General features: G+C 43.5%; 5 protein-coding genes across 6 annotated transcripts; 3 read left to right on the top strand and 2 right to left on the bottom strand.

Moving 5' to 3' along the window:
• The first annotated feature begins 2,485 nt into the window (after positions 1-2,485).
• LOC137096694 (ubiquitin-conjugating enzyme E2 K) lies at positions 2,486-4,059 on the top strand. Its single transcript, XM_067466442.1, has one exon. The coding sequence runs from the start codon at positions 2,488-2,490 to the stop codon at positions 3,241-3,243; it is 756 nt and encodes a 251-aa protein (XP_067322543.1). The 5' UTR covers positions 2,486-2,487; the 3' UTR covers positions 3,244-4,059.
• Positions 4,060-5,181: 1,122 nt separating this feature from the next.
• LOC132772317 (sialidase-3-like) lies at positions 5,182-16,194 on the bottom strand. 2 transcript variants are annotated; one of them, XR_010909617.1, is made up of 4 exons: positions 16,116-16,194; positions 12,461-12,679; positions 8,359-9,744; positions 5,182-5,603 (listed from the first exon to the last, which is right to left on the bottom strand). XR_010909617.1 is itself a non-coding variant. In XM_060771287.2 (3 exons), exons 2-3 carry the CDS (start codon positions 12,674-12,676, stop codon positions 8,683-8,685), a joined length of 1,278 nt encoding a protein of 425 aa, XP_060627270.2. In that variant the 5' UTR covers positions 12,677-12,679; positions 16,116-16,194; the 3' UTR covers positions 5,182-8,682. The 2 variants fall into 2 exon arrangements, 1 of the variants encoding a protein (XP_060627270.2); XM_060771287.2 differs by having other exon boundaries at positions 5,182-9,744.
• Positions 16,195-22,318: 6,124 nt separating this feature from the next.
• On the bottom strand, positions 22,319-44,372 carry SPCS2 (signal peptidase complex subunit 2). Its single transcript, XM_067466441.1, has 5 exons — positions 44,256-44,372; positions 32,093-32,176; positions 26,514-26,673; positions 24,556-24,691; positions 22,319-23,432 (listed from the first exon to the last, which is right to left on the bottom strand). Exons 1-5 carry the CDS (start codon positions 44,325-44,327, stop codon positions 23,246-23,248), a joined length of 639 nt encoding a protein of 212 aa, XP_067322542.1. The 5' UTR covers positions 44,328-44,372; the 3' UTR covers positions 22,319-23,245.
• Positions 44,373-44,476: 104 nt separating this feature from the next.
• XRRA1 (X-ray radiation resistance associated 1) lies at positions 44,477-95,878 on the top strand. Its single transcript, XM_060767160.2, has 18 exons — positions 44,477-44,564; positions 52,981-53,092; positions 55,626-55,783; positions 59,914-59,985; positions 60,546-60,618; positions 70,610-70,707; positions 71,507-71,640; positions 73,483-73,584; positions 75,912-76,141; positions 78,607-78,647; positions 79,980-80,096; positions 82,266-82,359; positions 84,133-84,251; positions 86,898-88,376; positions 89,327-89,468; positions 91,672-91,787; positions 92,295-92,400; positions 95,027-95,878. Exons 2-18 carry the CDS (start codon positions 52,996-52,998, stop codon positions 95,311-95,313), a joined length of 3,465 nt encoding a protein of 1,154 aa, XP_060623143.2. The 5' UTR covers positions 44,477-44,564; positions 52,981-52,995; the 3' UTR covers positions 95,314-95,878.
• A 2,633-nt stretch (positions 95,879-98,511) lies between these two features.
• LOC132772322 (zinc finger protein 420-like) lies at positions 98,512-103,587 on the top strand. The gene is made up of 2 exons (XM_067466440.1): positions 98,512-98,607; positions 101,463-103,587. The coding sequence occupies exon 2, from the start codon at positions 101,934-101,936 to the stop codon at positions 103,467-103,469; it is 1,536 nt and encodes a 511-aa protein (XP_067322541.1). The 5' UTR covers positions 98,512-98,607; positions 101,463-101,933; the 3' UTR covers positions 103,470-103,587.
• The last annotated feature ends 9,422 nt before the right edge of the window (positions 103,588-113,009 follow it).

Genomic DNA, 113,009 nt, shown 5'->3' with positions numbered 1-113,009 from the left:
CCTACGGGCTGAGAAACTGCCACAAATAAAGTAAATAAATAAAATAAATAAATAACTGCACAACAGATGGCAGTACTGGTTTGCGGCAGGTACTGGCTTGTTCAGTAGACTCTCCTCTACAGTTCCATTTTGGCAGGAAGCCTTAGCATTGAACGATTGTGTTGTTAAAGTGCAAAGTATGGAACCCTGTGCAGAAGGTCGGTCAATGCGACTTAAGCAACGTGCAGTCATTGAATTCTTGACAGCAGAAGACATCACCCCAAAGAAGATTCCTCAGAGAATGCAAGCTGTTTACGGGGATTGTGTAGATGTGAGTACTGTGCGTCGTTGGGTGAGTAAGTTTAAAGATGTTGAGGTGGGAACATCTGACTTGTGTGACAAAGAAAGAGTTGGACGTCCTGTGACAGCAACCACCGAGTTTCACAAGCAAAAGGTTGACAGATTGAATCAGGACCATCGTTGTATCACTCAGAGAGAAATTATAAGCATAATCAACATTTCACAAGAAAGTGTGGGTCACATTATTGCTTTGCTTGGCTATCAGAAGATCTGTGCACGCTGGGTACCCAGGATGCTGAAACCTGAAATGAAAGCGCACAGACTTGAAACTTCAGAGACTGGATCTCACTACCGTACGACATCCTCCATACAGTCCGGATTTAGCTCCGTCTGACTTCCATCTGTTCCCGATAATGAAAGGAGATCTGCAGGGACATCGTTATGCTTCTGATGAAGACGTTGAGAGAACTGTGAGACGCTGGTTGCGGAAACAGTGTCCTGTTCAGGATCTTGATTCATGACTTAGATGAAGGGTTGGAAGAAATTATCATCAATACTCCAGAACACAGGAAAAGAATTCAAAATGATCTGAACAGTTAGAGAGATGATGGGCCAAAACTAACACAGTGAAGTTCAAGAGGGACAAATGCAGGATACTCCACTTAGGCAGAAAAAAGGAAATGCAAAGAGACAGAATGGGGGATGATGCCTGGCTAAAGAGCAGTACATGTGAAATAGATCTTGGAGTCCTCGTGGACAACAAGTTAAACATGAGCCAGGAATGTGATGTGGCAGCAAAAAAAGCCAATGGGATTTTGGCCTGCATCAATAGGAGCCTAGTGTCTAGATCTAGGGAGTGCTGCTCCCCATGCTCTATTCTGCTTTGGGTAGACCACACCTGGAATATTGTGTCCAATTCTGGGCAACACAATTCAAGAGAGATATTGACAAGCTGGAATGTGCCCAGAGGAGGGCGAGTAAAATCATCAAGGGTCTCGAGAACAAGCCCTGTGAGGAGCAGCCTAAGGAGCTGGGCATGTTTAGCCTGAAGAAGAGAAGGCTGAGAGGAAACATGATGAGGGCCAGGTAAGTGAGAGGAAGCCACAGGGAGGAAGGGAGCAGGCTTGTTTTCTGCTGCCTTGGAGACTAGGACGCAATGGAACAATGGCTTCAAACTACAAGAGAGGAGATTCCACCTGAACATTGGGAAGAACTTCCTGACTGGGAGAGCTGTTCAGCAGTGGAACTCTCTGCCCCAGAGTGTGGTGGGGGCTCCTTCTTTGGAGGCTGGATGGGTGCTTTGAAGTCAGGGGTGCTTTGAATGCAATATTCCTGCTTCTTGGCAGAATGGGGTTGGACTGGATGGCCCATGAGGTCTCTTCCAACTCTATGAATCTATGATTCAATATAAATCCAATTTTCCTAGTTTTCAACACACCTCACAACCTCTGAGGATGCTTGCCATAGATGCAGGCAAAATGTCAGGAGGGAGTGCTTCTCAAACATGGCCAGACAGCCCAGAAAACACACAACAACCTACTTTCAAGAGTTGATTTTAGAAAACTAATATTTAGGGATGGCTGCTCTCTTGTGGCCAATTGCAAAACTACAACTAAGGGCAAATTAGAATCATAGAATCAAAGAGTTGGAAGAGACCTCATGGGCCATCCAGTCCAACCCCATTCTGCCAAGAAGCAGGAATATTGCATTCAAATCACCCCTGACAGATGGCCATCCAGCCTCTGTTTAAAAGCTTCCAAAGAAGGAGCCTCCACCACACTCCGGGGCAGAGAGTTCCACTGCTGAACGGCTCTCACAGTCAGGAAGTTCTTCCTCATGTTCAGATGGAATCTCCTCTCTTGTAGTTTGAAGCTGTTGTTCTGCATCCTAGTTTCCAGGGAAGCAGAAAACAAGCTTGCTCCCTCCTCCCTGTGGTTTCCTCTCACATATTTATACATGGCTATCATATCCCCTCTCAGCCTTCTCATCTTCAGGCTAAACATGCCCAGCTCCTTAAGCCGCTCCTCATAGGGCTTGTTCTCCAGACCCTTGATCATTAGTTGCCACATCACATTCCTGGCTCATGTTTAACTTGTTGTCCTCGAGGACTCCAAGATCTTTTTCACATGTACTGTTCTCGAGCCAGGCATCATCCCCCATTCTGTATCTTTGAAAGGAAGGGGCCGGCGCTGGGCTGCCGCAACGCGCATGCTCGCCGCGGGCGCCATTTTGGAAGGGCCGGAGACCGACTACCGACCGACCCGCCGCCGGAGCAGCAACGGCAGCGGCGGCGGAGGAGCTGGGCCCGGCTCGGAGGCGGCGGCGACGGGGGCCTGGGTTTGGGCGGGCCCCGCGGCGGAGATGGCCAACATCGCGGTGCAGAGGATCAAGCGGGAGTTCAAGGAGGTGTTGAAGAGCGAGGAGACAAGCAAAAATCAGATTAAAGTAGATCTTGTAGATGAAAATTTTACAGAACTAAGAGGAGAAATAGCAGGACCTCCGGACACACCATATGAAGGAGGAAGATACCAACTAGAAATAAAAATTCCAGAAACGTATCCATTTAATCCCCCCAAGGTGCGGTTTATCACCAAAATATGGCATCCTAATATTAGCTCAGTCACTGGGGCTATATGTTTGGATATCTTAAAAGATCAATGGGCTGCAGCAATGACTCTAAGAACAGTCTTGTTATCACTGCAAGCGCTCTTGGCAGCTGCAGAGCCTGATGATCCACAGGATGCAGTAGTGGCAAATCAGTACAAGCAAAATCCAGAAATGTTTAAACAGACAGCTCGGCTTTGGGCACACGTGTATGCTGGAGCACCAGTTTCTAGTCCAGAATACACCAAAAAGATAGAAAACCTTTGTGCTATGGGCTTTGATAGGAACAAAGTAATAGTGGCCTTGTCATCAAAATCGTGGGATGTAGAGACAGCAACAGAACTACTTCTGAGTAACTGAGCCATGTGTAGAGAACTGCTTCTGTAGCCCAGCTTGCCCCTTCTTGAGGAGCGTCACCATCTCTTATTTTTAGGTTTCTATATAGATTCTCTTTTAAAACTGGCATTCTTGCCTGATGCTATCTAGGCACTGTTGGAGACTGAAAAGAACGGCTCTGTAAATAAAGCTGATTAAACGTCTGTGTAAATTTAAAAAGGGGAGGGGGGAAATACTTTAATTTTTTCTTACTAAATATTGTAAATTCCTTGAGCTTGGCTAAAACAATGGGGACGACATGCCTACTTTAGTGTTAGCAGTGTGACCAAGACTAGCAGGAATTTGCATCCAGATTTTGACTTTTAAGAATTTATTCAGAACACATCTGATTGTGTCCATACTCATCAGTCGTTGATGTCACTCATCCCAGCTACCTTTACCATTTTTTTTAACATGGATCCTACGTGCCTGTGGACTGACCTTATATTTGCATGCTTGTACTTTACACTTTAAAAAGAAGTAGGGTAAATTGAACAGAGCACCATTTGAGGTATTTGAGTATTCATTCTTGTAACTTTTTTTCCTAAGGTTTTCCAAATGTGCTCATAGATTAAAATGGTAACCTACTCAGAACTGTCTTCACCATCTAAAGAGTAGCAATCCTGTATATTTTTTCTTTCCCCCAGCTCCTACTGAGCTGCACACACAACTACAGTATCACACTAGGATCTCTCCAGAATTTGTGGGTATGTGCCATTTAAAGTAGCCTAGTTTTCCACTTCAAGTGGTATATTTTGAATAACCAGTAAAAGTGTTTCAACCATTGTACTTTCTACACAATTGTATAAAGGTTTGGTATATTTGGACATAGCACAAACAAGTGGAGCTGCTCTTGTTTCTTATGCAGAATCTTTGCATTTCGTTTTTCCTGCCAAAGTGGAGTATCTTGCATTGGTCCCTGTTGAACTTCATTTTGCTAGTTTTGGCCCATCATCTCTCTAATCTGTCAAGATGGTTTTGAATCCTGCTCCTGTCCTCTGGAGTATTGGCTCTCCCTCCCAATTTGGTGTCGTCTGCAAACTTGATGATCACGCCTTCTAGCCCTTCATCTAAGTCATTGATAAAGATGTTGAACATATCTATCTATCTATCTATCTATCTATCTATCTATCTATCTATCTATATCTATGGCTGGATGGCCCTTTGCCAGGAGGGCTTTGGTTATGTTTTCTTGCCCTGACCGTTTGGAATTCAGAGTTTGAAGGAGTGTGAGAATAGCCAACAAGAAGGAGGCCAGAGGCCAAAGAAATGCTTTCATGTTTTGCAAAGGGTATTAGCAGTGTGTTTGAAAACAAACCTTTGTCAGAGCAACTTCTCGCTCAACCAAGCAGCTGGTGTTCGTTTGCCTCAATTATCTTGTAGTTTTTGTGTCCAGGTCTCGGGACTTTGTCATGTTCTCATGGGATATTGTTTTGTCGGTGCCTCTTGAAATCATGCTTCATAGTGCTATGTTATATTGATCTTTTGGAACATTGCTTGCTTTTAAGAACTTTTTATCTTTTATTTTTCAATAAACTACAAAGACTTCAGTCCATGTACAGTTTGGTGATTTCAGCAAGGTGAATCTATTCTGAGGTGCGACAGAAATTTAGGCACCGCTTTATGCGGGGAGACTAATTTAACTAATTTACGACACCATAAAACCTTCCAGCAGTGTGAGTAAGAATGAGGAAGTGCTCCATCAAAGGACCCGGTGTCACAAGTGGACGGTGAAGCAGCAGCTCCCCCTGTGGCCAGAATCGAGCATACCCTCATGAAGCCGGAAAAGCTGGAATGTTAAATTGCCTCTGTGTCTGTCTATAGGTGTTGTCTAATGGCATTGAATGTTTGCCATAAATATGCGCATTGTAATCCGCCTCGAGTCCCCTGCGGGGTGAGAAGGGTGGAATATAAATACTGTAAATAAATCAATAGTTTTTAATCAGTATTTTAAAGATTTCACGATAAAACGAATTTACATAATAATAAGTAAACAGGACAAGTTTAAAACACGCCACAGTTTCAACTCAACCCTCCTTCATGTCTTCCACTACTAGTGGAATTAAGAAATGGCTGGACCATATAGGAGAACATCAAGCCAACTTCACTTCAACTCATGCTTCGCCCAAGATCCATGTTTTGCAACGCAGGACTGCTGGACCTTTGGCTCTTGCCAAGACATTGAGTTAACGGAGAACTGAACAAATCTTGGAAGATACAAACCAAAACAGCTTTTAAGAATGCGTTTTCGAAGGCTTTCGTGGCCGGAATCATTGTGTCATCGAGGGCAGCAGAGGCCCCCGCCTCCAAGTTGGTCTGACGCACAGCGGAGAGTTCCGCAGTTCCTAGAAGCCACGATTGGGACAAACTGATGAAATGTGCCCCAACAAACAGCTCAAACTAGGACTGCACTCAGCCTCTGTGCCCTTCTATCACTTTCCCCCAAGCCCTAACATTGTAGCTATTCCCCTAATAAAAGTACTTGAAATCGCAACTTTTTAACTTTCCCACTTGATACTTTGTGTCTCTCCCTGCCTGAACTATCAACTTGCATGAAAATAACCTTTTCCAGGCTCCGGGGAACCGCGAGCCTGCCCGGAATGCTTCCCTGGCGTTCCGGGAACGCCGGATCAGCATTATTTGAAACCGCGGATACTGAGCTTCTCCTTTCGGATCTCGGTATCCACGAAATCATAAAATGGCGGATCGGCTCCATTTTAATGTCATATTTTTCTGTACTAAATTCTAAACCTATCTGCTATCTCGCTTTTCTTATTTTAGATCCCTACGCCCGGGAAATAACCTCTCGATTTTTGAGAATATATTTTATTAGAAACAGTTGATTGTCAAAAATTCCTGGTTTTATTGCTCCTCGCTGCCGCTCGCCTCTGCCAAGTTCCGGACCCGGGGACTTGATGTGGTTCCCCCATGGGACTTCGGAGAGGAGCCTGCTCGCTGGAATTCGTCTTCTCTGTCCTCACCAAGGTTGCGGGCCCTCTTTGGTGCGGTCCTAGGGGTCTCTCTTACTGGGGAGAACCTCCTAAAGTCCGTATTGACTTCAATTGGGATGCTGTGAGTTTTCTGAGCTGGCCATGTTCCAGAAGCATTCTCTCCTGATGTTTCACCCGCATCTATGGCAGGAATCCTCAGAGGTTGTGAGGTCTCTTGGAAACTAGGAAATGGGGTTTATATATCTGTGGAATAATGTCCAGGGTGGGAGAAAGAACTCTTGTCTGTTGGAGGTAGGTGTGAATGTTTCAATTGGCTACCTTGATTAGCATTTGATGGCCTGACAGTTTTTAGGTGTAGCTTGTTACTGCCTGGGGGAATCCTTTGTTGAGAGGTGATTAGCTGTCCCTGATGGTTTCTTGTATTTACTTCTCCTGTGTTTGAGTATTGTTCTTTATTTACAGTTATAATTTTAGAGTTTTTAAAATACTGGTAGCCAGATTTTGTTCATTTTCATGGTTTGATTGCCATTTAATGGCCTGACGGTTTTTAGTTGTGGCTTGTTACTGCATGGGGGAATCCTTTGTTGAGAGGTGATTAGCTGTCCCTGATTGTTTCTTGTATTTACTTCCCCTGTGTTTGAGTGTTGTTCTTTATTTACAGTTATAATTTTAGAGTTTTTTAATACTGGTAGCCAGATTTTGTTCATTTTCATGGTTTGATTACCATTTAATGCCGTATCAGTTTCAAAGTCTGGCTTCTTACTGCCTTGGTAAGAACCTCACAATTTCTGAGTATGCCTGCCATAGATGTGGGTGAAACGTGAGGAGATAATGTTTCTGGAACATGGCCAGACAGCCCGGAAAACTCACAACAATCCAGTGATTCCAGCCATGAAAGCCGTTGACAATAGATTGTTATATTATTTGTCTAAACTTATTAACTGTGATAAGAAATGGTTAGACACTCTTTTGTGGCCTTTGAAGCATCTTAACAATCACTAAAGGCCTTCCAATTCAAGAAGAAAGCACAGTATTTCAACCCCTATCAGGCAGGAATCAACCAGGGGGCATTGAGCATGTCAAAAATTGCTGTAAAGTACTGTATATACTCGAGTATAAGCCTAGTTTTTCAGCCCTTTTTTAGGCTGAAAAGTCCCCCTTGGCTTATACTCGAGTCAGTGTTATTTATTATTTTACTTTATGATACTGTGAACCACCTCCTCGTCCTGAGAAAAATGTATAGTATCACAAAGGACGACCCCCTCACCCGCCTCATAGGAAACCTGCTACAAAACAGGAGCTTTTTTGTTGAGTTCCAGGGCCAGAGAAGCAGATGGCGGAAACACAAGAACGGCCTGCCTCAGGGGAGCGTGCTTGCTCCATCCATGTTCAACATCTACATAAATGACCAGCCACTGACAGAAGGGACAGAGAGTTTCATTTATGCTGATGATCATGCCATCACCACTCAAGCAGGGAGCTTTGAGATGGTTGAACAGAAGCTCTCCGAAGCTCTTGGTGCCCTTACTGCCTATTACAGGGAAAACCAGCTGATCCCTAACCCATCTAAAACGCAGACATGTGCTTTTCACCTTAAGAACAGACAAGCATCCCGAGCTCTGAGGATGACCTGGGAAGGAAGGAATCCCACTGGAGCATTGCAGCGCACCCAAATACCTGGACTGTGCTCTGATCTACCAGAAGCACTGCCTGAATACCAAGCAAAAAGTGGGTGCCAGAAACAATATCATACAAAAGCTGACAGGCACAACCTGGGGATCACAACCAGACACAGTGAAGACATCTGCCCTTGCGCTGTGCTACTCTGCTGCTGAGTACGCATGCCCAGTGTGGAACACATCTCACCACACTAAAACAGTGGATGTGGCTCTTAATGAGACATGCCGCATTATCACGGGGTGCCTGGAGAAACTGCATGCCGCATTCTCACGGTGCTCACCACTGGAGAAACTGCACTGCCTAGCCGGTATCGCACCACCTGACATCCACCGGAAAGTAGCCGCCAATAGTGAAAGGACCAAGGCAGAGACATCTCCAGCTCATCTATAAATCCCAGAAAACCAAAAATAAACAAAATAATATGAAACCAAACTTTTGGAAAAAGACACAAAAGCCACAAGTGTCTTACCCAGACTGGCCTTAACAAAGCTGCTTCTAGCAAGTCAATCCAGGAAATACAGTCTATTGACACAATGGGAGGTGTCCAGAGAAAAGTGATCAACATGGGAAAGGGTTATAAACCAAACTATAGATCCCAGGGTTCCATAGGATGTAAACAAAGCAGGTAAACAAGGCTGCTATAGTTGTGCAATGCAGGTAGCCCCCACTGGGTCACCTTTCTTCACATATACTTGAATTATGAGACTTGAAAACAAGGACTTTTGGAATCAAATATGGAAGCAGACGTAAATAAAATGGGAAAAAGAAACAACTTGAGTGTTGCTTGGGGCCACTATTGTGGTTGTGTTGCAGAAGCATCGCAAGAGCAGCTCCGTGCCACGTTTCTCAGGAGCTCTTCGCTTGTAAATAACTGAAAGGCGATTTCTTCGCACTCGCGGGTCGCGCCGCATTCAAACAGACAGCCAAATATCTGCTCGTCTCCCTCCTCGCAGAGGGCCAGGTCCGAGTATCCGCAGGGGCCCTTGTGCAGCACCCAGGGGCCCTTCCAGGAGCCCGGATCCAACGGGGAGCTATTCAGGTAGAGGCCCAAGTCGAGGCGCTTGTGACCTTGCGTGGGATGGGAGAAAACCAGCCACGATTTGGTGCTCTTTTGTGGCAGAGAGGAAGAAAGAAGACCTAACGAGTTGACGGATTCACCAACGACTTCCATTCCGTTCCCGTCGGAGGGAATTCTCACCGGAGTGAAACTCACTATGCTGCCCTGGCAACCGTGTGGCGGCTCGCACAACTGTTTGCACAAGGAGGATTTCTCGAATTCGTCTCCGCCAACTGCCCCAAACGCCTCGGCCCGGCTCTTGTCGGGACTGCGGGCGCTGCAATACAACACCCGACTCTCGTCCCAATGGGTCAGTTCGGCAACCTGGCACTCGGTCGTCCGCAAGTCCCGAAGAAGCTGGCCGCGGGTCCAATTCCGGCCCCCGTCATCACTGTACAAAGTGAAGCAATGCGGCCGTGTAGTGCAGGTTGGCACATGTCCTGAGCGACGCTCGTGGATGTAGTAGGTGTAAGCCGGGATCACCAACCGCCCGGAGCTCAGCTGGATGCCGTGGCCGGGTCCAACGGCAAACGTGGCCCAATTTTCTAAATCATCCCTGATCACCCGCTCGGTCAAGTCGACGGTCGGGCTCCAAGTGCGGCCACCGTCGCGACTGGAGACGTAGCACAGCCTGGCGGCATTTTGTCCTGTTCTGATCTGGTGCCACTCCGTGACGGGGGTCTCCACACATATGAAGAAGAGGAAGAGGGTGCCGGAGGTCTTCTCAAACACGGGGCACGGGTTCATGGTGCGGTGGTTGGGCAGCGCGGCCGTCACGAGGGACTCTTGCGGGCCCCACTAGAAGAAGAGAAGAGAGGGAGATTCAACATGGCTTTGTTATTGGGATCAGAGTGGAGATAATAATATAATATAATATAATATAATATAATATAATATAATATAATATGGTATGATATAATTGTATACACATATAATATTGATAATATTATAATGTAATACAATATAATACTAATAATATGATATTATAATTATATATACTAATAATACTACAGTAGAATTGTATAGTACAATATAGCAATATAATATAATGCATATACATATAATATTGATAATATTATATTGTAATACAATATAATATTATCAATATTATATGTATAATACAATATAATATGAATAATAATATATTATAATTATATATATTAATAATATTAAAGTAGAATTGTATAGTACAATATAGCAATATAATATAATATATTGTATATACATATAATATTGATAATATTATATTGTAATACAATATACTACTACTACTAATATGATATTATCATTATATATACTAATAATATTACAGTAGAATTGTATAGTACAATATGGCAATATAATATAATATATTGTATATGTATGTAATATTGATAATATTATAATGTAATACAATATAATACTACTAATAATATGATATTATAATTATATATACTAATAATATTACAGTAGAATGGTATAGTACAATATAGCAATATAATATTATTGCATATACATATAATATTGATAATATTACAATGTAATACAATATAATACTACTAATAATATGATATTATAATTATATATACTAATAATATTACAGTAGAATTGTATAGTACAATATGGCAATATAATATATTGTATAAACATATAATATTGATAATATAATAATATAATACAGTATAATACTAATAATAATATATTATAATTATATAATACTACTAATAATATAATATAATATAACATAACATATTGTATATACATATAATATTGATAATATTATATTGTAATACAATATAATACTAATAATAATATATTATAATTATATATACTAATAATATTACAGTACAATTGTATAGTACAATATAGCAATATAATATATTGTATACACATATAATATAGATAATATTATAATGTAATACAATATTATACTAATAATAATATGATATTGTAATTATATAATACTACTAATAATATAATATAATATAATTTAACATAACATATTGTATATACATATAATATTGATAATATTATAATGTAATACAATATAATACTACTACTAATATGATATTATAATTATATATACTAATAATATTACAGTAGAATTGTATAGTATAATATAGCAATATAATATAATATATTGTATATACATTTAATATTGATAATATTATAATGTAATACAGTATAATACTAATAATAATATGATATTATAATTATATATACACTTTACTTGTATACCGCTCTTTTCAGCCATTAGGCGACTCATATAATATAATATAATATAATATAATATAATATAATATAATAATATGATGTGATATGATATAATTGTATACACATATAATATTGATAATATTATAATGTAATACAATATAATACTACTAATAATATGATATTATAATTATATATACTAATAATATTACAGTAGAATTCTATAGTACAATATAGCAATATAATATAATATATTGCATATACTTATAATATTGATAATATTATAATGTAATACAATATAATACTAATAATAATAGGATATTATAATTATATAATACTACTAATAATATAATATAATATAACATAACATATTGTATATACATATAATATTGATATTATAATGTAATACAATAAAATACAAATAATATGATATAATTATATATACTAATAATATTACAGTAGAATTGTATAGTACAATATAGCTATATATATAATGCATATACATATAATATTGATAATATTATATTGTAATACAATAAAATACTACTAATATGATATTATAATAATATATACTAATAATATTACAGTAGAATTGTATAATACAATATAGCAATATAATATTATTGCATATACATATAATATTGATAATATTACAATGTAATACAATATAATACTAATAATAATATGATATTATAATTATATATACTAATAATATTACAGTAGAATTGTATAGTACAATGTAGTAATATAATATAATATATTGTATATACATATAATATTGATAATATTATAATGTAATACAGTATAATACTAATAATAATATGATATTATAATTATATATACTAATAATATTACAGTACCGGCTGTTAGGAATTTTGGGAATTGAAGTCCCAAACACCTGGAGGGAGGGCCAAAGTTTACCCATGCCAGCCTAAACCACAGCGAATGTGGAGGGACGACTGTAGATAATCACCTCCCAACAAAGGATTCCCCCAGGCAATAAGAAGCCAGACCTTGAGACTGCTAGGCCATTCAGTACTAACCAAGGTGGCCAACTGCAACATTCACAGCTACCTCAAACAGATAAGGGTTCTTACTCCCACCCTGGACATTATTCCACAGATATATAAATCCTATTTTCCTAGTTTCCAACAGACCTCACAACCTCTGAGGATGCCTGCCATAGATACAGGCGAAACGTCAGGAGAGAATGCTTCTGGAACATCGACAGAAAGTCCGGAAAACCTACAACAATCCAGTGATTCCAGGCACGAAAGCCTTCAACAATATATTGACTGTAGATATATTCCACCCTTGGCATTACCTGGACCGACACCCCCTCTTTCTTCCCTCTTCTCATCACCAGGAACTCGGCGTGTTCATCCCGGAAAGAGGACCGCTTTTCGGCAAACGCCAGGAAAGCCGACTCCGAAGGCAGGTACTGCAATGCCGGGATGCGGTACGTCAAGCCGTTGGGCGCTTCTTGGTGGAAAAGAGTCACTTTCTCAGACCTGGACATGTCTTCTGGGACGTCCCACATATGCTGGAGAAGAAGGTAAAGAACGAGAAGAATTGCTTTATTTATTGTTTACTAGCCGTCCCTGGCCATGCGTTGCTGTGGCACGGTCTGTGAATATGTGCTTTGTGTGTGTGTGTGTGTGTGCATATATTTGGGCTTTGTGTGTGTATATATTTGGGTATATGTGTGTGTTTGCGTATATATATGTGGTGTTGCGCATGCTTGTAATGTATTTATTTATTTATTTATTGGCTTTTAAAGTCTCTTCTGCTGTGTTTTTCAGAGTTTTTATGAGTGATGGTCACTCGTTGGCCTGAGAGGTGTCTTGTGTCCAAATTTGGTGTCAATTCGTCCAGTGGTTTTTGAGTTATGTTAATCCCACAAACGAACATGACATTTTTATTTATATAGACTAGCTGTACCCGTCACACGTTGGTGTGGCCAACCTTCCCTCCCTCTTTCTCTCCTTTCCCTCCTTCTTTCGCTCCCACTTTCCTTCCTTCCTTCCTTCCTTCCTTCCTTCCGTTTTCTTCTTTCCTTCTCTCCTTCTTTCTTCTCTATCTCTTTCCTTCCTGCCTTTTCCTTCCCTTTCTCTCCTTTCTTCCTTCTCTACCTCTTTCCCTTCTTCCTTCGCTCCCTCTTTCCTTTCTTTTTTCCTTTCCTTTTCTCCTTCCTTCCTTCTCTACCCCTTTCTTTCCTTCCCCCCTTTTATTTTCCTCTTTCTCTCCTTTCCTCCTTCTCTACCTCTTTCCTTCCTTTGCTCTTTGCTTCCATGCTTCCTTTTCTTTCTTTCTTTCTTTTTTCTCCCCTTCCCTCCCTTTTCTTCTTTCCTTCTCTTTCCTTCTTCTCTACCTCTTTCCTTCCTGCCTTTTTCTTTTCCTTCCCTTTCTCTCCTTTCTTCCTTCTCTACCTCTTTCCCTTCTTCCTTCGCTCCCTCTTTCCTTTCCTTTTTTCCTTTCCTTTTCTCCTTCCTTCCTTCCTTCCTTCTCTACCCCTTTCTTTCCTTCCCCCCTTTTATTTTCCTCTTTCTCTCCTTTCCTCCTTCTCTACCTCTTTCCTTCCTTTGCTCTTTGTTTCCATGCTTCCTTTTCTTTCTTTCTTTCTTTCTTTCTTTCTCCCCTTCCCTCCCCCTTTCTTCCCCTTTCTTCTTTCCTTCTCTCCTTCCTTCTTCTCTACCTCTTTCCTTCCTGCCTTTTTCCTTTCCTTCCCTTTTTCTCCTTTCTTCCTTCTCTACCTCTTTCCCTTCTTCCTTCACTCCCTCTTTGCTTCCTTTCCTTTTTTCTTTCCTTCTCTCCTTCCTTCTCTACCCCTTTCTTTCCTTCCCCCTTTTTATTTTCCTCTTTCTCTCCTTTCCTCCTTCTCTACCTCTTTCCTTCCTTTGCTCTTTGCTTCCATGCTTCCTTTTCTTTCTTTCTTTTCTTTCTTTCTCCCCTTCCCTCCCTCTTCCTTCCCTTTTCTTCTCTCCTTCTCTACCTCTTTCCTTCCTGTCTTTTTCTTTTCCTCCCCTTTTCCTCCTTTCTTCCTTCTCTACCTCTTTCCCTTCTTCCTTCGCTCCCTCTTTCCTTCCTTTTTTTCCTTTCCTTCTCTCCTTCCTTCCTTCTCTACCCTTTTCTTTCCTTCCCTCCTTTTCTTTCCTCTTTCTCTCCTTTCTTCCTTCTCTACCTCTTTCCTTCCTTTGCTCTTTGTTTCCATGCTTCCTTTTCTTTCTTTCTTTCTCCCCTTCCCTCCCTTTTCCTTCCCTTTTCTTCTTTCCTTCTCTCCTTCTTTCTTCTCTACCTCTTTCCTTCCTGCTTTTTTCTTTTCCTTCCCTTTTTCTCCTTTCTTCCTTCTCTATCTCTTTCTCTTCTTCCTTCGCTCCCTCTTTGCTTCCTTTCCTTTTTTCTTTCCTTTTCTCCTTCCTTCCTTCTCTATCCCCTTTCTTTTCCTCTTTCTCTCCTTTCCTCCTCTCTCTTTCCTTCCTTTGCTCTTTGCTTCCATGCTTCCTTTCATTTATTTCCTTCTTTCTTTCCTTTCTTCCTTTCCTTTCTTTCCTTCCTTCTCTCTCCCCTTCCTTCCCTCCCTCTTCCTTCCCTTTTTTCTGTATCGTCATTTAGCTTTTTTTTTGGGGGGGGGGGGGGTTAAGTCCTTTCCACTGTTTTTTTTTTTTAGGGGTTTATGAGTGATGGTCACTCATTGGTCTGTTAGGGGTGTAGTGTCCAAATTTCGTGTCATTTCGCCCAGTGGTTTTTGAGTTATGCCTTCCAAGTCGCCCAGTCTTCTGTGTGCCCAGGGGGGAGTCTCTCATCTGGTATCACCCACGGATTGAGGTGCTGGGTTTGAACCTGCCACTTTTGGACTCTCGCTTGCTGGGGTGTTCCAGCGAGTGTCTCTGTAGATCTTAGAAAACTATGTCTCGATTTAAGTCGTTGACGTGCTGGCTGATACCCAAACAGGGGATGAGCTGGAGATGTCTCTGCCTTGGTCCTTTCACTATTGGCTGCTCCTTCCCGGCGGATGTCAGGTGGTGCAACACCGGCTAAGCAGTGTAATTTCTCCAGTGGTGTGGGGCGCAGACACCCCGTGATAATGCGGCATGTCTCATTAAGAGCCACATCCACTGTTTTAGTGTGGTGAAATGTGTTCCACACTGGACATGCACATTCATCAACAGAATAGCATAGCGCAAGGGCAGATGTCTTCACTGTGTCTGGTTGTGATCCCCAGGTTGTGCCAGTCAGCTTTCGTATGATATTGAGTCCATAAAAAACATTTTTGAAACCCACAGAAGTAAAGCAGTCATTTTTTTAAAAGGGGGGGGGCAATTTAAAAAATATTAAATATGGAATTAATTAATTAATTAATTAAACAAAACAAACAATTAAAATCCCCTTTAACATAGCATCAATACAAATGACTGGCAGGGGATTCTGGGTGTTGCAATCATTCTGGAAACTGCTCTTCTCCAAGCCCTGCCTTCTCCAATGAGGTGGAGCTTTGGGAGTTGTAGTTTCCCCAAGGCCTTTTGGCCTTCTCTACCAAATTATGCCAAACTACAACTCCCAGGATAGAATCCTAGAATCCTAGAATTGGAAGAGACCTGGTGGGCCATCCAGTCCAACCCCATTCTGTCAAGAAGCAGGAAAGTGGCGTTCAAAGCACCCCCGACAGGAGCTTTGGGACTTGTAGTTTCCCCAAGACCTTTTGGCCTTCTCTACCAAATTATGCCAAACTACAACTCTCAGGATAGAATCCTAGACTCCTAGAGTTGGAAGAGACCTGGGGGGCCATCCAGCTCAACCCCATTCTGCCAAGAAGCAGGAATATTGCATTCAAATCACCCCTGACAGATGGCCATCCAGCCTCTGTTAGCATAACATTGTACCCTAACATATCTTGAGCTAAGGCAGTTAAAGCAGTGTCAAACTGACTTAACTCTTCAGTACAGAGCTATTTGGGGCCTAATTTCCTTGCAAATACTCACCCTGCTATCTGCGGCCTAGCAATCCAAGCAAGCCACCTTCTCTCTTTGCTTCCCTGTCGCCAAATGACAGCCAAGGCAACGGAAAAGGGGAGGAGTTGGAAGGGGCGTGGCATATCCTCCTAAACACGCCCATTGGGCCGGGCGAGCCACGCCTCTTTTGATGTAGCTCCGCCCACAACAAGCCCCACTTCTGTTTTTCCTGCTGGTTGTATATAGAATCCTAGAATCAAAGAGTTGGAAGAGACCTCCTGGGCCATCCAGTCCAACCCCATTCTGCCAAGAAGCAGGAATATTGCATTCAAATCACCCCTGACAGATGGCCATCCAGCCTCTGCTTAAAAGCTTCCAAAGAAGGAGCCTCCACCACACTCCGGGGCAGAGAGTTCCACTGCTGAACGGCTCTCACAGTCAGGAAGTTCTTCCTCATGTTCAGGTGGAATCTCCTCTCTTGTAGTTTGAAGCCATTGTTCCATTGAGTCCTAGTCTCCAGGGAAGCAGAAAACAAGCTTGCTCCCTCCTCCCTGTGGCTTCCTCTCACATATTTATACACGGCTATCATCGTATCTCCTCTCAGCCTTCTCTTCTTCAGGCTAAACATGCCCAACTCCTTAAGCCGCTCCTCATAGGGCTTGTTCTCCAGACCCTTGATCTGCTCCCTCCTCCCTGTGGCTTCCTCTCACATATTTATACATGGCTATCATCGTATCTCCTCTCAGCCTTCTCTTCTTCAGGCTAAACATGCCCAACTCCTTAAGCCGCTCCTCATAGGGCTTGTTCTCCAGACCCTTGATCTGCTCCCTCCTCCCTGTGGCTTCCTCTCACATATTTATACACGGCTATCATCGTATCTCCTCTCATCCTTCTCTTCTGCAGGCTAAACATGCCCAGCTCCTTAAGCCGCTCCTCATAGGGCTTGTTCTCCAGACCCTTGATCATTTTAGTCATCCTCCTCTGGACACATTCCAGCTTGTCAATATCTCTCGTCAATTGTGGTGCCCAGAATTGGACACAGTATTCCAGGTGTGGTCTAACCAAAGCAGAATAGAGGGGTAGCATGACTTCCTTGGACCCAGACACTAGGCTCCTCTTGATGCAGGCCAAAATCCCATTGGCTTTTTTTGCCGCCACATCACATTCCTGGCTCATGTTTAACTTGTTGTCTACGAGGACTCCAAGATCTTTTTCACACTTACTGCTCTCGAGCCAGGCATCATCGTCCCCCATTCTGTCTCTTTGCATTTCGTTTTTCCTGCCAAAGTGGAGTATCTTGCATTTGTCACTGTTGAACTTCATTTTGTTAGTTTTGGCCCTTCATCTCTCTAATCTGTCAATATCCCTTTGAGTCCTGCTCCTGTCCTCTGGACTATTGGCTATCCCTCCCAATTTGGTGTCGTCTGCAAACTTGATGATCCCGCCTTCTAGCCCTTCATCTAAGTCATTAATAAAGATCCTGAACAGGACCGGGCCCAGGACGGAACCCTGCTTGTGGCACTCCACTCGTCACTTCTTTCCAAGATGAAGAGGAAGCATTAGTGAGCACTCTCTGGGTTCGTCCACTTAACCAATTCCAGATCCACCTCACCCTAGTTTTGCCTCGCCCACATTGGACTAGTTTCCTTGCCAGAAGGTCATGGGGGACCTTGTCAAAGAAGGCCTTCCTGACATCCATGTATGCTACATCCACGGCATTCCCTGACCATTAATAGTCTAGCTTGCTGTTGACCTATGCAGCCCGAAAGACAGTTGTATCTGTCAAGTAGGAAATGTAGATACCGCTTTATGTGGGGAGGCTAATTTAAGTAATTTACGACACCATAAAACCTTCCGGCAGTGTACAGAAGAATGAGGAAGTACTCCATCAAGGACACGATGTCACAACTGGATGGTGAAGGAGCAGCTCCCCTGTGGCTGTGGGAAGGGCTGCAGACCATGTGATCAGAACTAGGCATGTTCAGACTCTTGACTCCATACTCAATATGCCAAATGTGAATACTGGTGGAGTTTGGGGGAAATAGACCTTGACATTTGGGAGTTGTAGTTGCTGGGATTTATAGTTCACCTACAACCAAAGAGCATTCTGAACTTTACCAACAATGAAATTGAAACGAACTTGGCACACAGAACTCCCATGACCAATGGAAAATGCTAGAAGGGTTTGGTGGGCACTCACCTTGTGTTTTGGAGTTATAGTTCACCTACATCCAGAGAGCACAGTGGACTCAAACAATGATGGATGTGGACCAAACTTGGCACAAATACTCAATATGCCCAAATGTGAACACTGGAGTTTGAGGAAAATACACCTTGACACTTGGGTGTTGTAGTTGCTGGGATGTATAGTTCACCTACAATCAAAGAGCATTCTGAACCCCACCAATGATTGAATTGAGCCAAATTTCCCACACAGAACTCCCATGACCAACAGAAAATGCTGGAAGAGTTTGGTGGGCATTGACCTTGAGCTTTGGAGTTGTAGTCCACCTATATCCAGAGAGCACTGTGGACTCAGACAATGAAGGATCTGGACCAAACTTGGTATGAATATTCAAGATGCCCAGATGTGAACACTGGTGAAGTTTGGGGGAAATAGACCTTGACATTTTGGAGTTGTAGTTGCTGGGATGTATAGTTCACCTACAATCAAAGATCATTCTGGACCCCACCAATGATTGAATTGAACCAAACTTGGCACACAGAACTCCCATGGCCAACAGAAAATGCTGGAAGGGTTAGGTGGGCACTGTCCTTGAGTTTGAGAGTTGTAGTTCACCTACATCTAGAGAGCACAATGGACTCAAACAATGAAGGAGCTGGACCAAATTTGGTACGAATATTCAAGATGTTCAGATGTGAACACTGGTGGAGTTTGGGGAAAATAGACTTTGACAATTGGGAGTTGTAGTTGCTGGGATTTATAGTTCACCTACAATCAAAGATCATTCTGAACCCCACCAATGATCAAATTGAACCAAACTTGGCACACAGAACTCCTATGACCAACAGAAAATAATGGAAGGGTTTGGTGGGCATTCACCTTGAGTTTGGAAGTTGTAATTGCTGTTGTAATTTTAGAGTTTTTTTTAATACTGGTAGCCAGATTTTGTTCATTTTCATGATTTCCTCCTTTCTGTTGATCAACTACATCTTACATCCAGAGAGAAATGTGAACTCAGACAACAAAGGATCTGGACCAAACTTGGTACGAATATTCAAGATGCCCAGATATGAACACTGGTGGAGTTTGGGGAAAATAGACCTTGACAATTGGGAGTTTTAATTGCTGGGATGCATAGTTCACCTACAGTCAAAGAGCATTCTGAACCCCACCAATGATGGAATTGAACCAAACTTGGCACACAGAACACCCATGACCAACAGGAAATACTGGGAAGGTTTTGTAGGGCATTCACCTTGAGTTTGAGAGTTGTAGTTCATCTACATCCAGAGAGCACTGTGGACTCAGACAATGAAGGATCTGGACCAAACTTGGTACGAATATTCAAGATGCCCAGATGTGAACACTGGTGGAGTTTGGGGGAAATAGACCTTGAAATTTGGGAGTTTTAATTGCTGGGATGCATAGTTCACCTACAGTCAAAGAGCATTCTGAACCCCACCAATGATGGAATTGAACCAAACTTGGCACACAGAACTCCCATGACCAACAGGAAATACTGGGGGGTTTTGGGGGGCATTCACCTTGAGTTTGAGAGTTGTAGTTCATCTACATCCAGAGAGCACTGTGGACTGACAATGAAGGATCTGGACCAAACTTGGTACGAATATTCAAGATGCCCAGATATGAACACTGGTGGAGTTTGGGGAAAATAGACCTTGACAATTGTTGTAGTTGCTGGGATTTATAGTTCACCTACAATCAAACAGCATTTTGAACCCCACCAATGGTAGAATTGGACCAAACTTCCCATACAGAAGCCTCATGATCAACAGAAAATACTGGAAGGGTTTGGTGGGCATTCACCTTGAGTTTGGGAGTTGCAGTTCACCTACATTCTTTATTGTAATTGTTATTTCGGCTTGGCCTCATGTAAGCCGCTCTGAGTCCCCATCGGGGAGATGGTGGTGGGGTATAAATAAAGATTGTTGTTTGTTTGTTGTTGTTATTATTATTGCATCCAGAGAGCACTGTGGACTCAGACAATGAAGGATCTGGACCAAACTTGGTACGAATCTTCAAGATGCCCAGATGTGAACACTGGTGGAGTTTGGGGGAAATAGACTGTGACATTTGAGAGTTCCCAGGATTTAGTTCATCTACAATCAAAGAGCATTTTGAGCCCCACCAATGATAGAATTGGACCAAACTTCCCACACAGAACCCCCATGACCAACAGAATATACTGTGTTTTCTGGGTTGTTGTAGGTTTTTTTTCGGGCTACGTGGCCATGTTCTAGAGGCATTCTCTCCTGACGTTTCGCCTGCATTTATGGCAAGCATCCTCGGAGTTAGTGAGGTCTGTTGGAACTAGAAAAAAGGGTTTATATATCTGTGGAATGACCAGGGTGGGACAAAGGACTCTTGTCTGTTGGAGCTGTGTTTTCTGATGGTCTTTGGCGATTCCTCTGACACCCCCTTCGTGACCCCCAGGTTGAGAAACACTGCTCCAGATCTTGTTGAATTCCCATCAGCCCCCGACCGCATGGCCACTAACCAGGCCCAATAGACCGAACACTTCCTCAATAGGGTTGTTGTAGGGTTTTTCCAGGCTATATGGCCATGGTCTAGAGGCATTCTCTCCTGACGTTTCGCCTGCATCTATGGCAAGCATCCTCAGAGGTAGTGAGGTCTGTTGGAACTAGATAAAGGGGTTTATATACCTGTGGAATGACCAGGGTGGGACAAAGGACTCTTGTCTGCTGGAGCTAGGTGTGAATGTTTCAACTGATCACCTTGATTAGCATTTGATAGCCTGGCAGTGCCTCAAGCAATCTTTTATTGAGGGGTGATTAGATGTCCCTGATTGTTTTCCCTTTCTTGTTTTTTTTAATACTGGTAGCCAGATTTTGTTCATCTTCATGATTTTCTCCTTTCTGTTGACATTGTCCATATGCTTGTGTATTTCAGTGGCTTCTCTGTGTAGTCTGACATGATGGTTGTGAGGGTGGTCCAGTATTTCTGTGTTCTCAAATAATATGCTGTCTCCAGGCACTGTCAAGCCATTAAATGCTAATCAAGGTGGTCAGTTGAAACATTTGCACCTAGCTCCAGCAGACAAGAGTCCTTTGTCCCACCCTGGTCATTCCACAGATATATAAACCCATTTCCCTAGTTCCAACAGACCTCACTACCTCTGAGGATGCTTGCCATAGATGCAGGCAAAACGTCAGGAGAAAATGCCTTTAGAACATGGCCATATAGCCCGAATAAACCTACAACAATCCAGAAAAGACTGTGTTTTCGGATGGTCTTTGGTGACCCCTCTGGCACCCCCTCACGATCCCTTCCCAATGACTTGATTGAGAAACAATGCTAGGGGATTTGGATGGTCTTTGGTGATCCCTCTGACATCCCCTTTGTGACCCCCAGGTTGAGAAACACGGCTTCAGATCCTGTTGAATTCCCATCAGCCCCTGACCGCAGGGCCACTGACCAGGCCCAATAGATCTAACACTTCCTCAATAGGGTTGTTGTAGGTTTTTTCCAGGCTATATGGCCATGTTTTAGAGGCATTCTCTCCTGACATTTCGCCTGCATCTATGGCAAGCATCCTCAGAGGTTGCGAGGTCTGTTGGAACTAGGAAAAAGGGTTTATATATCTGTGGAATGACCAGGGTGGGACAAAGGACTCTTGTCTGTTGGAGCTCATCCTCAGAGGTAGTGAGGTCTGTTGGAACTTCCTCAATTTCTGCAGCAGCACGAATGCAACAAACCTGTTGCTAAGGTTTTTTGTGTATGTTATGTTTCTCAATCAGGTCATTGGGAAGGAATCGTGAGGGGGTGCCAGAGGGGTCACCAAAGACCATCTGAAAACAGTCTTTTCTGGATTGTTGTAGGTTTATTCGGGCTATATGGCCATGTTCTAAAGGCATTTTCTCCTGACGTTTTGCCTGCATCTATGGCAAGCATCCTCAGAGGTAGTGAGGTCTGTTGGAACTAGGGAAATGGGTTTATATATCTGTGCAAGAAACCGTCAAACGCAGAAGAGAGAGGCATTAAATGAACACACCCACACCGTTGTCACTTAAGTTTCCTCCTTTTATTGGAAAAAAAAGTCATTTTAGAAAATGGCAGTTTATATAAGAGTGAAGGAAGAGATTGTTCAGCATGAATTAAATGCACCACATGAGACAGAATGTCACCGGATGAAACAGCTTCGTAAAACGCTCCATTCCTGATTCAAAAACTCTCGCTATCAATTTGGACCTGAAATATATTGGGAAGCAGGTAGATCCACCGTTCTGTTTTGCTTGGTTTTCTCCCCCCAAAGTCTCTCTCTTTCTCCCTTTCTGTCTCTACTTCATGCAGCAAAAGGATCTGTACAAAAGAATAATAGTTCCCTTTTCCTGGTTTGATAAATTAACAGACAAAGAGAATGTGGATGGAAACAGACTTTTTAAAAAACTAGGTGTGTATTGCCTCCAGTTGCCACTATAAAAGTCAACCTAAATTCCTCCCGTGGCTGAAGCTGGGAATCAATCCCCCAAAGCAGCACTGCTTTTGGTGCTGCCTGAAAAAGCCCTGCTAATTTTTTTTTTAAAGGGAGAGTGGGTTACGCAGCAGCTTTTTCTAAAACGGAGGGCCTTCCAAATGTGCTGGACTACCCCTGCCGCCATCCCCAGGCCACGAAATGTAGTCCAACACGCTCTGGAAGGCACCAGTGGGGCAAGTGGGGTGATGCGGGAGTCTCTCCCTCTTTCCGAGTTTCAATTTAGGGGAACAAAGCAGGTTGAGATGCCGATCGAAAGCGAGGCGAAGCCAATCGGAATTAGACCCTTTCTGCTTCTGTTTTGCCGGTCCTAGGTTATAAAAATCCTCCTTCTCTTGCGAGAGGAAGGGAAGACAAGAGAGTGGGAAGAGAGAGGATTTCTCAGGACGACAACAGAGGCGCACATTCGTTGCTATTTTGCTTTATTGGCTTAAACTTGGCAAGGCGGGCGCTGGGCTTCGCCTACTTGGTCTTCCTTTCCGTGAGGAGGCTGTCGTGGAGCTTGGAGACCTCTGGCTCAAAGGCCTCCATCACCAAGGTGCCGTTCTCGTCAAAGAACTTGGCGATGGACTTGGTGAACTCGGCCTCCCGCTGCTGCTTGGTTCGCCCGCTGATGAACGTCATTTTGAGGGTGTATTTGTCATCAAACCTGGGAGGGAGACACAAACGAGAGGCAGGGCACTTGTAGATAGATCTAGACCAAACTTGGCAAAAATGCTCAATATGCCGAAGTGTGAACACAGATGGAGATTGGGGAAAATAGATCTTTACATTTGGGAGTTGTAGTTAGAATCATAGAATCAAAGAGTTGGAAGAGACCTCATGGGCCATCCAATCCAACCCCATTCTGCCAAGAAGCAGGAATATTGCATTCAAATCACCCCTGACAGATGGCCATCTAGCCTCTGTTTAAAAGCTTCCAAAGAAGGAGCCTCCACCACACCCTGGGGCAGAGAGTTCCACTGCTGAACGGCTCTCACAGTCAGGAAGTTCTTCCTAATGTTCAGATGGAATCTCCTCTCTTGTAGTTTGAAGCCATTGCTCCATTGCGTCCTAGTCTCCAAGGAAGCAGAAAACAAGCTTGCTCCCTCCTCCCTGTGGCTTCCTCTCACATATTTATACATGGCTATCATATCCCCTCTCAGCCTTCTCTTCTTCAGGCTAAACATGCCCAGCTCCTTAAGCCGCTCCTCATAGGGCTTGTTCTCCAGACCCTTGATCTGCTCCCTCCTCCCTGTGGCTTCCTCTCACATATTTATACATGGCTATCATCATATCCCCTCTCAGCCTTCTCTTCTTCAGGCTAAACATGCCCAGCTCCTTAAGCCGCTCCTCATAGGGCTTGTTCTCCAGACCCTTGATCTGCTCCCTCCTCCCTGTGGCTTCCTCTCACATATTTATACATGGTTATCATATCCCCTCTCAGCCTTCTCTTCTTCAGGCTAAACATGCCCAGCTCCTTAAGCCGCTCCTCATAGGGGATTTGGGATTTATACTTCATCTACAATCAAAAAGCTTTCGCAACCCCACCAATGATAGAATTGGGTCAAATTTCCCACTCAGAATCCCCATGACCAACAGAAAATACTGTATTTTCTGATGGTCTTTGGTGACCCCTCTCAACACCCCCTCACAACCTACCCCCCATGGGTCCCAATGACCAGGTTGAGAAACGCTGCTGTAGGGAGTTGAAGAATACATGAAGAATAGCCTGCAGAGAGCGCACAGTGACTTGAGAAACCACCAGAGAGACTCTGGACTGGGGCTGATACCTTTTCAGGCTTGAGGAAAGCTGCCAGATGTCATCGGGATCCATCCCTGCTGGATCTCTTCTGTGTGCTACCAGGAAGATGCTCTTCTCCTTATACGAGGTATAGATGGTCAGAATCCCCATCATAACAAAATACGTGGGACAAAGTTAAGGAAAGGCACCCGTCAAGTGGCAGCAACTGAAGGGCAGCAGGTTCTCAAGAGGACCCCAAGAGCCAGTGGCTTGAGAAGAGATGCTAAGCAGTTGCCCCATAGTGGCCGCTGCTTTATTATTATTATTATTATTATTATTATTATTATTCTACATTTATACCCCGCCCTTCTCATGGCATATAATGCCGCATTACACATATAATAATAAACATAACATATCAATTTAAACAATTAACATATCAATTTAAACATACAATAATAAACATGACATAATAATTCGAATATAAATACAATAAAAAGCTTAGAAGCAGGCCCGTAGCGAGGGGGGGTTTTAGGGGTTCAACCCCCCCCCCCCCGAAATGTTTCAGATTTTTTTAAAAAACCTGGTTTACTCATGAATTTTAACTGGTTAACCAAATCCCCATGCTGCTAAGTCTAAGAGATGCAAAAAATCAAGAGTCCCTCCAGAACTGCAAGCACTATCTCAAGCAAATATTAGCAATTTATTCACACTGTCCTTACTTGCAGCAATAGCCGATGTAGTTGTTCTGGTACAGCTGTACCAGGAGCTCCAACTTTATTTGCTTTGTATTAAATGTTTGCTTGCAGTCCTACGTTTCAGGGACTCTGCAGATAGGTGGCTTCTTTGGTTGCAGTCATAGGGCAAGTCACCTGTCCATCATCGTTAAGTTTTGGTCCCGCCCCTTGCTCAGGGCAATTGGGAAGGGAAGGGAGCCATTTTTGGTTAGTCTCAGCAAGGTAAGCTTATGTATAGGATGTGTGGAAGCTTCCCCTGTACAAAAGCTTCAACCCTTAAGACCTTCCGGGGGAGAAAGGTCTTAAGAGTCTCCAAAGAATTCCCAGGAAAACAGCCCTAAAGACCAAAGAACTCCAGCTGGAGAACATCTACTGCCTTGCTGGTAGGTCCACTCGGCGTTTGAGACGCAGTTCGACCCTGTAGCAGAGCCCACATCAGAAAGGGTTAGATTACAGTCTGCCTGGGAGAAGTTAAAATGGGGATTTTTCTTTAAAGAAGAAGTTATTGAAGACAGTTGCCTGTCCTTCGTGGGCAAGATTAGGAATTCACCAGTTGCCTAAAAGCTTGGAATCATTTGCTTAACTTGACTGAAGACAAGGGAAGTTTCTGTTTGATTGTTCATTAAGAAAATACTTTGTTGTACTTCTCAAGCCATCTAAAGACTGTTTGTGGTGGAAACCTCTGAAACCTTTGGCTTCCCGCTGGCCAAAGGTTGCACATCCTGTTCTAAAGACAATTATTTACATGCCCAGCGCGCAACAGAACGGTAGTGAAGCAACCAAGTTTTGGGGTGGGGGGGGGGTGGGGATGTTGAATGCTCTCATTAAGGAGGCCAGACTTGGTGGAGGTGGTTGACAAGGGCGGAGCTGCAGGCTATTGAAGGCTGCTCTGCCCCCTCCTGTACTCTTTGCTTCAGCGTGAGCTAGGAGGCAGGTTTCAACCCCCCCCCCCGCGAAAATTTCAACCACCCCCCCACCCCGAAAATCTCAACCCCTCCCGAAATTTTTTTCTGGCTACGGCCCTGCTTAGAAGTAATTCAAATAGAAATACAATTAAAAAGCTTAAAAGTAAACACACAATACTTCAAATATAAATACCAAAAAAAAAAAAAGCTTAAAAGTAAATATTCAATCCCAACCAAAGTGGGCTGATGGAATAAGGATTCAAAGGATTCACTCTGGTGCACCTGAGAGATCAATTGTGAAAACAAAGGTGCCGAGAGAAGCAACACTCCTTAAGAGGCAAGGAGCTCCCAGGAAAAAGGATATGATACAACACATACGGCAAGGACTGGCTTGGATTCGGGGAAGGGGTGAAGGTAATCCCATATTAAAGCCACAATGGCAAAGAGGCAGGAGATGGTGCAAATGATGAGGCGGCCATCGATCAGGCAGAAGTTCTCCACATACTTGTACTTTTCCAAGAGAACCTGCGGCAGAAGAAACACACAGACATGGATTGAAGAACAAAATAAAGGCAGACCTTCTCCACATGCATATCACAGATTATGACTTCTGATCCGCTCCAATGCGCCAAGTCCTGGTACCACATTTCAAGCCACTGACTATGGCCTCTGTATAAAATCCACATTATCTACTTTGAACTGGATTATATGGCAGCGTAGACTAAAATAATTCAGTTTAAAGCAGTGAATTTTCTGCTTTGATAACCTGGATTATCAGTGCCAGGAGCCCCCGGGTTAAACCCCTGTGCCGGCAGGACTAAAGACCGACACGTCGCAGGTTCGAATCTGGGGAGAGCATGGATGAGCTCCCTCTGTCAGCTCCAGCTCCTCATGCGGGGACATGAGAGAAAACTCCCACAAGGATGATTAAAAACATCAAACCATCCGGGTGTCCCCCGGGCAACGTCCTTGCAGATGACCAATTCTCTCATACCAGAAGCAACTTAGAATCATAGAATCAAAGAGTTGGAATAGACCTCATGGGCCATCCAGTCCAACCCCATTCTGCCAAGAAGCAGGAATATTGCATTCAAATCACCCCTGACAGATGGCCATCCAGCCTCTGTGTAAAAGCTTCCAAAGAAGGAGCCTCCACCACACTCCGGGGCAGAGAGTTCCACTGCTGAACGGCTCTCACAGTCAGGAAGTTCTTCCTCATGTTCAGATGGAATCTCCTCTCTTGTAGTTTGAAGCCATTGTTCCATTGCGTCCTAGTCTCCAAGGAAGCAGAAAACAAGCTTGCTCCCTCCTCCTCCCTGTGGCTTCCTCTCACATATTTATACATGGCTATCCTATCTCCTCTCAGCCTTCTCTTCTTCAGGCTAAACATGCCCAGTTCCCTAAGCCGCTCCTCATAGGGCTTGTTCTCCAGACCCTTGATCATTTTAGTCACTCTCCTCTGGACACATTCCAGCTTGTCAATATCTCTCTTGAATTGTGGTGCCCAGAATTGGACACAATATTCCAGATGTGGTCTAACCAAAGCAGAATAGAGGGGTAGCATTACTTCCTTAGATCTAGACTTGCAGTTTCTCAAGTAGCTCCTGACACGACAAAAAATAAATAAAAATCTGGCAGTGTAGATGGGGACTACAATTGCTTGCATCTTTCTTAGAAACTCACCCTTCTATGGGTCCATGAACCACCACTTTTGGGAGGCCTAGATCTTTAAAAATGTTTTGCACCTCGGTTTCCCAAATATAATAATAAATAATAAAACTTTATTTATATCCCACCCTATTTCCCCAGGGGGACTCAGGGCGGATTTCAACAAGCAAAAAGGCAAACATTCAATGCCTCAATAACAGCAAGTACAAATATAACAACCCAACATAGCCCCACATAAGAAAACAGGCTAAACATAACATCTATAAATTAAATAAAAAGTAACCTATCAAAAATGATAACTAACATAAAAAGTGAACATAAAACAGTCAAATTAATTTACAAAAGCCAATGAATGTTCACAAAGATGTGTGCGCTGATTGTGGGGCCAGTTATGTTAAATGGGCTAATATGATCTGACAAGGCCTGTATACATTACTGACTTGGCCACGGTAGTCCACGCTCTTGTCACATCCCGCCTAGACTACTGCAACGCTCTCTACGTGGGGCTGCCCCTGAAGACGGCCCGGAAGCTGCAATTAGTCCAACGCGCGGCAGCCATGATTCTAACAGGAGCGGAGCGCAGGGAGCACACAACCCCCCTGTTTCACCAGCTCCACTGGCTGCCGATTTGCTACCGGGCCCAATCCAAGGAGTTGGTATTGGCCTATAAAGCCCTAAACGGTTCCGGCCCAAGATACCTATCTGACCGCATCTCGGCCTATGAACCCACCCGGACTTTGAGATCTTCCGGGGAGGCCCTGCTCTCGATCCCGCCAGCCTCTCAAGCACGGTTGGCGGGAACGAGAGATAGGGCCTTCTTGGTGGTGGCTCCTCGGCTGTGGAGCGCCCTTCCTGTAGACGTTAGGCTGGCACCATCTCTCATGACATTCCGTAGAAAGCTGAAGACCTGGATGTTTGTGCAGGCGTTTGAGTAATTCAGTGCAATTTTGGTAATTTGAACATAGGAACGGAACAATGGACGACGAATTTGGATCACGCTTGGATGATGAGGCGATCGGGGATGGGATTTGTGATAACTGTGTATTGATGATTGTTTATTAGTTAGTAATGGAAATGTGTAATTTAACTGTTTTTGCATATTAAATATTGCTGTTTTTATTGTCTTGCTATTTGCTGTCTGTGAGTAGCCCTCGGGCTTGAGATATAGCGGTATACAAGAATAGTAAATAAATAAATAAATAAATACATAATTTCTAAACAAGTTAGCTGGCATCCCCCCCCCCCTTCCGATGTGTGATGGGAAGTTGCTGCTAACTGTGAGAGAAATAAGGTTGAACACTGTGAAAGCCACCCACTTTTTTTGTGTGTCAGGAACGACTTGAGAAACTGCAAGTTGCTTCTGGTGGTACTTCCTTGTACCCCTCCTCTATTTGTATATTTATTTCTCTTTTGCAATTCCTTGCGATAAGAAGTCTTGCTATTGTTAATAAGTTTGTTATCAGATCTTTATCCTCTTTTTTCAATTGTTTATTATTATAAACGCTCGGCAGCCAGGTTGCTAACGGGAGCGGCACTCAGGGAGCATACCACTCCTCTGTTGAGCCAGCTCCACTGGCTGCCAATTCGCTACCGAGCACAATTCAAGGTGCTGGCTTTAGCCTATAAAGCCCTAAACGGTTCTGGCCCCACTTACCTCTCCGAACGCATCTCCACCTATGAACCGACCAGAACATTAAGATCGTCTGGGGAGGCCCTGCTCTCGGTCCCGCCTGCGTCACAGGCGTGCTTGCCGGGGACGAGAGACAGGGCCTTCTCAGTGGTGGCCCCTCGGCTATGGAATGCCTTACTGGCAGACATCAGACAGGCACCTTCGTTGCTGGCGTTTCGGAGAAAGGTTAAGACCTGGCTTTATGAACAAGCGTTTGGTTGAGCAGTGCAACCAATCAAGGAAGACGGTAAATGGAACATAGGAATGGCACAAGGATTATGAGAACGGATCTGATTTCACTGAGGCGTTATGTTGTGTGTGTTGACTGTCTTGTTCTGTTTTGTTAACTGTTGTGGATTGATGTTGTTGATCCTGTTTGTCGCACTTGTTGCGTTTTAATTGCACTGACACTGTTGATAATTTGTACCATGTAAACCGCATTGAGTCGCCTGTCTGGGCTGAAATATGCGGTATAGAAATAAAGCAAATAATAATAAAATAATAAATAATAATAAAATGATAATAAAGCTATACTAGGGCTTCTTTCTATTTTAATATTCATTTTCTATTTCTCTAAATACTTTCCCCCAAAAATTATTTACATATTTACATTGGCACCACATATGTATATATGTTCCTGATTCTTGGTATCCTCTCCAGCAATTTTTTGAGTAGTTTTATTTATGTATTGTCGAAGGCTTTCATGGCCGGAACCACTGGGTTGTTGTAGGTTTTTTCGGGCTATATGGCCATGGTCTAGAGGCATTCTCTCCTGACATTTCGCCTGCATCTATGGCAAGTATCCTCATCTGATGCCATAGATGCAGGGAAAACGTCAGGAGAGAATGCCTCTAGAACAGGGGTTCACAAACTTTTAAAACAGATTGCCAAGTCACAGTCCCTCAAACTGTTGGAGGGCCGGATTATAATTTGAAAGGAAAAATTATGAATGAATCCCTATGCACACGGCACATATCTTATTTGTAGTGCAAAAAACACTTAAAAACAATACAATAATTGAAATGAAGAACAATTTTAATAAATATAAACTTAATAGTATTTCAATGGGAAGTGTGGGCCTCCTCTCGGCTGATGAGTTAGGATTGTTGTTGTTGCTGTTGTGTGTATTCAAGTCGTTTCAGACTTAGGTTGACCCTGAGCGAGGGCCGGGTAAATGACCTTGGAGGGCCGCATCCGGCCCTTGGGCCTTAGTTTGAGGACCCCTGCTCTAGAACATGGCCATATAGCCCCCAAAAACCTACAACAACCCAGTTCTATTTATATTTCCTATTCTTACTGGTGTTAGGTACCATTTCCATATTAACTTATAGTAACTTTCTTTAACCCGTATTGATAAATTCTTTAGATGTCTTTGTCTCCATAATTGTTGCCACTCTGTTTCATTTATTTTTGTCCCTAAATCTTCTTCCCAGACCTGCTTGACAATGTTGTTTTTTGTTTTTTCTTCCTTTATTTCAGTTATTATCTTATATACTTTATTAGTTATTCCTTTAAAATTTTCATGTTCCTCTATAGCCCTTCTGTTTTGTATTGTTTGTTCGAATTGGTTAAGCTTACTTAAGGTTTTATTATTATTTACCCAGTTTTTAAACCATTGTTCTAATTGTACACAATGGAACCATATCAATTTTATTTCTCTAAATTCTTCCATAATCATTTCATAGAATCATAGAATCATAGAATCAAAGAGTTGGAAGAGACCTCATGGGCCATCCAGTCCAACCCCATTCTGCCAAGAAGCAGGAATATTGCATTCAAATCACCCCTGACAAATGGCCATCCAGCCTCTGTTTCAAAGCTTCCAAAGAAGGAGCCTCCACCACACTCCGGGGCAGAGAGTTCCACTGCTGAACGGCTCTCACAGTCAGGAAGTTCTTCCTCATGTTCAGATGGAATCTCCTCTCTTGTAGTTTGAAGCCATTGTTCCATTGCGTCCTAATCTCCAAGGAAGCAGAAAACAAGCTTGCTCCCTCCTCCCTGTGGCTTCCTCTCACATATTTATACATTTCCTTCTTCATTCCAACCTTGTACGCATATGTTGTATGCATTTTACTGTGTTGTTATTGTGTTTTGGTTTTACTTTATTGTAATGCGCTGTTGGGCTTGGCCTCATGTAAGCCGCCCCGAGTCCCCGTTGGGGAGATGGTGGCAGGGTATTAAATTATTATTATTATTATTATTATTATTATTATTATCCAGTCCCCTATTTTGTCTAAGTTTTTTCCCCCTTAACTCTTTATCCATTACTTTTAAAAAATTGGATTTTTTTCCACCGTTACAATCGGGGAGCTTCTCTCCTCCTTTCCAGCTTCCAAACCTGGGTGGACAGAGAGGGCTTGGCATGTTAATTGTGATGGAAGCGCTCTGTGAATGGGAAGTTAACTCTACAATGGGGTGAGTACCTTCAACACAAGACCTAGCTGTGGCTTCCAAAGAAAAGAAAATGTGCAAGGGGGAAATGTGAAAGTGATGGGGAGAATCATCCATTTAGCAAAGACACCTTTGGCCAACTTGTGAGGAGACCTTAAGAGGAGAGGCCAGAAGACAAGAGCCCAACCTGGGCAAAACGACACTAGGAAAGGGTACCTTTTTGGCAGAATCATCCAATGAATTCTTCACAGCTGACCCGTCCCACTTGTCTACTTTGACAGGCTTGTCTTCGATCTTCCACTGCCAGGCAAAACACAAACAAACAAGAATACCATTAGTCAGTGTCCTTGCCTTGTGCGTCAGCTCTGGGCAGCACCTGGTTTCTCGGCTGGCTCCCATCCAGGCCGTGTTGGGCCAAACTGTTCTTGAAGTCTCTGCCAAGATGCAGACATCCTGGACAATATTTTTGGCATTTATAAAGCATCACTCCAAAGAGACAGAAACTGCCTGAGGGAGAAGAACAACAACTAAGGAGGCAGCTTCCTTTTTTAAAATTATATTGCAGATGCACAATCAGGAAGGAGGGAGGTGAGCTTGCCAAGGCCAAACCTGAGTTTAGAATATCAATTGACAGCTCAGGCCTTTCCTGCTTCTGCTCTTGCTCGCTGACCCTACATCACTCTGTCTTGTTCTCGAAAGGCAAATCATCTATATCTGATGGCTAAAACAATAAGGGAAGCTTAATATTCATTTTTCAAAATCTATGAGTACATACATAAGTGAAAATATGCATATTATTTTATCCTTTAATAATATTTATTTATTTTATTTATTATTTATGTACTATGCTTCTATTCCACCATTCTCAGCCCAAGGGCGACTCATGGCGGTTTACAAAACGGCACAGTTCGATGCCCTCAGCAGTACAAAGATAATTAAACATTAAAAACATTTAACATAGATAAAAATTCATTACAAATAACATCAATAAAACATAATAAAAAACCATAAGTCCTCCGCATTTCATTACCAATCATTATCCATAATAGCATTCATCTATATATATAAAAATGCTCTGTGCATAATGAGTACCTTAAAAACAAAAGAACCAATGAACAAAATCACACCAAATTTGGCAACAAAACATCTCACAACACAAGGAGTGACCATCACTCATACTCAATATGCCCAAATATAAACACAGATGGAGTTTAAGGGAAATAGAGCTTGACATTTGGGAGTTGTAGTTACTGGGATTTATAGTTCACCTACAATCAAACAGCGTTCTGTACTCCACTAATGACAGAATTGGGACAAACCTCCCACACAGAACCCCCACGACCAACAGAAAATACTTAAGGCCATCCAGTCCAACTCCCTTTACAAGGACAAGAAAACGTAATCAAAGCCCTCTTGACAAAGAGCCATCCAGCCATAGATATAGAGAGAGTTATGACTCTCTCACACACAGATAGTGTCATAGATTTGAAAAGGACCCTTAAACAAGGACAATTCTATGTTGCATGCTCCAGAGTAGACCAACCAGACAATCTCTACATCAACACAAGCATAAAGAAATTACATATATTAGAAACCAACATTTTCTCATTACTTTATTTTCCAGATCACCAGACTGGGCCACAGCAACGCGTGGCAGGGGACTGCTAGTGTCTTTTATTTATCGCTTCTCGGCCTTTTGGCTAAGCTCAAGTATAGTATATTTATGCTAATTTAAACAAGAAAAAAACACAATTTCCTTATAATTCCATCTCTTTCTTAAACAAATTCAACAGCCAATACTCAAGTGCTTAATTTTTTTTTGAATACTTTTTATTGAAAGTTTTTGTGAATGCAATAAAAAATAGGGAAAGGGAAGGGAAAAAAGTGAGAAAAGGTATATAAAAAGAAAGAGGAAAAAAGAGAAAAGAAAGGTATATAAAAACATAAAATGAAAGGAAATTTGGGGGGAAAAAGAAAAAAAGTGTTGAGTTTCTGTACTCCCGATCTTCTTCTTTGCTTGTTGTGTCTTTCTGTCCTACATTTTTTAAAAAAATGAAAAATTGCTTTCTACTTTCTCCTTTTGTGCTGCATCCTTGAGCGTGTGTGTTCAGTAGTTGTTTTCTAATTAGATAATTAATTTTTTCTTAAATCTATGAGGACATACATAAGTGAAAACTGCCCTGAGTCGCCTGAGGGCTGAGAAGGGCAATATACAAATATAGTAAATAAATAAACAATTTTTCTTCTCCTCTTTCATATTAGGTTTTAAACAATTGCCAATTCGTCTTTTTCCTTGGTGTTCAATGGCAAATGAAAATTACGTTCTGGGTTTGACTTGAAAAATAATGGTCTTTGACGAATGTAAACACAGATCATTTCCTTTAGCGTTAATCTAGTAACCTAGTCAGCAAATGTTGACAGATGTACACAGAGTAAACTTTTATCTTATCACTGTCACAGTTCTTATCACAGTTTACTTTTTCAGTTCTCATTAGCAATTTTAATTACAGTCCAGCAAGCAGGCAGTTATTGATTTAGTCCTTGCAGGCCTTAATCTTTTAGAATGGCGTCTCCAAAATTATTAACTCTCTATTCATTCATCTTTCATTCAAATCCACATATCAAATCCACATCTATCAAATCTGCACATTATATTTCTTGTGACACAGTTACCAGGAAGCTCTTTCCTAGCCTTGTTACTCAACCTCTTTTAGAAAGGGAAATTCTAAAGACCCAGCTGATAGCCCCTCCTTGCCACCGATTTAACAAGAGCCAATTACTTGGGCAAAAATCAGGGCTGCTCAGAACATTTAATCAATTAAAAGGATGGAGTGAGAAAGGGAGCTCTCCAGGCAGCCATCCATCACTTAAAGCGGCACCCCCAATTAATCAAACAACAGACTTCAGCTGATGATTTAGCCAAGTTGCAGTTGTGATGATTATGGATCTACACTTCCTAAAGAGCATTATCTGGCATCTCAGTTCTAAATCCTCTTTGTAGGGATAATCCATGCCCAGGTATTAATGAATTATTTCCATGTGCTCTCTGAAAGGTTGCCTGCCCTCAATCAGAAGGGCAAAACGCAGCATTTCAATTGCTGCATTCTGATTGAAATAGTTGCATTGGCTGCCTTTACATAATCTGGTGAGGTTTAAGGTACTGGCATAGAATAGCAATGGAGGGACTAGAAATTTTGATTTTGCTCGATGGTCAACATAGCTACACCTATTTATTTATTTTATTTATTTATTTGATGCATTTATTAACCGCCATTCTCAGCCCTTTAGGGCGACTCATGGCGGTGTACACACATATAAAAGACAATTTACAAAGAGGCAATTACAACAACATATAAACTACATAACAATTACAAAAACTACACTAAAAATCCGCTTCGTCTCATAGTGGAATCATAACCAATCTCATATTCCTTGTTCCATTCCAGTCATCTTTACCACATTGTTATCGCACTTAATTAAATGCCTTCTCGAACAGCCATGTCTTGAGGCTTTTTCGGAAGGACATGAGGGAGGGCGCCTGTCTGATGTCTGCAGGGAGAGTGTTCCACAGCCGGGGGAGAAGGCCCTCTCCCTCGTCCCCGCCAGACGTGCCTGTGAGGCAGGCGGGATCGAGAGAAGGGCCTCCCCAGACGATCTCAAGGTCCTCGTGGGCTCGTAGGCCAAGATGCGGTCCGAAAGGTATTTTGGGCCGGAACCATTTAGGGCTTTGTAGGCCAAAACCAGCACCTTAAATTGGGTCCGGTAGCAAATCGGCAGCCAATGGAGCTGGGACAACAAGGGCGTTGTATGCTCCCTGCCACCCGCTCCAGTTAGTAACATGGCTGCCGCGCGCTGAACCAGCTGAAGCTTCCGGGCCGTCTTCAAGGGCAGCCCCACGTAGAGAGCGTTGCAGTAGTCAAGGCGGGATGTGACCAGAGCGTGTACCACCGTGGCCAAGTCAGACTTCCCGAGATACGGGCGCATATTCCTCTTAGATATGTGTACGATGAAACAGACACTTCATTGTTTTTACTTCTGAATCCTATGTTTATTTGTGCAACACTGATCTGACAAATTTCTTATTAAGGGGTAACTAAAATCTTAAAAAGAAATGCCGCAGGCTCTTTAATTCTTATGCACACATTTATTATTATTATTGTGGGACCCTAGTGGCACAGTGGGTTAAACTGCTGAGTTGCTGAACTAGCTGACAGAAAGATTGGTGGTTCAAATCCGGGGAGCAGGGAGAGCTCCCGTTGTTAGGCCCAGCTTCTGCCAGCCTATTTATTTATTTATTTCGCATATTTGTAACCTGTCCTTCTCACCCCCGAAGGGGGACTCAGGGTGGTTTACAGCAGGCAACCATTTGATGCCATCAATCAAAGTCATAAATATAAATTACAGTTAAAACAATAAATAAAACATTAATTGTTATGCATTCATTTAAAATCATAAACCTAGCAGTTCGTAAACATGTGAATGTGAGTATTTTATTTATTTATTTAGAAGTTTAATATATCGGTCTTCTCACCTCTACGAAGGACTCATGCCGGTTTACAGCATATATGCAAATTACAATAATATACAAAAATAAAGTACATCAACATTAGAGATTAAAATCGTACAGTAAAAACATCATCATCATCTCATTACCCAAGCCAAATCGTCATACAGTCACAGTTCATCCTCCTCCTTCCATGTGGACGGAGGTTATGAGATCAGTCCTTAAAAGCCACATTCCACAGCCAGGTCTTTATTAGTTTCCTGAAAGTCAGGAGGGAGGGAGCAGATCTAATCTCTAGTGGGAGGGAGTTCCAAAGCCGGGGAGCCACCACCGAGAAGGCCCTGTCTCTCGTTCCCACCAGAGTAGATCAATAGGTACTGCTTCTGCGGGAATGTAAAGGCGCGCCATGCAGTCATGCTGGCCACATGACCTAGGAGGTGTCTATGGACAACACCGGCTCTTTGTCTTAGATATGGAGATGAGCACCACCCTCCAGAGTTGGACACGACTAGTCTTAATATCAAGGAGAAACCTTTACCTTTACTAATACTAATCCTAATAACAACAACAACTTTATTTATAGCCCACCACCATCTCCCTGAAAGGACTCGGGGTGGCTAACATGAGGCTAAGCCCAAGAATTACAATAAGACAAAATAAAGTACATACAACAAACAATAACATCAAATAAAATGTGAACAATAACCAAGTAATACAATAAAGTAATGACAATAACATAATAACACATATTATAAAGTGAAAAGAATTAAACAAGGCGAGCTGGGCCAAATGCAAAGGGTAAAATTATAAAACCCCTGGGTGAGATAGATTATTATTTATTATTTTTCTCCCCCATTGGGGATTCAAAGCAGCTAAAAACAAGGTACAAAACGTATAGGTACTTTAGGACCGAAAGGAAATAGATATAGTCAATAATAACAATTAAGACCATTAAATTACAATAAAACACTTTACAGATTAAAATACAACCAGCACTTTAGGGATAGTTAAAAACTAAATATACATGACTAAAAACTAAATAAACTAAATAAACTGAACTGATTTTCAAACATTTTGTTTGAAAATGAGTGCCCCAATAGTATTTCTGCTTGATATTTGTGTGAAGCAGGTCCTTCGTACCTGTCTGAACGGATTCTCCCCTATGAACCATCAAGGCTACTAAGATCTTCCGGGGGGGGGGGGGGGCTGCTCTCGGTCCCACCACCCTCACAATCACGGCTGGTGGGGACGAGAGACAGGGCCTTCTCGGTGGTGGCTCCCCAGCTTTGGAACTCCCTCCCACTAGAGGTTAGATCTGCCCCCTCCCTCCTGACGTTCAGGAAATCGCTAAAAACATGGCTCTGGAATGCGGCATTCGAGGACTGAACCTAGAACCGTCCCTGTGATGAATTATGATGAACTGTGACTATGAATATGATTATGACCATGACTAGATTGACGATTTGGCGTAGGAAACTGTAATGATGTAGTGATGATGTTTTATTGTACTGAGTTGTACTATTTTAATATGTAATGATTTGTATTTGCTGTTTTTATATGATTGTATTTGATATGCACTGTAAACCGACCTGAGTCCCTTGTCGAGGTTGAGAAGGCCGGTATAGAAAACCTCTAAATAATAAATAAATAAATAAATAAATAAAAGAACACAGATGGTCACCTTTGTGGTGCCTGTCTGGTTCCAGCTCAAGAACAGGTGTAACATGCTAAGCGTTAATAGAAATAGAAAAAGTACCATATGGTCTAGGAGAAAAATAAAAAAAGGCATTTGAAACCTTCCCTTTTGAAAAAATTAAGTGGGTTTTTAAATTTTTTTAAAAAACGATAGCTTAGAGGTATGAGCCAAGCGTGGTTTTTGGAGAGCTAAAGTGCCATCATGTTCAAGAATCTAAGGACGGCCTTCAACTTCCTTCCTCCTAGCCATGGAGGAGCTCACTTCCTGCCACCTGCTACAGGCTGAAAATAAAGACACATCATCGCTGTTGCAGTCGGAAGCAAGATTATCCGGAGGCATTCAGCGGCTCAGGTTTGAAGCAGAATCACAGAATACGAGAGTTGGAAGAACCACCAAGATCCAGACTGTTCTTGTCCAACACAAAAAACAGAGACTACTGTATAGCAGGCATGAGCAAACTTTGGCTCTCCAGGTGTTTTGGACGTTGACTCCCACAATTCCTAACAGCCCAACGTTAGGACCTAGAGCAGTGGTTCTCAACCTGGGGGTTGCGACCCCTAGGGGGGTTGCTTGGCCATTTTGGAGGGGTTGCGAGGCCACCTCCTTTGGCCCTGTACCCCTCCTCAAAATGGCTCCTCACAGGGCCCAGGTCCTGCCTCAGAGTGTGGGACACCCGGCTCACGCCCCCAGGTCTGTGGAAGTCAAGGCTGAATTGTTTGAAGGTACTGCAGATCCCATCATCCATTGTCCAACCTCCCCAAAACATTGTTTTTTTGAATAATCACTATGCTTTAACTATGTTCAATTTGTAACAATGAAAATATATTTACATTATGATTCACAACAGTAGCAAAATTACAGTTATAAAGTAGCAACGAAAATAATTTTATGGTTGGGGGTCACCACAAATGAGGAACTGTATTTAGGGGTCACGGCATTAGAAAGGCTGAGAACCACTGACCTAGAGAGACCATTTTAAATCAAATCCAGGAATAAAAAATCCACCAAAGTTGAAAATGCATATGTGGAAAGATGCCTGTACTCTGTTTCAAGCTAACCCAAAACAATCTATACAAATAAAAATGTAATGTTCGTTTGTGGGATTAACAGAACTCAAAAACTACTGGATGAATTGACACCAAATTTGGACACAAAACACCTAACAACCCAATGTATGTCCTTCACTCAAAAAAAATGGATTTTGTCATTTGAGAGTTGTAGTTGCTGGGATTTATAGTTCACCTACAATCAAAGAGCATTCGGAACCCTACCAATGATGGAATTGAACCAAACCTGGCACACAGTTCTCCCATGACCAACAGAAAATACTGGTTTGGTGAGCAGTGTCCTTTGGTTTTGGAGTTGTAGTTCACCTACATCCAGAGATCACTGTGGACTCAAACAACGTTGGATCTGGACCAAACTCTACATGATTACTCAATATGGCCAAATGTGAACACTGGTGGAGTTTGGGGAAAATAGAATCCTGACATTTGGGAGTTGTAGTTGCTGGGATTCATAGTTCACCTACAATCAAAGAGCATTCTGAACCCCACCAATGATAGAATTGAGCCAAACCTCTCACACAGAACCTCCATGAGGGCAACAGCAATGTGTGGCAGGGGACGGCTAGTCTATATAAATAAAAATGTAATGTCCATTTGTGGGATTAACATAACCCAAAAATTACTGGATAAATTGACACGAAATTTGGCCACAAGACACTTTTAAGGCCAACGAGTGACCATCACTCATAAAAACAAAAAGCACACAGTGGAAAGTACTTAAAATCCCCCCAAAAAACCCAAATACATTAGCGACTCTCTGACCCTGCCCCCTCCATTTCTACTTGAGCCAAGTGTGAATATTACAATTGCCCACCTGGATTATTATTATTATTATTATTATTATTAAGTTTATTTGTACCCCACTAGCATCTCCCGAAGGACTTGATGTGGTTTAACACAGGCCAAGGCCTCAATAAAAACATAGCATAACAAAATACACAACTTAAAGCAAATCAAAGCAATTAAAGCAATATCAAACAACAAAACAATAACTTTTGAATAGCCTTATACCTTAAAAGCCTGGCCTCTACCAGCCAGTGGGAAACCTTTGGTGGGCAGAGTTCCCTAGCCCAGATTGTTTCGCGTCTGGAAATCTACTGTTTTCTGAGGGCCACAGCAATGCATGGCCAGGTACAGCTAGCATTTCATATATTGCTGAAGGGTCACTTGAGAATTCAACAACACCCACAAGATCATCACACAACCTTCCGTCTCCTTAATTCTGTCTTCAAATTGTGATGGGTATCTCAATCCGTGATATATGCCGCACACACTCACTTCATTAGCAATTACCACACAGACAATCATTACATTAAATTCATAACTGACAATGGTAGCCCAACCTAAAATAGTGTCAATAGCCAAAATACTGACAATTGTACAAAATCAAATCAGACTTATTAGAATTAGGATTTCCTAGGCCAGTGGTTCTCAACCTGGGGTTCCCAGATGTTTTTGGCCTTCAACTCCCAGAAATCCTAACAGCTGGTAAATTGGCTGGGATTTCTGGGAGTTGTAGGCCAAAAACATCTGGGGACCCCAGGTTGAGAACCACTGTTCTGGGCTGTGGAAGTCAGCATGGATGGAGCTGTCCAGAGGGTTCAAGCCAAGTATACATCTAGTCATAGAATCTGAGTTAGAAGACACCCCAAAGGCCATCCAATCCAACCCCCTTCCTGCCAGACACGAACATCAAATCAAGCTTTCCCAACAGATGGCCATCCAGACTCTGCTTAAAGATCTCCTGACTTCCAGGCAACGTATTCCATTCATAGTCAGGATATTCTTCCTACTGGAAATATTTAGATTGAATTCCTTTTCCTCCAAATTGAATCCATTGCTCCCATTGTGTCCTAGTCCCTAGAGCTGAAGAGAAAAACACCTGCCTTCTCAACATGACACCCTTTGAAATATTTAAGCCTGGCTCTCACAGCTCCTCTTCACCATCTCTTCTTCCTTCTCAACTTACACAGCTCCCTAAGCTGCTCCCTACAGGGCTTGACTTCCAGATCTCAGGTACTTTAAATACTTTTTTGTGGCTGCAGACCACTCCAGATTTAATGCACTAGATTGCATCAAATGCCCATTTCAATTTTGTCATGAAGGTTGTTCAAATTTACATCATAATATAATATTATTATTCCATATGAATTTAAAATAATAGTATCAACATTAATTAATGTTTAGTTATTAGTGAAGGCAGAAAAAAATGAAAGCACAGGTATAAGATGAATGACACCTTGCTTGAAGCAATCCATGTCAAAAGGAACCTGAAATCTAAGTAGACAAGCTGATCATGAATCAACAGTATGATGCAGCAGCCAAAAAGGCCAATGCAAATCTATGGCTGTGTTAATAGGACAGAGCTTTCCAAACATCTCATTAATTTTAATTTTTTTGTAATTTTTTTATTGATTTTCAGAAAGAAAGGGGAAAACACACACGCAATGCCACAAGATACAAAGAAGAAAAGACACACAGAAACATAACACAATCCATTTTGAACCATAACTACAAAAACACTACTTCCTTCCCTCCTTTGAGGCAGAGGTCCTTCCTAAGTCTTCTTGCTTTCCGTTCAGTAAAGAGAGAAACTTACAGTAAATACTCCCACTCTTTCCGCACCGTGCTTAGAGAGCTCCCTTTCATTATTCTAGTTAACTTATCCAGTTCCATGGCTTCTAGTGACACATTTTTTTAGACATGCATCATGTTGTGATCAAGCAATTCAGTTTTGCTTGCAAACCAGGCATGGGCAAACTTCAGCCCTCCCTCCAGGTGTTTTGGACCTCAACTCCCAGAAGCCAGCTTGTTCAATAATTTTGAGAGCTGGAGGCCCAAACAACTGGAAGGCCACAGTCTGAGGTCCATGATAAATTAACATGTAATTTAAAGGTAAACCTCCTCCTTTGGCCATTAGCCCTACAAAGATGTTGAGACCATAACGATGGGTGGGGAACATGTGATTCAAAGGCTGTGTGTTGTCCAACAACATCCTTTCTGACATGTTCAACAAAATATGCACTGCATGCATATAGAAGCATTTATTTATGTATTTATTTATATATACTACATCCCTCATTTCTCCCAAAATCAGATTTATCATATTAGTTAGCAAAATGAAACAGCAACTGTGATCCTCTCCCCCCCAACACCCTTCACTCCAGGAATGTACCCACACTGCAGTTACAGCAGTTTGACACAACTTTTAACAGCCATGATCCAATTTATGGTATGTTTTTAGTGAAAGAAGAAAGCGCAAAAGCTGGGTTGCAGTTAAACATCAAAAAAACCAAGATGATGGCAACAAGAATGATTGACAACTGGGAAATACAGGGAGAAAACGTGGAGGCAGGGACATGGCCCCACAGCCTGAGAGGGTGGAAGAGGAGAGCTGTGTTTTCCCAGTTGCTCTTTTTCACTCTGATGGGGATTCTGGGAGTGAATGCTTCTCACCTTGGTGAATTGTAGTCCAAAGTTTCTCAAGCTCCAGAAATGGGTAACATTTGACCCAAGAAGAGAGAGGAACGGATCACAAAGAGAAGGGGTGGGAAAAGGGAAATGGGAAGCAACCCCTCTGCCTCCTTATTTATTATTATTGTTATTATTATTATTATTATGCTTATCTGAGTAGAAAAGAAAATGGGAAGCAACCCCTCTGCCTCCTTAATTATTATTATTATTATCATCATCATCATCATCATCATCATCATCATCATCATCATCATGCTTCTCTGAGTAGAAAAGAAGATGGGAAGCAACCCCTCTGCCTCATCATCATCATTATTATTATTATTATTATTATTATTATTATGCTTCTCTGAGTAGAAAAGGAGATGGGAAGCAACTCCTCTGCCTCCTTATTTATTATTATTATTGTTATTATTATTATTGTTATTATTATTATTATTATTATTATTATTATTATTATGCTTCTCTGAGTAGAAAAGGAGATGGGAAGCAACTCCTCTGCCTCCTTATTTATTATTATTATTGTTATTATTATTATAGTTATTATTATTATTATTATTATGTTGCTCTGAGTTCCTTGTTGGGAAATTGGGATGAGTACTAATAAAGTTTTATTACATTACTACTATATTACTATAATTATTATTATCACTAAGGAAAAATAAGGTTTTTGAAACCATATGGAGGGGAAAATATTGAAGAAACCTTGAGAAAAGAAGATGGGAAGCAACCCTTCTGCCTCCTTATTTTATTATTATTATTGTTATGCTGCTGCTCTGAGTTCCTTGTTGGGAGATGGGGCGGGGTACAAATAAAGTTTTATTATATTATTACTATATTACTATGATGATGATGATTATTATTATTATGGTTCTCTGAGTTCCTTGTTGGGAGATGGGGCAGGGTACAAATAAAGTTGTATTATATTATTACTATGATTGTTATTATGCTTCTCTGAGTTCCTTATTGGGAGATCGGGCAGGGTACACATAAGATTTTATTATATTATTACTATATTACTATTATTGTTATTATTATTATTATTATTATGCTTCTCTAAGTTCCTTATTGGGAGATGGGGCGGGGTACAAGTAAAGTTTTATTATATTATTAGTAGATTACTATGATGATTATTATTACTAAGGGAAAATAACGATTTTGAAACCATATGGAGGGAAAGATTATTGAAGAAACATTGAGAAGAGAAGATGGGAAGCAACCCTCCCCAGAAGAAGGAAAATAGAGGTTGTATTTTGTAATGAAATGAAATGTATACGGTTTTATTATATTATTACTATATTACTATGACTATTATTATTCTTACTAAGGGAAAATAACAATTTTGAAGCCATATGGAGGGAAAAAATATTGAAGAAACATTGAGAAAAGAGGATGGGAAGCAACCCTCCCCAGAAGAAGGAAAATAGAAGTTGCATTTTGTACTGAAATGAGATGTTAATGTGGTGAAATTCCTCCAGAAGCCTGAAAGCCAATCCTGTGGGGGTGTTTGGCTGGTGCCCTCCTGCCTGGCCCAAAGGGGGTTGGCCTGGGCGGCCTTTGGGGGTCCTAGGAGGCTCCCATCCCTCCCCAGGGAGGCTGACCCTTCCCTTATGAGCCTTCCTAGCTTCCCTGGAGGCCTACCTTGTCCAGAATCCCGTTCTTATTGGCCCCTCCGCCGCCGCCTCCCGCACAGCCGCTGCCTTTCGCCGCCATCTTGCCTCCTCCTCCTCCTCCTCCTCTTTCCCCGCTTTCGCGACCTGTTCGCCGCTGATTGGCTGGGAAGGGCGCGCGCAAAGGACGGCGGGAGTTGTAGTCCCCAGGAGGAGGAGGAAGGGGGAGAGGCGTTGCTATGGTTACGGGGCAGGCTGGAGTTGGACCTGGAGAGGCCGGGAAGGAAGCAGCAGGAGAAGGAGGAGGAGAGCTGGCTCTCCAGGAGGGAAAGAAGTACAGGTAAAGGAAAACAGGAAGGAAGAGAAGGGTCAAAACTCCCTCCAGGTGTTTTGGACCCCAACTCCCTACCTGCTGTGAGGAATTGTGGGAGTTGAAGTCCAAAACACATGAAAGGAGGACCCAGGTTGGCCCAGGCCTGCTCTGCATCCTTTGTTATTTATATCTATCCCACTTTTTGAACACACACACACACATATATATATACACACACTTTTAATATACATATACACAAACACATATATACACATACACAAACACACACACATTTTAAAGTATATACACACGCACACATATATACACACAAGGTATATACATACACACACATATATACACACAAACACACATACACACCCATATATATACACACAAACACACACACGTATATACACACTTTACATATGCACACATTTTAAAGTATATACACATATATACACACACACATACACAAACACACACACATTTTAAGTATATACACACGCACACATATATATACACACAAACACACACACGTATATACACACTTTACATATGCACACATTTTAAAGTATATACACATATATACACACACACACACACGCACACATATATATATACACACACAATGTATATACATACACACACCCATATATATATACACACAAACATACATACACATTTATATATATACACACTGGACTGACCTTGAAGGAGCTGGGGGTGGTGACAGCCGACAGGGAGCTCTGGCGTGGGCTGGTCCATGAGGTCACGAAGAGTCGGAGACGACTGAACAACAACAACACACATACATAAATATATATGCACACATTTTAAAGTATATACACATATATATACACACACACATATATATATACACACACACATAAATATATACACACTTTTAATATACACGCACACATATATATACACACACAATGTATATACATACACACACACATATATATACACATACACACCCATATATATATACACGTATATACACACTTTTAATATACATATGCACACATATATATACACACACACATATATATATACACACATTTTAAAGTATGTATACACACACACAAATATATATACATACATACACAAACACACACACATTTTAAAGTATATATACACACACACATATACACACAAACACACATACATGTATATACACACTTTTAATATACTGGTACATATGCACATATTTATATATATACACACACATAAATATATATACACACATTTTAAAGTATACACACACATAAATACACACATATATATACATACACATATAAATATATACACTTTTAATATACGTATACACACATTTATATAAACACACACATATATATACATACAAACACACATACACATATATACGCACACACATTTTAAAGTATATGCACACGCACACACATATAAACACACACAAATGTATACACACACACACACATATATATACAATATACACATAGCGCAGCGGGTTAAACTGCTGAGCTGCTGGACTTGCTGACTGAAAGGTTGGTGGTTTGAATCCAGGAAGCAGGGTGAACTCCCCCTGTTAGGCCCAGCTTCTGCCAATCTAGCAGTTTGAAAAAAATGCAAATGTTGGTAGATCAATAGATACCGCTTCTGTGGGAAGGTAACAATGCTCCATGCAGTTATGCTGGCCACATGACCTTGTAGGTGAACTATAAATCCCAGCAACTACAACTCCCGAATGTCAAGATTCTATTTTCTGTGTTCATATTTGGGCATTTTCAGTATCAGTGCCAAGTTTTGTCCAGATCAATCATTGTTTGAGTCTACAGTGATCTCTGGATGTAGGTGAACTACAACTCCAAAAGGAAAGGACACTGCTCACCAAACCCTTCCAGTATTTTCTGTTGGTCGTGGGAGAACTGTGTGCCAAGTTGGGTTCAATTCCATTGTTGGTGGAGTTCAGAATGCTCTTTGATTTTAGGTGAACTATAAATCCCAGCAACTACAACTCCCAAATGACAAAATCAATTTTTTGAGTGAAGGATGTATATTAGGTTGTTAGGTGTCTTGTGTCCAAATTTGGTGTCAATTCGTCCAGTGGTTTTTGAGTTCTGTTAATCCCACAAACGCACATTACATTTTTATTTATATAGATAGGAGATAGATGATGATGATGATAATGATGAAGATGATGATAGCAATCTGTATATCTCCTTGACCTGTTTTCCGTAGCAGTATTTGGCAACTAGAGTGTTTCAGCTGTCAGAACAGCTATCCTTGCAATGTGCTTCTTGAATTACTTAGTCCTCCTTGGTTGTCCAGAGGCACAATCCCTTTTTCCCAATTAAAAGGTGGCTCCTCCAATTAATTTTGCTTTAAGTAGTTTGGAATCCTTCCTCTTTTAAAAGAACAAAAATCGAGTAAGCAATTAATTGGACCCTAATGAGAAAAGAGTACACTGCCGCTCTAAAGAGGACAAATGCACTAACAAGGAAATACAGATAAAGGGAAACAAGCTTTCCACTTCTCAATGTGACATCCTTAGAAATGTTTAAACATAGGCATTGTTTTCGTTCTCCAGGCTGATCATATCAAGCTCCCTTAGCTGTTTCTCATAGTGATTCATAGTTTCTTGATCATTTGCCATTTTGGTCTCCCTCCTTTAGACACCCTTGAATTGTTCTGCCCAGAACTGGACACAGGACATGTTGTGGCTGAGGTAGTTTCTGACAATGAGGATGATGGGATTCAGATTCCTGTTGGGTTTCAGCTTCCTGGCTCTTTGTCTGTGCCTCAAATCTCTGAGCCTGCTTCCGAGGCTCTCACAGACAATGTCAACACAGCTGTTTTCACCAGAAAGGAATTTTAACGAAGGAAATAGCGAGCAGGTGCCTTCCCACAATGATACTGAAACTGTAGATAAGGATTTGACCTGAGAAGCTCGCCTTGATCTCTGGGTCAGGCGCAGTTCGCGTCTGGCAAGCAGACGGGACGCTAGCTCGATGCAAGGTCATCGCAATGCTTTTATGATGCTGAGAGCCTAATGTTTTGATGTTGGGAAGGTATTTAGGCCTCCTGGAAACTCTGTGAAAGCGTCAGTTCAACGTTGCTTATTAGCCTGAAAGCTTCATGGAATAACCTTAGCCTGGAAAGCAGTATGCTTTGGATTTCTTGCATTGTGATTCTTGGAGCAAATGTTTTCTTGCTTGTACCTGGGACTCTGGCTTGAACTTTGCCAATAGGATTATGTCTCCTGCTTTTACCTGAAGATCTTTGGAACTGTATCCTGCATTTAACCTTAATCTTTGGAACTTTGCAATGCTTATTCTTTCTTATGACTTGGATTTTTTCCTCAATAAACTATAAAACTACAGCTCTTGTGTGGTGGTGTTTGGAAGCAAGGTGAAGCCTACTCTGAGTTGCAACAGGACTATTATTCCAGGAGAGGTCTGACCAAAGCAGAAGAGAGTGGGTTTATGGCTTCCCATGACCTGAACACTAAACTGTTGATTCACCGGGACTGTGGCACAGCTGGCTGGGAGTCAGCTGCATTAAGATCACTACTGACCAAAAGGTCATGAGTTCAAAGCCAGCCTGGGTCGGAGTGAGCTTCTGAACAATTTGGGTAGCTTGCTGTCGACCTTTACAGCCCGAAAGACAGTTGCATCTGTCAAGTAGGAAATTTAGGTACTGCTTATGTGGGGAAGCTAATTTACGATGCCATAAAAATCTCCAGCAAGCATGCAAAGAATGAGGAAGTAGTTCATCAGTCACAAATGGACAGTGAAGTGATAGCTCCCCTAGTGGCCAGAATACCCTCATGAAAAAGCTGGAATGTTAAATAGCCTCTGTTTGTCTGTCTATATGTGTTGTGTGTCTATGGCATTAAATGTTTGCCATGTATATGTACATTGTGATCCATCCTGAGTCCCCTGCGGGGTGAGAAGGGCGGAATATAAATACTGTAAATAAATAATAAATAATAGGAACACATTTATTTATTTATTTTTTTGGCTGCCGCATCAGACTGTTTGGCTCATGTTCAGCTTGTGGTCTACTACAAAAACATCTCTGGAGATTTAAAAATGAAGCTGGATAGGAGGGCATGGATTGTGTCTTTCTTCCTGGCAGAATGGGGTCAGAATGGGTCAGAAGAGCAATCGGCCCAAATGACAGCAAAGGAGATTCCACCTGAACATTAGGAAAAACTTCCTGACGGTAACAATTGTTCAACAGCTCTCTGCTTTGGAGTGTGGTGGAGGCTTTTAAACAAAGGCTGGATGATCATCTGTCAGGGGTGCTTTGACTGTGCTTTTCCTATGTGAAGGTAGAATGGGGTTGGACTGGATGGCCTTTAGAGGTCCCTTCCAGCTCTAGGATCCTATAATTCTATTGCTGTTTTTCCATGAACTTGTTGATGTCTATGAAGCTGGATGGCCATCTGTGGGGAGGGCTTGGATTGCATTTTTTCTGCATGAAGGCAGAAGGGGTTGGACTGGAACGCCAAACAAGAATTGGGGGAATGCCGGACAAGAATCAGTCAGAGCCAGCTAACATCTCCCAACAAAGGATTCTGTTAATTTGTTGACCTTGGCTGGAATGCAAAGTATGGATGTGAATTATAGAGCTCCTGTATATAGTGTAAATTATCACAATAAAGATAAGTACCGCTTTAGACTTTGAAGCTGATTCATGTAGCTCATTTCGTTATTACCTTTGTGCCTTTGAGCAGACGCTCAAGAGGTCAATAAATTAACAAAATAAGCAGCAATCATCCAGGCTATGAAGCTACAAGGCCATTTGATGCTAATCAAGGTGGCCAGTTGCAACATTCACACCTGCCTCAAGCAGACAAGAGTTCTTTCTCCCACCATCATTCCACAGATATACAAGGGTTGAATGAAAAGTAATGCCTCCACCTATGTAACTCCTCAACAGATGGCAGTACTGGTATCCGGCAGGTACTGGCTTGTTCAGTAGACTCTCCTCTACAGTTCCATTTTGGCGAGAAGCCTTAGCATTGAACGGTTGTGTTGTTAAAGTGCAAAGTATGGAACCCTGCGCAGACAGTCGGTCAATGTGACTTAAGCAAAGTGCAGTCATTGAATTCTTGACAGCAGAAGGTGTCACCCCAAAGGAGATTCATCAGAGAATGCAAGCTGTTTATGGCGATTGTGTTGATGTGAGTACTGTGTGTCATTGAGCGAGAAAGATGTTGAGGTGGGAACATCTGACTTGTGTGACAAACAAAGAGTTGGACGTCCTGTGACAGCAACCACCGAGTTTCACAAGCAAAAGGTTGAGAGATTGATTCAGGACAATTGTCGTATCACTCAGAGAGAAATTGCAAGCATAATCAGCATTTCGCAAGAATATGTGGGTCACATTATTGCTTTGCTTGGCTATCGGAAGATCTGTGCACGCTGGGTACACAGCAGAACTTCAGAGACTGGATCTCACCACCGCACGGCATCCTCCATACAGTCCAGTTTTAGCACCGTCTGACTTCCATCTGTTCCCGATAATGAAAGAAGATCTGCGGGGACATTGTTATGATTCTGATGAAGACGTTGAGTGAACTGTGAGACGCTGGTTGCGGAAACAGAGTGTCGACTTCTTCTGTGACAGCTTCAGAAAACTTGTTCATCGTTGGCAGAAATGTATCCAATTGTCTGGTGATTATGTGGAAAAGTGACTAGTGGTAGTTAAAGAGCACATTCAAAGGATTATTTCTGCGTTTGATTTATTAAAATGTTGTTGTTGTTCATTCGTTCAGTCGCCTCTGACTCTTCGTGACCTCATGGACCAGCCCACGCCAGAGCTCCCTGTAGGCCGTCACCACCCCCAGCTCCTTCAAGGTCAGTCCAGTCACTTCAAGGATGCCATCCATCCATCTTGCCCTTGGTCGGCTCCTCTTCCTTTTGCCTTCCACTTTCCCCAGCATCATTGTCTTCTCCAAGCTTTCCTGTCTCCTCATGATGTGGCCAAAGTACGTCAACTTTGTCTCTAGTATCTTTCCCTCCAGTGAGCAGCCGGGCTTTATTTCCTGGAGGATGGACTGGTTGGATCTTCTCGCAGTCCAAGGCACTCTCAGAACTTTCCTCCAACACCACAGCTCAAAAGCATCGATCTTCCTTCGCTCAGCCTTCCCTAAGGTCCAGCTCTCACATCCTTAGGTTACTACAGGGAATACCATGCCATAGATGTGGGCGAAACGCCAGGAGAGACTGCTACTGGAACACGGCCATACATCCTGGAAAACTCACAGCATTAGCAAACTAGAACAAAACATAATGCAGGATGTCCCTCCCACAAGAACAAAGTTTTGGCAGTTTAATAGACTTTTCCCATGTTTTTATGATAGAACCAATTGGGAAATTACATGTATAAATCGGGAACAAAAATCGTGTTATGTAGTGCAATCGATAAATGACAAAATGTTTGAAATGCTTCCTAAGACCCATTTAGCGATGCCCATATACTGGCTCCCAATGGTGTGATGATCCCCCTTGCATTACACCCCCTGCCCCTTTCTTACTTTCTTCCCGGAGCTCATGCACCGTGAAGGTGGCGCCATGGTTGCTTCCTCTAGGCATCGCTGCGAGATTTTATGGCATGGCTGCAGCTTGATTGTGACCCTCACGTCGCCATACGTCACTCGCATTGCAGATGTCCCTTCACTGCCGAGGCCCCATGCTGCTGTGTGCTGTGCCCAGCCTAGCCCCAAGAGTGCAAGGCATGATGGGAAAGCATCCTTTGTGTGGTGTCATAGAGGCCATGCTGCCTGGCCAAGCATTGGGTTTCTCTTCATGAGTCAAACCAGATCTTGTTGGATAAATAAACCCAGACAAGGAGTGCAAATCAACCTCTGAAGATGCCTGCCATAGATGCAGGCGAAACGTCAGGAGAGAATGCTTCTAGAATATGACCATATAGTCCAAAAAACCTACAACAACCCAATGATTCCAGCCATGGAAGCCTTCAACAATACATTTGCCTTTAAGTTTGGAATCCACCCTGAACCCCTTTGGGGAGAAGAGTGGAATATAAATAAAGTTTTTCAATTATTATTGTTGTTGTTATCTATCTATATATAAATGCTCTGTGCATAATGAGTACCTTAAAAACAAAAGAACAAATGAATGAAATCACACCAAATTTGGCAACAAAACATCTCACAACACAAGGAGTGACCATCACTCAAAAAATTACAATTTTGTCATTTGGGAGTTGTAGTTGCTGGGATTTATAGTTCACCTACAATCAAAGAGCACTCTGAACTCCACCAATGATGGAATTGAACCAAACTTGGCACACAGGACTCCCCTGACCAACAGAAAACACTAGAAGGGTTTGGTGGACATTGACCTTTAGTTTTGGGAGTTGTAGTTCACCTACATCTAGAGAGCACTGTGAACTCAAACAATGATGGATCTGGACTAAACTCGGCACAAATATTCCATGTGGCCAAATATGAACATAGATGGAGTTTGGGGGAAATAGACATTGACATTTGGGAGTTGTAGTTACTGGGATTTATAGTTCACCTACAATCAAGGGGCATTCCGAACCCCACGAACGATGGAATTGGGCCAAACATCCCACATGGAACCCCCATGACCGTCAGAAAATACTGTGTTTTCTCGTGGTCTTTGGTGATGCTTCTGACACCCCCCTAGTGACCCTCCCCCCTGGTTCTTGACTTCCCAGGTTGAGAAATGCTGCCTTAAGGCCACCCAGTCCAACTCCCTTCACTAGGGCAAGAAAACATAATCAAAGCCCTCCTGACAAAGGGTCATTCAGCCATTCACACACACACATATATGTATATGACAGATGCAGTATCAAAGATTTGAAAGGGGACCCCAAAGAAGGACAATGATATGTTGCATGTTCTGGAGAAGGCAAACCAGACAATCTCCACATCTACACTGGCAAAGAAACAGCAAGAAATACTGTTTACTCACAAGCAGAAAGAAATTACATATATTAGAAACCAACACTTTCTCATTACTTTATTTTCCAGATCAACAGGCTGGGCCACAGCAACGCCTGGCAGGGGACAGCTAGTTATTATTATTATTAGTATTATTATTATTATTATTAATGCACTTCTAAAATTAGATTTTGGGAATCGCCAATCCCACTCACCCCATTTTCCCTCTCCCTCTAGAAACATCGCAGACTGTTCTGTTATTATCTTGAAATGTTAACATGGGTATATGTTTTTTGTACAGCTTGAATTTTAGAATTGTAATTGCATTTACATTGTGATTCTTGTCAAAGGTATGCAAAGTGTCCTTTTGTAGATCTAAATTGTATTTCTGAACTGGAGTATCTGTTGTTTGTTAGTGTTTGTATAGTGAGTTGCAGGAATTGACTTTGATTTATCCATCCTGCTTTTGCTGTTGGAGGAAATGATGCCTTATTTGATTTATTTGTTCTCTTGAAGGGACGGAATGACAAGATGGCTACCAAGGGAGTATATAAACTGGACGATGGGGACCCTTTCCCAACCAACTGCTTCCCGGCTAGAAATCTTTTGCGGCCAAGATATGAGGAAGGTGATGTATTCTACCTCTTTGCTGATAGGAGCTCTGTAATATGACATGAAGCACAATAGTCGTTGCAACTCATTGCCTCTCTTCCCCCAGTTCTTGCTGGCAGTGGATTGTGTGGTTTTTAATTAATTGGTTTTAATATTTTTATCATTTTTTATTATTTTACTGTATATGTTTATTTTATTGTCTGTTTGATAAGGCATTGAATCTTGCCTATTGTAAGTCTGCTCTGGGGTTAAAAAGGACAGAGTATACATGTGGTAAATAAATCAATAAATAAGCTTCAGCAGTGCTTCTTTCAAGGATCATATATCCTATATGAGTCGGTTAGTATTGGGGATTCTGGTAATCTGTTTGTCCTCAAACATAGCATTCTTTAGTCAGAACTGAAGAGCTCCACAGAATCATCCTTATGAAGTAGGCATGGGAAAACTTTGGCCCTCCAGGTAGGCTGTTAGAGTTGGGAGAGTTGAAGTCCAAAACCACCTGGAGGGAGGGCCGAAGTTTGCCCATGCTTGTTATATAGGCTTGTATGCCCAGCTGCTCCTGGGTTCACAAACTGGACCACCACCTCACCCGCCTCATAGGAAACCTGCTACAAAACAGGAGCTTCTTTGTTGAGTTTCAGGGCCAGAGAAGCAGATGGCGGAAACAGAAGAATGGCCTGCCTCAGGGGAGCGTGCTTGCTCCATCAATGTTCAACATCTACACAAATGACCAGCCACTGCCAGAAGGGACAGAGAGCTTCATCTATGCTGATGATCGTGCCATTACTGTTCAACACCAGAGGCACTCCAAGTGGCCAGATACTGGTCAAAGGACATTTAATCAACTACCAAGCTTGCAAACTTTGTGTTTTGTCTGTCTGTCTGTTTGTTTGTTTTGTTAAAAATGTAATACAACAGTCTGGTTGCTCCTGACATGATAAATAAATAAATAAACCCACAAACCATTTGAACTGCTGTGGAACGAGGTTTCATTTCTCAGTCATAGCAAACCCCTGGGTAATAGGATTCTGTTATTTCTTCTGATTTTTCCATTGATTATCCCAGCCAAACGGATCTTGCATTTACTGAATGCACTCCAAGGCTGGGAACCACCTCTGTACTTCACACACTCCAAGGTAAAATAGCAAAGCAGTTTATTGCAGAATATATATTAAAAAACAAGATTATGGCAACAAGAATTATTGACAACTGGAAAATAGAGGGAGAAACCGTGGAGGCCGTGACAGACTTTGTATTTCTAGTTGCAAAGATGACTGCAGATGCAGACTGTGGCCAGGAAATCAGAAGACGCTTCCTTCTTGGGAGGAGAGCAATGTCCAGTCTCGATAAAATAGTAAAGAGTAGAGACATCAGACTGGCAACAAAGATCCGCCTAGTCAAAGCTATGGTATTCCCTGTAGTCACCTACGAATGTGAGAGCTGGACCTTAGGGAAGGCTGAGCGAAGGAAGATCGATGCTTTTGTGCTGTGGTGTTAGAGGAAAGTGCTGAGAGTGCCTTGGACTGCGAGAAGATCCAACCAGTCCATCCTCCAGGAAATAAAGCCCGACTGCTCACTGGAGGGAAAGATACTAGAGACAAAGTTGAAGTACTTTGGCCACATCATGAGGAGACAGGAAAGCCTAGAGAAGACAATTATGCTGGGGAAAGTGGAAGGCAAAAGGAAGAGGGGCCGACTTAACCATGGATCTATACTCAACACCAACATTACCTGGGCTAACGGCCCATCTGCTGGTCTAGTTAATATAGAGATAAAATCATGCCTTCTCCTCTGGGAAACTGATAAGGACTTTTTCGCTAAAAATTATCTTGACCTTCGTACACTGTCCTGAGAAGCCCTATGTTGACTGAACGTAAATCTCCTATCTAACTGCTCATTAGTCTGTCCACTTAGACTTTCATTTTCATCCTCTGAGCTCAGATCTGTTTGTGACCTTCCTTCCTTCCCTAGCAAACTGCCTTTAAGGAACGTGGCCTTCAGACACAGACCTCTCATTTTCAGGGCTTTTTTGAGTTTTTATCACACCAAGAATAAAAGGGGCTGAGACTCTATGCAGGCTACTAGCGCTATTCTGACAAAGATGAAGTCCTTTGGCCACATCATGAGAAGACAGGAAAGCTTGAATAAGAAAATGATGCTGGGGAAAAAGGAAGGAAAAAGGAAGAGGGTCCGACCAAGGACAGGATGGATGAATGGTATCCTAGAAGGGACCAGGTTGACCTTGAAGGAGCTGGGAGTGGCCACGGCCAACAGGGAGCTCTGTCGTGGGCTGGTCCAGGAGGTCATGAAGAGTCAGAAGCGACTGAACAAAACAACAACAACAACAAAGAATGGGAAGCTCTCAACCTTTGAGGCATTCTGGCTGAGCTGTTAGTTTTCCTTCAAGTTGCACTGTGTGCCTTATCCAGTTCTTGGTCCTTTTCCCATCCTTGTCTCAGGGTTGGGCAAATGAGAGCCCAGTGGGACAAGCTGACAGTATTTTTATTCCCTAATGCCAACTGTGTTGGTTTTTGCATTCATTATTTTAGGAGTGGGTCACTGGCAGGTGGCGCGCCGGACAGCAGAGGAAACCAGGATCAAATTGCTCTTTGGCAGAAGATCCACCCAGATCAAATGGCAAGAGGGAGAAGTACTGAGAGGAGACCTCCAGCATCTCAATGAGAAAACCCTAGACCGCACCCAACTGGTGAGTGCATCGCCTTGAGAGCAAGGGATCCCTGAGCAATCTCCCTCATAAACACATTTCATCCTTGATGTCATCACAGCATTGCATTTGGTGATTCCGTGTACATCTGCGGCCAGCTCTCTATGTCTTTTAGAACAGGACCTTCAGTGTAGTGGCACCCACAATGTGGAATTATTATTGCGTCAGAAATTGCACTGGCTCCACAAATTTTTCAGTGGGGCTGGGGGTGCACTCACTCACACAAAGCAACTGGGTGATGGATTGTAGGGGAGAACTGAAGGAAACTAAATTTATTTATTTATTTACAACATTTGTATCCCGCCCATATCAGCCCGAAGGCAACTCAGGGCGGCGTACAAGTCGGCAACAATTAGATGCCATATATAAAAATACATACATCAATAAAAAGCAAAAACATAACGATACATTTAAACACCATAAAAGCAATGAATAATAAAAATGATAAAAAACTATGTCTTCTTGTTCAAATCCTCAACCGTTAAATCGTCTTAGCCGTTCCTAGTTCATTTTCCGATTTGAGTTTTTCTGGTCATGCTGTGGTTCCAAACGCTTGCACAAAGAGCCAGGTTTTCACTCTTTTTCGAAAGCTCAGGAGGGAGGGGGTCGATCTGATATCCCTAGGCAGTGAGTTCCACAGCTGAGGGACCACCACAGAGAAGGCCCTGTCTCTCATCCCCGCCAAAATGCTTGTGAAGCAGGTGGGATCGAGAGCTGGGCCTCCTCAGAGAATCTCAAGTGGTTCATAGGGAGAGATGTGTTTGGATAGATATTCTGGGCACAAATGTGCCCCATCTCATGTCCCAATAGAACCAGGTTATGGAGTTAAATACTTACCTGTGTTGGGAAAGCTTCACTCTTTCTAATCTGTCCATGTTGGTGCAGTAAATGAAGAAGCATCAACATTTATCGGGGATAATGGATCATGACCTATTTGGATAACTGACCATCGGGGTATAGATCATGAACGGATAGGATCACAACCTAATCGGGGTAGCAGGGTTTATTTGGTAATGGATGGTCGCTGGACATGTAGATATTTTGTTTCTGTTTGATGCTTTCAGCAGACAATGGGACAAGCAGACTTCTTTTGAAGATAATAAGCTTTGTTTACTAATAACTCCATGTATTTAAAGATACAGGCACATTTCTTCTCAAGGGTTTCTTCATAAACTTTGTTGCTTTCTACAGCTCTCTTTAATAAGAGTTTACTTTCAAATAAAACACAAGCCTCAATAGTTCCTAACTTCCTAATGTGAGTTTCTGCACTCTGATTTCTATACTCAAGCTCATTGAAAAAACTCAGCACATTTCTCTAACAGTCATTCATCAACAGACATTCCCTAGCTGTCATCCTGTTTAGACCTGAACATTAGGCATGTGCGACTCATGGTTCTAAACTACTTAAAAAGCTAGGGGGTGCTGGTGCTTTGCTTCTAAAGTGTTTCTAAAGTTCTGGTGGTGAAAATTTCAGAACTCTAACAAAACTTGCAAAATTTCATTATAAATGGCAGTTCCTAATTGGTTTTGTCATAAAAATCGCCATTAACGACATAATAATGAAATTTTGAAAGTTTTGTTAGAGCTCTGAAATTTTCACCACCAGAACTTTAGAAGCAAAGCCCCGGCTTTAGAAACACTTTAGAAGCATAGCCCCAGCTTTCAAAACGCTTTAGAATCAAAGCACCAGCTTTGGAAACACTTTAGAAGCAAAGCCCCAGCTTTAGAAACACTAATCCTTCAACAAAGCTTGTTTAGAAGCAAAGCCCCAGCTTTAGAAACACTTTAGAAGCAAAGCCCCAGCTTTAGAAACACTTTAGAAGCAAAGCCCCAGCTTTAGAAACACTTTAGAAGCAAAGCACCAGCTTTAGAAACACTTTAAAAGCAAAGCCCCAGCTTTAGAAACACTTTAGAAGCAAAGCCCCAGCTTTAGAAACACTTTAGAAGCAAAGCACCAGCTTTAGAAACACTTTAAAAGCAAAGCCCCAGCTTTAGAAACACTTTAGAAGCAAAACACCAGCTTTAGAAACACTTTAAAAGCAAAGCCCCAGCTTTAGAAACACTTTAGAAGCAAAGCACCAGCTTTAGAAACACTTTAGCACCAGCTTTAGAAACACTTTAGAAGCAAAGCACCAGCTTTAGAAACATTTTAGAAGCAAAGTACAAGTTTTGGAAACACTTTAGAAGCAAAGCATCAGCTTTAGAAACACTTTAGAAGCAAAGCACCAGCTTTAGCAACACTTTAGAAGCAAAGCCCCAGCTTTAGGAACACTTTAGAAGCAAAGCACCACCTTTAGAAACACTTTAGAAGCAAAGCCCCAGCTTTGGAAACACTTTAGAAGCAAAGCCCCAGTTTTGGAAACACTTTAGAAGCAAAGCTCCAGCTTTGGAAATACTTTAGAAGCAAAGCCCCAGCTTTAGAAACACTTTAGAAGCAAAGCCCCAGCTTTAGAAATACTTTAGAAGCAAAGCCCCAGCTTTAGAAATACTTTAGAAGCAAAGCCCCAGCTTTGGAAACACTTTAGAAGCAAAGCCCCAGCTTTAGAAACACTTTAGAAGCAAAGCTCCAGCTTTGGAAATACTTTAGAAGCAAAGCTGGAGCTTTAGAAACACTTTAGAAGCAAAGCCCCAGCTTTGGAAACACTTTAGAAGCAAAGCCCCAGCTTTCGAAACACTTTAGAAGCAAAGCCCCAGCTTTAGAAACATTTTAGAAGCAAAGCGCCAGCTTTAGAAACACTTTAGAAGCAAAGCCCCAGCTTTGGAAACACTTTAGAATCAAAGTACCAACTTTAGAAACACTTTAGAAGCAAAGCACCAGCTTTAGAAACACTTTAGAATCAAAGCCCCAGCTTTAGAAACACTTTAGAAGCAAAGCTTTAGAAACACTTCAGAAGCAAAGCACCAGCTTTAGAAACACTTTAGAATCAAAGCACCAGCTTTAGAAACACTTTAGAAGCAAAGCAGTTTAGAACCATGGATCACACATGCCTACTGAATATTCTAAACTGTCACTGAATTAGTCACGTGACAGGCAGCCCCTCCCACTGCTTTAGGTATGTAGAGATAAGGAAACTGCAAATCAAATAAGACATATATCTGAGGTTTAAAATGACACATTAATAAAACAGACAAATATCATATAGAGCAGTGGTTCTCAACCTTCCTGATGCCGTGACCCCTTAATACAGTTCCTCATGTTGTGGTGACCCCCAACCATAACATTATTTTTGTTGCTATTTCATAACTCATTTTGCTACCATAAATATCTGATATGCAGGATGTATTTTCATTCACTGTTCAAAATTTGGCACAAATCCCTGATATGCCCAAATTTGAATACGGGTGGGGTTGGAGGGGTTGATTTTGTCATTTGGGGGTTGTAGTTGCTGGTATTTATAGTTCACCTACAATCAAAGAACATTCTGAACTCCACCAATGATGGAACTGAACCGAACCCGTCGCACAGAACTCCCATGACCAACAGAAAATGCTGGAAGGGTTTGGTGGGCATTGCCTTGAGTTTGGGAGTTGTAGTTCAAATACATCCAAAGAGCTCTGTGGACTCAAACAGTGATGAATCTGAACCAAACTTGGCACAAATACTCCATATGCCCAAATGTGAAGTTTGGGAGACCTTGTCATTTGGGTGTTGTAGTTGCTGGGATTTATAGTTCATCTACAATCAGAGTATTCTAGACCCCACCAACGATAGAATTGGGCCAAAACTCCCCACACAGAACCCTTATGACCAACAGAAAATACTGTGTTTTCTGATGGTCTTTGGCGACCCCTCTGACACTCCCTCATGACCCCCCCAGGGGTCCCGACCCCCAGGTTGAGAAATGCTGATATAGCGGAAGCTTGAGAAGGTTGCTTCCCCCAACAACACTTGTATACAGAGCAATAGGGATTTGTTTTTCATCTGTTTAGATGTATGCAACGCAGAGGGTTTTGGTCCACTTTTGTGCCTGCAAACGTGGACAGCCTCTGGTATTGCCATGCTAGAAAGTTGAAGAAAACTTCATTACAGCAGGAGGGAGCAATGTCAAGAATGCCTTACCCACTTTGCCATATGTACACCCCAGTCCTTCTTCTGTCTTTTTTATTTCCAGATTCAACTCCATTATGTGAAAAGCCCTACAGATCTATGCTCAGTGGACATCAGCAACCGGAATTTTACTTCGGTGAGGGCTCACGTTTTATGGATGGATTGGCCTTTTTGGGTATCAGATGAGAGGAGATTCCATCTGAACATGAGGAAGAACTTCCTGACCGTGAGAGCCGTTCAGCAGTGGAACTCTCTGCCCCGGAGTGTGGTGGAGGCTCCTTCTTTGGAAGCTTTGAAACAGAGGCTGGATGGCCATCTGTCAGGGGTGATTTGAATGCAATAATCCTGCTTCTTGGCAGGGGGTTGGACTGGATGGCCCATGAGGTCTCTTCCAACTCTTTGATTCTATGATTCTATGATTCTAAGTTGTAGCAGCACCAAGAAGATTAGCTGGGATGGTGACCATCTAAATGGCCCAACAAGCACTAGCCTCCCCATTCAAAGTAACAGACATTGGGGGTGGCATTTGGGGTGCGGAGGGGGAGATTGGCCCTCCAAAGTCAATGTGGGACTCATTTATTTTCATAATTTTAAGACAATTTTAGGAGCATTGAGACAAAAAAATTATTGTACCCAGCGGTGGCTGCATTCAGCATTCAGGCTGCAGTTTTTGACTTCTCTTTATCGTTTCTACAGGCAAAAGAAGAGGACTTTGAGCAGTTTACCTCTGTTGCCTATATCAATGCCACAGAGAACCTTCTGACCCTAGGTAAGGAATGCCCAGTGCTTGGTTGGCTTAAGCTTTGATTGTATGTACTGTATATACTCGAGTAGAAGCCTAGTTTTTCAGCCCCTTTTTTAGGCTGAAAAAGCTCCCCTCGGCTTATACTCGAGTCAAGGTTATTTATTATTTTACTCTGTTAATAGTATTATTTTTATTTCATGTATTATTTTACTCTCTTTATTATTATTACACTGGATTGTCGAAGGCTTTCATGGCCAGAATCACTGGGTTGTTGTAGGTTTTTTCGGGCTATATGGCCATGTTCTAGAGGCATTCTCTCCTGACGTTTCGCCTGCATCTATGGCAAACATACTCACTACCTCTGAGGATGCTTGCCATAGATGAAGGCAAAACGTCAGGAGAGAATGCCTCTAGAACATGGCCATATAGCCCGAAAAAACCTACATCAACCTATTATTACATTTACAGTATTTTACCCTATTATTATTATTATTACATTTATTATTTTACACCATTTGTGATTATGATTACATTTATTATTTTACTTTATTATTGCACTTATTAGTTTACTCTATTATTACTGTTATTTATTGCATTTCCATTATTTTACTTTATATTATTATTATTATTATTTATTTATTTATTTACTGTACTTGTATACCGCTGTTTCTCAGCCTAACTGGCGACTCAACGCGGTTTACAACAAAATACAACAATCAACGGTATACAATTTAAAACCATAAAAACATAATACACAGTATAAGCACATCAATAACAATCCAATGCATCTCCTAACTAAAATCGCGATCCAGTTTCGTCGTCCATATTACCAATCCTTTAATCATCACATTCAATCGCACCGAATTAACCAAATGCCTGTTCGAACATCCAGGTTTTTAATCTTCTTCAGAAAACCATCAGCGAGGGGGCTGATCTTCCCTCCATGGGGAGGGCGTTCCATAGCCGAGGGGCCACCACAGAAAAGGCCCTGTCTCTCGTCCCCGCCAGCCGCACCTGTGAAGCAGGCGGGATAGAGAGCAGGGCCTCCCCAGAAGATCTTAGGGTCCTGGTGGGCTGATAGGCCGAGATACGTTCGGATAGGTAGGTTGGGCCAGAACCGTTTAGGGCTTTAAAGGCCAACGCCAGCACTTTGAACTGGCTACCGATTTGCCCGGTAGCAAATCGGTAGCCAGTGGAGCTGGTGCAGCAGAGGAGTTGTATGCTCCCTGCGCTCCGCTCCTGTTAGTATCATGGCTGCCGAGCGTTGGACTAATTGGAGCTTCCGAGCCGTCTTCAAAGGCAACCTCACGTAGAGAGCGTTGCAGTAGTCTAAACGGGATGTAACCAGAGCGTGGACTACCGTGGCCAAGTCAGACTTCCCAAGGTACGGGCGCAGTTGGCGCATGAGTTTTAACTGTTCGAATGCTCCCCTGGTCACTGCCGAAACCTGGGGTTCCAGGCTCAGCGCTGAGTCCAGGATCACACCCAAACTGTCCATTATTATTATTATTACATTTATTATTTTACTCTCTTTATTATTGCTGGAAGGATTCATAAGTACATTTACATTGAAGAAGGTTAGAATAATGATTTAATCAGAGCTGGACAGTCTTATCTCAAATTACAGTTTTTTGTAAATGTTCAAAAACATTTCACCTCCTGATGCCTCAATTAATGTAATTTTATTGGTATCTATTTTTATTTTGAAATTTACCAGTAGCGGTTGCATTTCCCACCCTCGGCTTAGACTCGAGTCAAAATGTTTTCTCAGTTTTTTGTGGTAAAATTAGGTGCCTCGGCTTATATTCGGGTCGGCTTATACTCGAGTATATACGGTATGTTGTTTTATAGTTGTAATGCTTTTAATCTATTTTTTTCACGACTTTTTAGGTAAATATTTTATTTACATACATTAACAACTTACAGTGTAAACAAAACACAAAACAGTGAACATTTTACAAACACTTAGCCCCACCACCAAAGCCTGAACAAGTATCCTTTCCTTTGCCATATATATATATAAATCAACCATTAACCAAATGTCATATCAAAAATTCTGACAAACAAGATTGTATTATTTTCCATTTTCACTCTCTAAAGCATATTTAATAAAGACAGACCAGTATGCCTCAAAATCTGATCTATTAGAATCATAGAATCAAAGAGTTGGAAGAGACCTCATGGGCCATCATCCAGTCCAACCCCATTCTGCCAAGAAGCAGGAATATTGCATTCAAATCACCCCTGACAGATGGCCATCCAGCCTCTGCTTAAAAGCTTCCAAAGAAGGAGCCTCCACCACACTCCGGGGCAGAGAGTTCCACTGCTGAACGGCTCTCACAGTCAGGAAGTTCTTCCTCATGTTCAGATGGAATCTCCTCTCTTGTAGTTTGTTTGTTTGATACACTTGTATACCGCTAATATCTCAGCCTGTGCGGCGACTCATTGCGGTTTACAACTTGTTAAAATACAATAGTCACTTAAAAATATAAAATAAGATATCAAAATACAAGACATAAAACATACATAGTATGAACATACTTAGTATCGGGCCACCAATACAAGTCGAAAACATCTCATAGTTAAAATCGTAATTCAGTTCGTTATCCTTGGTTGCAAGTCCATGGTCAAAGTAACCTTACATCGGAAATTAGTTAAAAACTTGCTCGAACATCCAAGTTTTTAGATTTTTCCGAAATGCCATTAGCGAGGTGGCTGATCTTAGTTCAATAGGGAGGGCATTCCAAAGCCGGGGGGCCACCACAGAAAAGGCCCTATCTCTCGTTCCCGCGAGCCGCACCTGTGAAGCAGGCGGGATGGAGAGAAGGGCTCCTCCTGAAGATCTTAGGGTCCTGGTGGGCTGATAGGCCGAGATACGTTCGGATAGGTATGTAGGGCCAGAACCGTTTAGGGCTTTAAAGGTCAAAACCAGCACTTTGAATTGGGCTCGGTAGCTGATCGGTAGCCAGTGGAGCTGGTACAGCAGAGGAGTTGTGTGCTCCCTGCGCCCTGCTCCTGTTAATACCATGGCTGCCGCCCGTTGGACTAGTTGAAGCTTCCGGGCCGTCTTCAAAGGCAACCCCACGTAGAGAGCGTTGCAGTAATCAAGGCGGGATGTAACCAGAGCGTGGATTACCGTGGCCAAGTCAGACTTCCCAAGGTACGGTCGCAGTTGGCGCACGAGTCTTAACTGTGCAAATTCTCCCCTGGTCACCGCCGAAACCTGGGGATCCAGGCTCAGCGATGAGTCCAGGATCACACCCAAACTGCGAACCTGTGTCTTCAGGGGGAGTGCGACCCCGTCTAACACAGGCTGTAACCCTATACCCTGTTCGGCCCTGCGACTGACCAGGAGCACCTCTGTCTTGTCTGGATTTAATTTCAATTTGTTCGCCCCCATCCAGACCGTCACAGCGGCCAAGCACCGGTTCAGGACCTCGACAGCCTCCTTAGTAGCGGGTGGAAAGGAGTGACTGAGCTGGACATCATCTGCGTACAGATGACACCGCACCCCGAAACTCCGGATGATCTCGCCCAGCGGCTTCATGTAGATGTTAAACAACATGGGGGACAATATTGAACCCTGAGGAACCCCACAAAACAACGGTTGTGGGGTAGAACAGGAGTCCCCCAGTAACACCTTCTGAGACCGACCCTCGAGGAATGACCGGAGCCACCGCAAAGCAGTACCTCCGAGGCCCATTCCTGCGAGGCGTCCCAGAAGAATACCGTGGTCGACGGTATCGAAGGCCGCTGAGAGGTCGAGAAGCACCAACAGGGACACACTCCCCCTGTCGAGCTCCCGACGGAGATCATCCACTAAGGCGACCAAGGCTGTCTCGGTACCATGTCCCGGCCTAAAGCCAGACTGTGCCGGATCTAGATAATCCGTGTCTACCAAGAATGCCTGGAGTTGTGAGGCCACCACACGTTCCATGACTTTGCCCAAAAAGGGAAGATTGGAAACAGGCCGATAGTTTACCAATTGAGTGGGGTCCAGTGATGGTTTCTTCAACAGCGGTTTTATCACAGCTTGCTTTAAGCTGGCTGGAAAAATGCCTTCCCGAAGGGAGGCATTAACCACCACCTTAACCCACTCGGCCAATCCCCCTCTGGCCTCCTTTAGAAGCCAGGATGGGCAGGGGTCTAGGATGCATGTAGTAGCTCTCATTCCTCCAAGCACCTTGTCCACATCCTCGGTTTGAACCAATTGAAATGAATCCATCAAAATCGGACAAGCAGATGCTCGTGTTACATCCTCAGAGACTGCCGTTAATGTGGCATCCAGTCCAGAGCGGATCAAAGCGACTTTGTCTGCGAAGAACCGAGCAAAAGCTTCACAGCGAGCTGCCGAGTCATCAGGGCACCCATCCTGGATGGTGGGTTTTAAAAGGCCTCTGACAACCCGGAACAGTTCAGCCGGACGGTTCTTTGCAGACGCAATAGAGGCCGCGAAGAAGGTCTTCTTAGCGGCTCTTATTGCCGCGGCATATGACCTTAAAAAGGACACAAACCGTGTTCGGTTTGGCTCGCTCGGATCCGAACGCCACACGCTCTCTAGTTCCCTCTTCTTTCGCTTCAACACCGCCAGCTCCTCAGTAAACCAAGGGGCTGGTTTAGCTCGGCTACTTGAGAGGGGACGTTCTGGAGCGATCGTGTCTATTGCTCTAGTCATCTCCCCATTCCAGAGAGCGACCAGGGCATCAACAGGATCACCAACCAAGGTGGCGGGGAATTCCCCAAGAGCCATCAGGAATCCCTCCGGATCCATAAGCCTCCTGGGGCGGACCAATTTAATAGGTCCTCCACCTCTGCGGAGGTTAGGGGGTGCAGTAAGTCTAAAGCTGACCAGGTGGTGGTCGGTCCATGGCAACGGAGAGATGGATAACTCCTCAACACCGCCACCTTCCTCCCATCCCTGACAGAAAACCAAGTCCAATGTATGTCCAGCACTGTGGGTGGGGCCAGATACTTGTTGGGACAGACCCATGGTCGCCATGGTAGACATGAAGTCCTGAGCCGCTCCCGTTAGGGCAGCCTCGGCGTGGACATTGAAGTCCCCCAGCACAAGCAGCCGTTGGGACTCCAATGCCAGGTCCGAGACTACCCCCGCTAGCTCAGGTAGGGAGACTGTAGTGCAGCGAGGTGGACGGTACACTAACAGAATCCCTAAACTGTCCCGGTCACCCACCCTCAGGTGGACGCATTCAAAATTTGTTGACTGCGGGATGGGGGTCCTGGTCAGAGAAATGGAATCTCTATAGACTACTGCAACCCCGCCTCCCCGCCCTCCGGATCTCGGTTGATGCTGCACAGAGAACCCGGGTGGACAAAGCTGGGTCAAGTTTACACCTCCAGCTTCGTCCAGCCAGGTCTCTGTGATGCACGCCAGATCTGCCCGTTCATCCAGGATTAAGTCCTGGATGAAAGTTGTTTTGCCATTGACAGATCTGGCGTTCAACAGCACCACTTTCAATCCCGAGGGACCGCCATCCTGGTTACACCTACTTACCGTATCAGGAGACCGGTTTGGAATTACTAAAGTTGTTCCCCGTTCCCTAGGCCGAATTAAAGGTCTCCTTTTCCCGTATCTCCCCTTCCCCACCACGACTTCTATGGGGGCTCCTCGGTTAACGGAAGCCTCTCCCTCCTCCATGACGCATTTGGTACTTATACTAATAAACCAGGGATTATCGTGGTGTACATGCCATGTTACAGTTTCAGTTTGCCATAGCTTTGCCTTCCACGTGTTCTTCAGTCCCGTTAGGTCATATTCGAGATCCCTCGTGCTATTCCATTCCTTCTTACCTACATATACAATTAGCAACCAAATTAACAGATGCCAAGAAGTAGGTAATAGCATAGGTCGTAGTTATTAAGCACAGTTGGAACAAGGAATTATGCTGTTGAAATACAGATGATGTTTTAGCACAACACAGTAGAGCAGCAATGAAATGCGAAGGCTTAAATGACCCAAGATATTAATTAAAGTGCGTCATGGAGGCCTGATTCAGCACTAGCTGTAACAATCGAATTTGAAGTGCTATAGTGGCTAAGTGCACAAGAAATAGTTTAAAGTGCTAATGGCATAAAGTGCAAGATCACAACAGTTAATAAAGTGCACGAAGTAACCAATTGATCATGGAATCAGGATTAATTAATTAGCAACCATCAGGAACGGTCAGCACATTCAAGATGGTCACACATAGGTTGCAATAATAATCAATCAAAACGGGGGTGAATTAGCACCGTCAGAATAATTAGCACACTCAGAGCTAGATGATACAATTAAAAAAACTAAGGTGCTAAAACTCATGAAATAGTAGTCCAATGATATAGTAAGTTAAAGTGCTGATCGTATAAGTGCTAGTATCATACAAGATTTTAAAACAATGAGGTGCTGAAAGATGATAATGGTTAACCAGCAAGGATGGTTATATATAACTATCAATCCAAAGGAGGCCAGCTCAAGAGGTCTGCACAATATTAAGGCCGGCACAAGAAGTCTACACAGTATTAAGCCAGCACAAGGTCTACTTAATATTAAGGCCGGCACAAGAGGTCTACACAATATAGAGATCTACACAATATTAAGGCCAGCACAAGGGTCTACACAATATTTGGCCGGCACAGGAGATCTGCACAATATTAGGCCAGCACAGGATGTTTGCACAGTATTAGGCCAGCTCAAGGGTCTACACACTAATTGAGGTCAGCACAAGAGGTCTATACTAAATCAATACAAAGTTCTACACAACATTAGTCGACACGGCAACACAGTCGCTGTTAGCTGGTAGCACAGGTGAACTCCAGCAGCTGTGACAGGGTGGCGAGCCAAATGGTGGTGGCCACGATGGAAGGCGGCAGCAATGGCGAGGCGGCCCGGCCGCTGCAGCGGTGGCGATGGGACGGCAGTAGCGATGGTGAGGCGAGGCGCCAAGAAGGCGGCTGCAATCGCCGCGGCGCTCTCCGTGCCCTGGCTCGGCCCAAGGGCTCTGTGGTGGTCCGGTTGTGGGAGGCGGCGGCGATGGAAAGGCGAGATGCCAAAAATGGCGGCCGCAACAGCTGCAACGCGCTCCGCGCTCCAACCTCAACCCAGCGGCTCAAGAGAGGCCCGGCCTCCTTTCCTGGCTTGCTTTCTCACCAGTGTGGGGGAGATGCAGCCAGGACGCTGAACCTCTCCTGTTCTTGCAGGCAGGCTGATAGCAAGGTGTAGCTGGGAGACAGAAGTTCTTAAAGCCTCCTTTCCTGGCTTGCTTTCTCACCAGTGTGGGGGAGATGCAGCCAGGACGCTGAACCTCTCCTGTTCTTGCAGGCAGGCTGATAGCAAGGTGCCATTGTTCCATTGCGTCCTAGTCTCCAAGGAAGCAGAAAACAAGCTTGCTCCCTCCTCCCTGTGGCTTCCTCTCACATATTTATACATGGCTATCATATTAGTTTTCCCCCTGAATACCCTCATTTCCATTGATACTTTATCATTTAAGGCTACGTTCCATACCTCCCTATACCATGTTTCCGGTGTTAGATTAGTTACTATTTTCCAATTCCTTGCGATTATAATTCTTGACACTGTGAGTAAAATAATCACCAGTTCTTTTTTTTTCCATTTATAAATTCAACTTCGTGATGTCCATTAGCAATGCTAACCTAGCATCCGGAGTAATATTTAGACTGTCGCAACTCAGGATAGGTTCACCTTGCTCAAAGCACCACACCACACCAAGACTGAAGGTTTTGTAGTTTATTGAAGAAAAAGCAAAGCCTTTAACATAGAAGTAAGGTTTCGAAAGTTCAATGGCAAAAGCAGAGTCTTAAATGCAAAGTTTCCAAAGTTCAATGGCAAACAACATGAAGCATAATCCAAAGGCATTGGTCAAACAAGATCCCATGGCAGCATGACAGAGTCCCAAGGAGCCAAGAACAAGACAAAGTCCCACGAAGGCAAAAGCATTGCCCAAAAGCCAAGGCAATCCAGAGAAGTTACCAGGGTGTTTGCAGAAGTTGCACTGACAAAGAGTTCATAGAATAGAATCAAAGAGTTGGAAGAGACCTCATGGGCCATCCAGTCCAACCCCCTGCCAAGAAGCAGGAATATTGCATTCAAATCACCCCTGACAAATGGTCATCCAGCCTCTGCTTAAAAGCTTCCAAAGAAGGAGCCTCCACCACACTCCGGGGCAGAGAGTTCCACTGCTGAACGGCTCTCACAGTCAGGAAGTTCTTCCTCATGTTCAGATGGAATCTCCTCTCTTGTAGTTTGAAGCCATTGTTCCATTGCGTCCTAGTCTCCAAGGAAGCAGAAAACAAGCTTGCTCCCTCCTCCCTGTGGCTTCCTCTCACATATTTATACATGGCTATCATATTAGTTTTCCCCCTGAATACCCTCATTTCCATTGATACTTTATCATTTAAGGCTACGTTCCATACCTCCCTATACCATGTTTCCGGTGTTAAATTAGTTACTATTTTCCAATTCCTTGCGATTATAATTCTTGACACTGTGAGTAAAATAATCACCAGTTCTTTTTTTTTCCATTTATAAATTCAACTTCGTGATGTCCATTAGCAATGCTAACCTAGCATCCGGAGTAATATTTAGACTGTCGCAACTCAGGATAGGTTCACCTTGCTCAAAGCACCACACCACACCAAGACTGAAGGTTTTGTAGTTTATTGAAGAAAAAGCAAAGCCTTTAACATAGAAGTAAGGTTTCGAAAGTTCAATGGCAAAAGCAGAGTCTTAAATGCAAAGTTTCCAAAGTTCAATGGCAAACAACATGAAGCATAATCCAAAGGCATTGGTCAAACAAGATCCCATGGCAGCATGACAGAGTCCCAAGGAGCCAAGAACAAGACAAAGTCCCACGAAGGCAAAAGCATTGCCCAAAAGCCAAGGCAATCCAGAGAAGTTACCAGGGTGTTTGCAGAAGTTGCACTGACAAAGAGTTCATAGAATAGAATCAAAGAGTTGGAAGAGACCTCATGGGCCATCCAGTCCAACCCCCTGCCAAGAAGCAGGAATATTGCATTCAAATCACCCCTGACAAATGGTCATCCAGCCTCTGCTTAAAAGCTTCCAAAGAAGGAGCCTCCACCACACTCCGGGGCAGAGAGTTCCACTGCTGAACGGCTCTCACAGTCAGGAAGTTCTTCCTCATGTTCAGATGGAATCTCCTCTCTTGTAGTTTGAAGCCATTGTTCTGCGTCCTAGTCTCCAGGGAAGCAGAAAACAAGCTTGCTCCCTCCTCCCTGTGGCTTCCTCTCACATATTTGTACATGGCTATCATATCTCCTCTCAGCCTTCAAACAGCTCGTTTGACTTCAAACAGCTCGTTTAATATGCCTTCCCAGCATGAAAGCATTCCTTTGACCTCTAACCTCTCTCTTGTTAACAAGCCTCGCACTGTGGCGAACCCTGAATTGCAAGCGATCCTCCCTGTCTAAATCTGCAGAGCCTTCAAGGTCGAATAACTCATTACCCTGGGACTGGGAATCGGCAGCCCATGAAACAAAGTTTGCATACCCCAAATCCTCATAAAGTAAAAGTGTTATTTTTGCAGCCATCCAAGTGGGCAATTTTGGATTTTGGAATTCTTGATAAGAGATTTTCAACCTCTATAGTGATCTATGCCCCCAGTGGCTCAGTGGGTTAAAGCACTGAGCTGCTGAACTAGTTGACCGAAAGGTCGCAGATTCGATTCTGGGGAGCGGTGTGAGCTTCCGCTGTCAGCCCTAGCTTCTGCCAACCTAGCAGTTTGAAAACATGAAAATGTGAGTAGATCAATAGGTACCGCTCCGGTGGGAAGGTAACGGTGCTCCATGCAGTCATGCCGACCACATGACCTTGGAGGTGTCTATAGACAACACCGGCTCTTTGGCTTAGAAATGGAGATGAGCACCACACCCCAGAGTCAGACATGACTAGATTTCATGTCAAGGGGAAACTTTTGCCTTTACCTATAGTGATTTATCCAACTGACACGTCTTTTCTTTTATTTTCTTTGAAAAAAAAAAGATGTTTTTCGCACATTTCCTGAGCTACGGGAACTGGAACTTTCCTTGAACGGCTTGAGAAATCTTAAAGTCGACGCTGGGGACTTCCCTCACTTGGAAGTAAGATCAAAAGTGACATTGGGAACTGAATGGGACTTTCAGAGGACCTAAATAAAGCCTACATTGAGTTTTGAGAAAAATTGACTTCTCCTGTTCTCTATGTAGAATGATACCTTCTCCCCAATTCCATCTCATTCATATCTTGCCTTCTTCCCTCCCATGGACAGGAGGGGAAGGGCTCAAGAGAGAGCCTTTACCAAAATCTAGCCCCATCATAGAGTTGGAAGAGACCCCCAGGGCCATCCTGTCCAAACCTCTGATTGTGTCCTCCTGAGAGATGGCCATCCAGCCTTCGTTTAAAGACCACTAGAGAAGGAGATTCCACCAGACTCCCAGGCAGAAGCATATTCCAATGTCAATTCACTCTTACCATCAGGAGATTTTCCTAATATTTGTGTGGAATCTCTTTTCCTGCAGTTTGAATTTGCCTGCTTGGGTTGCCCAAGAGCAGTGGTCCTCAACCTGTGGGTCCCCAGGTGTTTTGACCTACAACTCCCCGAAATACCAGCCAGTTTACAAGCTGTTAGGATTTCTGGGAGTTGAAGGCCAAAACAAAACATCTGGGGACCCACAGATTGAGAACCACTGCCCAAGAGCATGGTTGTGGGAGTAGTGGTTGAAGCTACTCAAGGAATCCCAAATACCTCGACATCCAAAACCCATTGCCCCAGGTCAGCTGGAGGAAGGACTTCCCATCACATCAGAGTGTGGTCCAAGCAGAAAGTATCGTTACTATATTGTGTGTGTGTTGTTTTTCTATCTCCTTGCCCTGGAATTCTATGCCTTTTCTCCACTTCAGGTTTTGGACCTCTCCTACAACAACCTCTCTCCTGAGGATGTCCGAGTCTTGGGGGTTTTGTCCCACCTTAAAGTTCTCCATCTCACTGCCAATGGGCTGACGGCACTTCCACTCGACCTGGCTGTTCCTGAGAGGTAAAGAAAGCTACAGGGAAATGAAGTGATACTGTCAGAGTTATATTTTTGGATTTGGGAGCTTCCCAACAAGCCATGCAACATAGAATCATAGAATCAAAGAGTTGGAAGAGGCCTCATGGGCCATCCAGTCCAACCCCATTCTGCCAAGAAGCAGGAATATTGCATTCAAATCACCCCTGACAGATGGCCATCCAGCCTCTGTTTAAAAGCCTCCAAAGAAGGAGCCTCCACCACATTCCGGGGCAGAGAGTTCCGCTGCTGAACGGCTCGCACAGTCAGGAAGTTCTTCCTCATGTTCAGATGGAATCTCCTCTCTTGTAGTTTGAAGCCATTCTGAGTCCAAGGCTCTCTCCTTCAGCTTGATCTATTCACAAAGTTGTTGTGAAGTTGGAGAGGAGGAGAGTCCCATATTTCTTTTATGTCCTTAGGAAGAAAAGCAATATAGAAATGAAACTTCATGTATTGTCGAAGGCTTTCATGGCCGGAATCACTCAGTTCTTGTGGGTTTTTTCGGGCTATATGGCCATGTTCTAGAGGCATTTCTCCTGACGTTTCGCCTGCATCTATGGCAAGCTTCCTCAGAGGTGACCTCACTCTAGAACATGGCCATATAGCCCGAAAAAACCCACAAGAACTGAGTAATAGAATCATGTCGGAGGATTTAGAGATTCCTGGAGAGGTGTTCTTTCTAGGCCTTTCAGCTTGATTTGTTCCAGTTGAAGTTGACCATAAAGTTAAATCATAGAATCATAGAGTTGGAAGAGACCTCATGGGCCATCTAGTCCAACCCTCTGCCAAGAAGCAGGAAAATTGCATTGGTTGTTAGCCGCCTTTAGTCCCTACAGGGAGAAAGATGATATACATATAAATAAAGATGATAACAACAACAATAACAATGGCGATGATGATGTTGCACTGCAGAACTTACAGATTCATAGGGAGAACATTTTAATCAAATATGTGAATCATCCAACCTGCAAAAGTCAAGCCTGCAAATGTGGAGGGAAGTCTGAATATTGAAATGGCTTATTTATTTATCGTATCAGGAGCGAACCAAACCAGTTGTATTGCATTAAACAACAGACAAACAAACAAATAAAACACAAAGTTTGCAAGCTTGGTATTCTATTAAATGTCCTTTGACCAGTATCTGGCCACGTGGAGTGCCTCTGGTGTTGCTGCAAGAAGGTCCTCCATGGTGCATGTGGCAGGGCTCAGGTTGCATTGCAGCAGGTGGTCTGTAGTTTGCTCTTTTCCACATTCGCATGTCGTGGATTCTACTTTGTGGCCCCATTTCTTAAGGGTGGCTCTGCATCTCGTGGCGCCAGAGCACCTTCCAAGTTGCCCAATCTTCTGTGTGCCCAGGGGGGAGTCTCTCATTTGGTATCAGCCATTGATTGAGGTTCTGGGTTTGAGCCTGCCACTTTTGGACTCTCGCTTGCTGAGGTGTTCCTGCGAGTGTCTCTGCAGATCTTAGAAAGCTATTTCTTGATTTAAGTCATTGACGTGCTGGCTGATACCCAAACAGGGGATGGGCCAGAGATGTCACTGCCTTGGTCCTTTCACTATTGGTTGCTACTTCCCGGCGGATGTCAGGTGGTGCAATACCGGCTAAATTGAAATGGATAGTAACAAATATTCTTGCTAGCCCTATTTTTTATGCAGCTCTCCCCACTGCAGAAATGTGGCCTATAGAGCTTGTGGCCTTCAGCCTTGACAGATTTCCTCAGCTCTGTTGTAGACATTTCATTCTTTGTCCCTGGTTTCTACGGTCCCTTCACCCCATTGTAATTTCTTTAATGATACAGGAGGTCATATACTGTTTTCTCCTTCCATCAGCAGCGAAGAATCTCCAAGGTTCCCAGCCCTGGAAGTCTTGCTCTTGGACGACAACCAGCTTTCCCACCCAAATGTCTTCGTCAGTCTGGCCAACCTGCAAAAGTAAGGAAGACTTGTGTATTATTGGGAAAACTAGTCCAGTGGACATTCACTCCTCACTACCTCTGAGGATGCTTGCCATAGATGCAGGCAAAACGTCAGGAGATAATGCCTCTAGAACATGGCCATTTTGCCTGAAAAAATCTAAAACAACTCAAATAGATAGTAGCTTTAGATGCAGCAACCTTCACACTGGAGCTTTCTCACACAAGGCTACTCTCACACAGAGGTTCACCTCACACTCCTCAGGATGACACCAGCTTTGGCCCACTAACAGACTTCAGCTTTGGCCCACTGACTCTTAACAGGCTTCAGCCTATATCTTTCAGTGCTTGACTAACATCTTTGCAATTAAAAATACCTAGTTAATTTTTAATATTTCTAACAAAAGAATACAATGATATGTAATCGGTTTTAAGAATTTTAACCTTTTATTTTTAATTCCGTTAATATTTAATACTATTTTGAAATGTATATATTTTTAGGTTTTAAATTGTATTGTGTTGCTTTTACTGTAAGATGCTTTGATCCTCTTATTTAGAGAGAAAAAGCAGGTTATAAATAATAATAATAATAATAATAATAATAATAATAATAATAATACAATAATAATAGCCCCAACATAAAATCTTGGTCTTTCTTGCTTCTGCTGAAGCAGACATTTCCCATTCTTGTGTAAGTACAGTGGGAGCTGATAACACTGTTCAATGGAGAAAAAGTTGCGGGCCTGAAAATAGTTGTTCTTTTATGATTTTGGGGTGCTGAAAACGAAAATGACATTTAAAAATGTATATTGGCTCTAGTTTTTATGATATAAGCAATCACGTGATCACGTATGGTTGAAAAAATGCAAGTTGCGACTTACACTATGGAAGATTCTAGAATACTCTAGAAAGTTTGATGACGCAGTACTAGTGCCGTGTGCAAAAGCCAAAAAGCCCTATATAAGGCCAGACTTTTGAACGGTGAGGGTCAGTCAGTTGAAGACGGAGACAGTATCGTTAAACATCGTTTGACATTGTTCTTTTTACTGTAGTGATGCCTCCTCGCACGTGTGTAAATAAAGCACGATGGAAAAAAAGATATCAAGGCCAATGGACTCCGTCAATGCTGTCAGACTCCTGCTGGAGCATTGGAAGAGGGAATCCTTTCCTTGAATACCAAAGAAAAGTCAAGAGAAGCAAACAGGATATAAACTAAAGTCACGATTAAAGCGACATTTACACTTTCAGACTTTTCAACTGCATTAGGCCTACTAATATAGTTTCTTGCTGCACAAACATAAACAATAGACTAATTAAATAAATATTTCTCATGTATAAACTATTGGCAATATAATTTGACTAAAATTTAGTAAATATTCACGGTTTATATACATGCAGTAAGGTTAGGCGCATTATCATAATATTAACGAATTACCTCTTGTGGAGAAAATTGAAATAGCTGTTGCATAAAAACCAGAGCCAATGAACACATTTAATTATTATATTTGAATTCAGCATGTTAAATTTATTAAGAAACGGCACATTTCGTTTCCGTAACTGAGAAAAACTGAAAATTTGTAGAACAGTGTAATTAGTCATAGATTATACTTTTAATTACTGTCAAGATCCAAGGGTCTAGTTCAGGGGTTCTCAAACTAAGGCCCGAGGGCCGGATGCGGCCTTCCAAGGTAATTTGCCCCTTGCTCAGGGTCAACCTAAATCTGAAATGACTGGAAAGCACAACAACAACAACAATCCTATCTCATCAGCCACACCTCCCATTGAAATACCAATAAATTTATATTTGTTAAAATTGTTCTGAATTTTAATTATTGTATTGTTTTAAGGTATTTTTTGCACTACAAATAAGATATGTGCAGTGTGCATAGGAATGCATCCATGCTTTTTTCAAATTATAATCCAGCCCTCCAACAGTTTGAGGGACTGTGACCTGGCCCTCTGTTTAAAAAGTTTGAGGACCCCTGGTCTAGTTGTATATACAAAGCTATAAATAGTTCAAACAATTAGAAATGAGCCAGGCATCTGATACAGCAGAAGAACCTCTAAAGAGAAATTTGCTAGGTTTTCTGTATAGCTTTAGATGCTGAAAGGTCAGAACTTCACCATGCTTCACAAATGCCTTTAGTTATGGGATTTTCAGGGTGTATCTATACTGTAGAATTAAGTCCCGTTGTCCTCCTGGAAGAGACTCCACAGAGAAATATGTATAGATAGCTTCCCCTTGTTTGTCCATAATTAGGTTTGGGATTGGAAAGTGTCTTGCACCCTACTGAAGGGGTTCACTCAACACCTGGCCCTTCCTACGCCACATCTGTGTCTCCTTAGCTTGAAGCAGTTAAATCTGGACAGAAACGGGATCAGAGAGGTGCCGTATCTCCACCAGGTAGAGAACGCCCGCTTCTCCATCCACCCGCTTTCGGCAAAGTCCGGCATCAGAGAAGGTCTGCGGAGCCGGAAAAAAGCCGGGAAACAGCTCCAGCAGGATAAGCCCTCGAAGCGGAGCGGGACGCCGGACTATATCGTTCTTCAGAACAGCAAGGATCCAGACAGAACGGGTGAGGCTCTGAAGAGTTTGTGATTGCTGATGTAAAGAACACAGCAAATGCACTCCAAATGGCCAGGAGAACACACAAGACAAAGTATAGGGTTGCCTACCATGATCAGTATATATGTAGGAACAAATAGAAATACATAATCGATTTTAAGAGTTTTAACTGCTTATTTCTAATTCTGTTAATTCTATGTTTGTATATTTGTAGGTTTTTAATTGTTTTGTGTTTATTTTACTGTTGTGACTCAGCTGGGACCACAGACACAGACTGATAGTATTGTGACTCAGATGGGGTCTCAGAGTGACTCTGACGAGGATGATGGGATTCAGGTTCACAATCAGGTTCAAAACATTCCTGTTGTAGACAACGAGGAACAGGGTGTGCAAGTTCAATTTCCCACAGCAGGGAATGATGTTTTTGATACTGAAACTAGCCAGGTGCAGATTGACTCAGAAAAGGAGGACCGTTCTCAGCCTGAGAGTAGACAGGAAGGCGAGCAGCCTGACCTTGATGAAACAGGAATTTTAGATCGGGCTGACCGCTTGGAATTCAGAGTTCGAAGGAGTGTGAGAATAGCCAACAAGAAGGAGGTCAGAGGCCAAAGAAATGCTTTCCTGTGTTGCAAAGGGAATTAAGCAGTGTGTTTGAAAACAAACCTTGGTCAAAGGAACTTCTCGCTCAACCTAGCAGCTTGTGCTCATTTTTCCTGTGTCCTTGGTCTTGGGATTTTGTCATGTTTCCATGGGACTTTGTTTCGTTGGTGCCATTTGGAATTCTGCTTTACAGTGCTATGTTTTATCTTTGGAACATTATTTGCTTCTTAAACTTTTCATCTTAACTTTTTAATAAACTACAAAAACTTCAGTCTGGGTGCAATTCTGGTGATTTCAGCAAGGTGAATCTATTCTGAGGTGCAGCATTTACTTTGAGTCTCTTATTTAGAGCTTTTAGACAGGAAAGGCATAATTGAAGGGATTGGAGTGTATGACTCCTGAGGTTTCTCCCAACTCGATGATGTTGGGTGAGTAGGCTTATTAACAAAAGACCCTCCTCATAAATGCACAGCAGAGTAATTTACTAGCAGCAACGTGACCCAGCACCAGTAGCCAGAAGTGATAAAAAGAACCAAAACACACAGACCAATGTTATCTCTTCCATAGGAGGCTTTTCTTTGTCGTAAAATAATATGGTTGCACTACAACAAGGTTTCTATAACACATATAAAGTTTTGTCGAAGGCTTTCATGGCTGGAATCACTAGGTTCTTGTGGGTTTTTTCGGGCTATAGAGCCATGTTCTAGAGGCATTTCTCCTGACGTTTCGCCTGCATCTATGGCAAGCATCCTCAGAGGTAGTGAGGTCTGTTGGAAATAGGACAATGGGTTTATATATCCGTGGAATGGCTGGGGTGGGGCAAGGAGCTCTTCCCTGCTGCAGCTAGGTGTGAATGTTTCAACTGACCACCTTCATTAGCATTTGAAGGCCTGCCTGAGCCTGGGAAAATCTCTTGCTGGGAGGTGTTAATATGTGCCTGGTTGTTTCCTCTCTGTTGTTTTGCTGTTGTAATTTTAGAGTTTTTTTTAATACTGGTAGCCAGATTTTGTTCATTTTCATGGTCTCTTCCTTTCTGTTGAAATTGTCCACATGCTTGTGGATTTCAGTGGCTTCTCTGTGTAGTCTGACATGGTGGTTGTGAGAGTGGTCCAGCATTTCTGTGTTCTCAAATAATCTGCTGTGTCCAGGCTGGTTCATCAGGTGCTCTGCTATGGCTGACTTCTCTGGTTGAAATAGTCTGCAGTGCCTTTCATGTTCCTTGAAGAAGATATAAAGTTCTTTATACTTCTTTCATTGCTTCCACACTGGGCTTCTTCGCTCTCACCAAGGCTCTTCCCACATTGAACTTGCAATGAGCTTCACACAGTAGTTTTTTTACACACATCAGCCTTTATACTAGAACTTTACACACAAGGCCTTCAACCTGGGACTTCCTCTCACTTTTCACATCAGGCCTTCTCACACTCAGCCTTCTCAAAGACTAAAGACTACCTCACACTGTGAGGCCTACCTCACACAGAGGCTTTTCTCACAGAGTAAGGCCTACCTCACACTGAGGCCTTCTCACAGACTGAGACCTTTCTCCCACTGAGGCAAACTAACACAGAGGCCTACTAAGCTACAGGCACACCTGGTTATATAGAATTTCACCTTTTGCTGAGTCATCACATCCATTTAACCCTTTCAGCGCTTGACTCACATTTTTGTAATTTAAAATATCTAGTTAATTTTTAATATTTCTGACAAATGAATCTATGAGTTTGTTTAACTTGAGCAGGGCAATGGATGTCCAATTCATGAGGCTGTCCATTCATAGGGTTACCATTATTTGGAGCTGACTTAACAGCAATGAACAACAAAGAGATTAAATCAATTTGATTGTGTTGATTTTTCAAATTTCTTTCTCTCTTCCAGAGGTTTTCTTTCCATCCTGGACTCCAGAGCCGCCAACACAGGTAAAGAGTTCCTTTCATTCAGGTTGTTACCAGCCATAGAGCACAATGCTTCAAGCCACTTTTTTTGCAGCAGGCCCATTAAACTGAATGGGAACTCCTCTCGTATGTGGCGGTGGATTGAGAAAACTCCCTGAAGGTCGGCCCTTTGGTTTTTAGAGAAGACATAGGTTTAATGTATTGTCAAAGGCTTTCATGACTGGAATCACTAGGTTCTTGTGGGTTTTTTCGGGCTATATGGCCATGTTCTAAAGGCATTTTTCCTGATGTTTCGCCTTCATCTATGGCAAGCATCCTCAGAGGTAGTGAGGTCTGTTGGAAATAGGAAAAGGGGATTTATATATCTGTGGAATGACTGGGGTGGGGCAAAGAGCTCTTCCATGCTGGAGCTGGGTGTGAATGTTTCAGCTGACCACCTTCATTAGCATTTGAAGGCCTGGCTGAGCCTGGGAAAATGTTTTGTTGGGAAGTGTTAAGATGTGCCTGGTTGTTTCCTCTCTGCTGTTTTGCTGTTGTAATTTTAGAGTTTTTTAATACTGGTAGCCAGATTTTGTTCATTTTCATGGTCTCTTCCTTTCTGTTGAAATTGTCCACATGCTTGTGGATTTCAATGGCTTCTCTGTGGAGTCTGACATGGTGGTTGTGAGAGTGGTACAGCATTTCTGTGTTCTCAAATAATCTGCTGTGTCCAGGTTGGTTCCTCAGGTGCTCTGCTATGGCTGACTTCTCTGGTTGAAGTAGTCTGCAGTGCCTTTCATGTTCCTTGATTCATGTTTGGGCAATGCTGCTGCGTTTGGTGGTCCCTATGGAGACTTGTCCACAGCTGCATGGTCACAGCATATTATTTGAGAACACAGAAATGCTGGACCACTCCAACAACCACCATGTCAGACCACTTTCCTATTTCCAACAGACCTCACTACCTCTGAGGATGCTTGCCATAGATGTAGGCGAAATGTCAGGAAAAATGCCTCTAGAACATGGCCATAGAGCCCGAAAAAACCCACAAGAACCTAGACATAGGTTTGTGACCATCCTCGTTAACACAATGGCTGGCATCATCCCTTTAGTGACACCTGAGGAGATAAGTTGCATTTCAGACGCAGAGTGACACTGTGGACCGTGTGCATCTGGCATTGGTTGAAGCAGAGTTTTACAGTTGGAACTCCTGCACATTTATTTTTACTTTCACAGCCCTTTGTGACCCTAAACCTGGTGGATGTGGAGGGTTCACAATACAATGTCTGCACTAAATTCCAGCCGGGAAGATTTTAGATATTACTTTTTGTTTAGCCTGGGTTTCCATTGCTGATGCCTCCATGCTCTTCCTTGCAGGAGCCTTCCCCTTCTCCTTCCCCGCAGCCGGATCTCAAGACTTCCTGCATCAATGAAGACACTGAGTTCACGCTGCCTTTGCCAGAACTAAGGTTCCTTAGTTTGGCTGATAATCAGGTGATCCGATCCTTCCTTTTGCATTGTTTCAAAGTCAGGCTGATCTTTCAGAACTGAGGCCAAAGACCAGACTTGGAAAGTCTGACTTGGCCACGGTAGTCCATGCTCTGGTTACATCCCGTATAGACTACTGCAACTCACTCTACATGGGATTGCCTTTGAAGACTGTTTGGAAGCTTCAAATGGACCAGCCGGCGGCTGCCAGATTACTAACAGGAGCAGCGCTCAGGGAGCATACAACTCCGCTGTTGCGCCAGTTCCACTGGCTGCCGGCTTGCTACCGGCCACAATTCAAAGTGCTGGCTTTAGCCTATAAAGCCCTAAACGGTTCTGGCCCAATTTGCCTGAACGCATTCCCCCTTATGAACCATCTAGGATGTTAAGATCGTCTGGGGAGGCCCTGTTCTCGACTCCGTCTGCATCACAAATACGTTTGGCAGGGATGAGAGACAGGGCCTGCTCAGTGGTGGCCCCTCGGCTATGGAACGCCCTTCCTAGGGACATTAGATCAGCTCCCACCCTTTTGACTTTCCGAAAAAAACTCAAAACCTGGCTGTTCGAGCAGGTGTTTGAAAAGGCAGTGTAACTGACATAGGAATGTGGAACAATCGGACTATGAGATCAGATTACGTTTTTATCTTGGAGAAGAAATGATTTGCTTTTATTAATGTGGTATGGTCTTAATTGATATGTAAATGCTTTTACATGTTTTAAATGTTTTTAGGATATTGTTGGCATTGAATTGTTGCCTTGTGAACCACCTCGAGTCACCTGCGGGCTGAGAGGGGCAGTATAAAGATGTAGCAAATAAATAAATAAGATGTCTGAAACAATAATATATATTTATTAGGCTTGGGTAACTACGGAAAAATTTGGTTCTAAACTCGTTTCGTTTTTAGCAGGTTTTTGCGTTTCGTTTTTTAAAAGAATTCCAAAATTTTTCTTTAAAAAAAGTTTGAAATATACGAAATTTCGTAAAATTATGAAACAATTACGAAACAATTATGAATCGATTCGTTAATGGCGGACGCGATTGCGCAATACGCTAAAAAACCCTCCAAATGGGACAGGGGGAACTTCTGAAGCTTCCCTCTCCCTCTGTTGTTGACTGTTGGTGTGATAATTTATTTTTTATCACTGATAAAACAAACAACAACCCTAAAACTTGCACCAGACATACGGAAATAATTACGAAACAATTTCGAAACAATTACAAAATAAATTGAAAAAATTGTTTCGATTTTTAATTACTCCTGCATGGCACAATATCGGATCGTAAGGTAATTTAAATACGAATTAATAACGAATTACGAAATTAACGAACGAAACTGCCCAAGCCTAATATTTATTTATTTACAGTACTTATATTTTGCCCTTCTCACCCCAAAGGGGACTCAGGGCAGATCGCAGAACACATATATGGCAAACATTCAATGCCAATTATACAATGACAAGACAGAAAGCAGATAAGAGGTGTATATATAGGCTTTCCCATCTTTCGGCATCTTTGGAGGCTGTGCTTGGTTCCATCCACAGGAGGGTGCTGTCGTTTCACTTTCCCTGCTGAAGAGCTTTCTTTGTTTGTAAACTTCCTCCTTTTTCTTATCCAAACACCTTGCCTAAAATACCTCCCTGCCATAATGCAGTTCCTATTTATCTACTCACACATTTGTTTTCGAACTGCTAGGTAGGCAGAAGCTGGGCTTAAGGTCAGGCGCTCACCCTGACCCGGGCTTCAAACTGTCAACCTTCCAAACTAAAAGATAGAGGCCTAATACATTAGAGAGGTGGTGAAGTTGGATATTTTTGTACTACAACTCCCAGTATCCTCCAGTTAGCACTCGCTATACTGATTGGTAGACTGTTAGGAATTGTGGGAGTTGAGGTCCAAAACACCTGGAGGGCACAAGTTTGCACATGCCTGCTCTAAACTATAACTTTTCCAAATTTTGGAACAGAAACTTTTCTCCTGGTGTTCTGGTTTTCTGTATGCAGGGAAAATCCACTGGGTTGTCTTTTGAAGTTTTGACGTGGTACAGATGCAGCCTTTCCTCCTCTGGAAGGGTTAGACCTAAGTGTGATGCCAGCCGCTGTGCACACTTGGTTCCAGAACTGTTCCTCGTGATCACGTGGAAAGCCTTGAAGGTGCTGCTGTGTTTTGTTTTGCAGGTCGAACACGAGGAGGACCTCTTAGCCGTGGCTCTCTTCCCATCTCTGGCAGAACTTACCTTCCATGGGAATCCTTTCACCATTGCACGCAGCGGTAGAGTCTGGCCACCTTAGGGATAGCTTCACCTGGACCACTCTAAAATAGCGGGATCAGGAATATCAGATTTATTACTCAGGTTCCTGGAATCTGGGGAGTTTGGGGTGTCTTTTTGAAATCCCAATTATCGCTATGAGGGAGCTTCGTAAAAATCACTGAATATTGTACTGAATTTATTTTCTTACTAGCTGTACCTGCCATGCGTTGCTGTGGCCAGCCTTCCCTCCCTCTTTCTCTCCTTCTTTCTTTCTCTCCTTCCTTCCCTCCCTCTTTTTCTTTCCCTTCTTCTTTCTTCCTTCTGTACCTGCTTCTTTCCTTGCTTCCTTTGCTCTTTAGTTCCATCCTTCCTTGTCTCTTTCCTTCCTTCCCTTCCCTATTTCTCTCTTTCGTTCCTTCTCTCCTTCCTTCCTTCCTTCCTTCCTTCCTTCCTTCCTTCCTTCCTTCTCTACCTTTCTTTCCTTCTCTCTTTCCTTCTCTCCTTCTTTCCCTCTTTCTTTCCCTCCTTCTCTCCTTCCTTCTTTCCTTCCTCTTTTTTGTGTATATGTGTTTTGTGTGTGTGTATGCATATATGTGTGTATATATTTGTGTATATATGTGAGTTTGTGTATATATGTGGTTTTGTGCATGTGTTGTAATGTATTTTTTTGGGTTTTTTTGGGTTTTTAAGTCTCTACTGCTGTGTTTTTCAGTGTTTTTATGAGTGATGGTCACTTATTGGCCTGATATGTGTATTGTCTCCAAATTTGGTGTCAATTCGCTCAGTGGTTTTTGAGTTATGTTAATCCCACAAATGAACATTACATTTTTATTTAGATAGATTATTATTTTGGGATGGAGGTAGGGGTTTTTAGCAGCTGTAAGTAGGGTCAAGGGGGCACATGCAATCTATGGGCTGGGCTTTCCCTACCCCTAAGGTATGTAAATCTAATTCATTCAATGGTTCTGTTGACTTAAGGTTCTATCCAGAGGAGCAAAGGAACTTCTGTAGCATCATATATGTTATGTGTGACATATATGATGACCCTGACAATTTTAGTTTTCTCAGGCAGGGAATATATCTCTTGCAGAAATCAACCCCTAAAAATATTTATTTATTTATTTGTTTGTTTATAGTATTTATATTCCGCCCTTCTCACTCTGCACAGGACTCAGGGCGGATAGTAATGCACATATACATGGCAAACTTTCAATGCCAATTAGACATACAACATATATAGACAGACAGAGGCAATTTAACATTCCAGCTTTTTCTGGCTTCATGAGGGTATGCTTGATTCTAGCCACAGCTGGAATCGAGTCCTTTTGTGACACCGAGTCCTTTGATGGAGTACTTCCTCATTCTTCTGCATGCTGCTGGAAGGTTTTATGGTGTCGTAAATTAGTTAAATTAGCCTCCCCACATAAAGCGGTACCTAAATTTCCTACTTGAGAGATGCAACTGTCTTTTGGCCTGCATAGCTCAACAGCAAGCTAGACTATTAATTGTTGGGAGCTCACTCCAATCCGGGCTGGCTTCGAGCTCATGACCTCTTGGTCAGTAGTGATTTAATGCAGCATGCTATTAACTAGCTGCACCACAGCCCAGACATTTTTAAAAATGAGCAGATTTCTATCCCTTACGATCACTAGGGCTGGTTTCAAAGTATTTGCTGGAAATGTGTGGTATGTGTGTGTTTACATGTGCAGAAATGTGGCCAGGTGAAGCCAAGAAGTGCAAAACTGATCTTCTGTCGGCTGACATCATGTCCATCCCCTCTTTCCCTTTTCCAGGTGACCCTCCTTTACTCACCAGTTTCCTTCAGAACAAACTGGGCATAAAACTAGTCCGGAAGAAAATTTCCAAGCTGGAGAAGCCGCGGATCTTTATACCCATCAAAGCCAACCGGAAGGTAGTCCTGACCACTCCTAAAGACTTTTGTGCTTACGAAAGACCCTCATCACTCTCCTCCACAGATTTTGGTGCAAATTCCCAGCCAATATTGCCTGAAGGGTTTAACCCACTGTGCCACCGGGGGCTCCAATAACATGAATTAATATTAAAACATGTACTTTATAAAACCATTCAAATTCATTAGAAGTGGTGATTGCTGGTGTTCACTTAAAATGTATCCTAGCTGCCACGAGGTAGCATAGGTTAGCCCACGATCTGATGATATTAATTTAAAGTGTCCTAGTTCTCCTCTCCATATGCTAAAGTACGTCAGTATGATGTATTGTCGAAGGCTTTCATGGCTGGAATCACTAGGTTCTTGTGGGTTTTTTCGGGCTATTTAAAAGATTAAAAAGAAAAAGGAAAAAAAACACACAGATTTTGCAAATTTGGTATTTGGTTAAATGTCCTTTGACCAGTATCTGGCCACTTGGAGTGCCTCTGGGGTTGCCGCAAGAAGTCCTCCATCGTGCATGTGGCAGGGCTCAGGGTGCATTGCAGCAGGTGGTCAGTGGTTTGTTCTTCTCCGCACTCGCATGCCGAGGATTCCACCCTGTAGCCCCATTTCTTAAGATTGGCTCTGCATCTCGTGGTGCCAGAGCGCAGTCTGTTCAGTGCCTTCCAAGTCGCCCAGTCTTCTGAGTGCCCAGGAGGGAGTCTCTCACCTGGTATCAGCCATGGATTGAGGTGCTGGATTTGGGCCTGCCACTTTTGGACTCTCGCTTGCTGGGGTGTTCCAGCGAGTGTCTCTGTAGATCTAAGAAAACTATGTCTTGATTTAAGTCTTTGACGTGCTGGCTGATACCCAAACAGGGGATGAGCTGGAGATGTCTCTGCCTTGGTCTTTTCACTATTGGCTGCTACTTCCCGGCGGATGTCAGGTGGTGCAATACCGGCTAAGCAGTGTAATTTCTCCAGTGGTGTGGGTCGCAGACACCCCGTGATAATGCAGCATGTCTCATTAAGAGCCACATCTACTGTTTTAGTGTGGTGAGATGTGTTCCACACTGGGCATGCATACTCAGCAGCAGAGTAGCATAGCGCAAGGGCAGATGTCTTCACTGTGTCTGGTTGTGATCCCCAGGTTGTGCCAGTCAGCTTTCGTATGATGTTGTTTCTAGCGTCCACTTTTTGTTTGATGTTCAGGCAGTGCTTCTTGTAGGTCAGAGCACGGTCCAGAGTGACTCCCAGGTATTTGGGTGCGCTGCAATGCTCCAGTGGGATTCCTTCCCAGGTAATCCTCAGAGCTCGGGATGCTTGTCTGTTCTTAAGGTGAAAGGCGCATGTCTGTGTTTTAGATGGATTAGGGATCAGTTGGTTTTCCCTGTAATAGGCTATATTCGGGCTATATGGCCATGTTCTAGAGGCATTTTCTCCTGACGTTTCGCCTGCATCTATGGCAAGCATCCTCAGAGGTAGTGAGGTCTGTTGGAATTAGGAAAATGGGTTTATATGTCTGTGGAATGACTGGGGTGGGGCAAAGAGCTCTTCTCTGCTGGAGCTAGGTGTGAATGTTTCAACTGACCATCTTCATTAGCATTTGTATGTTTTCAAAAGTTTTTTTAAAGGAGAGGAGAGTGGGGGCCATTTTTGTTTCTTTAGGGAGGGAGTTCCAGAGATGGTTAACGATCACCAAGAAGGCCCCCTCTCTCGTTCCCACCAGCCGAGCTTAAGTCGGGGGTGGGAACGAGAGTAGGGCCTCCTCCACTGACCGCAGGGTTCCTTCTGTCCCTCATTGCTCATTAGAGAAGTGTTGATGCTTCTTCACTTTCAATAAGACGCGAGTTGCTAGAGAACAAAGCCAAAAAAAAAGCCGTTTATGGTTAGGATTTTACAAGATCTCAGGGGTTATTTCTGCTGTCCTGTGCATGCTCGGAATCCAGTCTTCATCTAATGCAGTGTTTCTCAACCTTCCTAATGCTGCGACCCCTAAATACAGTTCTTCATGTTGTGGTGACCCCCAACTATAACATCAATTTTGTTGCTACTTCATAACTGTAATTTTGCTCCTATTATGAATCAGAATGTAAATATCCAATATGCAGGATGTGTTTTCATTTACTAGAGCAAATTTGGCACAAATACCTAATATGGCCAAATTTGAATACTGATGGGGTTGATTTTGTCATTTGGGAGTTATAGTTGCTGGGATTTATAGTTCACCAACTATGGAATTGAACCAAACCTGCCACTCAGAACCCCCATGACCAATAGAAAATACTGCAAGAGTTTGGAGGGCATTGACCTTGAGTTTGGGAGTTGTAGTTCACCTACATCTAGAGAGCACTGTGGACTTAAACAATGATGGATCGGGACCAAACTTGGCACAGATCTTCAATATGCCGAAATGTGAACACTGGTGGAATTTGGGGAAATGAGACTTGACATTTGGGAGTTGTAGATGCTGGGATTTATAGTTCACTTACAATCAAAGAGTATTATGAACCCCACCAACGATAGAATTGGGCCAAACCTTCCACACGGAACCCCCATGGCCAACAGAAAATACTGTGTTTTCTGATGGTCTTAGGTGACCCCTCTGACACCCCCTCGCGACCCCCGGGTTGAGAAACACTGATGTAATGCTTCTTCATCTCTGTTGCAGGTGAAATCGCAGCTGCCCAAAGTCAAGAAGCGCCCACTGGTGATAGACGCGCCGCTTGAAACCACCTTCTGGCAGCTGTGGACTGGGGCGGACTTGGATACCCACAAATTATACCAAGGGATGCCCCCGCCTCTTCCATCCATCAAGTCCATAGGGAGTGAGCGTCCGGTTCTCTTAATGCTCAACCCGGAAGATAGATCCGTACCTTATTCTCTGTGCAGTTCTTTCGCCACAGACGATCTCACTGGTTTCCCGTCCTTGATGGACGAGCTACAGTTTGAGACCGCTGCTGACGAAGTCTCTTCACTGGAAAACTTGCTGTTTCCCAATATCAGTAGGGCCCGGCCCCAGTCTCTTCTCTCAGAGGAACAGCATCAAAGGGAGCTTGAAGCACGGATTCATAGGTTTTTGAGAGAGCAGAATTTGACAGATTTTCCTGGCCCTCCTACTCCCATCCCTTCTCCTTCAAGGGATTTTCCAGAGAGAGCTCCACCTGCTTCTTCGGCAGGACCGGACCAAGTAGAGCCCATTCTACCTCCACAAGAACAGGATCTGTTTGAACCAACCTTGACAACACAGAGGGAACCTTCTGAGATTGTCCCACCAGTGACTTCTGAGGTAGAGCATCTACCGCCGGTTCCACCGCTGGAGTCCCCTTTGCCAGAAGAGTCCCTTTCAGAGCCCGTTCCACCAATGGAAACTTCAGCAGTGGAGGAAGAAATGCCAAAACCTCCTTCTGTCGCAGAGAAAGAGAACCTGTCTAAGGCCTTCCCACCAGCTGGGTCTTTCACGCTAGAGGTCGATCAGCTGGGATCCACCCCACCTACCAGCTCAAGCCCTCTAGGACTGGATTGGTTAGAAGGTGCTTCATCCCATGGAGACTTACCTGAGGCTCTCTCTCCAGATGCTTCTCATAGAAGTGATCACCTGGTAGAACTCTCTCCTTCACACAGCTCAGCCTTGCCAGGCCAAGATCTCTTGGGTCCAGACTCTCTAGCTGTTCCTCCGCAGGGACCGGATGTGGCCGAGCTATTGCCACCTGTCAGCTCAATTCTGGAAGAACCAGATCAGTCCAAATCTGTCTCATTTTTGCATGAGCAGAGCTTTCCTGAGCTTGTTCCCTCAAGTGTCTCTCTTAGAGGGGAAGAGGACATGATGGGGTCTCTCCCATCTTCAGCTGAACATGATCTTCAGGAGGAGCAAACCAAACCCAACCGAGAGTCTGAAGTAGAGATGAGCTCAGCCTCTGGATCACAGGGAGAGGGCCGTCAGTCACTCGAAACACCTCGCTTTCAAGAAATTCCATCCGGATCCCTTTTGCCTTCCCGGTCGTCTTCCAGAGAGCTTTACGAGTTATTTGCCCAAGCCCACTTAGCCGCCGTTCCTCCAGGGATCGACGACGAATTTTCCAGTGAAATTTGTAGTCCTCGTGAGGAATCTCCAGGGGAAGGGGAATCGGGATCTTTCTTCATGACCCAGGTATGTGAACTCATTGCAGAACTCTGTGCTAGAGCCTTCCTTCCTCAGAAAAATACTGAAACACAAAGACTGGGGTGTGTTGGTTTTGATGCAGGGAGTGAGCATAGTACTGTATATACTCGAGTAAAAGCCTAGTTTTTCAGCCCTTTTTTTAGGCCGAAAAGGCTCCCCTCGGCTTATACTCGAGTCAAAGTTATTTATTATTTTACTCTGTTATTAGTATTGTTTACATTTATTATTTTACTCTATTATTGGTATTACTAGCCCTCCCCTGCCACGTGTTGCTGTGGCCCAGTCTGTATATATGTGTTTCCTGTGTGTATATATATGTGTGTATATATTTGTGTATCTGTGTATATGTGCGTTTCTGTGTGTGTGTGTGTGTGTGTGTGTGTATATATATGTGTGTGTGTGTGGGTGTATATATGTGCGTGCATATGTGTGTGTAGATGTGTATATATGTGTGTATATATTTATGTGTTTACATGTGTATATGTATATTGTGATTATGTGTGTGCTTGTCTATATGCATATTTGTGTTTATATAAGTGTGTATGTATGTGTGCGTGTGTATATTTGTGCATATGTATATGTATATATGTGTGTATGTAAATGTATGTGTGTATTTGTGTGTGCTTGGGTATATATATATGTACGTGTATGTATGTGTGCATGTGTATATGTATATGAGTGTATATGTATGTATGTGTGTGTGTGTGTGTATATATATATATGGTGTATTTTGGGGGATTTTAAGTCTGTTCTGCTGGGGCTTTTTTGGGGGGGGTTGTATTTTTAGGGGTGATGAACACTCGTTGGACTGTTACTTATCCAAGAAATTCTTTCTAATGGTTACTCAGTATCTCCTTTCTTATCATTTGATTTCATGGACTTGTAGAGAGATTTTTTGGGGGGTAAAAGCACACCTTGTTCCTGGTTTGGGTCTGCAGGTGGATGAGGTCCCCACTATTAAAAAGAAGTCAATTAAGTCACAAAGGAAGACAAGAAAATCATTGCAAGTGCCTGAGAAATACAGGGGTTATGAGGAGCTGCTCGGAGGGGACCCCGGGCCAGATTTCGTGGAGCCGCTGGGTGAGTTGCTCTGTCTTCGTTCCTAGCCACAAAAGAATGACTATTGTAGTGATGTCTCCATGGCACAACTTTCGATGACCATGCTGAGAAGATATTGAACTCTAAGCAGGATCTGCATGAACATGGTGCAGGCCTTTTTTTTTTTACTTTAGCAGCTTGCCTAAAGTTTAACAACTGTTCAGTTTCTCATTTCTGTCAAAATTGCATATCAACTTGTGAATGTTTCCAACATTATCCTTGAAAATTCATATGGGTTTAATATATGGGTTTCGTATAATAGGAAAAGGGGTGTTCAGATATTCAAAAACTTGAATGCGGTGGGGGAGTACACATACAATATAACTCCAGGGAAATGCTGTTAAATATTTAGATGACTGCACAAAGAAATGTGTGTCTGACTTGGCCACGGTGGTCCACGCTCTGGTTACATCCCGTATAGACTACTGCAACGTTCTCTACGTGGGGTTGCCTCTGAAGACTGCCCGGAAGCTGCAATTAGTCCAACAAGCGGCAGCCAGATTACTTACAGGAGCAGGGTACAGGGAGAATACCACTCCTCTGCTGTGTCAGCTCCACTGGCTGCCAATTAGCTTCCGAGCACAATTCAAAGTGCTGGTGTTGACCTATAAATCCCTAAACGACTCCGGCCCAGTTTACCTGTCCGAACGGATTCTCCCCTATGAACCATCAAGGTTGTTAAGATCTTCTGGAGGGGCCCTGCTCTCGGTCCCACCACCCTCGCAATCGCGTCTGGTGGGGACGAGGGACAGGGCCTTCTCGGTGGTGGCCCCTCGGCTCTGGAACTCTCTCCCACTGGAGATTAGATCTGCCCCTTCTATCCTGACTTTTAGAAAACTGGTGGAAACCTGGTTCTGGAATTTAGCATTTGATGAGTGAGTCAATAACTCCTGACCACACGGACGGATGGCGATGAATTGTGACTTCATTTTGACAATTTGGCATTATGTAATTATATGATGGTATTTTAATGATTTAGTGAATTATGGGATGTGATGTTTTAAACTATTGTTTATCAATCTTGTGTCGTGAACCGGACTGAGTCCCTCTGCGGAGGTCGAGAAGACCGGTATATAAAAGTTCTAAATAAATAAATAAATAATAATAATAATTATTATTATTATTAGGTTCTTGTGGGTTTTTTCGGGCTATAGGGCCATGTTCTAGAGGCATTTCTCCTGACATTTCGCCTGCATCTATGGCAAGCATCCGCCATAGATGCAGGCGAAACGTCAGGAGAAATGCTTCTAGAACATGGCCCTATAGCCCGAAAAAACCCACAAGAACCTAGTGATTAAAGCCATGAAAGCCTTCGACAATACATTATTATTATTATTATTATTATTATTATTATTGTCCTAATAAGAGACTCAAAGCAACTTACATTAGAATCATAAAATCCTAGAGTTGGAAGAGACCCGGTGAGTCATCCAGTCCAACCCCTTTCTGCCAAGAAGCAGGAAAATCACATTCAAAGCACCCCTGACAGATGGCCATCCAATCTTTTTCAAAGCCTCCAAAGAAGGAGCCTCCACAACACTCCGGAGCAGAGAGTTCCACTGCTGAACAGCTCCCTCTCGCACAGATAGGAAATTCTTCCTCATGTTCAGGTGGCATCTCCTTTCCTGTAGTTTGAAGCCATTGTTGCATTGCATCCTAGTCTCCAGGACAGCAGAAAACAAGCCTGCTCCCTCTTCCCTATGGGTTCCCCTCCCATCTTCATCCATGGCCCTCATCCTGTCTCCTCTCAAACTTTTCTCTCTTCTGCAGGCTAAACATGCCCAACTCTTTAAGCCACTCCTCCTGTAGTATAGTGTGCCTTTAAGACATAGCCTTTGGTGGCCACACCTGAAATGTATTCCTGGATGGGTGATAAAAGCTCTCTCTCTGTAGTAAAGGTTGTTCTTATCCCTACTCGTGCCTCGAATAAACATCGTTACCTCAGGAACTCTGCTGGCTGGTGAGTTTGTGACACGAGGAATATTACACCTCCTAGGGCTTGTTCTCCAGACCCTTGATCTTTTGAGCCATCTCTCTCCTCTGGACACATTCATTTTGTTATTTTTGAAAAATGTACATTTTGCACCATGTATGGGTATCTGAATCATCTGCAATTAGGTTTCAATAGGTTAATGTCAAAGTCAGTGAATGTCTCTCACTCCTATTCTGTTGTTTTTAAAAACAGGAATACAGCACAATGTCCAAGAGTTGGAGAAGGCCCTCCGCTACCCTCGGGTCTACCGCGAGGGCAAGGCCAGGCTGGACAGCTTCCAGAAGCCCTACGTCCCAGCAGAGAAGACGGTCAGTTGGGTCTAGAGATAACTTTGCCCCTAACACAGGCACGGGCCAACTTCGGCCTTCCCTCCAGGTGTTTTGGACTCCAACTCCCACAATTCCTAACAGCCAGTAGGCTGTTAGGAATTGTGGGAGTTGGAGTCCAAAACACCTGGAGGGAAGGCCGAAGTTGGCCCGTGCCTGCTCTAAAACTATTCACCTACTCCTCTAGCATGATCATGTTGTTCAACACCACCTCCCTTCTATGTATTCAGCATACAATTTCAATGGCCTGATTACACCTCTTTCCACCAAGATAATTGAGGTTGCTCTTTTCCATCAATTTGAGCTTGGCTTATGGCGACCGTCCCAACTGAGAGGCCTCCAAGAGACCTGATTATCCACCACCCTACTTAGATGCATCTTAGTAGTAGCCAAGTGTCTATTTAGTTGAAGCAAAATGGGGAAGGCATTCCAAAGTCTCCAGCTCTCAAAAGGACTCTTTCTCACTGTTCTAATCCGTGTTGCTTCTAGAAATTGCGAACCATGCCCAAAAAGGCCCAAAAGACCAGGGCACAGCAGCTGGAAGAAATCCTCTTGGAGATGAGGAAGCCCACAAACATTGTGCACGTGCCCTTAGGTATGTATGTACTCAAAGATGGATCCTATCTTAGTGCAGAGAACCAAGTGGGACTGTGGTTTGCAGGGTCAGAGAGAGGAGATTGCAATAATAATAATAATAATAATAATAATAATAATAATAATAATATAAAACTTTATTTATACCCTGCCACCATCTCCCCAAGGGGACTCAGGGCGGCTTGCATGAGGCCAGCCCAGCAGTACAACAATAAAATATTAAAATAAAATACAAGAAACATTATAAATAAACAGGAGACTCAAACTGATACATGTTTTATTGATATTGATTGTTTTACCTGGTTTTATATTTAATTAACTGTTTTTATCATATTTTATGTTTTTGATGCTGATTGTACACCGTTCTGAGTCTCCTGCGGGCTGAGAGGCGCAATATATAATGTATTAAATAAATAAATAAACACTCAGTTCTTGTGGGTTTTTTCGGGCTATATGGCCATGTTCTAGAGGCATTTCTCCTGACGTTTCGCCTGCATCTATGGCAAGCATCCTCAAAGGTGAGCTCCCTCTGAGGAAGCTTGCCATAGATGCAGGCGAAACGTCAGGAGAAATGCCTCTAGAACATGGCCATATAGCCCGAAAAAACCCACAAGAACTGAGTGATTCCGGCCATGAAAGCCTTCGACAATACAATAAATAAACACATCAGACAATATAAAATCACAATATTTGAACATGGAGAATTAATCATAGTGGGCTGGGCCAGTTGCAAGGATTAAAAGTTTAAAAACACTGGGTGAGGGAGCAACATAATATTTATTTATTATTTATTTATTTAAAAGTTTTGTATACTGACCTTCTCACCTCTCTTGAAGGACTCAGACCGGTTTCTAACCATAATATCACATACAGTCAATAAAACATCATAATACATATTACAGTAAGACATTAAAACAGCAATTACAATCAATAACTATAATGGTTAGTCGTCACACTAAAATCGTTGCTCATCATCCTCCATCCATATCTCAGGGTGTTGGCTCACTCGTCGAATGCCTGTCTCCATAACCAAGTCTTCACCTGTTTCCTAAATGTCAGGATAGACGGGGCTGTTCTGATCTCCAGTGGGAGAGAGTTCCAGAGTTGAGGGGCCACCACCGAGAAGGCCCTGTCCCTCGTCCCCACCAGATGCGCTTGCGAGGCCGGTGGGACCGAGAGCAGGGCCTCTCCAGACGATCTTAATAATCTTGATGGTTCATAGGGGAGAATACGTTCGGTGAGGTAAACAGGGCTGGAGTCGTTTAGGGCTTTATAGGTCAACACCAGCACTTTGAATTGTGTTCGGAAGCTAATTGGCAGCCAGTAGAGCTGGTGTAACAGTGGAGTGGTGTGCTCCCTGTACACAGCACCCGTTAGTAGTCTGGCTGCCAAACGTTGGACTAGCTGCAGCTTCCGGGCAGTCTTCAGAGGCAACCCCACGTAGAGAGCGTTGCAGTAGTCTAAATGGGATTTAACCAAAGCATGGACCACCATGGCCAAGTCAGACTTCCCAAGGTATGGGCGCAGCTGGCGCACAAGTTTTAATTGTGCAAAAGCTCCCCTGACCATCGCCAAAACCTAATGTATCTGGACAGGGGGTCCGAGGGATGAAGTAGGGTGTAATTGCACTAACAATAAAGTAAAATAAAGTGCTTCCGAGGGCATTTATGCAGGGATTGGTCAGGTCAGCAGATTATTGTTCATTCATTCATTGAAAGCACACTGGAACAGCCAAGTTTTCAGGCTCTGAGAGAGGCTCAAGATGATCGGGTGCAGCTGCTCTCGCTGATGACATCAGATGACTAACGGTTCCAGTGGTGTCAATAGATGACCCCAGTTATGCTCTCTTCCAGTGTTGTGAAACAATAACTCTCCTGCTGTTTAGGACTTCAGCTTCCAGCATTCCTGGTCATTGGACAAACTGGCTTGCGCTTCTGGGAGTTGGAGTCCCAAACACCTGGAGGACCACACATTTGACACCTATGGCCCAAACATGCTGCCTGGCCTACATTACCAGCTGCACATAATTATTGCTCCTCCAAACTGTATTCTAAAATCCATACAGTTATACTCCACCGGGTATGACCCAAACATGCTGGCTGACCTACATTACCAGCTGCGCATAATTATTGCTTCTCCAAACTGTATTCTAAAACCCATAGTTATACCACACCGGGTACGGCCCAAACATGCTGGCTGACCTACAGTACCAGCTGCACATAATTATTGCTTCTCCAAATTGTATACTAAAATCCATACAGTTATACCCCACCAGGTATGGCCCAAACATGCTAGCTGACCTACATTACCAGCTGCACATAATTATTGCTTCTCCTAACAGTATTCTAAAATCCATACAGTTATACCCCACCAGGTATGGCCCAAACATGCTGGCTGACCTACATTACCAGCTGCACATAATTATTGCTTCTCCAAATTGTATTCTAAAATCCATACAGTTATACCCCACCGGGTATGGCCCAAACATGCTGGCTGACCTACATTACCAACTGCACATAATAATTAACATCATAAGGTTTTTCTTTAATGCACACTTGATCCTGCTATGACTTACTGTAACAAAAACCTATTTGACTTTTGAGCTGACGATTCCGTTCTTTCTCTAGTGTGTATTCTGGAGCACAGGAAAGAAAACTGGCTCGAATATCGGAAGGCCGTACAGCTGCTGAAGGAATTCCGCGAAGATTACAAAGCCGCGGTGGCCATCTGCAACAAAGAGAAGGCCAAGCCGGTCAGTAAGAAGAGTGTTGTTGCAGCCAAGACGGACCAAGGCCAGGTGCTCAGTGGTCTTCCTGAGGTCAAAGGGAGCAGCAGGCCACAGGCACCAGAACCTCCGCCCAAAGATGAGGAGCCCATTGTAGACACCGAAGAGCCTCCCATTCTAAAAAACTAGGAACACTTACTGGGTGAAGAGATGCTGGATCTTCCAGAACCTCATGTGATACACAGGGTATATGCCTCTCGAGTTCTTACATGGTTGTTTGGGAGCCAAAGGCTGAGCATAGTTTCACCCCACTAGCGCATTTTCCTCCTTAAATCCATGAAGCAACCCCAAGATGAAATAAACAGCCACGCCAGTGCTGGACTTCTGGTTTTGTGTAATGGCTGTCTTATGGCATTCGCTTTGCCCTCATAGAAGATAAACATTTGCAGGATCTGAAGGCAGAAGCCGGACTGAGAAGCATTAATCATTGATCTGGGAAGTAGACGATGCCATCAGCTGAGACACAATGACTGGCATCTGGGACTTATTTTTCTCAAGCCACATTTTCAGGGTTGTAGTGTAGAATGGCCGTGCCTTTTTATGGGTTGGGCTGGCGAGAGGTTTCCCTTCAAGGCTACCAAGGTGCAACTTGTCTATTGTACTCCGTTAGGAACACGGGAGACACTTATGGGCCTCTCTTATTTTTCAAAATGTGTCTCTAAATATTTAATTAAAATTTGCATTTTTAAATCACTGTGCGGCAAATATTCTGATGATGATGATGTTGATGATAATAATAACTTTTTTTTATACCCCGCCAACCATCTCCCAAGGGGACTCAGGGCAGCTTACAAGGGTCTGACCTCACAACCTGAGGATGCCTGCCATAGATGCAGGCGAAACATCAGGAGAGAATGGGGAACGCATGGCTCGAGGACAATACGTGTGAAAAAGGATAGATGCCCTCTTAGATACCTGGTTGGCCACTCAGGGAACGGAATCCTAGACTGGGCAGGTCTTTACTCTCGCCCAACCCGATTCTCTTGGCCTTTTACAAGCCAGGAATGAGGCACATCTTTGTGGAAGAAAACCCCCAGGACCTAATGCCTGCCTTTATTATTAGCAGGCCTAAGAAGCAGTTCTTCCTTGAGCAGTATGTGTGAAAAAGATCTTGGAGTCCTCGTGGACAAGTTAAACATGAGCCAGGAATGTGGCAAAAAAAGCCAATGGGATTTTGTCCTGCATCAATAGGAGTCTAGTGTCTGGATCCAGGGAAGTCATGCTCCCCATGCTCTATTCTGCCTTGGTTAGACCACACCTGGAATACTGTATCCAATTCTGGGCACCACAATTCAAGAGAGATATTGACAAGCTGGAATATGTCCAGAGGAGGGTGACTAAAATGATCAAGGGTCTGGAGAACAAGCCCTATGAGGACTGGCTTAAGGAGCTGGGCATATTTAGCCTGAAGAAGAGAAGGCTGAGAGGAGACATGATAGCCATGTATAAATATGTGAGAGGAAGCCACAGGGAGGAGGAGGGAGCAAGCTTGTTTTCTGCTTCCCTGGAGACAGGACTCAATGGAACAATGGCTTCAAACTACAAGAGAGGAGATTCCATCTGAACATGAGGAAGAACTTCCTGACTGTGAGAGCCGTTCAGCAGTGGAACTCTCTGCCCCGGAGTGTGGTGGAGGCTCCTCCTTTGGAAGCTTTTAAACAGAGGCTGGATGGCCATCTGTCAGGGGTGATTTGAATGCAATATTCCTGTTTCTTGGCATAATGGGGGTTGGACTGGATGGCCCAAGAGGTCTCTTCCAACTCTAGGATTCTACAATTCTGTTGCAACATTCACACTAGCTTCAAAGAGACAAGGGTTCTTTCTCCCACCCTGGACATCATTCCACAGAGGGTTCCTCCAGGCAACAACAGCAGATACCCTCACTAATTGACTTTGCAGCTTCATGGGTTACTCAACACCATTCAAGCTTGACCATTGCAACATTCGCACTTGCTTCCAACAGATTTTATTTATTTATTTGTCGTGTCAGAGCAACCAGTCCATTATATATTACATTTCTAACAGAAACAAAGCAAACAGACAGAAAAATACACAACTTGTGAGTTTGGTAGTTGGTTAAATGTCCTTTGACCAGTAGCTGGCCACTTGGAGTGCTTCTGGTGTTGCTGCAAGTAGGTCCTCCATTGTGCATGTGGCAGGGCTCAGGTTGCATTGCAGCAGGTGGTCAGTGGTTTGCTCTTCTCCACACTCGCATGTTGAGGATTCCACTTTGTAGCCCCATTTCTGAAGGTTGGCTCTGCATCTCATGGCGCAGTCTGTTCAGTGCCTTCCAAGTCGCCCAGTCTTATTATTTATTATTTATTTATTTATTTGCTGCATTTATTAACCGCCGCTCTCAGCCCTAGGGCGACTCGCGGCGGTGTACAACATATAAAAAACATACTTCACAATAAACTACAACTACAAAACAACATATCACTAATACATTATCATCTAATTACACTAAAATAATCCGCTTCGTCTTATCATAGAATCATAACCAGTCTCGTACTCTACATTCCGTTCCAGTTGTCATTTCCAGTTACTGTAGCATTTAGTTAAATGCCTTCTCGAATAGCCATGTCTTCAGGCTCTTCCGGAAGGACATAAGGGAGGGCGCCTGTCTGATGTCAACAGGGAGGGTGTTCCACAGCCGGGGGGCCACCACTGAGAAGGCCCTCTCCCTCGTCCCCGCCAAGCGTGCCTGTGAGGCAGGCGGGATCGAGAGAAGGGCCTCCCCAGACGATCTCAAGGTCCTCGTGGGCTCATAGGCCGAGATGCGGTCCGAAAGGTATTTTGGGCCGGAACCGTTTAGGGCCGGAACCGTGTGTGCCCAGGGGGGAGTCTCTCATTTGGTATCAGCCATTGGTTGAGGTGCTGGGTTTGAGCCTGCCACTTTTGGACTCTCGCTTGCTGAGGTGTTCCAGCGAGTGTCTCTGTAGATCTTAGATAGACAGATATCCAACAGATAAAGAGTTCTTTCTCTTTTGATATACACACATATCTCACTTTGTGCCTACCCAGCAGGCCTGGGCCAACTTGGGCCCTCCCTCCAGGTGTTTTGGACTCCAACTCCCACAATTCCTAATTAGGATTTGTGGGAGTTGGAGTCCAAAACACCTGGAGGGAGGGCCCAAGTTGGCCCAGGCCTGCTGGATAGGCTCCCTCATTTAGAAAAGCACCTTCTTCCCAACCCTCTTTCCTCCCTTCTCCCTTTTGTTTACTTTCTTCCTCTTCCGGAAGTGGTTTCAGGCGGACGCTTGAGCGAGCTGACGGACGCCGGCTACGTACACCGGAAATGACGTCAAAGAGTGTCCGTTTTGTTATTCTTTCCCCCCTTCCTCATTGGCCTTCTCTGCCTCAGGAGGAAGAGGACTTCAGGGAGAGGCTTCCTCCAAAGCTCTGAATGGAAAGGGACCCCAGGTAAGGAAGAAGGCAGAGAAGGGACTTCAAGAGGGACTTCCAGGGTTGGATTAGGAAGGAAGGAAAGGCCTGCTGGGTTGCATTCGGGATTGACAATACTATGGAACAATATTTGAAAAATCATAGCATCCTAGAGTTGGGAGAGACCTCCTGGGCCATCCAGTCCAACCCCATTCTGCCAAGAAGCAGGAATATTGCATTCAAATCACCCCTGACAGATGGCCATCCAGCCTCTGTTTAAAAGCTTCCAAAGAAGGAGCCTCCACCACACTCCGGGGCAGAGAGTTCCACTGCTGAACGGCTCTCACAGTCAGGAAGTTCTTCCTCATGTTCAGGTGGGATCTCCTCTCTTGTAGTTTGAAGCCATTGTTCCATTGTGTCCTAGTCTCCAAGGAAGCAGAAAACAAGCTTGCTCCCTCCTCCTCCCTGTGGCTTCCTCTCACATATTTATACATGGCTATCATGTCTCCTCTCAGCCTTCTCTTCTTCAGGCTAAACATGCCCAGTTCCCTAAGCCACTCCTCATAGGGCTTGTTCTCCAGACCCTTGATCATTTTAGTCGCCCTCCTCTGGACACATTCCAGCTTGTCAACATCTCTCTTCAATTGTGGTGCCCAGAATTGGACACAATATTCCAGGTATGGTCTGACCAAAGCGGAATAGAGGGGTAGCATTACTTCCCTAGATCTAGACACTATGCTCCTCCCTGTGACTCCCTCTCACATATTCATACATGGCTATCATATCTCCGGGTTGTTGTAGGTTTTTTCGGGCTGTATGGCCATGGTCTAGAGACATTCTCTCCTGACGTTTTGCCTGCATCTATGGCAAGCATCCTCAGAGGTAGTGAGGTCTGTTGGAACTAGGCAAAAGGGTTTATATATCTGTGGAATGACCAGGGTGGGACAAAAGACTCTTGTCTGCTGGAGCGAGGTGTGAATGTTTCAACTGACCACCTTCATTAGCATTTGATTGCCTGGCAGTGCCTGGATCAATCTTTTGTTGAGAGGTGATTAGATGTCTTTTTTCCCCCTCTCTGTTGTTGTGCTGTTGTGATTTTAGAGTTTTTTAATACTGGTAGCCAGATTTTGTTCATTTTCATGGTCTCTTCCTTTCTGTTGAAATTGTCCACATGCTTCTTGTGGATTTCAATGGCTTCTTTGTGTAGCCTGACATGGTGGTTGTGAGAGTGGTCCAGCATTTCTGTGTTCTCAAATAATATGCTGTGTCCAAGTTGGTTCATCAGGTGCTCTGCTATGGCTGACATCTCTGGCTGAAGCAGCACCCAATCGTGAATCAAGGAACATGAAAGGCACTGCAGACTACTTCAACCAGAGAAATCAGCCATAGCAGAGCACCTGATGAACCAACCTGGACACAGCATATTATTTGAGGACACAGAAATGCTGGACCACACCAACAACCACCATGTCAGACTACACAGAGAAGCCATTGAAAATGAACAAAATCTGGCTACCAGTATTAAAAAACTCTAAAATTGCAACAGCAAAACAACAGAGAGGAAGCAGGCAGGGACATCTAATTACCTCTCAACAAAAGTTTGCTCCAGGCACAATCAGCCCATTGTATGCTAATCAAGGTGGTCAGTTGAAACATTCACACCTAGCTCCAGCAGACAAGAGTCCTTTGTCCCACCCTGGTCATTCCTCTGAGGATGCTTGCCATAGTTGCAGGCGAAACGTCAGGAGAGAATGCCTCTAGACCATGGCCATACAACCAGAGAAATCTCCCTCTACGAACCACCAAGGATCTTAAGATCATCCAGTGAGGCCCTGCTCTCGGTCCCACCGCCATTGCAGTCGCATTTCGTGGGGACAAGAGACAGGGACTTTTCTGTGGTGCCCCTCGGCTGTTTATTTCCATTCCTAATGAGATTAGATCTGCCCCATCCCTCCTGATATTCTGGAAGAAACTCACATCCTGGCTGTGGGATCAAGCGATTGCAGAATAGACTGATTTACTAGTGAAGATAAGTTTTTAGTGGATCACAATGGACTGATTTGAATGACGATTTGAACTGGCAAAATGTTTTAATGTATATTTATTTTAATGTAAGTGAATTGTATTTTATATTATGTTATTATTTCGTGACGGTACTGAAAGGTTGCTTGTTGGAAGTTGTCCTGAGTCCCTCTTTGGAGGTTTAGAAGGATGGGGTAGAAATCATAGAATCATAGAATCAAAGAGTTGGAAGAGACCTCATGGGCCATCCAGTCCAACCCCCTGCCAAGAAACAGGAATATTGCATTCAAATCACCCCTGACAGATGGCCATCCAGCCTCTGCTTAAAAGCTTCCAAAGAAGGAGCCTCCACCACACTCCGGGGCAGAGAGTTCCACTGCTGAACGGCAGTGGAACTAAATAAATAATTCTGGAGGAATTTTTGGATCTGACAGTAGAATGTGGCGGTTTTATGCTGTTGTGCTATTGTTCGGTGTTTATGCTATTTATGTATGAGTTTTATTTTTAATTGCTTTGTATTAGTATTAGTATTTTGCTTTGTATTGTGGTTGTTATTGCATGTATTATGTATTATATTTATTTAAAAGTTTTGTATACCGACCTTCTCACCTCTCTTGAAGGACTCAGACCGGTTTCCAACCATAATATCACAGACAATCAATAAAACATCATAATACATATTACAGTAAAACATTAAAACAGCAATTACAATCAATAATTATAATGGTCAGTCGTCACACTTCATGTCTGCATTTCTTGGTATTTCCATTTTCAACATGACTCATGGGGAAAGAAAGGGGGGGGGGGGTCTGGTATGTAAAGAAGGTTGTAGGGCTTCCTGCCTGATCTTTTGCTTCTTCTTTTTTGACCAGGGAAGTGAGGATTCTTTGGAGACACCCGTGGTGTGATGAGAGACAAAGCGGCGTGGAGTGGACATTGAGGAGTATGGAATCCAAACGTGCAGGAAGGAAACCAATCGTATAGGAAGAAGAAATCCTCTCAAGGGGTTTTTTGTGTGTGTCAGGAGCAAGTTGCTTCTGTTGTGAGAGAATTAGCTGTCTGCAAGGACGTTGCCCAGGGGACGCCTGGATGATTTGATGTTTTTATCATCCTTGTGGGAGGCTTCTCTCATGTCCCCGCATGAGGAGCTGGAGCTGATAGAGGGAGCTCATCCACCTCTCCCTGGATTCGAACCTGCGACCTGTCGGTCTTCAGTCCTGCCGGCACAGGGGTTTAACCCAATGTGCTGATCTTGTGGAACTCTTAACTTCAATTACAAATCATAAAGGGGAAAAGAGAGTCAAGGGTCCATATTGCAATTAAACACACATATCATTGTCGATATGGGTGGGAAAGCATATAAATGCTCTGAATATGGGAAGAGCTTTAGTCGACATGAATATCTGCAGTCACACAAAATAACTCCCTCGGAGGAGAAACCCTACCCATGCCTGGAGTGTGGAAAGAGCTTCGCTCATGCTAAAACCCTACATAAGCACCAGAGAATTCACACCGGGGAGAAACCGTATACATGCCTGTTGTGTGAAAAGAGCTTTGTTCGGAGCGATCATCTCCATAAACACCAGAGAACTCACACTGGGGAGAAACCCTATACGTGTCTGGAGTGCGGAAAGAGCTTTGCCCAGATTGGCATTCTACATTCACATGAAAGAATTCACACTGGGGAGAAACCCTATACGTGCCCGGAGTGTGGGAAGCGCTTTGCTCACAGTGGAAGCTTGCATTCCCATCAAAGAAGTCATACTGGGGAGAAACCCCATAAATGCATGGAGTGCGGAAAGAGTTTCGCCCGGAGTGGAAGTCTACATTTACATAGAAGGACTCACACGGGAGAGAAACCCTTTGTATGCATGGAGTGTGGAATGAGCTTCGCTCGGAATGGAACGCTACATATACATCAAAGGACTCACGATGGGGAGAAACCCCATAAATGCGCGACGTGTGGAAAGAGTTTCACTCTAAGTAGAAGTCTACATTCACACCAGAGAACGCACACTGGGGAGAAACCCTATACGTGCCTGGAGTGTGGGAAGAGCTTCACTCACAGTTCACAACTACATTCTCATCATCGACTTCACACTGGGGAGAAACCCTATAAATGTGTCGAGTGTGGAAAGAGCTTTGCCCGGAGTGAAACTCTGCATTCACACCATAGAACCCACACTGGGGAGAAGCCGTATCCGTGCCTGGAGTGCGGAAGGAGCTTCAGCGAGAAAAGAAATCTACGTTCCCATGTAAGGACTCACACTGGGGAGAAACCCTATACGTGCCTGGAGTGTGGAAAGAGCTTCACTCACATTGGGAGTCTGCGTTCGCATCAGAAAACCCACACTGGGGAGAAACCCTATACGTGCCTGGAGTGTGGGAAGAGCTTCAGCGAGAGTGGGAGTCTACACTCACATCAAAGAATCCATAGTGGAGAGAAACCCTATACGTGCCCGGAGTGTGGAAAGGGTTTCACTCACATTGGAGGTTTACATTCACATCAGAGAACTCACATTGGGGAGAAAACCTATGCGTGCCTAGAGTGTGGGAAGAGTTTCACTCTCATTGGTACTCTACATAAACATCAGAGAACCCACACTGGGGAGAAACCCTACTCATGCCAGGAGTGTGGGAAGAGCTTCAGTGAGAGTGGAACGCTACATACACACCAGAGAACGCACACTGGGGAGAAGCCTTATAAATGCTTGGAGTGTGGGAAGAGCTTCACTCAGAGCTCACACCTGCATAGACATCACAGAATCCACACGCGGGAGAAACCCTATATGTGCATGAAGTGTGGGAAGAGCTTCATGTGGAGTGGTAGCTTATACTCACACCAGAAAAGACACACTGAGGAGAATGGGGGTGTCTGATGCCACAGAAACTCTCTTAAGATGCACAAATAATAATAATAATAATCTATATAAATAAAAATGTAATCATAGAATCATAGAATCAAAGAGTTGGAAGAGACCTCATGGGCCATCCAGTCCAACCCCATTCTGCCAAGAAGCAGGAATATTGCATTCAAATCACCCCTGACAGATGGCCATCCAGCCTCTGCTTAAAAGCTTCCAAAGAAGGAGCCTCCACCACACTCCGGGGCAGAGAGTTCCATTGCTGAACCGCTCTCACAGTCAGGAAGTTCTTCCTCATGTTCAGATGGAATCTCCTCTCTTGTAGTTTGAAGCCATTCCTCCATTGCGTCCTAGTCTCCAGGGAAGCAGAAAACAAGCTTGCTCCCTCCTCCCTGTGGCTTCCTCTCACATAATTATACAATGTTCGTTTGTGGGATTAATATAACTCAAAAAACCATTGGACGAATTGACACCAAATTTGGATAGCATACACCTAAAGTGCTGAGAGTGCCTTGGACTGCGAGAAGATCCAACCAGTCCATCCTCCAGGAAATTAAGCCCGGCTGCTCATTGGAGGGAAGGAGACTAGAGACAAAGTGGAAGTCCTTTGGCCACATCATGAGGAGACAGCAAAGCCTAGAGAAGACAATGATGCTGGGGAAAGTGGAAGGCAAAAGGAAGAGGGGCCGACCAAGGGCAAGATGGATGGATGGCATCCTTGAAGTGACTGGACTGACCTTGAGGGATCTGGGGGTGGTAACGGCCGACAGGGAGCTCTGGCGTGGACTGGTCCATGAGGTCACGAAGAGTCGGAGACGACTGAACGAATGAACAACAACAACACCTAACAACCCAAGGAGTGATCATCACTCCAAAAAAATTTTATTTTGTCATTTGGGAGTTGTAGTTGTTGGGATTTATAGTTCACTTACAATCAACAGCATTCTGAACTCAACCAATAATGGAATTGAACCAAACGTGGCACACAGAACTCCCATAACGAACACAAAACACTAGAAGGGTTTGGTGGGCATTCACCTTGAGTTTGGGAGTTGTAGTTCACCTACATCCAGAGAGCACTGTGGACTCAAACAATGATGGATCTGGACCAAACTTGGCACGAATATTCCATATGCCCAAATATGAACTATGCCCAAATAGGAGGGCGACTAGAATGATCAAGGATCTGGAGAACAAGCCCTATGAGGAGCGGCTTAGGGAATTGGGCATGTTTAGCCTGAAGAAGAGAAGGCTGAGAGGAGATATGATAGCCATGTATAAATATGTGAGAGGAAGCCACAGGGAGGAGGAGGGAGCAAGCTTGTTTTCTGCTTCCTTGGAGAGTAGGACGCAATGGAACAATGGCTTCAAACTACAAGAGAGGAGATTCCATCTGAACATTAGGAAGAACTTCCTGACTGTGGGAGCCGTTCAGCAGTGGAACTCTCTGCCCCGGAGTGTGGTGGAGGCTCCTCCTTTGGAAGCTTTTAAGCAGAGGCTGGAAGGCCATCTGTCAGGGGTGATTTGAATGCAATATTCCTGCTTCTTGGCAGAATGGGGTTGGACTGGATGGCCCATGAGATCTCTTCCAACTCTTTGATTCTATGATTCTATGAACACAGATGGAATTTGGGGAAAATAGACCTTGACATTTGGGAGTTGTAGTTACTGGGATTTATAATTCACTTATAATCAAAGAGCATTCTGAATTCCATGAATGATAGAATCAGGGCAAATTTCCCACACTGAACCCCCATGACCAAGAGAAAGTACTTAAGGCCATTGAGTCCAACTCTCTTCACCAGGGCAAGAAAACGTAATCAAAGCCCTCCTGACAAAGAGCCATCCAGCCATAGATATAGATAGATAATATATGATTCACATGCAGATATAGTATCATAGATTTGAAAGAGACCCCTAAAGAAGGGCAATTATATGTTACATATCCCAGAGTAGGCAAACCCAACACTCCGCATCAACACTGACAAAGGAACAAGAAGAAATACAGTTTACCCACAAGCATAAAGAAATTACATATATTAGTAATCAACACTTTCTCATTACTTTATTTTCCAGATCACCAGACTGGGCCACAGCAACGCCTGGCAGGGAATGGCTAGTAGTAGTAGTAGTAGTAGTAGTAGTAGTAATGTATTGTCGAAGGCTTTCATGGCCGGAATCACTCAGTTCTTGTGGGTTTTTTCGGGCTATATGGCCATGTTCTAGAGGCATTCTCTCCTGACGTTTCGCCTGCATCTATGGCAGGCATCCTCAGAGGTGAGGTCATCACCTCTGAGGATGCTTGCCATAGATGCAGGCGAAACGTCAGGAGAAATGCCTCTAGAACATGGCCATATAGCCCGAAAAACCCCACAAGAACTGAGTAGTAATAATAATAATAATAATAATAATAATAATAATAATAATACTTTATTTATATACCATTCTATCTCCCCGAGGGGGACTCGGGGCGGTTTCCAAGTAACATCACCAAAACATACAAAGTAAACAGCATAACATAAAGTTCACAAAACAATATAAGCATACAATTATCATAATTTATTTATTTATCGTGTCAGGAGCAAAGCAAACAATTGTATTGCATTTTTAAACAAACAAACATACAAAACGCAAAGTTTGCAAGCTTGGTAGTTGATTAAATGTCCTTTGACCAGTATCTGGCCACTTGGAGTGCTTCTGGTGTTGCTGCAAGAAGGTCCTCCCTTGTGCATGTGGCAGGGCTCAGGGTGCATTGCAGCAGGTGGTCAGTGGTTTGCTCTTCTCCACACTCGCATGTCGAGGATTCCACTTTGTGGCCCCATTTCCTAAACATTGGCTCTGCATCTCGTGGTGCCAGAGCGCAGTCTGTTCAGCACCTTCCGAGTCTCCCAGTCTTCTGTGTCCTCAGGAGTGAGTCTCTCATTTGGTATCAGCCATGGATTGAGGTTCTGGTTTTGAGCCTGCCACTTTTGGACTCTCGCTTGCTGAGGTGTTCCAGCGAGTGTCTCTGTAGATCTTAGGTAACTGTTTCTAGATTTAATTCGTTGGCTTGCTGGCTGATACCCAAACAGGGGATGAGCTGGAGATGTCTCTGCCTTGGTCCTTTCACTATTGGCTGCTACTTCCCGGCGGATGTCAGGTGGTGCAATACCGGCTAGACAGTGTAATTTCTCCAGTGGTGTAGGGCGCAGACACCCCGTGATAATGCGGCATGTCTCATCAAGAGCCACATCCACTGTTTTAGCATGGTGAGATGTGTTCCACATTGGGCATGCGTACTCAGCAGCAGAGTAGCACAGCACAAGGGCAGATGTCTTCACTGTATCTGGTTGTGATCCCCAGGTTGTGCCAGTCAGCTTTCGTATGATATTGTTTCTAGCGCCCACTTTTTGCTTGATGTTCAGGCAGTGCTTCTTGTAGCACGGTCCAGAGTGACTCCCAGGTATTTGGGTGCGCTGCAATGCTCCAGTGGGATTCCTTCCCAGGTAATAATCCTCAGAACTCGGGATGCTTGTCTGTTCTTGAGATGAAAGACACATGTCTGTGTTTTAGATGGATTGGGGATCAGCTGGTTTTCCCTGTAATAGGCAGTATTACAGGGGAAAAAGCATAGGTGATTAGGCAGAAAAGTGCTGTAATTCATTGTTGAAATTCCTAATAGGGTTACCAGCGTACCTATCCGAACGTACCTCTCCTTATGAACCATCTAGGACACTAAGATCTTCTAGGGAGGCCCTGCTCTCAGTCCCGCCTTCCTCACAGATGCGTTTGGTAGGAACGAGAGACAGGGCCTTCTCGGTGGTGGCCCCTCGAGTGTGGAACACCTTTCCCAGGGATATGAGTGGCTTCCCCCCTCCTGACTTTTTGAAGAAAGGTTAAAACCTAGCTTTTTGAGCAAGCTTTTGCTAATCCAGCATAATTACACAAAATCATGGAACGACCTGATGATGCAATTGAATAACGGTTTGAACAAGGAGACGCTCACGATAATGTTTTTATGGCTTTGTATGGTTTTTATATTTTACACAAATGTTTTAACAGTATTTCATGATTGTTTTATTGGTTAAGGAATCAAATGTTGCATACACAAACATACACACACATACGCACAGTGATACATTGACTTAAGAGTTTGATTTGTTTTGTGACTGAGCTCTTAACTCAAAACGCTCTTATCTCAAAGTTATTTTATTTGTCGTGTCAGAGCAACCAGTCCATTATATATTACATTTCTAACAGAACAAGCAAACAGACAGAAAAATACACAACTTGTGAGTTTGGTAGTTGGTTAAATGTCCTTTGACCAGTATCTGGCCACTTGGAGTGCCTCTGGTGTTGCTGCAAGAAGGTCCTCCCTTGTGCATGTGGCAGGGCTCAGGTTGCATTGCAGTAGGTGGTCAGTGGTTTGCTCTTCTCCACACTCGCATGCCGAGGATTCCACTTTGTAGCCCCATTTCTGAAGGTTGGCTCTGCATCTCGTGGTGCCCGAGCGCAGTCTGTTCAGCGCCTTCCAAGTTGCCCAGTCCTCTGTGTGCCCAGGGGGGAGTCTCTCATTTGGTATCAGCCATTGGTTGAGGTTCTGGGTTTGGGCCTGCCACTTTTGGACTCTCGCTTGCTGAGGTGTTCCATCGAGTGTCTCTGTAGATCTTAGAAAACTATGTCTAGATTTAAGTCGTTGGCGTGATGGCTGATATCCAAACAGGGGATGAGCTGGAGATGTCTCTGCCTTGGTCCTTTCATGAGAGAAGCCTCCTCGCAGGATTGCAAGACATCCGGGCGTCCCCTGGGCAACGTCTTCGTAGACGGCAGATTCTCTCGCCACAGAAGCGACCAGCATGCAAGCAAGCAAGCAAAACGACCAGTATCTCAAAGTGAAGTGCTGTTAATCTGCTTCGGAGTTTTTTGTTGGGTGTTTTTAAATAGGAAAATGTACTTTATAAATAGCAAATAATGTATAAATGCACATTGACATGGAACAAGAAACGTGACCTTTAAAATGGTAGAAGCATAAAGTTGTGGCAAGGAAGCACAAAGCGAAGAGGCAGAAGCTGTTGTGACTCAGCTTGACTCTGAGTCTGAAGCTGAGCTCTTTGGGCCTTCTGAGCCAGGATGATGAGGATGATGGGTTACAGATTTCCGTACATGCTTCAGACAGGGCTGACGGTGGGGCTGCTGAAGGAGAAACAGCAAGGCAGTTCCCAGGGGAAAGGAATGTTAGTGAGACTGATAACGAGAGTGAATTCCCACACGGCCAGGAGGAGACATATTTTCCTCCCCATAGTGATCCGGTCCAGCTGGACCAAGATAAGGGGTTGCAGAGCCTTGAAGATAATGAATTAATGAGCAGGCAAGATAGTCTCCAATTAAGGGCCCAGAGAAGCACTCACTTGGCTAGCAAGCGAGAAGCCAAGGGTGCCAAAGGTCAACGCAATGCGTTCATGTCTGCAAAGGGTATTTAGCCTTGTAGCTGACAAGCAGGAGTTGTCAGTCCAACATAGCTCTTCCCATGCAAACTTCTGTGGATTAACTTTGGCTTTTAGCAGCACGCTTCTGGCTTCCTGAGTCTGGGATTTGGGCCTTGTTTTCAACTGTTTTCCATGGACTCTTGTTTGACCATTGCTAAAGGATTATGCTTCATGTTTTTGCCTTTGGATCTTGGGAACTTTGTCTTTGCATTTAAGCCTTTGTCCTGCCTAAGGAACTTTTGCATTTCTTTGTTTTGATTTTGCCTTTTTCTCAATAAACTACAAAACCTACAGCTTTTGGTGTGGTGGTGTCTGGAGCAAGGGGAAAGCTACCCTGAGATGCAATAGAAGCATCCTTTTCTTCTTCACACTGTACTCCTTCCAGCCTCTCCCCTCTCTTGCTGTCTCTCCTTCTCATGAAGCCAAACAGACCAGGAATATGTTGTTGTTCATTCATTCAGTCGTCTCCGACTCTTCGTGACCTCATGGACCAGCCCATGCCAGAGCTCCCTGTCGGCCGTCACCACCCCCAGCTCCTTCAAGGTCAGTCCAGTCACTTCAAGGATGCCATCCATCCATCTTGCCCTTGGTCGGCCCCTCACCAGGAATATAAACCACATGAAATCAACTAACTCGTAGTTTCTGAACGTGGACAAGAGAAGTGGACAGCAATCTCCCAAAGTGGAGAAGAGCATGAAGCACGAGGCCCGGAGGCTGCTCCCTTTGGTGCTAGAATGCTAGTCTTATGTCAAAGTGAAACCCAGGCTGAGTGACAGCTCTTAAATCAAAGCACTAATAAGTTGGGACACTTAAGTCGAGTTTCCACTATACATACTTTCAATTTTTATATATAGATTCTAGTTTAGGTTCCCAGCAATGTGCAGGTTAGGTCATTTATCATGCTATTTATTACAATAGCCATCATTTTTGGATTTTATGAATGGTCCATTAGAAAATGCATAAACTACAACTCCCATCATCATCTGTCATGGCATTTAATCTGCACCAGTAGTCAAAGTTGAGTCATGTTGGTTATGCGTGCCAAGTTTGGTCCAGATCAATCACCAGTTGGGTCGACAGTGCTCTCTGGATGTGGGTGAACTACAACTCCCATCGTACTCTGTCAGTTTTCTTGCAAACTCCACCAGTAGTTGAACTTCGTCATGATGGATCTGTGTGCCAAATTTGATCCAGATCCATCGTTGGTGGGGTTCACAGGGCTCTCATGATGAATATGTAGATAAATATGTATATTGTAGATAAATATGTATATTGACTTTTATTATTTGCATAAATAAGGGTATAACATTTATTATTTATATGTTACTGCCTTTTTTTAAACTATATTTCTCTTTGAATTAAAAAATCATTAAAAAGGGGGAGAGGGCTTTAGAAAGGTTAAAATCACCGGAGTGGCGAATAGACTTGGTTTTAGACCAAGATGGGGTTGAATGCCTAAATTTTGGATATCATTTCCTTCCTATATGTTGGCTGCACGACTTGGATTCAGTTGTTCAATCCGTATTATTCCTATTCTGTTGAGTACAACATATATAGAGAGTATTTTGATCATCATCTATTGCTTTTCAACTGATCAATAAACTCGCTGATTAAGATCTCCCGTCTCTGGTGACTAATTGGGACTGGGATACCCAGTTATCGGCTGTCCGGCAAAAAATCGTATCTCCGGCAAAAAGGGAAGGATCTGGGTAGTTTCAATATAATCCAGATTATCAAATCAGATAATCCGCACTATCAGTGGAACTCTCTGTCCCGGAGTGTGGTGGAGGCTCCTTCTTTGGAAGCTTTTAAACAGAGGCTGGATGGCCATCTGTCAGGGGTGATTTGAATGCAATATTCCTGCTTCTTGGCAGAATGGGGTTGGACTGGATGGCCCAGGAGGTCTCTTCCAACTCTTTGATTCTTTGATCTGCTTTGAACTGGATAATAATATTTATATTCCAAACATTCAATGCCATTTTTGGACAGACAGAACAGAAAGGAGGTATGTTGTGCCGACATCCAGCTTTTGGTGCCTTGTAGATTGTGCTCGAGTCTAGCCACAGGAGGGTGCTGTCACTCCATCCTCTATGACAAAGAGCCGTCAGGACTTCCTCCTTCCTTTTGGTCGCCGGGCATTTTCTGATCTTTTTTTTTTATAGTGTCGTAAAATACCTACCCCGCTTGTTTTAGCGGTACCTAATTTCTCTACTTACAACTCTAGGCTGTTTGAAACTGATTAGGTAAACAGTGAGCAGGGCTGACAGTCAGATGCTCATGCTGACCCGGGGCTTTGGACTGGCAGCCTTTTGGTTGGCAGATCTTATCATTGCTGATTTACCAGCTGTGCTAAAACCCAACCCTACACTACCAGATAATCCAGTTCAAAGTAGATAATCTGGATTTTATATGGCAGTGTAGAAGGGGCCTTAGTCCCTCTTCAGATGGCACCCAGAATGTCAGTACTGTGGTTTTACTGGGGTGAAATATTGCTTATAGTTTTAAACTCTGTATGTCCGGTGTAGGATGTAATGCCATGCAAGGGTTAAAGCCATGGAGTGATTTAATGCCTAGTGTGAACTGTGGACATTTCCTGAATACAGCACACATTCCAATGACGTGAATTTGAGATAACGGACTGCTGGGTGTTCTCTTCCAGTCATGCTGGAGAAGAAGCAAGACCACACCTGGAATATTGTGTTCAATTGTGGGCACCACAATTCAAGAGAGATATTGACAAGTTGGAATGTGTTCAGGGGAGGGCAACTAAAATGATCAACTGTCTGGAGAACAAGCCCTATGAGGAGCGGCTAAAGGAGCTGGGCATGTTTAGCCTGAAGAAGAGAAGGCTGAGAGGGGATATGATAGCCATGTATTAATATGTGAAAGGAAGCCACAGGGAGGAGGGAGCAAGCTTGTTTTCTGCTTCCCTGGAGACTAGGACGCCATGGAACAATGGCTTCAAACTACAAGAGAGGAGATTCCATCTGAACATGAGGAAGAACTTCCTGACTGTGAGAGGCGTTCAGCAGTGGAACTCTCTGCCCCGGAGTAGAATCATAGAATCAGAGTTGGAAGAGACCTCGTGGGCCATCCAGTCCAACCCCATTCTGCCAAGAGTGTGGTGGAGGTTCCTTCTTTGGAAGCTTTTAAACAGAGGCTGGATGGCCATCTGTCAGGGGTGATTTGAATGCAATATTCATGCTTCTTGGCAGAATGGGGTTGGACTGAATGGCCCATGAGGTCTCTTCCAACTCTAGGATTCTATGATTCTACTTACAGTTCTAGGCTGTTTTCAAACTGATTAGGTAAACAGTGAGCAGGGCTGACAGTCAGATGCTCACGCTGACCCCGGGGGCTTTGGACTGGCAGCCTTTTGGTTGGCAAATCTTATTGCTGATTTACCAGCTGTGCTAAAACCCAACCCTACACTACCATATAATCCAGTTCAAAGCAGATAATCTGGATTTTCTATGGCAGTGTAGAAGGGGCCTTAGTCCCTCTTCAGATGGCACCCAGAATGTCAGTACTGTGGTTTTACTGGGGTGAAATATCGCTTATAGTTTTAAACTCGGTGTGTACGGTGTAGGACGTAATGCCATGCAAGGGTTAAAGGCATGGAGTGGTTTAATGCCTAGTGTGAACTGTAGACATTTCCTGTATACATCACACATTCAAATGACGTGGATTTGAGATAACGGACTGCTGGGTGTTCTCTTCCAGTCATGCTGGAGAAGAAGCAAGACCACACCTGGAATATTGTGTTCAATTGTGGGCACCACAATCCAAGAGAGATATTGACAAGCTGGAATGTGTCCAGGGGAGGGCAACTAAAATGATCAACTGTCTGGAGAACAAGCCCTATGAGGAGCGGCTAAAGGAGCTGGGCATGTTTAGCCTGAAGAAGAGAAGGCTGAGAGGAGATATGATAGCCATGTATAAATATTTGAGAGGAAGTCACAGGGAGGAGGGAGCAAGCTTGTTTTCTGCTTCCCTGGAGACTAGGACGCAATGGAACAATGGCTTCAAACTACAAGAGAGGAGATTCCATCTGAACATGAGGAAGAACTTCCTGACTGTGAGAGCCGTT

This window comes from Anolis sagrei, chromosome 3 (assembly GCF_037176765.1).
Source record: "Anolis sagrei isolate rAnoSag1 chromosome 3, rAnoSag1.mat, whole genome shotgun sequence".
Classification (NCBI taxonomy): domain Eukaryota; kingdom Metazoa; phylum Chordata; class Lepidosauria; order Squamata; family Dactyloidae; genus Anolis; species Anolis sagrei.
Note: the sequence above shows the minus strand (reverse complement) of the source record. Positions and strands in the feature narration are given on the sequence as shown.

What these genes read in the sequence shown, in the direction of transcription:
- SPCS2 (XM_067466441.1), bottom strand. Translation starts at nt 44,327, where the DNA reads ATGGCGGCGAAAGGCAGCGGCTGTGCGGGAGGCGGCGGCGGAGGGGCC. An exon ending in TGGATGATTCTGCCAAAAAG is followed by an intron (nt 26,674 to 32,092) that starts GTACCCTTTCCT and finishes CTTCTGCCGCAG; the next exon opens with GTTCTCTTGGAAAAGTACAA. An exon ending in CCTTGCCGTATGTGTTGTAT is followed by an intron (nt 24,692 to 26,513) that starts CATATCCTTTTT and finishes AACTTTGTCCCA; the next exon opens with CGTATTTTGTTATGATGGGG.
- LOC132772317 (XM_060771287.2), bottom strand. Translation starts at nt 12,676, where the DNA reads ATGTGGGACGTCCCAGAAGACATGTCCAGGTCTGAGAAAGTGACTCTT. An exon ending in AAGAGGGGGTGTCGGTCCAG is followed by an intron (nt 9,745 to 12,460) that starts GTAATGCCAAGG and finishes CTCTTCTTCTAG; the next exon opens with TGGGGCCCGCAAGAGTCCCT.
- LOC132772322 (XM_067466440.1), top strand. Translation starts at nt 101,934, where the DNA reads ATGGGTGGGAAAGCATATAAATGCTCTGAATATGGGAAGAGCTTTAGT.
- XRRA1 (XM_060767160.2), top strand. Translation starts at nt 52,996, where the DNA reads ATGGCTACCAAGGGAGTATATAAACTGGACGATGGGGACCCTTTCCCA. An exon ending in AGATTTCGTGGAGCCGCTGG is followed by an intron (nt 89,469 to 91,671) that starts GTGAGTTGCTCT and finishes TTTTAAAAACAG; the next exon opens with GAATACAGCACAATGTCCAA. An exon ending in CATTGTGCACGTGCCCTTAG is followed by an intron (nt 92,401 to 95,026) that starts GTATGTATGTAC and finishes TTCTTTCTCTAG; the next exon opens with TGTGTATTCTGGAGCACAGG.
- LOC137096694 (XM_067466442.1), top strand. Translation starts at nt 2,488, where the DNA reads ATGCTCGCCGCGGGCGCCATTTTGGAAGGGCCGGAGACCGACTACCGA.